At 35.5% G+C, this 110,728-nt stretch overlaps 20 protein-coding genes, 2 long non-coding RNA genes and 1 other non-coding gene across 33 annotated transcripts; 10 read left to right on the top strand and 13 right to left on the bottom strand.

Annotated features, from left to right (window-relative positions):
• The first annotated feature begins 7,452 nt into the window (after positions 1-7,452).
• Positions 7,453-10,156, top strand: LOC105962168 (uncharacterized). Its single transcript, XM_012986455.2, has 6 exons — positions 7,453-8,672; positions 9,038-9,157; positions 9,245-9,361; positions 9,489-9,578; positions 9,693-9,800; positions 9,932-10,156. Exons 1-6 carry the CDS (start codon positions 7,695-7,697, stop codon positions 10,022-10,024), a joined length of 1,506 nt encoding a protein of 501 aa, XP_012841909.2. The 5' UTR covers positions 7,453-7,694; the 3' UTR covers positions 10,025-10,156.
• Positions 10,157-10,371: 215 nt separating this feature from the next.
• Positions 10,372-15,084, bottom strand: LOC105962169 (putative WD repeat-containing protein C2A9.03). Its single transcript, XM_012986456.2, has 10 exons — positions 14,837-15,084; positions 14,317-14,495; positions 14,066-14,230; positions 13,888-13,974; positions 13,426-13,560; positions 13,214-13,324; positions 12,732-12,823; positions 12,101-12,206; positions 11,349-11,435; positions 10,372-11,237 (listed from the first exon to the last, which is right to left on the bottom strand). Exons 2-10 carry the CDS (start codon positions 14,461-14,463, stop codon positions 10,824-10,826), a joined length of 1,344 nt encoding a protein of 447 aa, XP_012841910.2. The 5' UTR covers positions 14,464-14,495; positions 14,837-15,084; the 3' UTR covers positions 10,372-10,823.
• A 1,051-nt stretch (positions 15,085-16,135) lies between these two features.
• On the top strand, positions 16,136-18,575 carry LOC105962172 (Phosphoglycerate mutase family protein). Its single transcript, XM_012986465.2, has 5 exons — positions 16,136-16,481; positions 16,630-16,729; positions 16,816-16,995; positions 17,595-17,712; positions 17,988-18,575. Exons 1-5 carry the CDS (start codon positions 16,256-16,258, stop codon positions 18,054-18,056), a joined length of 693 nt encoding a protein of 230 aa, XP_012841919.2. The 5' UTR covers positions 16,136-16,255; the 3' UTR covers positions 18,057-18,575.
• A 166-nt stretch (positions 18,576-18,741) lies between these two features.
• Positions 18,742-23,178, bottom strand: LOC105962171 (myb family transcription factor PHL7). Of its 5 annotated transcripts, none has more exons than XM_012986463.2 (8): positions 23,026-23,178; positions 22,790-22,861; positions 21,074-21,232; positions 20,722-20,798; positions 20,583-20,625; positions 20,412-20,469; positions 20,101-20,170; positions 18,742-19,659 (listed from the first exon to the last, which is right to left on the bottom strand). In XM_012986463.2, exons 3-8 carry the CDS (start codon positions 21,183-21,185, stop codon positions 19,132-19,134), a joined length of 888 nt encoding a protein of 295 aa, XP_012841917.2. In that variant the 5' UTR covers positions 21,186-21,232; positions 22,790-22,861; positions 23,026-23,178; the 3' UTR covers positions 18,742-19,131. The 5 variants fall into 5 exon arrangements, with proteins under 5 accessions (XP_012841917.2, XP_012841912.2, XP_012841914.2 ...); XM_012986458.2 differs by having other exon boundaries at positions 21,074-21,244; positions 23,026-23,113; XM_012986460.2 differs by lacking the exon at positions 23,026-23,178 and having other exon boundaries at positions 22,790-23,012.
• Positions 23,179-25,903: 2,725 nt separating this feature from the next.
• On the bottom strand, positions 25,904-28,193 carry LOC105962173 (protein PHR1-LIKE 2). Its single transcript, XM_088822158.1, has 6 exons — positions 27,856-28,193; positions 27,225-27,301; positions 27,095-27,149; positions 26,674-26,743; positions 26,513-26,582; positions 25,904-26,417 (listed from the first exon to the last, which is right to left on the bottom strand). Exons 1-6 carry the CDS (start codon positions 28,055-28,057, stop codon positions 26,088-26,090), a joined length of 804 nt encoding a protein of 267 aa, XP_088678284.1. The 5' UTR covers positions 28,058-28,193; the 3' UTR covers positions 25,904-26,087.
• Positions 28,194-29,148: 955 nt separating this feature from the next.
• On the top strand, positions 29,149-33,438 carry SRD2 (snRNA activating complex family protein). The gene is made up of 12 exons (XM_012986469.2): positions 29,149-29,330; positions 29,596-29,749; positions 29,838-29,893; positions 30,332-30,398; positions 30,482-30,536; positions 31,068-31,255; positions 31,328-31,416; positions 31,510-31,570; positions 31,941-32,036; positions 32,282-32,407; positions 32,530-32,790; positions 33,107-33,438. Exons 2-12 carry the CDS (start codon positions 29,603-29,605, stop codon positions 33,386-33,388), a joined length of 1,428 nt encoding a protein of 475 aa, XP_012841923.2. The 5' UTR covers positions 29,149-29,330; positions 29,596-29,602; the 3' UTR covers positions 33,389-33,438.
• A 107-nt stretch (positions 33,439-33,545) lies between these two features.
• Positions 33,546-35,442, bottom strand: LOC105962174 (putative E3 ubiquitin-protein ligase EDA40). Its single transcript, XM_012986467.2, has 3 exons — positions 35,130-35,442; positions 34,872-34,997; positions 33,546-34,776 (listed from the first exon to the last, which is right to left on the bottom strand). The coding sequence occupies exons 1-3, from the start codon at positions 35,262-35,264 to the stop codon at positions 33,562-33,564; spliced, it is 1,476 nt and encodes a 491-aa protein (XP_012841921.2). The 5' UTR covers positions 35,265-35,442; the 3' UTR covers positions 33,546-33,561.
• Positions 35,443-39,397: 3,955 nt separating this feature from the next.
• Positions 39,398-42,618, top strand: LOC148768689 (uncharacterized). Its single transcript, XM_088821322.1, has 2 exons — positions 39,398-39,617; positions 39,911-42,618. Exons 1-2 carry the CDS (start codon positions 39,398-39,400, stop codon positions 42,616-42,618), a joined length of 2,928 nt encoding a protein of 975 aa, XP_088677448.1.
• A 2,421-nt stretch (positions 42,619-45,039) lies between these two features.
• LOC105962177 (uncharacterized) lies at positions 45,040-48,412 on the top strand. Of its 3 annotated transcripts, XR_016033222.1 has the most exons (8): positions 45,040-45,142; positions 45,395-45,443; positions 46,383-46,461; positions 46,553-46,667; positions 46,769-46,825; positions 47,642-47,702; positions 47,843-47,942; positions 48,126-48,412. It is a non-coding gene; the product is annotated as an uncharacterized LOC105962177 (long non-coding RNA). The 3 variants fall into 3 exon arrangements; XR_016033223.1 differs by lacking the exon at positions 46,769-46,825 and having other exon boundaries at positions 46,553-46,640; XR_001173176.2 differs by lacking the exon at positions 46,769-46,825.
• A 287-nt stretch (positions 48,413-48,699) lies between these two features.
• On the bottom strand, positions 48,700-51,454 carry LOC105961966 (uncharacterized). The gene is made up of 3 exons (XR_001173142.2): positions 51,013-51,454; positions 49,712-49,890; positions 48,700-48,890 (listed from the first exon to the last, which is right to left on the bottom strand). It is a non-coding gene; the product is annotated as an uncharacterized LOC105961966 (long non-coding RNA).
• A 1,017-nt stretch (positions 51,455-52,471) lies between these two features.
• Positions 52,472-56,846, bottom strand: LOC105962178 (putative galacturonosyltransferase 4). The gene is made up of 9 exons (XM_012986471.2): positions 56,353-56,846; positions 56,203-56,237; positions 56,078-56,119; positions 55,867-55,981; positions 55,575-55,780; positions 55,220-55,464; positions 54,212-54,569; positions 53,230-53,805; positions 52,472-53,005 (listed from the first exon to the last, which is right to left on the bottom strand). Exons 1-9 carry the CDS (start codon positions 56,459-56,461, stop codon positions 52,730-52,732), a joined length of 1,962 nt encoding a protein of 653 aa, XP_012841925.2. The 5' UTR covers positions 56,462-56,846; the 3' UTR covers positions 52,472-52,729.
• Positions 56,847-57,498: 652 nt separating this feature from the next.
• On the bottom strand, positions 57,499-60,516 carry LOC105962179 (uncharacterized). Its single transcript, XM_012986472.2, has 4 exons — positions 60,364-60,516; positions 59,306-59,533; positions 58,861-58,933; positions 57,499-58,193 (listed from the first exon to the last, which is right to left on the bottom strand). The coding sequence occupies exons 1-4, from the start codon at positions 60,382-60,384 to the stop codon at positions 58,132-58,134; spliced, it is 384 nt and encodes a 127-aa protein (XP_012841926.2). The 5' UTR covers positions 60,385-60,516; the 3' UTR covers positions 57,499-58,131.
• Positions 60,517-61,188: 672 nt separating this feature from the next.
• Positions 61,189-65,758, bottom strand: LOC105962180 (putative galactinol--sucrose galactosyltransferase 2). The gene is made up of 14 exons (XM_012986474.2): positions 65,183-65,758; positions 64,724-64,974; positions 64,526-64,616; positions 64,372-64,420; positions 64,178-64,269; positions 63,793-63,900; positions 63,583-63,711; positions 63,038-63,448; positions 62,807-62,948; positions 62,649-62,716; positions 62,387-62,521; positions 62,071-62,282; positions 61,831-61,919; positions 61,189-61,740 (listed from the first exon to the last, which is right to left on the bottom strand). The coding sequence occupies exons 1-14, from the start codon at positions 65,497-65,499 to the stop codon at positions 61,456-61,458; spliced, it is 2,379 nt and encodes a 792-aa protein (XP_012841928.2). The 5' UTR covers positions 65,500-65,758; the 3' UTR covers positions 61,189-61,455.
• A 720-nt stretch (positions 65,759-66,478) lies between these two features.
• Positions 66,479-66,551, bottom strand: TRNAF-GAA (transfer RNA phenylalanine (anticodon GAA)). Its single transcript has one exon. It is a non-coding gene; the product is annotated as a tRNA-Phe (tRNA).
• Positions 66,552-67,899: 1,348 nt separating this feature from the next.
• LOC105962182 (phosphatidylinositol/phosphatidylcholine transfer protein SFH2) lies at positions 67,900-70,920 on the top strand. Its single transcript, XM_012986476.2, has 11 exons — positions 67,900-68,281; positions 68,383-68,420; positions 68,706-68,789; positions 68,900-68,953; positions 69,053-69,130; positions 69,237-69,290; positions 69,409-69,468; positions 69,793-69,888; positions 69,970-70,071; positions 70,191-70,271; positions 70,359-70,920. The coding sequence occupies exons 1-11, from the start codon at positions 68,227-68,229 to the stop codon at positions 70,653-70,655; spliced, it is 999 nt and encodes a 332-aa protein (XP_012841930.1). The 5' UTR covers positions 67,900-68,226; the 3' UTR covers positions 70,656-70,920.
• Positions 70,921-70,927: 7 nt separating this feature from the next.
• LOC105962181 (WEB family protein At5g55860) lies at positions 70,928-73,691 on the bottom strand. The gene is made up of 2 exons (XM_012986475.2): positions 73,283-73,691; positions 70,928-72,719 (listed from the first exon to the last, which is right to left on the bottom strand). Exons 1-2 carry the CDS (start codon positions 73,553-73,555, stop codon positions 71,157-71,159), a joined length of 1,836 nt encoding a protein of 611 aa, XP_012841929.1. The 5' UTR covers positions 73,556-73,691; the 3' UTR covers positions 70,928-71,156.
• A 1,514-nt stretch (positions 73,692-75,205) lies between these two features.
• LOC105962183 (sister chromatid cohesion protein PDS5 homolog A) lies at positions 75,206-89,618 on the bottom strand. Of its 2 annotated transcripts, none has more exons than XM_012986478.2 (33): positions 89,159-89,618; positions 87,917-88,120; positions 87,615-87,796; positions 86,584-86,710; positions 86,275-86,493; positions 85,765-85,981; positions 85,541-85,686; positions 85,300-85,445; positions 84,875-85,024; positions 84,712-84,760; positions 84,423-84,614; positions 84,117-84,299; positions 83,494-83,648; positions 83,281-83,407; positions 82,990-83,139; positions 82,845-82,904; positions 82,616-82,752; positions 82,382-82,499; positions 82,136-82,267; positions 81,823-82,022; positions 79,567-79,723; positions 79,214-79,360; positions 78,660-78,740; positions 77,889-78,539; positions 77,700-77,804; positions 77,184-77,263; positions 77,007-77,058; positions 76,841-76,924; positions 76,688-76,725; positions 76,366-76,428; positions 76,164-76,279; positions 75,723-76,018; positions 75,206-75,628 (listed from the first exon to the last, which is right to left on the bottom strand). In XM_012986478.2, exons 1-33 carry the CDS (start codon positions 89,249-89,251, stop codon positions 75,587-75,589), a joined length of 4,899 nt encoding a protein of 1,632 aa, XP_012841932.1. In that variant the 5' UTR covers positions 89,252-89,618; the 3' UTR covers positions 75,206-75,586. The 2 variants fall into 2 exon arrangements, with proteins under 2 accessions (XP_012841932.1, XP_012841931.1); XM_012986477.2 differs by having other exon boundaries at positions 76,164-76,285; positions 89,159-89,579.
• A 1,343-nt stretch (positions 89,619-90,961) lies between these two features.
• Positions 90,962-93,729, bottom strand: LOC105962188 (sm-like protein LSM7). Of its 2 annotated transcripts, XM_088822157.1 has the most exons (7): positions 93,584-93,690; positions 93,358-93,420; positions 93,101-93,173; positions 92,908-92,989; positions 92,095-92,166; positions 91,941-91,993; positions 90,962-91,263 (listed from the first exon to the last, which is right to left on the bottom strand). In XM_088822157.1, the coding sequence occupies exons 3-7, from the start codon at positions 93,101-93,103 to the stop codon at positions 91,174-91,176; spliced, it is 300 nt and encodes a 99-aa protein (XP_088678283.1). In that variant the 5' UTR covers positions 93,104-93,173; positions 93,358-93,420; positions 93,584-93,690; the 3' UTR covers positions 90,962-91,173. The 2 variants fall into 2 exon arrangements, with proteins under 2 accessions (XP_088678283.1, XP_012841938.2); XM_012986484.2 differs by lacking the exon at positions 93,358-93,420 and having other exon boundaries at positions 93,584-93,729.
• Positions 93,730-94,318: 589 nt separating this feature from the next.
• On the top strand, positions 94,319-97,126 carry NUDT2 (nudix hydrolase homolog 2). 2 transcript variants are annotated; one of them, XM_088822156.1, is made up of 9 exons: positions 94,319-94,421; positions 94,908-95,116; positions 95,491-95,556; positions 95,659-95,796; positions 95,964-96,041; positions 96,152-96,202; positions 96,290-96,324; positions 96,435-96,543; positions 96,652-97,126. In XM_088822156.1, exons 2-9 carry the CDS (start codon positions 94,949-94,951, stop codon positions 96,829-96,831), a joined length of 825 nt encoding a protein of 274 aa, XP_088678282.1. In that variant the 5' UTR covers positions 94,319-94,421; positions 94,908-94,948; the 3' UTR covers positions 96,832-97,126. The 2 variants fall into 2 exon arrangements, with proteins under 2 accessions (XP_088678282.1, XP_012841933.2); XM_012986479.2 differs by having other exon boundaries at positions 94,369-94,771.
• A 474-nt stretch (positions 97,127-97,600) lies between these two features.
• LOC105962185 (Pollen Ole e 1 allergen and extensin family protein) lies at positions 97,601-98,566 on the top strand. Its single transcript, XM_012986480.2, has 2 exons — positions 97,601-97,915; positions 98,187-98,566. Exons 1-2 carry the CDS (start codon positions 97,666-97,668, stop codon positions 98,564-98,566), a joined length of 630 nt encoding a protein of 209 aa, XP_012841934.2. The 5' UTR covers positions 97,601-97,665.
• A 73-nt stretch (positions 98,567-98,639) lies between these two features.
• MTACP3 (mitochondrial acyl carrier protein 3) lies at positions 98,640-100,122 on the bottom strand. Of its 2 annotated transcripts, none has more exons than XM_012986483.2 (3): positions 99,968-100,122; positions 99,077-99,294; positions 98,640-98,989 (listed from the first exon to the last, which is right to left on the bottom strand). In XM_012986483.2, exons 2-3 carry the CDS (start codon positions 99,281-99,283, stop codon positions 98,795-98,797), a joined length of 402 nt encoding a protein of 133 aa, XP_012841937.2. In that variant the 5' UTR covers positions 99,284-99,294; positions 99,968-100,122; the 3' UTR covers positions 98,640-98,794. The 2 variants fall into 2 exon arrangements, with proteins under 2 accessions (XP_012841937.2, XP_012841936.2); XM_012986482.2 differs by having other exon boundaries at positions 100,062-100,080.
• Positions 100,123-101,497: 1,375 nt separating this feature from the next.
• Positions 101,498-104,298, top strand: LOC105962189 (SNF1-related protein kinase regulatory subunit beta-2). Its single transcript, XM_012986486.2, has 4 exons — positions 101,498-102,103; positions 102,580-102,758; positions 102,866-103,028; positions 103,811-104,298. The coding sequence occupies exons 1-4, from the start codon at positions 101,936-101,938 to the stop codon at positions 104,135-104,137; spliced, it is 837 nt and encodes a 278-aa protein (XP_012841940.2). The 5' UTR covers positions 101,498-101,935; the 3' UTR covers positions 104,138-104,298.
• A 3,861-nt stretch (positions 104,299-108,159) lies between these two features.
• On the top strand, positions 108,160-110,013 carry LOC105961894 (uncharacterized). The gene is made up of 3 exons (XM_088822154.1): positions 108,160-108,348; positions 108,526-108,607; positions 109,169-110,013. The coding sequence occupies exons 1-3, from the start codon at positions 108,334-108,336 to the stop codon at positions 109,834-109,836; spliced, it is 765 nt and encodes a 254-aa protein (XP_088678280.1). The 5' UTR covers positions 108,160-108,333; the 3' UTR covers positions 109,837-110,013.
• The last annotated feature ends 715 nt before the right edge of the window (positions 110,014-110,728 follow it).

Below are 110,728 nucleotides of genomic sequence, written 5' to 3'. Positions count from 1 at the left end.
AGTAATATTTGCAGTCTACATGCTATGTAAAACCTATGTACTGTTGTTTAATTAGTGAACATAAGAGTACAATGTATAAGCTGGTAAAGTTCGGGTTATTCGTGACTATAGTACGCTTTGTTCACCAATTAAGTATAATGTTTAAGCCGTTAAAGTACAAGTGAGTCGTCACTATAGTACGATTTGTTCACTGATAAAGTATATGTTTGCCATTCATATAGTATTTTTACACTCTATATATTATTGTCGGGCCAATGCATCCATATGATCGCATTTTAAGACACAACTCTTCAGTTTAAGACTATTAAGAATGAATGGAGACAATGTGGGAGTCGATCAACATCGACTATGGTAAGAATTGAGGAAAGTATTAGTTTTACACTTGAGCATTGTAGACTTGTATGAATATATTGTATAGTATATGAGTATCATGTATGAAATTCAACATATTTATGGGATCTTGTATTCCAAACGCAACAATAATGCTCACCTACCTTAAAATAATCATTTAAAACATAATTTATGCAACTCCCGTACTTATTGATCATTAAAACGTCGATGAAATTGGTACAATTCAATTCATCAAAAAATATAGTACGCTTTGTTCACCAATTAAGTATAATGTTTAAGCCGTTAAAGTACAAGTGAGTCGTCACTATAGTACGATTTGTTCACTGATAAAGTATATGTTTGCCATTCATATAGTATTTTTACACTCTATATATTATTGTCGGGCCAATGCATCCATATGATCGCATTTTAAGACACAACTCTTCAGTTTAAGACTATTAAGAATGAATGGAGACAATGTGGGAGTCGATCAACATCGACTATGGTAAGAATTGAGGAAAGTATTAGTTTTACACTTGAGCATTGTAGACTTGTATGAATATATTGTATAGTATATGAGTATCATGTATGAAATTCAACATATTTATGGGATCTTGTATTCCAAACGCAACAATAATGCTCACCTACCTTAAAATAATCATTTAAAACATAATTTATGCAACTCCCGTACTTATTGATCATTAAAACGTCGATGAAATTGGTACAATTCAATTCATCAAAAAATATAGTACGCTTTGTTCACCAATTAAGTATAATGTTTAAGCCGTTAAAGTACAAGTGAGTCGTCACTATAGTACGATTTGTTCACTGATAAAGTATATGTTTGCCATTCATATAGTATTTTTACACTCTATATATTATTGTCGGGCCAATGCATCCATATGATCGCATTTTAAGACACAACTCTTCAGTTTAAGACTATTAAGAATGAATGGAGACAATGTATGACTATATTGTATAGTATATGTGTATCATGTATGAAATTCAACATATTTATGGGATCTTGTATTCCAAACGCAACAATAATGCTCACCTACCTTAAAATAATCATCTAAAACAATAATGGAGACAATGTGGGAGTCAATCAACATCGATTATGGTAAGTTTTTTGTGAATACACATGTGAAGTACGCTTTGTTCATCAAATAAGTACAAGTCTATTGTTGACAAGGTATCTTCGAATGGACTAGAAAGTATTTGTTGCTCATTTTATGGTACGCTTATATTCTTTATACAAACTAATTAATCGCAAAATAAAGTACCATGTGTTCAAAAGGCAAGTACATTTCATCGAAACATATAGTACAATGTATACAATGAAAAAGTACGAGTAGAGCTAATCAATAGTATTATTAGCTCTACAACAAAAGGACAGATTGTTTATGGCATAAAAACACATTCACCTGTTCATTAATTAATTACAAAAAAGACAAGAACCCCAAAACACTTCCACTCCCAGTTTTTTCACAATAACGCCAGATCTATTTCATATTTAGCTTCCACTTCTACTCCCCGATGCCTCAGAAAGATAGCTGCTAGTTTTGGGCGAAGTATTTTGATATCGCAAGTTTTTGCCTTAAACCAAATATCTTCACTGTTTACAGCATGACAATATGCCCACATGCAGACAAACAAGCCGCAATCAAGGTTCCCATCATGCTGCCTACATCCATGAACCCATTTAGCTTCCGATTGTATTTCCAACCCAGACCTTCTTTCAACCACCTTGCTGTAAAACGAGGCCTACGAAAATAAAATATTATATTAGTCTACAACAATTCGCAAGAATAAAGAATAACTAATTACAAGAATATGGGCTTACGACATAATCCGCAATTCCTGGGAAATTCGGAGAATAGTCTATGGAGTTCCAATGGTAAATACATTTATCTATTGGGTTCAGAACAAGCAGGAACCAGTGTTCACTGGAATTGATAGGTATCATGACAAATGTTTTACTGAAGATATTTGCTGTGTTTAGCTTGTCAAAAGCCATCGTTCCAAAAATAGTAAAATCATTGAGAAGACGATCAAACATGGCATCGCTCATTCGTTCTACGTCCACCCGAGGTCGCGACATTAACTCTTGCTACGAAACATAATAGAGAATATTAGATAAACATTGTAATGTATGCAAAATTATTTGTTAAACCACTATATACCTGGGCAGGGGAGTCAAGGTAATCAATCTCATGTCCATGCTGGTTCATGATAGATTCGGAACATAATAGATTCAAGTACAAATCTATGTGTTCTGCACTCAGCATGTCATCAAATAAAAGTTCGCACATATGCCTTCCCGTCAATTGATGTGGGCCTCTCTCCACAATAGTTTCACTACAGTAAGACATAACCACGTACTATTGGATAAGTAAACTTGTACTATGTACAAAGTTACTACATACTATAACATGCAGTGAACATATACTATTGGATAAGTAGACTTATACTATGTACAAAGTTACTACATACTATAACATGCAGTCAACATGTACTATTGGATAAGTAAACTTATACTATGTACAAAGTTACTACATACTATAACATGCAGTCAACATGTACCATTGGATAAGTAAACTTATACTATATACAAAGTTACTACATACTATAACATGCAGTCAACATGTACTATGCATTCACTTGACATATACCATTAAAGACATTAACATGTACTATCAAGGTGGTTGTGCTCTTACCCTAAATCAACACTTTCCAAGAACTGATCCAACAATATCCTATCTTCTTCGGATATTTGGTCACGACGTACGTAGTCCTTTCTTCCCCGGTAATAATCAGCATTCTATATAACGAATAAATCACACCAATTATGACAAAAAATAATAATAATGTAATACTAATATTAGATAAAAATACCTTGATCCCAGGGACTGAAACCGAAACCTTGGACACAGGAACTTGTTTACGGCCACGTCCTCGTCCTCGTCCTCGCACGCGTGGAACTTTGGCCTTTGACTTTGGCCTTTGACTTTGACTTTCGTCTCCTTCACCTTCCATCCCCTCTACTTCATTTTTTTCTCCTTCCTTTTCCCTTTCCTCTATCTCTATCTCTGCCTCTATCTCTATCTCTTTCTCTGTCTCTGTCTCTCTCTCTTTTTCTGTCTCTCTCTCATTCTCTCTCTCATTCACTCTCTCTGTCTCTTTCTCTTTCTCCTTCTCTCTCTCTCCTGCTCTTTCTCTATCTCTATCTCCTTCTCTTTCTCTATCTCATTTTCTTTCTTTCTCTTACTCTGCATTTTTTTTTCTTTATTTTTTTCTTCTGTTACATTCCCCCTCTTCCTTTTTAAGTTATTCTTCTTATGCTGCAACTAAAAAAAACAATAGTACGAAACATGTTATACAATAGTATTATATTAGTTGACATATAGTATGTTCCAATGTGAATGGAAGTATGAATTTTAGGGTTTATTGTATTAATGACTTACAGGTGTTGCTTCCACGTCTCCAATCTCATCTTCACTACTCTCAGAACTTATTTCAACAAATCTGTCAGCACTAATTCCAACAACTGGACCAGAAATTACTTCCAAAACCGGAGAAAGCAACGCTTTCTCTTTCGGGTACACAGAAAATGGTATAACCTAATAAACGTAAAAAAATTGTTAGCAAATACCTAATACATTATATATTTTGTAACTCAAAGTATTACCTGCACTTGTTTTATCTGATCAAAAAGCAACCTAGCTGTTTCTTCATCGATTGGGATTTTGCTGTCTTGCCACCGGAAGAACCGGGGAAATTTGTAAACACTGGTGCTAACCCCTAGTAACGTGATCCTTTCATGCACCCATGCCTGCGTATTTTGGAATCAATATTAATTGGTATATTCAATATAACATAATATATATTCACTATTAGATATCACTTACCAATAAGCCGATAGTGCATCCATCAAAATACTTCAACCCCCTCTTCAGATACCCCTCCATATTCTCAACAAGAATATCATACACCAACTTTCCCCATGCAAAAGACCCTAAAACCTCCAAATCTTCTACATGCGGATAAACCCACCTTTCTAACGTTTTGTTCCCCTTTGGCAGTAGAATAGTATTAAACAGATAAATAGTGTACAATCTGCTGAAATCTTCAACAGATTGTTGATCGGTCATAACCTATGCTGCACGGACACTTCTAGAAGGTGAAGAGTCCCCGTATCCGATACCTGGACACTCGGATACTCCCGGACACTTCTCGGACACCCGTGTCGGGCCGTGTCGTAATTTCGCTAAAAGTAGGACACCCGTATCGGGCAGTGTCCACAATTTTAAAAAAGTTGGGACACTTCTCTTACGTTGTAAAGGAGAGCTCTAATAAAAAAAATGCGCATTTTCTTTTCTCTGTAATACACATTTCCTCTGTTTTCTTTGTGAGTCCACCAAAAACTCCAAAAGTCTAGCATGCGACGGCGATCAAGAACACGAGCAACAAGGGCGAGTGGTTCTCTTATGCGATGACGACTTATACATATTTTTTACAATTTATAAATGTACCCCTATATTTTTATTATTTATACATATACCCCTATATTTTTTATATTTACGCGTATCCCCCACGTGTTCGTATCCTAGTTTTTTGGAAATGCCGTATCACCGTGTCCGTATCTGCGTATCGCCGTGTCCACGTATCCGTGTCCGTGCACCATAGGTCATAACTGCATAGGCCTCCAGTTTACAACCAATATATGGCCTCGTCATTAAAGATAACTTACCATCAAAAATACGTGTGATGAAATCAGTGTCTCTGCCATCCATATTCACATCCACCGGTACGCCTTCGTACTGCAGCCCTAATACGATAGATAATTGCTGCGGAGTGAATTCCAAGCGTATAGTATTTCCCCCAAACCAGAAGGCCCGATCTTCTGGATTGTACGCTTGCATGAGAGACACAACCCTATGGAAGCTGTGGTTTATTTTAGGCATGTCCATGTAGTGATAGAAGGGATTTTTCTTCAGTACTTCATGATGTTGTTTCTTCATCACTTTTTTCACACCTTCCATAGTTAGGTGAAAAGCGATCGGTGAGCACCTGCAGCCTATTGATAGCTTGCTGCCTTCTTCTTTTACAACAATTCCTGCAATTACATACACATAAAACAAATACAATTATAACAAATACAACGTACTATAAAGTTCCACATGTCAATACCATCCGAAGTTACTAGTAATACCATTCAAAGGCACTAGTAATACTATTATGGCATATGACTTATACTACAGGACAATCAAACATTATACTTCTAGTACCACATGTCAATACCATCCGAAGTCACTAGTAATACAATTCAAAGGCACTAGTAATACTATTGTGGCATATGACTTATACTACATGACCATCAAACATTATACTTCTAGTACCACATGTCAATACCATCTGAAGTCACTAGTAATACCATTCAAAGGCACTAGTAATACTATTGTGGCATATGACACATGCTACAGAACCATCAAAGATTATACCATCTAAATGCACTATTAATACCATTACTGCGCATGACACATACTATAGAACCAGTACGAAAAATACAATAAGCCTCTTTCCCATATCCTATATGAAACCCTTGTTAGGACTCAAAATGCTTTGGGGACATGCTAATGTCACCGAAGAATAATACCCATGAGAAAACTGTTACAAAATCATGAAATTCGACAACAAATAAATGATCTTTGCAAACCCAAACAACAGAACAACAAATATTGGAACCGATTTAATGATTAGGGGAAACACCGAATACAGTCGAGGCATAATACCCATGAGTGGATATGTTCAAAATCATGAAATTCTATAACAAATAAACCTTTTTGCCCTGCTTAAGCAACACCCAAATGGGTCTGTTTCCAAGAAAATGAAAAAAAAAAAAAAAAAAATCAAACCTTGTTGTTTGCCCTGCTTCACCATTGTTTATAAATGGGTTTGTTTATTTTTTATTTTTTTGTTCGCTTTATTATTTTTCTGTGGTTTGTTGATTCTTCGAGCTTCGTAATTTCTTCCTTCTTTGTTCTTCGTTTCTTCTTGGTTTCTCTGTTCTTCGTTTCTGCTTGGTCTGAAAATGGGTATAAGAACGGTGGTTTTTTTCTGCGCCTTTTTAGCTTCTTTTTTGTTGTTTGATTTTTGAAATGTAACGGGCAAAGAGCGTGTAATACAAACGGCGCGTTGGAAGTTGTAAAGAAGTTATGTAAAATTAGTATAAAGTAAAGGGTATTTTAGTATTTGCACATTTTATTAGGGACTGAACTGCATGTTAGGCGCGTGAGTAGGGACTGAATTGCTTGGGGAAACTACCTAGGGACTGATCTGTGAGTTGAGTTTTGGATTAGGGATTTATCTGTAGTTTCCCCAATTATTTTTTATTTAAAATATATTTTTCTAAATTGCGATTAAAGCGTGAAAAACACACGTGAAATATCTAAAATGCCCTTCATTAATTAATTTTGTATTTTCTTTTTCTTCTTCATTTTTAGTTATAATATGACAAAAGACCCCTTATCTTCCCAAACATGTGATAATCTTCCCAAAAATTACAACACAAAATTGAAAAAATATCCTGCTCAACCTCTGCCCTCTTCTCGCGCGCACTATAGCTCCGTCCGTCTACATTGTTGCCGTTTTAGCTCATTGTCTGAACAAATGGATGTATCTAATGATAGTCAACAAACATGCGTTGAAGTGCTAGAAGGTTGTCGCCGCCAGAATCACCATCTCTTTGTCATTGCAATCCAGATCGATGAGGAGTTTCTTGCTACTATAGCAGAAAAATGTGGAGCTACATATTCAGATTCATTAATTCTTCAGTACGAATGAAAGATTGTATGTGTCGGTGACAAGCGACGAAGACGTGCGTACAATGTAAGTTTCTTTTATTATTAATTACTCTCTAAAGTTTATTTTATTATTGATTATTCTAAAGTTTAGTATTTTATTTTGTTAAGATGAGAAATTATCAGCATAAGATGCAGAATATTAGTGAAAATTAAATTAATCCCATTTAATCAATTCGGCCCAATTAGGCCCATGTGAGAATAATGCTACAACACAACAGCTAATTATATAATAATATAATTTATAAGAAAAAGAACCGTTGCCCATTGGGACACAGTTTATCATATCTCCCTCCTAACGGCTAGTTTTTTCAGTCATTCAATTCCTCTTATTTTTCCTTACATTCGATCCGACGAAACAACCTTCTTCTTCTCTCTTCTTCCTGTCGAAAATCTCTTACAGTGAGTGGTTTTTTTATGTGTTTCTTCCATCCCAACGCGTTCGATTGTTTCATAGTTACCCAGTAATCACTGAATTTTGGAGCGGAATTATAAATTAAAAAAATGGCTGAACCAACCGCCGATTCAACGGCGGCGGAGCAAGCTCCGCCGCTCACCATCCGCCGTCCACGGGTGAGAGAAGTCAGTTCCAGGTTCATGTCACCTTCAATTCAGTCGAACTCAACCCCATGCCCTTCCGGTTTGCCGCGCTCCAAATCCACCCACCACCGCCACCCTACCGCCGCCGCCGATGAAAATCAAATCCCCGAAGTCAATCGTAGCTTCGAAAAATTCCCCTCTTCAATTGCACCAACCGCAGGGAGGAAACCGCACCAACAGCAGCGGACGAAGCAGCAGCAGCCGCCCAAAGAAAACGGAGATCCCAAATCCGATATTAGGGTTTTATCCAGACCCGGCACACCTATTGCTATGGGTACGGACAGAGTAATTCCGTCTAGATACAAACAACTTTCGAACACCCCGTGCCGTTCGAATTCCCTGAGTAGCAGCAGCAATGGCTGTGCCGCCGTCACGGCGGCAGCCAGGCTGCTGCAAGAAGCCACCTCCGATGTGCAGAAAAAGCTCCCAAAGATTTCAACTTTGAGCCGTGACGATATGTACACCTCTAGTAGCACCAGTAATTGTACTACTACTACTTCAAATCAGGGCAGTTCTTCGTGCCCTAATTCTCCACTTTGCGTGCCGAGTACTAACAAGGTACGGAATGTTCCGGATACCCGTTCGTCTATGCCGGATGCTGGTAAATGGCTCGGAGATAGGATTTCTAGCGGCAAAACGGGAGGTGATTGTGCAAGATCGCTGAATTTTTCGTCTTCTATGAAGATGGGGGGAGGTATTTCTTTGCCTCCACATCCTTCGTCGTGTATAAGGTCGGGATTGGATTTGAGGAAAGGAAAGAAGGGGTCCAATTGTCAAGAAGATGTGCATTGTCTTAAGATGTTGAGTAACCATTATTTGCAATGGCGTTTCGCGAACGCGAAAGCAGAGTCCTCCGTTCTTGCTCAGAAGCAGGAAGTTGAGGTTCGTTTGCCATATTTTTATCCGTTGAGTGAATTTATTGTCCCAATCTTTATCGTTCACTCTTGTGCTCCTAAAAACATTAGCTAATTTGATAAAGATAAGGGCTTGCTGATTAAGTTGGCTAGAATGAAACTCGACTTTCTAGATTTGTATGCACATCACTGAATCGAATCATAGCATTTGTGTTTGCTAGCCTAGCGCATGAAATTTGTAATATTGTGTTGCATTCCCCTGTTTCTTGAAATCATCGAATCAACCCCTTTTCGAACTATCATTTAAAATTCAGTAAAAGATGTGGAAGTGTTTATCCCTGTATTTTTTATATTATGCATTTCGGTCATTCTTTTTTCTGTTGTCTTATGCAGAGGAAGTTGTATTCACTAAACGGAAAGATATCAGATATACGTGAAAATGTCAAAAGGAAACACAATGAACTTGCAGTATTGCGACGAATAAAGACTTTGTCTACAATTGTTGAAGCTCAAGTAAGCTCTCAATTGTCTTATGTTTTCGGTTTTCTCCATTCGTACTTTGTGTCGAAAACTCACGTGCTCTTATTGTCTTGTTATTAGATGCCGTATCTTGATGGATGGGCTGATATGGAAGAGGATTACTCTGCTTCTCTAATAGGCACGACAAATGCATTGGTCAATTCCTCAACCAGACTTCCCATCAGTGGAGAAGTGCGGGTGAGATTTTATTCTATTTCATTCTCTACTATCTACTTTAAATTACCAATTCCGATTGCCATTTGTATACATGTTTCGATTTTTGATACCTTAATATAGACTGATTGATGAGAGGAAAATTTTCCAGGTTGATGTTGGAGAGCTGGGGGAGGCTCTGCACTCGGCTTTCAAGGTGGTCGAACTGATCGGTTCTCATATTCAGAGATTTATTCCAAAAGTAAGATAATTATCAAGCATTATTTGTTTGTTTGATAGAATTTGAGTTATTTCTCTCTCAATGAATCTTGAACAAGAAATCTGATATAACTTCAAACCTTTTTCGTCTGTGCAGGCTGAAGAAATGGATACGTCAGTATCTGAACTAGCGAGGATGGCTCGTGGAGAAATAGCTCTCGTTGAAGAGTGCGGAGATTTACTATCCAAGACATCTATATCTCAGGTACATACCCGATGCGTAGAATTTTTTTTCCGAAAGTTTACTTTGAATATTGCTTTCTTTGAAGAAATTTCTTCTCTTTCGAATGTGTGTTTTTTTCGTCGTAACCTGAGTTTTACATATTATTTTTGCAGGTGAAAGAATGCAGCCTAAAGAGTACTGTAATACAAAATAATAGAGGTATTCAATATCAGAACAACGACGAGAGTCGAGATACAGAACCGTAGAGAGAATCACATCCTTTGAGTGAAGTTTGTGCAATGGAAATACAAATTTCCGTTTTCATATATACCCTGATAAATATTGTAAAATCAATTTTGCAATGGAAATACAAATAAATGAATTTTTTTGTGAGCAAATGGCTTGAATTGAAGCCCTTCAAATATGTAAATAATGTTCGTTTCAGATATAGAGAATGTGCAAACAGTTAGAATATCAAGTTATTAAGCCAGAAAACTCCGCTATTCATTCGTCTTCTCGTGTCTCGTTAAATGCTCAGTATTCGGGGGGTGGAAATCGAACGAATCAAAATCAGCACTTTCGGGAAAAAAATCAAAAAGATCAAAAATCGAGATGTTCCAATAGATATATATATTTTAGAAAAAAAAACATAAGCATAATAATACGTTTCGACAGTCTGTAAATATAGCAATTCACAACACCAATAACTCTGCAGGGCAAAGTTTTCACAGAGCATCAATGAGTAACGAAGTTCGTCTCGATTCACACTTGATTCATCTAAGCTAAGACTATTATTGACAACGTGTAGTAACTCTGCTAAACCTAATCTACATCACACATTCTCTCCCAAAGCAAAGCAAAGCCCCCTCTTATTAGCTACTTCACTTTCATCTGAATCCATAAACATTAATAATACAAGTACGGTTTCCATATACAAATAACCTTTCTTTTCTGCTTTTGGTGCTGAGTTCGATAAATCTTCTGTGCTGAGATTCGGCATTATTCAAAGATAAACAACGGATTTGACCAATAAAAGCATGCAGAACTCACAAATGGTTGTTGTATTCACATTAGTGAGTCCAGGTATGAATAGTTTCTGCATCTGTTGTACTGAAGGAGACTGCCATAAGTACGATCCCAAATCCCAATGAAGAGTGAATCTGTATCGGGACTGAACGAGACTCCAGAAATCTCACCAAAAAAGTCGATCTCTTGTTCCTTTTCATACCCGTTTTTCACGTCGTAAACGTGAACAAAGTCGGCTGGTTCAGCCATAGCCATGAACTGACCATCGGATGTAAACCGGATGGATCGGATGGCTCCCAAGTTTCCTTTTAGTACAGCAACGGATTTTGACAGGTTTCTGAAATCCCACACTCGAGAAGTTTTGTCCTGGTTTCCTGTGGCGAGTGTGTAACCGTTTGGGTGCCATGCAGAGGCGAAGGAGAAATCCAAATGTCCACGTAGATGCGAAATAGTCTACAAAAAAAATATAAAAAATTGAGTCTTCATAGTTCCACGGGAAAAATGATGAATCGAATTAACAAATCTTGATTTACGAATATCGCTTGAAGGAAGTGAAATAGGTACCTTTCCAGTTGATGAATCCACCAACATCCCGTCAAGATTGTCCCCAACAATCGCAATAACTTTACCATCTGGGCTGAGAGAGGTATGCTGTAAATAAAACAACAAGTTATTATCATGATATGCATTTATACCATTAGCTAATCAGATTCAGCTACTATACACATAAACCACATCATACCACTCAGGCGTGTATTGACATATTCTATTGGAAAGTACTCAAAACACTTCATGTGGAATTCCCAGTATTTGCAAGTACTGGAGCAGATTTATGGACACTAGATAATACGACTCAAAGGAGATAAAGTGATATATTTGCATAGTCAGAACGGCAATCAGTGCCAACTTGAAAACTACTACCACAAAACTTATTCCACACAAAACCACATGTCATAGTCTACTTGAACAAAAAGCAACGAGCATAGAAAACCTATACAAGTTTCTTCTAACAACTTCTGATCATGCGAACTTTGAGAAGACATTTACAATATGACATGTCATGTCACTGACACATTAGCAACATACTCAACTGGGTTTTCCTCAACTGCTACATTTATCAAGTTCCTGCTAAAACATAATAGCAACTCAAAAGCCAAAATAATCACAACTTGGCAACATGTGCAATGTCAAGGAACTACCAACCGGATACTTAAACACCCATCTTTCCAATTATTTTTTTGTTTGCCCATCGTTGTCTGAAGATAGTTCTATTTGTCAGCAAGATAAAGAGAAAATTGTTAAAGGAAAGAGCTTACATTAACAGGCCATGGGTAAGAGAAATGCTTAACAAGCTGAAACCTCTCCATGTCAAAGTCCCTTACTCCACCATCGTTATTTGAAGCTGTGAAATGAACAGAACCACTGATGGTGGTTCAAAAACAATTAATTTCAGAATATCGATTGATATTAATGGCAACTAACAATTTTTTAGCACTTGATGTGGATGTGCGTGTTTAAGTTTCTACACAAATTTAAATTTAAGCGATGTGTTTGTTAACACAGTTTTCTTAAAATTATGTCTCGTATTTATTCAAACTACGAATCAAAATAGGCAAATTCATAAAAAAAAAAAAAAGAAAAAAAAAAACTTCAGAGATAAATGTGGAGAAACAAAACGGGGAGAGAGGAAACAAGTTACGTGTAATAAAACTCTTACGAGCTAATTAGATGCGGCCCACTTGGGTACTACAAACTGAGGTTATCAACATTTTGATTTATGACGTCATCACATTTAATAGCTCAAAAAACCACTTGGAAAGTGCCCAAGTGAGTGACATGAAATGTTTCTCAATTATATTACGTCAAACTGTATCTAGTTTCTGCTTGTGAGAGAGATTAGCAAAGGAAATCAGTTGAATTAGTGTTGGAATGAAGAATGAGGTTTACCTTGGACCATTATAGATCTCGATTGCATTTGTTATAGCATTATCATCATAAGTTGTCCTCGTACAAAAGCTAACACCAGGTCTATCTAGATCCTGCATTGAAAGAGGATTACTTCAACGAGCTATCGACAAAAGAAAAGAAAGATTCTAAAAGGAGCCTTTACTATTGCTCATTAATTGGAGTTGAACATCTCTGTGTTAGAATATAATCTATAGGCCAAGTAGCTTATATTCCTTCTATAAAAGAGGCATGTAAAGAGATCAAATAGCTGAAATCAATGAGTTCCACCGAAATTTCACCATATCGAGTAAAATCTTGAACGGAAGACATTAGCAAAGAAAAGGATCAAGTTCATGGGGAAGGTCACAAGCATAAAAGTAATCTGATGGATTTTATTAGCAGTAATTTTCATATGAGGAAATGCACCATATGCGAGGGTCCAAAAACATCATGACAAAACTATCATAAAGAACGAGAATTACCTTGCAAATAAGCTCACCCTGGAATCCTCCAGCAATCAACAGATTATCACGAACTGCCAGAGTACTTATTTGTGTCTGAGTAAATCCTTCCAGTAAACTTCCGGGGTGTTTCTATGGAACGGGGTAAATCAGACCAGGTACGATAATTCCAAAAGGAAACAAGAAAATATAAATAAAATGTTTTGAACACATGATTCTTTTAAGAAATGCACCTCACGGGGAGCCACATGGCCTGAAACATTAAGAACTTCACTTTTTTTAGAACTCAAGGAAGACCAATGAATGATGGAATAATGAGACATGAGGTAGACATCATGCTTCGACCTCGCCCAAACGAGATTCCTTAACTGCAAAGACAGAGAGCAACATCAAATAAAAGTCAAATCCATATAATTTGTACAGATGTGCAAAAAACATATTTCAAATAAATGTCACATCCTCCATATATACCAATCTAACAGCATCAATGTCAGAAGAAAACAAAATCAAATCTATTTTCACTAAAGAATGGTGTGCAACAACACAATCTTACTTAAGTATAATAGAGTATTCTATTTTGTATAGCAGCTAACATAGACGAAAAACAACTGAAAACTACTCCAGAACCCACAATTGAATTTAGAGCCACTCAATAAGAAGCAACTGAAAACATAAAATCAGGGCATATCATTTACCTGAAAATGAAGAATGGTCGATTTTACAGATCTGGTGTTCTGCCAGAATTCATAATACGATCCACCTTTCCTAGTTAACTTGCACTCCTGAGAAATCCGAAAGGAAAATCAAGATCAGCTAATAATTCAATTAAGGTATAAGAAAGCTGCATCCCTAACATTTGAAACTGAATCTTACCTTTAGTGCCTCTCCAGACTGAGGTATATTCTCATAATTCTTATAATGCTCTAATCTAGTTTGCCTATACTTCTCCCTGGATATGCTTAACCTCTCCCATGGGATTCCTTGGATATCCTTCCCTCTCCGTGCCTCAGCGGCACAAGTATCTGTAATCTTATGGTCCTAATACCACATTAAGGTTAATTTATATCGCCAATAACCAAAAAAAAAAGGTAAAATAAAAGAGAATGTACTAATTATACACTGACCAAATGATCGTATTCATCCTCTTCTTCATCAACATCAGACTCCGAGTCTCCCATTACTCTACCAGCAAAAAGCACGTCTTCATCCGCATCGACCATCTCATCGACATCTGCCGCCGGGTATTCCATAACTTCCTCATGATAGGACATTTCTCAATTATTCAACTTCTCTCACTTGCTAGCTGCACAAGAAGCAACAAATTAACAATTTGACAGCATTCACAATCACTGAAAGTCGAGAGAAAAGACAACAAGCTTAAATGTAAATTAATAAAATGGAAACAATAATTAATCATACAATTAACCCGCTTTCAACCGCCATGGAAAAGGCAAAACAAAAAACTCAAAATTTACATAAAAAAATCTCCGTGAATTTTCCGTGACCAAACAGAATCTGAAGCATCAAAATCGGATACAAAAATGAATATAATAATAAATTGGTGAATTCGACCAGAGCATCTCAGAAACGAAACCCTAGTCGGAAAAAAAAATCGACAATAAACAATAGAAATTGAAAACTGACCAACTCTAAATTCCGATCTTCAATTGATTGATATCACTTCTAGCGCGAGAAAATTGATTGAGGAACAAAAAAATTAAGAAGAATCAGAGTATCGTGGCTCCGATCGAGAGGAAATCGGGCGAGATCTCCGTGCCTCGTATGAAATTCAGCGACGGGGATCTTGTCTGCAGCTCAATCTGGAAAGCGCTAAATGTACGACTCCCAGCCGATTTATTTCTTTATTCTAATAAATAATAATTCATTGTGGTAAACGAATTACGATATTTATATTTTTTTATTATTTATTTATTTATTTATTATTTATTTATGTGTAGTTTGCCTGATTTATTTATTTATCTCGTAATGGATAATTATTAATTGGATATTATTCACAAACCACAATGGGTAAAATTATGATTGTTAATATCCGTCGAAGTTGGAACCGAATTTTCGAATTCGGTCTGTTTCGATTCGAAATTCGAATATTTTTTATTATATAGTCGTGGTTATTAAAATTTTACGATTTACGGTTCAAATCTTGCGATTCGATTCCTACTTAAATCGATTCAAATGCATGAATAAATCTTACGATTACGATCTTTACGATTTGAGGAGATTTAAGTTTACTGTATTTTTTTTATAAAATTCAATTAAAAAGTTATTAGACTTTGATTATAAGCACTTAATTCGATTAATACATTATTGTCAACATTTTCTCCTCCTAAAATACTATTAAAAAATCACAACTATTTTTTAAAAACAAATGTTTAATGTATTTTAATTAATCCTCATAAGGCATTTGTATTTTTTAACTCGTACTTTTGCACGCCACGATTTTTAATAAAATAAGTGAGTTTGTATTAGAGGTAGATTGGTTTATATTTAATTTGGTCAATTCTTTATATTTTTTATATTATTATATATATTTTTGTGAATCATGGTGATTTTTATTATTAATAACATCAAATATGAAAATTGATATAGATGTTATAACTTACTGATTTTTTTGTGTTGAAAATTTTGTTAAAAGTTAAAACACCTATTGAATTTCGATTTTAACAGGTCAAAATACAATTTTCCATAAATTATAAAAGAAATAGATTTTTATTTTTACACTATGTTATTTCTTTATAATATTATATATCATGATTATCTGAATTATTTTTTAGAGAATAAAAAATAAAAAATATTACTACTTAATATTTGATTTACCATTTAACAATACCCGTGTATACTAATATTTTTTATTCCAATTTTAAAATTTCAAAAAAACCAATTATATTTACCAAATTGGAATACATATTCTAGATTCCGATTTTAATTTCAGATAACATTTTTTTTCCTTAACACTCATAATATCAAATTATTATAACACAAACTGCGGAAATTGGTGACCAAATATTTCTCGCCGGCGATTTTTTTTAGCAAATTCCGACCGCCATGAGTGCCGCCGCGCTGATTCCGGCCACGAACGCCGCCGCATTACAATTTCCCTGTTCCGCGACAACCCGGAACAGACGAAAACCCCTCGTTTCAATCAGGAGTTCACTAGCAATCGAGACGGCGGAAGACCAGGCGTCGTCGGATACTCCGCCGGAACCCTTCAACCGCCGCCTGATATTGCTCCGCCACGCCAAGAGCTCCTGGGAAAACCGTTCCGTCAAAGGTACTACGTTTTTATCACTCTGTACCCAAAAATGGAGTGGATAATGTGGCAGTAGTGGTCAGTGGTCACTATTAATTTTTTGTTTGGATTAATCGTCTCAAATAAATTTAATTAGCAATTTTTTATAGTAATTGATGTCATTTAATAGATCATGATCGGCCTTTAAGTAAATCTGGAAGAGATGATGCCATTAAACTCTCGAAAAAGCTAGAAAAGTTGGGCTGGATTCCTCAGCTTATATTATCTAGGTTTGATTTTCCTCTTAATTTTCCGTGTAATTAAATTCGAATTCGTGATTGCGGAATTATATTCAGTTATGTGCATTTTGCTGTAGTGATGCACAGCGAACGAGGGAAACGTTGAAAATTATGCAGGAGCATGTACGAGCTTTCTTGGAAGCCGAGGTGCATTTCATTTCAAGCTTTTACTCGATTGCAGCCATGGATGGACAAACTGCGGAGCATCTTCAACAGGCTATTCGTAAATACTCTAGTGATGAGATCTTTACAATAATGTAAGTTCTGCTGATATTTTTGATAGCTCTTTGCACTCCATTTATAGGTGAAATATCGGGAGAATGTATCGTGCACGTATTTGAAACTCGTTGGTATTTCGAAAACACGATAATTTTCTGAAACCACGTATGTTTATGGTTTATTTTGTTTTATTGCTAATTTCTGTTTGGCTCGAGCGCAAAAAGAGCTTAGGCTGCGTTTGGCTTGCGTGATTTGTAATGAATGGATTTGAAATTAGTCCAAATAGGGAGGATTTGAAACGACTCCAAATGGGAAGGGGTTTGAAATCTCTCACAATTGGTAAAAATATAAAATTAAAAAAAATAAAAAAAAATAAAAAATAAAAAAAATAAAGAAAGCTATGAATTTGAAATTCCTTGTCAAATAACTCAATGGATATGTTATTGTAGATTAGAAATCCCGCTTTCAAATCCTTCCATCCTAATGCACCCTTAGGCGATTAGAGTTATTCAAATGATTTCGTATTTTATTTACCTCTCTATTGTAAGAATCTTCTCTGGTGTTTTCTTCTTGATATTTCTTACTAGAAAACGACGAATTCATGAAAGAGGTTGTATTCCGTCAAACTATTTTGTAGGTGTATGGGCCATAACAAGGGGTGGGAGGAGGCAGCCTCCATGTTTTCCGGTGCCTCTGTAGAACTGAAGACTTGTAATGCTGCTTTGCTTGAAGCAACTGGCAAATCATGGGAAGAGGTCACTCAATACTGTCTTTTACGTTGTAACTTTGCATACTTTGTATAAATCTTTGTAACAAGGCTAGATCTCTACGGGATTAGAACATGTGTAGTTACCGGTATGCTCCAATGGTAAGTAATGCGAATTCACAGGTGGCATTTAGGTCGGTAAATGAATAGCCAATTTCTTGTTAAATAGTGACACTAATGACTGTCATTTTGCACTTCTTTTTATCGGGTTTTTTTTTTCGGTAGCTCCATCTAACATCGTTTGTTTTTTGTTTAATCTCGCAGGCGTTTTCTTTAGCAGGATTTGGTGGTTGGAAGCTGAACGGCATTGTAAAGCCAGATACTGATCTATAGGAATTGTAAAGCACCTTCCTAGCTCTCTTTGCACTTGCTTTGTCCTCTTATGCACGAAGGATTAAAACACGAGCACAAAAGAAGGTCTCCGGAAACTATCACATTCTCCGTATAAATTTTGCTACCGTCGTCTAATCATTCTGCTATGGCTGCAAAGAGTCGAGTACGAGCAAGAAGACAAAGCTGTGACTGTTATCAATGGCTACCCTCCTGTAATGTATTTATTATTCGATTTACAGAAGTTTACTCCATCAGCAAAGGCAATCACAATGGAGATTTTAGTACCATCCATGGAACAAGACAGCTAAAGGTGGAATTTTGACCTCACCATTAAACTCTGCTAGAGTTTTCTTCACTGTGATTTATGTTCTTCCATGAATATTTGTTAGTTAAAAACTTCTAGGAAATATAATGGGATTCGCCGTGCGATGACAAGGAACAATTTTGTCGTGGAAATATGGTGTTCAACTTTGTTTCTTTTTCGTATATAAAGATTACTTCTAATATGATTCAGAAAAATCAAATCATAACCCGGGTTATAATCATAATGCCGTTACTACTTCTTTACAACTGTCGAGTACTTGAATCATCGCATTTAAGACTTTCGTACAAAACCCCATGTTAATTTGAGAACAAGAACATTTAACGGAAATGAACGGGAGTAAGAAAAAACAACCTTAACGACTGGGGAACAATACGAAACTAAAAGTAACGAAATTGTAAATAGAAATTGCTCATAAGAAGTACAGCATGGATAGGGTCAATGCACAAGGCATTAAATAGAAGAAATGCCGAAAGCCATTAGGTCTACTTGTATACCGACTCTCGCCTTTGGTGTAAGAAGAGTTTCCACTTTCGCCATGTGAAATGTCTGCATTTTAAGCACGCCCGTTTTACCGAAAGCTTCATGCACGTCCAGAAATAAAAGCTTTCCAGCACCTAACAATCTCATAATATCTCTCTAAGTACCAAATTATGTTTTGTTGACCTAATAAAGTTAGTGTATTTTCTTTTTGGAAGCTAGACATACATCGTTACTGTGACAAATGAGCAAGCCCCTATTATTGCTATGTAATTAGAGGTTGCTACTGGAGATTCTCTCTAACTGATTTTCGCTGCCAATAGATAACACCGACGAACCATCAAACTGCTCTCCAGTCAAGAAAATCGAATTTTGCTGCTGGTAAGGAGGGCTCAAACTTGACTCCAGTATCGAATGTGTCTGGACAATCTCTGATTTCGTAAACGCCACATCACCACTGCCACGTGGCCTTTTTGTGGGCCTCTCGTTTTCGATCTCGAGTGGTGGGCCCACCTGACAATCGGAATCGGGGGTTAGTGGCTCGTGGTGAGATGAGAAGGATTCGTCGACGGAAGCACGTTCTTTGACGGGAATTTCCAGAAAAGGTGGCTCGGATGTTGCTGCAGGGGTGGCTGGATCGGTTTTGTTGTCGGATTCAGGGCTAATTTCGTCTGTGGCTGGTGCAGGAACACCTGAGCCAGGTGCTTCTGAGAGACCTCCGGCGAGGCGTTGCTGTTCTTCGATTATCTTTTTTAAGTACTTTCCTTGGGCTTCTATCCGCAGCTGCAGCTGTCTTTGCACCTGTAAGATTCATTGGTAGTCTCATAAGCTTCCAAAGAATTTTGATTTTTGTACTCACATCAATTCGAATTGGTAAAAATAAAACGGAATTGCATCTTAAAGTTCACTAAACGAAAAAAAAAATTGTGGTTCCTTAGAATGGATTTCCCAGAGTTCACTTTGTTGTCCAACTTTACCCTAACATTAATAAAGTGATAAAGAGAAAATGAATAGCCACAAATGTGTAAATTTGCGTTTAATAACTTTCTTAATTAGTGTGCATCAACCAAAAACGACATTTAATATGAAACGGAGGGAGTAATTAAATTGGATTATCCTGTTAATACAATCTGTACGAGTGCATGTTTGAAAATGAAATAAATGAAAAAATAGTTCCCCTGCAATCACATCATCATATTGTAGAGCCTAGGGCTGCGAACAAAATAATAGAAAAAAATATACCTCCAATTGCTCATGCAATCGCTTCTGAACCTCCATTTGCAGCTTGAGTGCATCGGTTATCTGTAGAGAGCTATAAGCAGCGGGAAAAAAATAGTGTATTAAACTTTCATGTGGGATTCTGTGTACTACTATATTTGGGTATTAGGGTGATTAACTAATACGAGAGAGACTATAACAGAAAACCGATCACACAGACAATTCAGAACAGGGAATGATGATATTTCATAGATAGTTATTAATTTAAATAACAGTCATGCACATCCATAAATGATTCTGAGGGAGGATGATTTGGTAAAGGAGATTCCACTTACGATGAACCATCCAAACTGGAAAGTATGTCTCCAGATTCTTTCTTTTCAGCTTTTGTCCCTTTTAATTAAAGAAGAAATAAATGTTTAATTAATGACTGGGTAAGGAGGATATACATAAAAGAAATTCTCTAAATTTAGAATGACGATCATCTAATTGTACAGATAACTTACCATCTGAAGAAGAATCAGGAAGATACTTCGCGAGTCTGTATTTCTGTTGGCAAAAGTAAAAAGTTAGTGCAAGCTGCAGAGCTGAATAGACAAGCACATAGAGATAACAGCAGTTTGAAATGGATTTCACGGTACATACTTGTAAGTGGCTTTTTACATGGTAAATTGTTAGCCCTTGAACTCCCATAACTCTAAGCACACCTTTTGGAGTTGCCCCTGAAATATAGAAATAAGAGATCATAAACTTTTCTCGTTTGAATGATTCTATAAATGAAAACTGCCGTAACGATGTCTCCACTGAAAACATTAAAGAAAATTTTAATAATTCGACGAATTTTCAACGCTGGAAAATAAATATAACAAGTGGTTTATTCTTTTCCACCACCAACATGAAGGCAAGGAAACCAATCCTTATACATGATCAAAATGATGTTCACTAAAATTAACATGATCAAAATGAAGTTCTCCAAATAAAAGTGAAAAGAACTTACTGTCGGGCCCACCGAGTTGAGCTACAGCATCAACAAATCGCTCATGAAGTTCATGTGTCCAACGAAGCCGCTGCCTAGATGCTAAATTGGAATTATTACCTCCACTATCCATCAAGCTGGAACCAAGGGTTTGATGGCTGACTTTGAACAATGGGATTCCTGTGAAAACAGCTTTGGGTCGATACATAACTCATTAGTCTATATTGGCAGGAACGAAGTCGTGAAATCCACAAATGCATATCTAAGAGTGTCACTAACATATCAGTAGATAAAACACAGTAAGAACAGAATATTCGAAACTTCTATGGCAAGGGCATGAAGCATTTAACTTAAAATTTTAAAGCAACGTGGACGGTTAAAAGACGGAGATACATCTAAAAGTTATATTGTTTGGTCAAGATAAATCTTATCATAGTGCGAACACATTAACTTCTTCCTTTTTCTCGTACTTGAGTTCGGCACACGGTGGGGAAGAGTGACAAGGAAACCAAGTGCCCTTCAAATGATTGATGATGAGCTTGTTATATGGAAACAACTTGAAATAACTATGATAAAGTCTCGAAGCCAATTTGATTTCTACGTGAAAAACGCTTACATGAGCATGCATAAGCAAGATGATATAATTAAATTCAAGGATACAATTAAAAGGGACTTTGAATATGACCGCGCTCTAGATGAATGAATGTGAAGTATCGGTTCCAACAGGTTGAGTTAAGACAGTCGAGCACATTTAATGTAGTCTACAAGTTAATTATGATATTTCTATCAACGCAGACCCTTATACATACTTAACTGAAAATCCTTAGTTTCAAACTTTAGCATTGATTCATTAACTACTTTCCGAATGCTGTTTATATTTAATGCTTCCAACGGAACCAGCATTGAACAGCCCAAAAATTTTAAACATATAATCTTATTGGAGAAAATAATACAAAAAATGTTGGTGTTCACTGTTTAAAGTAAAGTAGTAATTTGAATATAATCGATTCAAATGTTTCCACTTAAAGACACTGATTAGGGTAGAACTGGTAATAAACACATGCACGTGAACTACATTTCTCTCGTAAACGAAATAGCTTACGTCATCATTAAGCTCGCTTTTCAGATCCTATCCAAATGAATCACTAATATCAATCAAAAACCTTTCTTGGTTAGCACATACCTAATTAAGTTACACACCACACAAATAGACAAATTCAAACATATCCTTTATGTGAGATTGCAGTAAGTACGTCGCACTATCTTGTAACCTTCCTTCACCCATTAAACTTGAAAAGACAGTCGCAAAACCGAGTTTCCGAAAAACGAAGAGAAAAAACTCGTGTGAATTTGCTCTCATCTTTCCAAACTAGAAGGTATAATAAGTCTAATATGATGTTCCCAAACTCTTCAGGAAAAATCTTAAACTCAAAATTATTAACAGAAAAAATAGACAATGATTATGTTAATTAACTAACCCAAACTCTTCCCTTACAATAAAATAGTACAAATTAATTAACACACCACATAAACTGAAAAGGAAAAATCATGTAAGCATAACCGCAATTTTTTCACTTTTTTTTTCTAGCAGAAAACAACGACAGCATTTCTCAAAACAAAGAAACAAAAGAGTTGACCAGAAAAAAAAAACACCAAAAAAAAAACAGCATGTAATTCCACGAAAGCGGGATGAACTTCCGATTTTGCAGTAATTAGCGAAAGAGAAACAATTCTTACACAGATCTGTGGAATTCGACGGCGGCCGATCCTTCAACAACACCGGTACGGCGCAACCACAGTAAAATCCAACTGCAAAATTCAAATTCCGACGAATTTTAAAAAAAAAAACAAAAAAAATCCTCGGAACGATGAGAATTTAGGTGATGAAAATTGAAAATGATTGCTTGTAGTGATTTCAATTATCGGGCAATGGTGATGAATACTGAAAACAAGCGGTATTGAGCTAAAGATACCTCTGTATGTATTCTGAATAATTCGGAAAGTAGGGGTATTCTCGTCAATAAATTGTATTTTTATGGTTCTTTATTTAAACTTTACTCTCTCTCTCTCTATATATATATCTATACGGTATAATATAATATGCAGTAATCAGGTGGGGAAGGTGTGTTCTTTTTTCTTTTTTTTTTTGGAAGCTTATTAAATATTACGAAAAATCCCTCGTTTGGGTAATTACATCCACATCCCTCAACTATGAATTTTTTACACGTCTAACCTTATGGTGTCAAATGCAAAATAATCTTCTACATTTAGTGGAATGTTCTCTAGTTTGTATTTGTTTTGTGCAAAAATACAGTTTATGATGCACCACAATCTGATATTTATAAGCCAAGAGACACATCTTATGATCATCTTGTTTTCAAATTGTGGAGTTCGAATGGAGTAAAATGAGTATAAATTGAAGAATATTCCACATGATCTAGAAGACTCCACTAAATTTGACATCGTAAAGGTGAACGTATAAAAAGATCAATAGTTGAGCGTTGTTGTAATTACCAAAATGTAAAGAGTATTTTCATAATTTGACTTTACATAAAGAATGGGCGTAATTTACCATAAATATCATTTCCATTTCAAATTATATATAGTTTGTTCCATATTGTCCATCGTTCTAGAATTCCAACGATGCATAATTTTCAAATTTTATATTTATTAGTCCAACTCTCTCAAATATTAACTCTATGCTATAAATTTTCCTAAAAAACACTCATATTTAATGATTCTTTTTAGGGTAAATTACAAACACCCCCTGAGGTATGATCAAATTACAAAAACACCCCTCTTATTTGGATAATTACAACCACCCCCTCAACTTCTCAAATTTAGTGGAATCTTCGAGATTATATGGAATATTATCACTTGTATAACCGTTTTATCCCATTCAAACTCTACATTATGAAGCAAGATGATCATAATATGCGATTTTTAGCTTGTATATATCAGTTTGTGGTGCAACAGAAACTGTATTTTTATACAAAACGAGTTCAAACTAGAGCACATTCCACGGAATCTAGATGATTATATTGAATTTGACACAATAAGGGTGGAGGTGTAAGAAAAAATCATAGTTGAGGGGGGTAGATGTAATTATCCAAACAAGAGGGGGATTTTTGTAATTTGACCATACCTCAGGGGGGTGTTTGTAATTTACCCTTCTTTTTAATATGTATTTAAAAGAATTAGGCGATATTTGTTTTGAAAGGGGATATTTAGGTAATGGGGAAATATGCAATAACCCCCTCAAATGGAAAATATTTTGAACTAAACCCAATTAACTATTGAAGACTTTTGCCTACACCCAAGTTTCATTCTTAATTAGTGAGACCCCCCTAACTAGACATAATAAGACTAAAGTGTCCTTATGTGATTAGGTTTTTAACGTGATATAATTTATTTACTCTTTCACTCCCCCCCTCTCTCTCTCTCTCTCTCTCACGTTCTCAATCTCTCCTCTTCTCTTTTTCTTCGTCTTTTTTTTTTTTCGTTTTTTTCGTTTTTTTGGCAGATCTATATATACGCATTTATTTTTGGGCGAGATCCAGGTGTCTAGTCGTCGTCTTTGTAGCGCTCTATAGTTGGTGTTGAAGAAAAGTTACGTGGAAAAGATCAGAGATTGTATGGAATTGTTTTTTTTTTTTTTTTTTTTTTTTTTTCTTTATTTAGTCTATGGATTATAATGTTTGGTTCGCAATTTACGAGCGTTTGTTTTGTTCAGAGCAAAATGTATGGAGTTTGTGTCGTCCGAGTTGTATCTAATTTCAGTTTATCTCGATTTACAAAGTAGTCACATAATAGTCATATTCTCACTCTTCTGTTAATAATTATGACCATTGTTGATTCACTCGATTAATGATTTATGAATTTCTTGTTTGTTTCCCACTCTCTCTTTCATTCACCGTCGTTGTGTCGCCTCCCCCTCCTTCTCTTTTGTTATTTTCGATTTTTTTTTCTCCAGATCTTGAGCATAAGCATTAACGTGACTATAGTCTGGTTCGAATATGACTATCGATGATTCACTCGATTAGTGGGAATCTTCGTTGTTTTATATGATTTGGTAAACATGACTATGCCATATAATCGGAATTTTAAAGTTCAAAGTATAAAAAACAACAATATAAAGAAAGAATATGACTACAATTAATATAGTCACATATAGTCATATTCAACTATAGTCATATTCGGGAAAATAATATAAAATATAAAATAAAAAAATAAAGTCCGATTTTTTAATTTTTTTTTTGATTTGGTAGCATTTTTTTAGGAATTTGGAAGTAGATTTTAGGAATTAAATTGTTATTATGGAAAGAGAGAAAAAAAGAATAATTGAGATAAATTACACTAATTAATCATAATTAGAGGAATTTAGGTGCCTCATTAATAGGAATTTTGTTAATAGTGCAGATTTAGTTGCCTTATTAATAGGAATTTTATAAATAGTAGATATTTATTAAAAAAAACGTGCGGATTTTTAGTTGAATTATTAATAGGAATTTTGTTAATACTAGATAATTATTAAAAAAATGGGTAGTATAAGGGTAAAATTGGAAATACATATTCTAGGGGGTTTTCACAAAGGAAGAATTATGGTATGGACATATCACTATTTTTTATCAATAGGAGGGGTGTATTGCTAATGACAGGTAATTTATATAAATTATTCATGAATTTTAGATTATTTTTATGTTACAACCATCACAATAATCTCTCTCTCTCTCTCTCTCTCTCACACACACACACACACACACACAAATTGAAAGTCAAGGTCGAAAAATAGTCAGCCCAGACAAATCACAAGCAAATTTAACAGAACATCAGCAATTAAACAAACGAAAATGGTAGGTAAAAGAAGGTCCATTCTTGATCTGAAAACATCAGCAGCTCCAAATTTACAACTTCTTTCAAGTTAGTTAAACTACATTAATCCCCAGTTCTTAGATTCATAGGATATATCTATAAACCTTGCTTCAAACCACACTAAGAAAAAAACCAGCGATTAATCGGACTAATCATTACACTTTTATACACCACACCCTGCAATTCCATGGGAATTGCTAACCTGCACCAGATGCAAATCCGGTGTATACGCATCAGATTCGCCCCACACAAACGAGGCATTCGTCGAACCTGTATTTATCACTCTTCTCTTTGAAGAACCTTCCGGAAGAAATCCAACGCAACTCTCGTGGGAAGTAAGACAACTTTCGGTTCCTTTTCCTTCGCAACCATCTCCATCGTTGCTCGTATCTGCAGCTCCAAGAATTTGATTCGCAAACATTTCGCATGCTCTTTCAAGCATAGCCATATACCTGCTCTCAGCATTTTGACGAATCTGCACATGTTTTTCAGCCTGTGTAATAACAAATTTTGCAGAACCGCCTTAGTGAGAAGATCGTATATAACTTTTGATTTTTCAAAAAAAATAAAAAATTGAACGGAACTTACTTCGACTTGCAAATGTAGTTTGCTTTGAACTTCCATTTGTGCTCTCAGTGCCTCCTTCACTTCATAACCCCTTATAGATGTCGTTAAATTCTTATATCAGTCCCTAAAGTTTTATCTGAGGCAGTTAATCGAAGCACAATTTAAACAGTATAAAATCTTACATATTCATGTCAGATGATAACAAGTTCTGAGGAGAATTACTGGCACGGGGGCTGTCCAAATGGTACGAACCTGAAAGTCTTCCCATTAGATTAATAATAAAATACAAGAATCGGGTTCAATATTCGGATATCGAAATGGAAAACATCATATTAGAAGTTTTCTAAACCTAATTTCTCATGATATGAAGTTAAAATTGATGAGTTTTTCCTATTATGAAAATTTCATTCTAAATATCCTTATTTGTATGATTTTAGGCTTGCACGAGACATCCCAAAAACTCTTCATTCATTCCTTTCTAGAAGGTATTATTCGGGAGCTGATAAAATATACGGAGATGAATATGTTCAAGCCTGAAATATATTTAGGCATTACCCTCCAAATTCAAATTATTTTTCACACAACCGAGAAAAAAGGACCTACCATCTTTCGAAGCCTCACCGAATTCTTTCCCAGATTGTTTGCCTAGTCTATATTTCTGCAAGACGGTGAAATAACACGAGCAAGTTCAGTGAAGCAAAAACACGTTTATAGCACAAAGTAGACAACAAACCTGGAGATGACTCTTCAAATGAAATAGAGTCAATCCTTTAACACTCATCGTACGTAATATAGCCTTTGGAGTAGCTTCTGCAAATCGATAATCAAGTTAAATTCGATCCACAAGTTGAAAAATTCACAAATCTCTTACAATTTGCTAGATTGGTAGTGCGATTTTGGACAAATGTTTTTAAATTCACTAATTTGAAAGACACTGGCTCGAACAAGCGAATACAACTTAATTGGATTAAGTAATAGAGAGAGATTTTCGACGTTTTTCTGCCTCGGACAAAATTCTCTCACCAAACCAAACGATTCACGAGTTATATGATATTTTCAGCATCGAATTTCACAAGACGATGAATCCGACAATAAATCACAGCCTCAATCTCGTAAGTCATGCACCAAAATTAAGTAAAAACATAAGAGAACAAAATCTTCACATCCCAAAATTCATTAGGTACTTCCTACTGTTAATCAGTATTTCAGACTCTGGACAATTCCACAAACACACTAATAATAACAATAATAATAAAAAATAAAAAAAATAGCGATTCAAGTAATTAAGAAAACACTAAATTTCAATAGGTTAATAAAATCATGGAGTAGCAATTAATAAAAAAGGGGGGAAGAAGAATGCTAACTGCCGGGGCCACCGAGCTGGGTAACGGCGTCGATAAAGCGCTCGTGGAGGTCAGTGGTCCACCGGAGGCGGGGTTTCGGGTCGGATGTAAGGACCAAACACGGGTCGCCGCCGGCGCGTTGACCGTATCCACCATTGCCTGGAATCTGTATGCTTTCTGTGGTATAAATATCTTCACGCGGTTGAATCAACCTCGGAAACATTGGGGGGTGGGGTATCGAGGAGGGGGGTGGGGGTGGGGGTGGGGTGGGGTGGGGTGGGGTGGGGAAGAAGGCTTTCAGACTGTATAAGTGAAAGATCTCAAGCTTCCTTTTCTCCTTTTTCAGCTGCTCAATTTTAAATTGTACAATTAGTATATTTAATTAATTTGTACTTGTAATTAAAAATTTTAAACTGTACTAATTTTACCGAATCATGCATATAACTAAAAATATTTATCTCTCTAACCTATTTTTTTCTCCTCTCCATCCTTTTTCTTTTTCTCTAATTTTTCACAAAATCACACACTAAAAACGTCCCTAGCATTCCAAGTTCGATTTTGACAAAAAAAAGTTGGAATTTGAGGAAAAAAATCGAATTGATATGAATTTGAATAATTAAACATGCTTAATGAAATCGAGTTAATATTAATTAAAACTGAACACATTTTTTATGACTGAATTTTGAGTGACTTGGATAAAATCATCTTAGAGAGAAGTTAGAGAAATTATTGAGTAGAGAGATAATTATTTTTTTAATTTATGTGTGGGATTTAGTAAAGTTTAGTGTGAGATTTAACACGCCCCTTTAACATATTGTAACTAGTAATCATGGTAAGAAATTATTATTTAAGTTAAATTATTAATTTATTGATGTAGAATATGTATTATTATTAAAAAATTATAATTATGCTCGTAATTTTTCTTGTAATAAATATTTGTAACTGAGCTGGATTGAGGTAAACCTGGTACGGTTCTTTATAGGTTTCTATATATAGAAGACTAATTTGAATTATACTGTAGAATCTTGATAAATTAAAACTCGATAAATTAATAATATCACGTAAATAATAGTTTATTCTGGTCTCGACTCCATAATAAAATACTAAATTATTAGCTCAATAATTTATTATTTCACTAAATTAATAGAATTTTGTAATATTAATTTATAAAGATTTAACCGTTAAAAGAAAATAGAAGAATAATTGATAATTTGCCCCCATTTCTCTAATTGTAAATATTAATTCCTAACCCCCTTAATTTGAAGCCCAGCTCTGCAAAGCCATTTATTTCAATGAGCCCAATTGAAACTCCTAAAACTACGTCGTTTTGCTCTGCCCCAAAGGTACGAATACGATCTTCGGAACACCGGCTGCCCTTCCTCCCGAAGCTTCGGTGTTGCTTCTTTTTTCTCTATTTTAATTTGTGATTACTTACAGTATTGATCAACAATTTGCCATTCGGAGCGCCTTTTTCGCAGCGGAGCTTGCTTATTTAGGTTATAATTTATTGCTGTTTGAATATGTACTTGCAATTTTATTTCTTTTATTATTTTTATGATGAGTAGTATGAAGATGATTCATTATGCTTTTTTTTTTTTTTTTTTCTCTCATGTTATCGATACTAATCATTCTGCATTGGGTGCCAAATTTTTCAAGCTATTAGTGCTTTGTGAGAGTAGGATTTGATGTTATCTATAAGTAGGAACTGGGATGAATGCTGTAAGTTTTTGAAAAAAAAAATGTTTTTTTCTGCTTCATCAGTTTATATATGTCTACGATGCTGCCGGGTCACGAAGACGGTGGAGAGGAACTCAACGTTTCGATTCCGCTTGGTGGTCCAATTTACGTCCCCGACAGTGTAGGTCCACTCACTAGAGTCCCGGACTTCGAAACTTCTGTTTTTCAAGAACTTCAGGTAACTCAGCTTGATGTTTTTACATGTTAGATGCTATCAAAAAATTTACGTGGTTTTTTATAATTTGGAACTATTTCCCTTCATGCAGAGTTTGAAAGAAGAGCTGTATGGAGACTCTACGGAAATTTGTGATGAAGAAATATCGTGAGCATTCGTTTATCTCCACACCCTTTTGTCTTCATGAGAATATCGAAACTAAAGGGTTTAAATTCGGTTGATTATGCTACTTTTATGTTTGTTAACTGTAGCACTTCAATGAAATATCTCGTTATCACTAACTTTGTGTGATGGTTGGAGAAGCCGAGTGAATACACCATGATAGATCCCATCACGACGAATGTGTGTGCTTGTTTTTTCGTTTTGGACATGTCCCATGTATGCTGGACATTCTGTTGGCTTTTTTCAGGGTTCTTTATAAATCAATCACTTGCATTTATTTTTTCTTTTTATTTATATAAGAGATTCCAAATCCCGTCTTCTTTGTTTTCTTTCTTCTAGGCAATTTGGTTTACTATTTATTACTGTGTATTATTAATTACTGCATTCCATCTTATATACCTTCTGCATTTGTGAATTTAATAGGGTTGATGAACTCAAAATAATCGGGGAGGATGAGTTAGTTAGTAAAGCATTCGAAGAAGCTTTCAAGGTAACTGCTCTTAGTTCATTTGAAATGCCTAGTGTTAACTTTTCCTTAGAATAACTGAAACATTTTTTTATGGTGGCGAACAGGATGATGAGTTGGCTATAGATGCTTCACAAGTCAAAAACGAGCACTTGAACCCAGGTTAGGTAACCCAAAGTTGTAATGCACATTCTCTTTTGGATAGTTGTTATTTAGTTCACTTCCTTTTATTGTATTCCTTTACGATCCAAGTAATATCTTTTCGAAAATTAACTGGAGAATGATGTTTTGCTTCAATTTTCCTCAATTGTCTACGTTTCGATCAGGGCTATTAGTTTCGAATATATAGAAATATAAACATAGAGCAAATTATTCTGGTGTGGTGTTTGGGATTTCTAACGGCATCACGTAACCTGCTAAGGTGCTCGGGAGCATTTAACTAAGTACATTTGAGTTTTTTTTTTGTGGGTGTACTTCATGGCAGGCATATCATATGATTTTTGTGCCAGTGGATGTTATTTTTGGTGAAGAGGAGTCGTTTCTGGTGGTTTTCAAATATTAAAATTTTAATTGTTTTGAACCGAACTACTTTATTATTTAATTAGTGGATGATGGTCTTGTCACTTTCTCTTTGATACATTGTGGAGTTTCAGATGCACCTGGTCTCTTATATGATTTTTTTCAGGATATCAGATGATAACGATGCATCTGTCCCTCACCATGGTTGTCCGCAAAATTCAGAAGCGGATACGATGGCAATAGTTTCAAGTGAATCCTCAACTGCCTTGCCTCTTAAAGTCCGTGGCCAGAAATCGAACAAAAATCCTCCGGGGAAGGGGCAAAAGAGGAAGCATGGCAGTAAAAATATCGACTCTTTTAATGTGCGAATGCATGACTTAGACATTAGTCTTTTTCTTTCTGTAATAATGTCTGACATGTTCCTTTTTCCCCAGGAAAGCTATATAGCAAAGGTGGAAGAACTAGCTAAAATTAAACTAAAACAAGAAGAAGATAAAGCAACCGTGAGATTGCATTCGTTTGAGTAAGCATCTGAATTTTGTGCACTAGTTTTCATCTACATATTATGTTACTGTACATTCACATCTTGCCTTCTCTTTCTTTTATATTCTACTAGTTCCAGGTTCACAAAAGCTGACAAGATAAAATCTCTGAAATCTGCCAGTGTTTCAACAAAGGTTTGTCGTCGTCCTCTTCTCGATTTCCCCCTCTGCTCTTATTTGACTCTATCCATATGGGGACAACTTTAGAAACCAGTTCGTGAAGTTGCTTGCTAATCAGACTTGTGTAATGATCTTGACTGTTTGTTTATAGATTTCATGTTACAATTCAGTGTACTGTTCAGCTTATTTCTATACTTACAGGATTTAATGATAAAATATGAGAAGGAGGTCAGGCTCTAGACACATGCTGTAACCTTTCAGGATTGACAAAAGTAATTAAGGAAATTGTTGTTTGTTTAGAGAAATCGTGTGATCTTGATATTGAAATGTCTAATCGTGTGATCTTGATATTGAATTGTGGCTTGCTTTTGAAATGCATTGGCAGGTGAGAGCCGCAAGTACGTCCGGTAATTTGCCATTGCATTTTCCCGAAACTGTCCTATGTTGTGAAGTTTACCATAACAGGAAAACGTGGTTGAAGGTATTTTCTTAACGACAAGGAACATTTTTCCGTTTATGGTCCTAATCAGTTCTTTCCTGCTCAAACTTTTCTGCTCAGTGTTCTTCCGTTCTCTTCGCTTTTCTTGTCAAATATATTTTTTCTTCTGTAAATATTCACAAAATATATGTTCGATTGTAGATCAGATAGATACGGCATACAACACTTGTTCTGTTTGATAACTTATCCACTATTTTATTGACACCATTTCTCAAAAACATTTGTAGACTCAAGAATTCCTGGTTCTAGGACGACAATTCTTGACTGAAGTACGAGACAAAATATATTGCTTGACCGACGAGATAATGAAGAAGGCGGGGCAGCATGATCCTTCTGGATACTTCTTGATAGAAGTAAGTTTTCTGATTCACTAAGAAATCTATTCTGTTTGATCGGAAAAAAAAAGAAAAAAAAAAAGAAATCTATTTTGTCTTCTCTTCTACATGTAAAGCTGCTTCTGACTCTTATAGAACAGGATGTTTTTTGCAATGACATGAGGGAGGCCTCTGCAACAGACTACAGTAAGCCCATACTCGATTGGCTAAAAGACTCGAAGAACGAAGCACTTGAAAAGTGGGAGATCATTGTTTCTGGTGAATTGCAACAGAAGCAAAAGGCACTTTTGGGGGGTGAAACTAAACAAAGCTTACCCAGTTTGAAATCTCTTCACATGCAGACTACAAGATTTTGTGATGTCAGATTCCGACTCGGTGCTGGATATCTTTACTGTCACCAGGTATATAAACCTTTTGTTTATTCTTCTATTTTTCGTTTTTGGGCTCTCAATACAGTAAGGTCTCGTTTTATAAGCCATATATTACCAATCAAGGCCAGTTTTTCATTCGATAGCATGGTTGATGCCCATGATTTATTGTTAACCCATCGAACAATTTGCTTGATATTAGATCGAGCAAAAAAGGCTCGATAAGAGAGTCTCTTAGGATGCTTTTTATCTTGGTTTGTAGTTCTTGCCGTAGTTTTCGCTCTCTATTTTCCCCTCACGAGTTGCGAGTATATGATGCACACAAGTTTAATCATTGTTGTTTTATTAGGGGGACTGCAAACATATAATCGTAATACGTGATATGCGGCTGATTCATCCAGAGGACATACGAAGCCGAGACGCTTACCCGTTAATCTCCTACCAAGCAAAGTTCCTCCATAAGAAATGTTCTGTTTGCAAAATCTATAAGGCAGAGAAGATGACGGTGGACGACAAGTGGGCCCCGTCGAATCCATGTTATTTCTGCGACGTCTGTTATTATATGCTGCACTACGCAGACGGTTCTCTTCTCTACAATGATTTCGATGTCTACGATTATCACCATGATTAGCACAGACGAAGATTTGCGAAACTTGAAAATTTTAACGGTCATTTACAATACATGCATTTGCTATATATAGATATATATATATATATATATATATATATATATATATATATATATATATATATATATATATATATATATATATATATATATATATATATATATATATATATAGCCTACAGCCTATAGCCATGCAAATGCTTAGCCCATCTTCTAGCCAAGAAGGGATCATGGTACTCCAAATTTCCAGCATTGCTAATTCTTGTCTCCATTGGGACAACAATATCTTCATTGTCATCTTTTTCCTCCATCCTCAGAACTACTTCACCTGTTGTAATACACTCACCATCTCCACTATCTCTATAGCTATACTTTACGTACACGCATCCCCGTTGACCGATACATAACGGGATTTTCCTCTCCTCGCCGCCTCTCAGTTCTCCGATCCTCACAATCATTGTTCCTTCTCCGATCATAAGCTGAACATCTTCCACTCCTCCGCCCAGTGCCCTCGAAAGAAACTCCTCGAATTCGTGCACGACGAATCCCAACCCTAGATGGAACCGTTGGATTGTGACTGGAGCTTCCGAGTCGAACCAACGGTGAGATCTCGACGGAGAGTCCGTTAGATGTAGGATGGACGACCGTGGGTTTGTGTGGGCCCGTTCCTCGAGTATCTTCACTCCCTTTTTTAGACCTTCGATTGGATCGGCTTGCCCAATGTAGATGACGCGGTCGATCAGTTGCAGCGCGGTTCTTTTACCGTACGAAGTCATCCGCCTAAGGGGGAAGACTCGCACGGCCGATGTCGAAGAGTAGGTCACGATGGCTAAGCGGTCAACGGGCTTGAGCGAGAAGACCACTATAGCCATTGCTTGCTTCATGAGCCTCAAGTGGGGCCCGTTCGAGCTCGCGATTAGGACCAAGTCTATCGCGGGCCCGTGCGTTAATCTCACATGAAGACAAGCTTGGTTATTCGGCGATCCTTCTTCCATTGTTGAATATGAAGAAGAAGCTTGATGATGTGGCCAAGAGTTGAAGTTCGGGTACGCGAGGGAGAGAGCGAGGCGGGGGCCGTCACTAGTGGTGGCGTCGGGCTCGATCGGGTCGTCGGAGTGGAGAAAGGAGCGGCGGTGGACACGGAGATTGGCGATGGAGTCGTCGAGGATTCGCAGAGTGGGGTCCGCCATCTTGTTGTGGAGGGAGCACCGCGCGTGAGGGTTGAGGGGCAGTTTTGTCCAATGAGCACGGCAAATGGGGCAGGTGACGCTGCCGTGTCGAACATTGGAAGAGATGCAAGCGAAATGGAACGAGTGGGAGCATTGGGCGGTGAACACGGCTTGGCCGCCGGAGTTGTAGTTTAGTGGATCGAGGCATATTGTGCACAAGTTCTGCAAAAGATTCATTCATTCAAGAATTGCACATTGAACTTTGATTTTATTGCATCTACTAATAAATGGCAGAAAGATTGGATAGAGAGAGATACCTTGTTAGAAGAAGTGGTGGTGGTTGAGCTGCATTGCCCAGCAATTTCCGGCGAGATCTTTTTGGAATAAATGTTTCTCTTTTGATTTTCAGACGGAGAAGAATAATTGGCTGAATTATTAGATGCCTTATTACCAAAACAATAAATAAAAAAAAAATCAATTTTACTAAATAGATCGAAATGAGAGAGAGAGAGAGTCAGAGAGAGAGAGAGAGAGAGAGAGAGAGAGAGAGAGAGAGAGAGAGAGAGAGGAGTTACAGGGGTGGGAGCGGAGTTATCGAGAACTGGGGATTGTTGTTGTTGAGTCTCGCAGAGAGAGCCACATGTCTGTAGAAAGAAATTCCTAGCGGCTTTCTTGAGTTTGGACGACGCGCCGCCACCTCCTCCGCCCATCGCCACCGCCCGTCTATCTATAACTGTTTTGTGTGTGTGTGTGTGTGTCAGAAACAAAACCGGCAAATGTAACTGGTGCCTGCCCGAACCCGCTTATCACTCAGATGGACTGCAGCTGAAGGGGAGACAAAAATGCTTATTTACAGTATCATCTGAAAATTATTCTCTCTCTCTCTCTCTCTCTCTCTCTCTCTCTCTCTCTCTCTCTCTCTCTCTCACACACACACACAACACACACACTTTCTCTCTCTCACACACACACAAACGCACACACTTCTCTCTCATGGTTTCTTTCCTCTAACCATTTTTCGTGGGTCTACTACAACTGCTAAGAGACAACAATATTTATACGCAGCCCCATTTATTTAAGGGGAAAAAAATTATTACAACACACACTCACACTTTAATCACATCCCATAAATACACAATCCAATTATATATATATATATATATATATATATATATATATATATATATATATATATATATATATATATATATATAGGGATAATTACAGTTTTGGTCCCCCAAGTTTGCACGTTTTTCACTTTTGGTCCCCCATTTACCGCAGTCAACAAAATACACACTAATGTTGTCACATTTTAACACATTTAGTCCCTCCATTTGTTTGACCGTTAAGTAGTGACGGTCAACGGTTGAATTTAGGGTTTTTCTTTGAGAAAATTGCAATAAGAGCCCTGTATTCTTTCAAAATATTCTAAAAATCTCTAACATTTTATCCAACCATAATTTAACCCATATTTCATCAATTAACCAATTTTAACCGATGACCCCGATTTTTCAAAATTGGGTAATCCGACGTTGACTTTCTTTTTAACTCGGTTGACTCTTTTGTCGAATTATTTTTTTTCCCGCTATTGACCGATGTTGAATGTCGGCTTAACAACGTTGACATTTTTTTTCTTGATTTTTATTTTATTTTTATTTAAATTGTTCAGTAATGGAAAAATATAATTAAAAAAAATCAAAGTTGATAATCGACGAGGAAATAATATCATAAAAAAAGTCAAAATAAAGAAAAAATGAAAAAGTCAACGCATCTCAATGACGGAAAATTTTTAAAACAAAAAAAAGATAAAAATTAACGACCGGTGTTAGCCCAAAAAACCGTTGTAATAGAGTGGTTATCTCATTCCAAATTACTCCGCACATGCCTAATTCATCTTCTTCATATTTTCTTGGGAATAAATTTGAGATGCACTGGCGGTTCCACGAAGCATAAACTGAGGGGAAGAATTTATGGATTTTAGATTTTTTTAAATTGTATTTAGGCCCTACAATTTTAGATAAAAACTTTCTTAGAAGTTTGTAATTTTAATATTACGATACTAGATATTAATATAGTATTATTATTGTGTTATACAGTAATTGTGTTGATCGGAAAAAAAAAGTCAAAGGAAAAAGTCCGTAAAAAATCAAGAAAAATAAAAAAAGTCAACATTGTTAACCGAGAATACAATGTCGGTGAACGGCGTCAAAATCAATATTAAATAAAAAACTCAATGCCGAAAAAAAATTACAAAAAAAAAAAAAAAAAAATCAACGGCGGTCAAGGGTCAGCGGTAAGGTGGTAAAAATCGGGGTCGTTTGTCAAAATTGATTAAATGATGAAATTGGGGTTAAATTAGGGTTGGATAAAATTTTAGGGGGTTTAGAATTTTTTAAGAGAATGTAGGGGTCTGAGTGCAATTTTTATCTATGAAAAATCTTAAATTCAGCCCTAATTCAACAATTGACCGTTACTACTTAACGGTCAAACAGACGGAGGGACTAAATGTGTTAAAATTTGACAACATTAGTGTGTATTTTGTTGACGGCGGTAAATGGGGGACCAAAAGTGAAAAACGTGCAAACTTGGGGGACCAAAACTGTAATTATCCTTATATATATACTATCATGACACGTTGTCTATCAAATAATATTTAAATTGCTCTCTTTCAATCAAATTAGAATCCAATGAGATATTATCATTTTTCTATTAGTACATTATGAAATCTGCAGATGTAAACAGTACTAGGCTAATTAATGTGTGAGAACAAAATCTACCGACCGTTGTTAAGATGATTCGAATTTGGATCAAGTAATATCGCTTCACCTGCTCCAACCGTTAAAGTCATTTTTAATTTGTTCCATTTTTCATGACAAAAAAAAAGAAATTTTGAATTTGTGAGATAAAGGGGAAAAAAAAAAAAAAGATAAATGGACCCTTTAATTTAAGTGAGATTTAAATTTGAAAAATTGGCAGTGAACTTTTGCCAATTTCTAGTTATCAATAAATCCAAATGATTGGTTCATGCATGGTCCAATTTCCGACTTTAAAAAGTCATGTGCAGCTTCTTGACCACAAAAGCACAAATTGAAAATATAAATAAATAATAATTAATTAAATAAAAAAGAATTAGTGGGGTATATAGTATACATATACTATACATATATTTTGAAATATTTTTATTTGAAATTAGACTTCTCCATAACTTTATTTTAGTACTCAATGATGTATGATATTTTTATCTTGTTTTCGTGATGTGAGTTACCCTGACTCATTGTTATTTTAATGAAATTTTACTAATAGAAATAAAATAAAAACGGTCACGCTCGCAAAGAACATGCAATAATTCTTGATTTCTTGTTGAGTTCATGAATTTGAGTAATTAAATAGTTATAAAGGACTAATGGGAAAGATAACCCTACCAAACAAACCTTAAGAAACTTCTCTAACTTTTCAATTATGTCGAAACCAATTGAACTCTTTAATCCAGCTTTATTCTTGACAGAATTTAAAACTTTATTTATTTATTTTATTTATTTAATGGTAGGGGAATAATTCCTTTTACTTTATCTCTATCTTTGCAGTACTCCCATTTCAATTATGGCCTCAAAAGAATAAAAAGATTAAAAGACATTAGTTGCTAGCTAGCATAGAAAATAAGAGTACTACTTACAAAGAATATGTTTTTAAGATTGATTTATATATATTAAAAGAAAAAAAATGTTAAATTTGACCAAGTCAAATCATGTTCAAAAAACCATTAAATAGTAATTCAAATAATCATAGTAATAATCTATAGAGTTAATATGTGCGACAAACGATAATTTGTTATCATATGTAACACTTACCCTTTCATTTGATGGTAAACCTATTTGATCATTAACGGTGTTAGACATAAACTAACAGCTACTCGTTCGATATCTTTTAAAGTTATGTTTGGATTATAACCGAGACCCAATACATACCGGGATTTATCGAGCTTGTAAGTTCGATTCGAAAAGATTATCAATCCAGGTGGCAGTGTCCCAGTTTCCACAACAAGCTATCCTCATTATGTACATAAAAAATCATAGCTTTGCGTCAAAATTTAGGTATAAGAGAAAATATTGAAATTTTGAATATTAATTTATCGACACTTACTATGGGGGAAAACATGGCCAAAACGACACTTAATTTTAAATGAAGGGAGTTCATCGATAAGGGGTTTTAGACGAAGGGAGTACATAATTAAGGGATTTTTTTAGCAATTCAATATAACACAGGGTACTAAATGCAATAAACTCCATAAATCTTAAACAAAACTTACCAGATTCTGCCATCTTTTTAATTACAGAAATGCCCCTGCAAAATTGCAATATTCAAAGGAATGAAGGAAATAACAGAGTCACATACACAACTAGGGTTCAAAAATCGGACACAGAATCGAAATCAACACTTCGCAGGAAATTCTAATGGCGGATTCGTCGGGCACGAAATCCATACGCCGCTCGGCTGGTGCGCTTCATCAAATGCGTGGAGAATCCGGCAATCTTGTTGTGGAGGCGCTTCGGCGGGAGATTGTTGTGCGACCTCTTCCATGATCTTCTCGCCGGTGGGATTTCTTCACGGTCTTTTGTTCGGCCACGACCCGTGTCCTTGGTGGTGGTTTTCGGTCGTCGGCCGCGGTGGAGGGGTGGCGGAATAGATGTAAATCGGAAACGAGTGTTGGGCCGTTGGCTAGGGTTTGGGGGGTGGGAGACGACAGTTAGTTTTACGTGTTTAAATTAACGGCGTGGGAAAACCTCCGACACGCCACGCCAATTCACCGCCGCCGTCGTTGCCTCCGCCTCAGAATAATTATGTCATGTACCCGGATAAGCTGATTTGGGGATCGAAGAAGAAGAGGGGCAATCGCCAAATTAGGGCTTTCAAACGGATGATAGCAAACGACGGCGTTTTGGAGAATCAGGGAATTTCAGACGGGCCGTGTCAAGTCAAGCCCAATTCCACCTCAACTGCAGTAATGGGCTCGGATCTCAGGCCCAACACGAAGTGGACTAATGAAGACTTCAGCAAATGTACTGGCAACAAATTGGAATTTAATACCTGCAAATAGAATAAGGACAGATGTTAGCTTTTCATTTGTAAAAGGGGAATATCCTTTTAGGTCAGATTTGGAAGGTTTCTATAAATAGATGGAATATCATTAATGAAGGCAGCTAGCCAATTTTTATATCAATTTTCTCATCTCTTTCTTCTTCTTTACTCTATCTAGTCTTTTTCTTCTTCCCCAATTAATCCCCATTCTACTGTTACATTTAAATATAATACTCTAAATATATTAATATTATATCAAAACATTACACTTGGTATCCAGAGCAAGGCTCTTTTTCCTGGAGAAACATTACAACATGGCTGAGGCTACTAGATCTAAAGAAATACTGGAAAACACACAAAAATTTGGTGGATCAGAAGATCCAAGAGGAGGTGGATAGGAGACAGGCAGTGGAGGTTTTGTTCCAAGACCAGCTCAACATGGTTTCACAATCTATAGCTGAGGGGCAAACACAAATGCAAAAGGCAGTGAAACTGTTGCAGCTACAAATGACCAAAATTGCTGAGAGGATGGAGTTTTACCACAGGGACAAACCACTTATGGGAGGAGGACCCTCATCATCAACTTCTGGTAATTCTACAATCCCTATGGCTACCCCTGAACATTACACTAGACCAGTTACTGAATTAAGGGGATTCAAACAGCAGCATGATAGGGATGAACAGTTTGCTGTGGGATTCAATCCTAGCCCTAGGGTTGAATTTCCAAGGTTTGATGGATCTAATCCCAGGTCATGGCTACTGAGATGTGATAGCTATTTTCAACTTATTCCAAATATACCTAACAAACAGAGGGTTGCTATAGCTTCCATTCACCTTGAGGGTAAGGCTGCATCATGGTTTAGCCATTTGAATCAGAGGGATGTGTGTTGGGAGGATTTTGTAGGATTGGTGACCAACAGATTTGATGAATTACAAGAGGGAAATGTATTGGATGATATACATTCCCTAAAGGTAACAGACACTGTTGAGGAATATATTGAGAAATTTGAAGAAATGAGGTGTTATCTACTGTTATTTAACACTAGAACCTATGATGAGAAGTATTTTGTGCACTGTTTTATGAAAGGGTTACCTGAGGAAGTTAGAAGCTTCTTTTCCCTTTTTGATATCAAGGGACTGCATCATGTAATAGAGATGGCCAGAAAACAAGCACACACCATTAAGTCAATCACCAAGAAAAATAAACCACCCTATAAATCAATACCTACCCCATTCCCACACCAGAAAAAAGTTTGGAACAACCCAAACCCACCACCCAACCAACCTAATAGACCACCAACGTATACACCACCTGCTCTGCTTCCACAGAGGAAAAACCTTACCATAGCTGAAATGAGAGCCAGAAGGGAAAAAGGGCTCTGTTACAACTGTGATGATACCTATACACCTAACCACAAATGCAAGCATAGCCATATTTATATGCTGATGACAGAGGAGGAAGAGAATGAACACTACCAAGCTATTTCAGATGGGGAACAGACTGAGGGAGATGTACCAGTGGGAGAGGTACAAGTTTCCCTTAATGCTCTACTGGGCAATACTGGAGTGAACACCATAAAGGTTTATGGTAACTTGGGAGATGTTCAGCTCAACATATTGATAGATACTGGTAGTACCAACAGCTTCATTTCTGGGGGATTAGCTGCAGAGCTTAATTGCAGAGTGGAGAGGGCTTCAAATATGACCATTACAGTAGCAAATGGGAATAAACTTCTCAGCACCAGAGTGGTGAGAGAGTTTACTTGGCAGATGCAGGGCCACACCTTCAACTTCCCACTCAGAATAATAGATATGGAGGGTTATCATATTATTCTAGGGTGTGACTGGCTCTTGAAGAGCAGTCCTCTGGTATTTGATTATGAAAAAAGGTGCATTGAAGTGAAGTGTGGAACTCAAAGGGTAATGATCACTGATATCAAGGAAGAAGTGGATTGGAAGTTGATTTCTAGTGAGTCATTTTATAAGATGCTGCAACACACAAAAGGGGGTGATGAGAGTCAAATATATTCTATGGAAGACAATGGCCCACAGAAGGTAGTACCAACTGTAGTCACACAAATGTTGTTGGGATATCAAGATATATTTGAAGAACCTAAGGGCTTACCACCAATCAGAGGGGTGGAACACCACATCATCCTAAAAAATGATGCCATCCCTAAACAACTCTACCCTTATAGGTATTCACATGCCTACAAGAATGAGATTGAACAGATTGTGAAGGAACTCTTGGAGAATGGAGTTATTAGACATAGCCAGAGCCCATTTGCCTCACATGTGCTCTTGGTTAGAAAAAAGGACTCTAGCTGGAGAATGTGTGTAGATTACAGATACCTCAACACCATGACTGTGAAACATGACTACCCTATTCCAGTCATAGATGAGTTACTAGATGAGTTGCATGGTGCTAGGTGGTTTACAAAGATGGATCTGAGATCAGGGTACTTTCAGATCAGAATGAGGGATGAAGATGTGTATAAAACAGCTTTTAAGACACATCATGGTCATTTTGAGTTTTTGGTTATGCCTTTTGGGCTTTGTAATGCACCAGCAACATTCCAATCTCTTATGAATCAGGTATTTTCATCTTATTTGAGGAAGTTTATATTGGTGTTTTTTGATGACATTCTGATTTATAGCAAGAGTTTGGAAGATCACCTACATCATTTGGAAATTACTTTAGCAATCATGAGGCAGCATGCCTTATATGCTAAACAATCCAAGTGTTGCTTTGCTCAACCCTCAATTGAGTATTTGGGTCACATTATTAGTGAGCAAGGAGTAGCAACTGATCCTGAGAAGATCAAAGGTATGCTGGACTGGCCAAAACCTACAACAGTTAAAGGACTCAGGGGGTTTCTAGGGCTTACTGGTTACTACAGGAAGTTTGTTCAAGGTTATGGAGCCATCAGCAAACCTTTAACAGAAATGTTGAAGAAAGGGGGTTTTCACTGGACCAAGGAGGCATAGAGTGCTTTTATACAACTTAAGGAGGCCATGGTTACTTCACCAGTGCTAGCCCTACCTGATTTTTCCAAGCCTTTTCTGGTGGAAACAGATGCTAGTTCTACATGTCTGGGAGCAGTACTAATGCAAGGCTCCAGACCTATAGCTTTCATCAGTAAAGCACTTAGCTTGAAGAATCAGGCCTTATCTATTTATGAGAGGGAGTTCATGGCAGTTCTATTGGCTATTCAGAAATGGAAACACTATTTACAGGGCCATCGTTTCACTATTAGGACTGATCAACAAAGCATCAAATACATTATGGATCAGAAGTTCACTTCTGCCCTTCAACAGAGATGGATCTCTAAACTGATTGGGTTGGACTACACAATTGAGTATAAAAAGGGGACAGAAAATATAGTGGCTGATGCTCTATCAAGAAAGGGATGTTCAGATGGGTAATGTTATGCTATGACTACAGTTCAACCTAAGTGGATGTTAGAGGTTCTTGCCAGTTATGAGCAAGACCAGGCTTTCAAGAAAATATTGGCTGCCAAGGTCTTGGACCCCTCTGCTTTTCCTGATTACTCAGTGGTGCAGGGTATTTTGAGGTATAAGGGGAGGATTTGTATTGGTTCAGATCAGTTATTGAGGGAAAAATTATTACAGAGCCTTCATGACACAGCTATTGGTGGTCATTCAGGCATTCATGGCACCTACCACAGAGCCAAATCACTATTCTACTGGCCTAAGTTGAAAACAGATGTTTTGACTTTTGTTCAAGGTTGTGATGTGTGTAAAAGAGCCAAACATGAGACCAACCCTTACCCAGGTCTGTTGGAACCATTGGAAATTCCTACAGAGGCTTGGTCCCATGTCTTTATGGACTTTATTGAGGGATTACCTAAATCTGAAGGGAAGAATGTCATACTAGTGGTAGTAGATAGACTTACCAAGTATGCCCATTTCTTACCACTATCTCATCCCTATTCTGCCCCCAGTGTTGCTAAGCTATTCCTAGACCACATTGTCAAACTACATGATCAGCCAGTCAACATTGTTACAGATAGAGATAGAGTTTTTACCAGTCAGTTTTGGACTGAATTATTTAAGCTACTGGGTACTAAACTTTCTATGTCTACTGCTTACCACCCTCAGAGTGATGGCCAGACTGAGCGTGTTAACCAGTGTTTGGAGGGATACTTAAGGTGTTTTATCAGTCATCACCCTCACCAATGGATGAAATGGCTCACCCTTGCTGAATTTTGGTATAATACCAACCATCATACTAGCTTGAAAATGTCCCCATTTCAAGCATTGTATGGCTACAAACCACCCTATTTCTCTATGGGTTCGTATTTGGATACTACCAACACTACTGTGGGTGATCTTATTCGTGATAGGGCTCATGCTTTAGACCTCATCCGTGCTAATTTGCTTTTAGCACAGACACGTATGAAACATTATGCAGATACACGAAGGGTTGAAAGGCAATTTGAGGTGGGGGATGAAGTTTACCTCAAATTACAGCCGTTCAGACAGAATTCGGTCGCCCTTCGCCGGAATCTGAAGCTTTCGAACCGCTATTTTGGGCCTTACACCATTGTGGAACGCGTGGGACCGGTTGCCTACCGCTTACTCCTTCCACCAGACTCCAAAGTCCACGATGTCTTCCATGTGTCCTTGCTGAAGAAGAAGCTCAGCTCTAAACATATACCCAGCCCACACCTTCCTTTTTCCACTTTCCACTGACACCGGACTTTTCGTGGTTTTTCCGGCCAAATTGTTGGACCACCGTACTGTAACGGTTAATCAGCAGCCGCGCACCCAAGTTCTCGTCCAATGGACTGGCTCTGACCCTACGCACGCTACCTGGGAAGATTTTGAGGAATTGATGGCAAAGTTTCCATCTTTTGATCCTTGGGGACAAGGATTTGGTCATCCGGGGGGTAATGTCATGTACCCGGACAAGCTGATTTGGGGATCGAAGAAGAAGAGGGGCAATCGCCAAATTAGGGCTTTCAAACGGATGATAGCAAACGACGGCGTTTTGGAGAATCAGAGAATTTCAGACGGGTCGTGTCAAGTCAAGCCCAATTCCACCTCAACTGCAGTAATGGGTTCGGATCTCAGGCCCAACACGAAGTGGACTAATGAAGACTTCAGCAAATGTACTGGCAACAAATTAGAATTTAATACCTGCAAATAGAATAAGGACATATGTTAGCTTTTCATTTGTAAAAGGGGAATATCCTTTTAGGTCAGATTTGGCAGGTTTCTATAAATAGATGGAATATCATTAATGAAGGCAGCTAGCCAATTTTTATATCAATTTTCTCATCTCTTTCTTCTTCTTTACTCTATCTAGTCTTTTTCTTCTTCCCCAATTAATCCCCATTCTACTGTTACATCTAAATATATTAATATTATATCAAAACATTACACTCCTGTTCCGATCTCACCAAACTTGACTCCGTCTACACCGTCGCTGACATGGCTACATTCTCGGAGATTAATGAGAACCCTACCGTGGTTTTCGCTCCACAAGGTGAGAGATATTTACCCCATTTTACTCACAAATTGAAGTAAATTAAGCGGTAGTTACAGTGTTTGGGTTTCCTTTTCGTTCTTTTTAATTTTGCAAAATGTTTGTTGTTAGAGATTTCTCTCTGTAAATTCCCTGGTTTTGTAAGTATGCTATAGTTACAGTGATTCTGAATTATGTTGTATCCTAGTTCATTAACTCTACAAAATATTGATTATTAATTAAAATCCATTGTTTTCGATCTCTTTTGTACAGGCCGAGGAGGCTGTAGTTGCTTTGCTGAAGGAGCTCTTGGAATTTTGAGGTCTGAACACTGATCTTGGCATCTTGCCTTTAATACATACTTGCTTTTGATGTAATTGTTGGCAACTGATTTGATTTTTAATGTAATTGTTGCCTGAACATATGTTACTTGTTTCTGGCTGAAATAGTAGTAATATGTTTGTCATATGTATAGTCTAGATGCAAATTTTGCTAGGGTTAAGAAACTACTTAGATACGGATTATTTTTACTGAAATACTAGTAAAATTGTTTGACAAATCTTGTATAATGCTAAGATTGCTAGGTAAGACTACACAAGGTTTGCATCTCATATTTTTTTAGACAGTTGGCACAAATCATTGTTGTTTTGAGTTCCTATCTTATTGTGCGTGTATCTTTGTTGAGCAATGTTCTTCTGTTACAAATGAGGTTGCGTCGGCAATTTTTTTTAATATTCTTATGTCATATATGACTTTTGCATGCATCATTACGAAGGAGATGTCAAGGATCTTTCTTTGGGTTTCGACATTTACTGAAGAATCACTTAGAAAACATGTAAAATTCATAAACTTAGGCCTTGTTTGGTTGCCAACATAAGATTATATAATCTAATGAAAACCCCATTGTATTATCGGGCCATGAAAGAAGGTCCAATAAATAATCTCCCTAAAAGGCAATATAAGCCAAGATAAAATAATATTTCCGGGTCGACTCGGAAAATTATTGGGTTTGCCAAACATCAAACAAAGTCTAATTGTTTAGTTAATCATGACTAATCTCCCCAACCAAACGAAGCCTTAAGGATACACTTTCCTCTTCTTCTTTTCCTCTTTCTGTTTGGTTCCTACTTATCTTTAATTAGTGGAACAAATCTTTCAATTTGGTTGCTCATTCTTTATATATATATTTGTTTATTCTTTTTTTTTTAATCTAAATTTCAACTCAGTACATATGGCTGAGAATGATATATTAATATTACAGGAAATAATATCAGCAGTATGCCTAAAGACAGTGAGCTGTATAAAGCAATACGCAGTGAGGCTCGTCGAAAGTACGAGATGTGAGTAAAATAATCCGAAAATCAATTTTCTTGATTATTCTGAATCCCGTATATATACTTACTTATATCTGGTATATCTATCTGTTTACAGTTTAGTAGAGTTCGAAAAACAGCTTATACTGCTCTTTGGAAAACGTGAAAACTGATATACAGATGTGATATCTCCTTCTTGGTTGAAGGCATTTAATTCAAGTGAATTTAATCAGGTATTTTTATTTGGTGCATTTTTCTCGTTATTCATTTTTCTTGTCTGCATTTATTTATCTATTATGGGCTTTAAGTGTGTTCACTTCTATATACTTTCTAGAAATTTGTGGCCAGAGCTCACTACATATAATTCGTGGGAGGACTTCCTCTTATTCGGGTACATACACTAGTAAATATGGGCTAATTATTGCAATTTTCTTCAAGTTATACAATTAAATTTTTGTTAGTCACTTATATGAATTGTAGCTCAGTCTTAACAGCCAGAGGAAAATTACCAGACTAACCTCAAGGATATGTCATTTTGAGGTGCTAACTTAGAAACATGTATTCACTAGTCATTACAAATATCGATCTTCTGTACAAGATTTCCATTTTGTGAATAATTTTGTCGCTTCGTTTGACAATAATACTCGTCTTGTTGGAAATCTGTACACTAAAATTCAAGTATTTTGTCCTTGTGATATGGCAATTACTTTTATATTATACATAATTCTAGTTCGTCAGCACTCCCATATGATGGTCGTCAATATTTTTTTTTTGCAGTTACTTTCAATTGGGGATCATGACATTGATGTTGATGATTTCTTGTATCCCCCTCTTGTTGAAGTTCTTACAGTTATTGTTCGTTTGTTTGCGCTCTAAGAAATAGGAGATATTCTCTACAAATTGGAATCTTAATCTCTAGAACCATCCACTTCTGGAGCTCTAGTCTAGTGTGTTTGAACGTTGATGACGATGTTTTACTTGATTTTTCATGAATATTTAACTTGGGATCTTTTATTGGGTTTCTTTTTATTTTATTTTTATAAATATAATATCAATGCGACTCTATTTTACATCAGTATTTTATCTGAGTTTTGAGGAAATTGCATGTCATATTATACATAGGAGTAAATTTTGAATGCAAAATGGAGAAAAACTTTATGCTCATCCTATGAGTTTGAGCTGACTTATGAACTTACAATCAATGTAGGGGTTTTGTGATGTTCCTCTTTGGGCTTCCATCAGCTTCTACATGTTATAATACATTGAAGGTAATATTCGGAAGGCCATACACTAGTCCATTCTTATCGTCATGTAATTTTCTTATGACCTAGCTCTGTTTTCATTGATTTGATTGTACATATAATGTGTTGTCATCTAACTAATATTTGGTCCCATGTAATTGATACAGCTTCCAACACATAAACGTGCCGGCACTTTGACGGCAAAACTTCTATATGCCATTAATGCCGGATTCGAACCTTCTTATTAGTTTGTCACTCAACGAACAGGTATGGCAACTTTGTTTAACGTTGAATTGTTTTGTCGTCTCTGAGTCAGTTCTCCAGTTTATCACCTAATATCGATGAGAAAATTATGTTTATGTATGAATACAGTTTAGGATAACGTGTATAAATGTCTAACAGAGACTTGAATATGCTTTGAGCTGACAAATTTGTCATATTCTTATGCAGAAGTTGAAAGGGAGCATAACGTGCATCTGTGGAATAAAGTATTGGTGGCTCGTGATTATGCAATAGGTGCATCTCCTGTTTTATTTGCTCCCGGATTGTATATACACATTCCTGAAAGAAACTCTGTAAATAATAAAACGGACTTTTGTTGTATATGCAATATGCTGAAAGAAACTCTGTAAAGGGATCGAATGGACTTTTGTTGTGTACACGGACTTTTATCTTTTAATTGTAAGCATTGTGTGTTTGTATGACTAATGTAATTTGTGTATTAGCTGCAATGTTCAGTGAATTCACGTAATTGCTTAATATTGTGATTGGGCCTCGATTAATTGTGATTGGGCCTGGAAAAGTTATAGAATACGCATGATGTTTGGGCCTCCTCGAATGGATTTTTTTGTCATGTTGAGCCACTATTGAACAACAAATGGGCCTGGAGTGGCATGCATTGAGCCTGTCAATTCTGAAATGGGCCCAAAGGGTGCCTTTTCTGGGCCTGACTTATGCTTATGTTGTGCTGATTAAATTGTAAAGTGGGCCTATTTCCTAACTTAGAAAGTCCATTTACAACTTCTTTAAGCTTGAACTAATAAGTTCTAATGCACTTTTTCTTTTTCTTATTTTCTTTTACTGGTTTTCCAATTCATATTTTCATAACCATGATTATTTTGCTTGGATGCCCCAAAAACTCACAGCAGCAGGTGTCTCCGCAAAAAATGAAACAGCAAAGCAGCTCGTTTCTTACGTATGAGATTTTCCACCCATCTGCAATTCATCCATATCAAATGTTAGCATAAATCAAGTACAAAATTATGACAACAGAATACTGTATACTAATACATGCAAAGAAAGTGGTATTGCATCTTTTAATGATTTAGAGTCCAAAATTTAGTTTTAGTTGGATGGGAATACAATACAAAATTCAAAAAGAGTTGATAATAATAAGATTAGCCAGCTGTACTTCAGAATTCAAAACTTATATTCTGCTGTAAAACATCACTTGAATAGCACGGCTTGAGGCCAGCCAATCAGAGACGGATTACACGTTGTATCATGATCTGTACGTGTGTTATGCACATTCACAAAATCAACAATTCACATAAATTCTAGAGACTTATAAGAAAGTGCATCAACTCATAATCCAATTCGGCAACAACTTGACAAGCATTGTCCAAATGTTATTAACATTAATTTTAGTATGCGTTTATTATGATGTGCTTTGTTGCAGCTTTGGTTGAACAAGTGACCAAACCATTCACAGTTACGAATATGACTCTAAAATGATGAACTAACAAACAATGGTTCAGACGAATATGACTCATAATGAGATGATCTCTCTTCATGGATCCTAAATGAGGTGATACATATCAAAATGAGAACTATTAAAAAAATTATTTCATTTTCATCCTACCTAATAAATGAAACCGTGTATGTTTAATGTCGATGATATCAGTGTCACATCAATTTTGCCAATGCATACGTAATAAATCAGTTAACGAGTTTCAGAACATGCATTTAACTGATCTTCCAAATTAATTGCCATCCTAGATCAACATTTGTTTGCAGCAAAAATAATATTAACTAACCTTTCACAATCTGACTCCTCTAAATGGCAATATGTTTTCAATCCGTTGTTTAGAAAGGATCACCAGCACAACTGACTACCACCAGAAAAATCACGACCTGCCGCAGCAGCAGCAGCAGGTCTCTCTGGGAAAATGAAACGGCAAAACAGCTCGTCTATAATGTTTGATCTTCCACCCATCTGAAATGGATCCATAAGAAAGTAAGCATAAATATAGTATAGAATAATGACAAACTTCATAAATAATGACAGAATATATCAATACATACAAAGAAAATGGTATTATATCTTTACGCTTTAGAGTCCAAGATTTAGTTTTAGTTTAATGGGAATACAAAATTCAGAAAGAGTTGATAATAATAAGTGAAATGGTTGCTTCCTAATTTAGAACTTATATTCTGCTGCAAGACGTCACATGAATAGCATGGCATGATTCCAGACACATCACACACTGCATAGGGATAGACATGTTCCACTTTTACTTTTGGTGGCAGTGAATTATAATATTGTGTCCGACCCAAAATGAGTTTTGTGAGCCATACATCAGAAACAATAATTTACGTTTCATTACTTTTATAAGCCATATATAAGAAAACCATAATTTACTTTCAAAAAACATCCATAAAAAGTCGTGCAACATCAAACATCTTTTGAAGAATATCTACTAATACAGTTGAACAACTCTCAAGTATGTACATTCTCCACCAAATTAGGCGAACATTCTCCACTATTGACAGTCTGATATCTTTATGATTTTGCCATGTTTTCTCTGTATGTGAAAGGGGATTCATGACGTAGGTGAAGCAGTCGAGAGTTCAGAATGTAAGTGAAGCAGTCGAGAGTTCAGAATGTAAGTGAAGCAGTTAAGTTGGCCAACACAACACGCGAAAAAAGACTCGAACTAGACCTAAACATTTGTCCTTAATCAACAAAAGCAATGTCACGTATACCAGAGTCACGCATACCACAGTCACATATTTAGCTACGAATGATTCCTTTGAATAACCTAATTTCAACGAAATGAATCTTCCTTGGAGCAGACGTAACAAAAAGGAGAAAACCTAACAAATTGCGAGAAACAATCCCAATTCTTGAATCATAACTAACAAAATCACATACTTAAGAAATAAATCCAGCCTGAAAAAAAGATGTAGGTGACAACAATTTCACTTCAACCCAAAATTCATCAACCCAAAGTAACATCGAACATTTGCAACAGGCTAACAAGTGACAACGAAATTCAATTATATTAAAAAAAAAAAAAAATCAAAGTCAATACAGTAACCGGAAAAAAAAATTAACCTCATCATCCTTCTCGGTATCTCCTGCCGCCTCCACGGCCAAAGTTCATGGGCGGCGCCAACACTTATCGGTCCCTGATCTCGATGCGGTCGACTCTAATGGCGTTCTCGTCGGGCACGGAATCCATACGCCGATCGCGCTCCTCCTGCTGCAGCTTGAGTGAGATCCAACGGACAGGCGCTCCTGGATGCGCTTCATCAAATGTGTGGAGAATCCGGCGATCTTGTTGCGGCGACGCTTCGACGGAATGATTGCGGCTACCTCTTCCATGATCCTCTTTCACGAGACGCGATCCATCTACATGGGTGGTGGTTTTCGGTCGGCGGCGGCGGCGGTTGCGGCGGCTAAAGGGTGGGGATTTTCGGTTGTATTGGCTAGGGTTTGGAGTGGGGAGACGGCAGTTGGTTTTACGTGTTTAAAAATGAAAATGGAAGTTTTGGACTTGGCACCTCTATTGTTTATTTATATTAAAACGACCCATAAGGTTTCCAGTAATACTTTATTGAGCCAATTATATTTCTTTTCCTTACTTTTGCCCCCTCCTCCTTTTCCTTTTTTGAAATAAAAAACATAATAATGAAAACCACCAAATAAACTTATCTACTCGAGTTCGAGTTGAGCCGGAAAAATTTAATGAGCTTGAGCTTATTTTTTCCTTCTAATTTATATGAACTTTATATTATTATCAATTATTTATATTATAATACAAAAATTACAGAATAAAAAAAAAATTGCACGTAGTTATTTACTATGATTTTATGTATATATTATATAATATAAAAAAATATAAAATAAAATTAAAATAGCTCATGAATAAACAAATAAAAATTGGTTGTAACTTAATCTTGTCAAGAAACTCGAACTTCCGTCGAGCCAGCTCATCAACGCATTTGCACCTGTGATTTAGTTTAATATAGTTTTCCTTCGGGGAGAGGGCTTTTTTTAAAATGTCATGAACTGTATTGGAAAATATAACCACGAGTGTATGGCACATCGAACTCGCAGGGGCCTTTTTACCTTTAACTAATTTCCACAGGGGTTATGTGCTAATTTTTTTAACACGCGGGTGTTTTCAGCAATTCAAAATTACACAAGGATGGTTCTTGAAAAAAGCCCATAGTTTATGGCTTGATTGGGCCTATACGTTAGATAGGATGGCCTATTTCTGGTGTCACACATTATTTGATTTATTATGATACAATAATGTTTATAAATAATAAATAAATAAATAAAACATCTAATATTTATTTATAATTTAATGCCCCCACCACCTTAATTCCCAGCATCATGTTGTTGTGGCTCTGGGCTCCCACAACAGCCTGTCCATCTCTCTCTCTCTCTCTCTCTCTCTCTCTCTCTCTCTCTCTCTCTCTCTCTCACACACACACACACACACACAGTGTATCTATAGTACAACTGTCGGCAGGAGATATTAAAATCAAGTGAATACAGTTAAGACTTAAAGACAGAGACAAACAGATAACATTCATCCAGCAAACATTCACTCTTTCTTACCTTATTTTACACAGCCGACAAAAATGAGCAAAACACAAGAAACCAAAAAAGACAAAAATACTGCAATTCATATTATATATCATTTCATCACCTCTACATATATCAATGATGAAGACAATAAATAATAATAATAAATTTATGAAATAACGAATGGAAAGCTACGAAAATATATACCTAAATTAGCCGATGCACGGACGAGATTTTACGGAGTGATATTGCATTCCCGTAAATATTGGTGATCGTAATCCACGAATTTAGCCCAATAATTGCGGAATTTCGGCAACCCTATTTCGAGCCACGGTTTTAAATTCCCGTTGTAATGTATGACAGCCGCTCGTTCGATGTCTTTTAAAGGTACATTGGGATTATAACCGAGCCCCAATACATGCCAGGATTTATCGAGCGCGTAGGTTCGATTCGAAAAGGTTATCAGTCCAGGTGGCAGTGTACCCAGTTTCCACAACAGCCTATCCTCATTCTGTACACCAAAAATTACAGCTTTGCTTCAGAATATAGGTGTTAGAGAAAATATTGAAATTTCAAATATTAATTTATCGACACTTGCTATGGGGGAAAAGACATGGCCAAAACGACACTTATTTTTAAACGAAGGGCGTAAATCATTAAGGGTTTGTTTTAGCAATTCCATATAACACAGGGTGCTAAATGCAATAAACTCCATAAATCTTTAAACAAACTTACCAGATTCTGCCATTTGTGGTACACCTCCGTGATATTTTGCTTCCTCCACTCATCCAAATCAAAGATATTCATTCCAAATGCCCAACCACAAGCTCGAGGATCGAAATTTTTCGAGATAATAGGGTTCGAGAAATTGAGGTAACGGTCAAAACGGTGAAAAGTTTCTCCACAGGTTTCAACCACTCCAATAACCTTCCCCTTCAAATTGAGAGAAAAGATGCCACTAAGATCCTTTTGGACTACAATATCATCATCCAAGAACAATACTTTATCGAGCTTTGGGAAAATTTCCGGAAGGTAAAACCGCAGATGGTTCATAATTGAGAGGTATTTAGGGTTTCTATACTTTAGGTTGGAATCAGATTCGGCACGTTTGCCTTTGAAGTAGTAATCAATCATGGACCGAGAACTTAGCTGCTTGAGAACAGGGCTGTAACTTGAATTTAGCCATGTGAATTCTTCGACATTTTGGACTTGTATTGTTGCTTTGCCAGGTGGATTTGCTAAGAACCACATTTTCATTGCTGCGTAATTGAGCCTATCTGTGACTACATGGAAAACGTGTTTCGAAGGATCCTGCAGAAAAAAAAATAAAAAAAAAATAAAAAGATCAGTATTTGTAGCATTTAGGTGAAATTTGAATATCGACAATGTTTGGCCCCCTTTTGGAGTTCTATTTCCATTTTATTATGGGGAAAAGATGTTTTCGGAGAAAGAAATACTGTTCGTTGGTATTTCAAGAGATGATTACACTACTTAGCATGTTCAATAAACCCCAATTTGTTAACTTAGCATTCAAGTCATGTCAAAAGGAGGAGAGAGAATAATGAAATGTGTTCACAAACTGTTTTCCCGAATTTCTTACTTCTAATTTGAAAAGGAAAGCAAAAACAAATTTGTTTTGTGGAAAAGATTTTTAGAAGGGGATGAAGGGGGCCAAAAATAAAATTCTCGAAAAGACAATAACATTTTTTTTCCATACCTTTGCATGAGTTATTGTAGAGTTCACAACAACAGCAGCAGCCAACACATTATCCGAAAACAAGGCATAGTGATATAACTTCGGATTTTCCAAATTCTCCTTATTCGAAAAATCCCTTTGAGACGAATTCAACATGAAATATTCGGAAGAAAGCCGTAAAGGAAAGCAGTGAAGCCCTTTAGGCACAGTCTTCGCAGTTAGGTGCGTCAAAAACAAGGCCTGTTTCTTGTGGGCCCGGAGCTGCTCCTCAGCCAAATGAAGCATCGCTCTGAGTTTCTTCACCACAGCAGCACAATCGTCTTGTATTTGTTTTCCTTTCAATAGGGTTTGCTCCATTGCTTTCATCTTCTCATTAGCACTACAATAAAATAATCACAGACCAAAAATTTAAGATAAAAGAAAGTAGAAACACCAGTTCATCATTTTCTTGAAATACCAATGTTAGATTAGCCGTTATGCAATCTTATGAAAGCCCAATTGTATAATTGATAAGACCTAACTTATTAACTAAGGGAGTTGCTAAATGTTGTTTCGATTTTATGGGTACCGTTTGGACTTTGTGATTTTGACCCCTTCTTTAATCTGAATTAGTCGAAAGTCAAAACACCAAATTTGTAGTCATTTGAGTTGGCTTTCTAATCCAACTTGAATTAGCTAAATTGGATGTTGGACGAGATAGATATGCATAAATTAATGATCACTGACTACAAATTTGATGTTGAGTTTTCTGAGATACAGACTGTTAATTATTCATGCATAAATCTCTCAACCGACATCCAGTTTAGTTGATTCCAATTGGATTAGACAGCCAACTCAAAGGACTACAAATTCGGTGTTTCGACTTTTGCCAAATGCGGACTGAAAATGGTGAAAATAACATTTGAAGCCAAAACGGTAATGATAAAACTGAAACGACATTTAGCATTTCAGTTTAGCTAATCATGGCTTATTTTACTACGCCTATAATTACTATTAAAAATAAGATGTAAGTTGAACTAGAATACTTACTTCCTAGGCAGCTCAGAATCCTTGGTAGCCTCTCCTAGTACTCGTTGGACTTCCTTTATACGTAATCGAAGATCCCTTATAAAGTGGGGATTATTTCGAGTGGCTGATAGTGAAAGATAGACTCTTCCTTGAATGAGTTGATCTTTAAGCTGGCGAACACGAGCATCTGACAGAACTGCTCTTTCGTTCTGTCTAGACTTTACTTCTTCTCTAGTTCGTGAAGAGTGCTTTATACGTTTTAGTTCCTATAAGAAACCCCATAACATAGCAAGAGATTATATAATTAATTTTCTTGTACATCACCAAACCATAAAACTGTAAGAGAAGTTTCTTAACTTGGGAAAATCAATCTAACCTTTTTCTCCGAGACGTTTTCTGATGTTACATCATCCTGTCGATTCTCAATCTCTGTATTCTCATGCAATTGAGGTTTATTTGATTTTTCTTTCCCCGTTTCGACCTCATCCTCGTGAACTGTACTGATCACCTGTCGTATGGGATTTTCATCCTTGCTGCCGCCACTACTGCCCGACAAATTTGTAGTTTTATCTTCTGTCGATTCTGTTATTATTTCAATGAATGAATTTGTAAACCGATTGCAAACTGAGCGTAATTGAAAAGAAGAGAGTGAATAAGCAAATAGAAACCTTCAGTGAGTTGTCTAGTGATTCGAGTACTTTCTTCGGATTTATTAGAACTAGCCTCGATTGAATTTTCTGAATAAACGACACCCAACGGTTCTTTCAGCGTTGTAGATGATTCCTGTCAATCAGTACAGCAATAATTAAATAAACCATAACAATAAAGATCTGGCACTTCCATCCCAACTGTTACGCACGGGAGACGGAAAAAACATACCTGAGGTAGCACATTTAAAGGCCTAACTTCCCCAGCAAATGTCTACATACAAAAAACAATCGAGAATTCAACATCGAACAATTGAGAAAAAAACAAACAAATATCAAAAAATTACGAAAACTTACGAATGTCGAACCATCTTCCATAAATTCATTCCTAGCTGTAAAATCATAGAAAAAAGAGAACAAAAAATCAATTATAAAAAAAAAACAATCAGAGAAATAAATGAACACAGATCAAAAGGATAAATCAACAGTGGAAAATTGAATCATTACAAGAAGAGGGAGTGGAATAAAGCCCGAGAGTGTCGGTGTAGAGAACAATAGGAGCAAAAACTGTAACCAGCAGCAAAAAAAGCACCGGTTTTCTGAGCTTCGTCTTCATCTCTCAGAAACACATGAACACAAACAACACCCACAGAAACGGAAATTGAAGAATTCCTGAATTTCTCGACAGTAATTTCTATATATTAACGAAAACCCTAATTGAGGAGAAGGAATTGTGTAAAAAGTGGATTACTGAAAAAGCCCGGATAATGCGCAGATTTGGGTATATCTGTAAAAAAAGGAGAATCTCGTCTACATTAGCTGAAAAACACTCAAATCGAACAGAAATTAACCTAATTGAGAAAATCGAAAAGGAGAAAACGAGTGTGCGATTTGAATTAGAGAAAGAAAAAATCAGCAGAAATGGTGAGAGAAAATAGGAAGAAGATGAAGAATCGATGTGGATGTGAGTTGGCTGGTGTTCTGCTACTCTGAGTGCGTATGAAGAAATAATATTACTTTTATTTAATTAATTAATTAATTATTTATTTATTTATTTATTTTCTTTTTCCGTTGTTTGTGAATTGTGACGATGGAGAAAGTTCATTATTATATTATTAAATTAATTAAATGACAATCACATCATAAATTTAATAGTAATTTGCAATTTGATCCCTCGAATTATAGAAAATTCGATTTGTTGCCTATAATTAAAAAAAAAAACGTAATTAATATTTATTGACATTAAAAAAAATTAATATACAAAACTAAAAAAATTAATGACAGCCAACATATATATAGGTATTTAAATTGAACTAGGGCAACGCGGACATAGACTTTTTTGCATCATTTTCTTCAATAGAACTGGACCAGTCTTAATTAATTAAATAATTTTGTCTAATAGAATAATTAAACAAAACCATTAACAACACGACGTTAAGATAATGATAAAATTTAGTGATGTGTAATCAATGGTAGGACCGACAATTGAGTAGGGCCTAACCGAAGTTCGATGGTTCGATCCGATTATATTTGAACCGAACCTATTTTTTAGTGAGTCGAGCCGAATTTGAGTTATTTTATTAAACTCGATTTGTTTATTAGCCGAGTTTGAGTCTCCTGTAGCTCCATTCAAATAAGGCCCGACAAATTAAGTTACTAATAAAATATAATTTTAATGATACGGCTCGACATATGATTATTTAGTTTATCGTTTTAATTTTATTACATAATTTTCAAATTTGACAAAACTGCTTCTACTAATCTAAAATGCACTCAATCTAAGAGATCCGTATCTATGATCACTTTTTGCCTTCAAAAAAATGATCAAAACTGAGATTTCTCAGCCAAAGAACGAACGTAAATCGATTAATCAGATCATCAATTCTTTCCTAAGTTTTGTTAGGACAGATATTGTCGAGAGGCTGATCAATGATGGAGCTCCAAATGCGATCCAACGGTTCGAAATCGTCGACTCCGAACGAACACAAACTACCACCGTCGAATTTATTGACATCGAAATTCCGATCGGATGCAAGTGAATTTTGCAGACAAGGTTGGTCGAGATTTGCTACAAGAGTGTTGTCTTCTTCACCTAAACAAGAACATGGTGCAAAAACGTGATCTTCTGGCTTTAAGAACTCGTCCATTTCAAAGACAGAGCCCTCTTTGAGCCACGGAAAATCGAAAACTCCGTTGCGTTTTGATTTCCTGTAAGAAGAATCGTTGTCCGAAGAAGTGACGACTATTTCTTGTTTCTTGCCCTTGTGGGGATATTCTTTTCTTTTATCATCTCCTTCGTCTCTCGTTCTCTTCTTCTTCCTGTGAGCATTGCCCTTTCTCTCCATAATCTGAAGCACGGGTTAAAATGATAAAACTCCGTATTAAAAAATAAAAAAATTGAAAAAAAAAAGAGATAAAAAAGAAGTGGGATAATATATCTAACAGAAACCTTTCTGCGTGTTTTAATTTCTTTTTCTGGTAATAATTTTCAAGGAAATGAATTATGGGTTTTCAGGCTCACATGCCGAGTGATTAACGAGTTAAAAAATAAAACCGTTTTTACACACAGACACACACATGGAGTGTGTGTAGAAATGCACACCATCCATCACTACTTTTTTTTACCAGACAGACAACTCTCTGCCTCTCCTTTCAAACTCTCTTTCTATGGGTATAAATAGAGAATACAGATAGATACAACAAATACATGCATGTAATCGTATGACACGATTAGGTGAATTGGAGATGGAATTTGGCTTATCCTTATATATATATTTATGCCCTTTTTTTTTCCCTTTCCCTCGTCGTGATTTCCTATGTAGATCTGATTATAAGACCCTAAGAAAGAGCGCATTTTGCGTCTTTCCTCTAAAATGTTTGGACTTTTGCCATTTTTACTTTATTTGATAAATAAAATAAAAATAAAGAATTGCACAATCAAAATGGCACACCAAATTAATAAAATGGAGGAACTTCTTTCATTTGCCTTCCTTTTTTTTTTCCGTATATGCTTACCAACAAATTTCAACTGCAGTGATCGCCACCTTGAGAAGAACAATCCCTGCCATCTGACGGGCCTGGAATTCCACTGTAAACAGATACAAGATGCCATTTATTAAGCAATTGATTTAAGTACTAAATATATAAAAAAAAATATTAATAATTTTGTTCGAGGATATATTTGAATCTTGGAGAGTAATTATAATCAGAGACATTTGGGAAAAGTCATATTTATAACTAGCCAACACAACGGCAAACCGCAATCAGACAACAGTTTATGAAAACTCTCTTATGTAACTCTCTCAAACGAAAGATCAGATTACTGAATTTTTTTTTCGGCAGCAATTGAATGATCATATAATATTCATATTATCATAATTCTTGGGAGCATTTAAATCAAAAGAAAAATAATAATGACGGGGAGTAATAAAATATCAAGAGGAAAAAATAACAAGCTAACCTCATTCGACACATCGAAAACTCCATCCTGAACGTTCTTGTACATCATTGCTGATGTTCTCATAAATGCCACTACATAATGTTTTGGATACTGAAATACGAACGGCCAAAATCGTAAATCCATTCTCTTCCGCGAACTGTTCTTCAGTGCTAACGGCTTTTCTGCGTGCGAGATTGCATTTTTGGAATGCCTAACATCTTCTGGCCACCTGGCATGCATGCTTCCCTCCTTCCAGGTAGGTAAATCAAGAAACAATTAGAAATTATTAAGCTTAATCTTTCTTCCATCTTGACAAGCATTATAGAAAAGAGTATTCGCGTAACGACCAGATAACTATGAGATACAAATTTGCCGGATTGAATTGATTGTACGGGCTTAGTTTTGTCCGATTTCTTATTTCAGATACTCGAAATAAATAAGCCGTGCCTGAAGAATAAAACACGAGACTGAAACAAGCATGACTCAACATTTTCTGTTATGCTTGAATGCCCTCGATGTATATTATAAAACGATAAGGGCAAACAGAACAAATAAAGACAGAGCTTACATGCATGTAAAACAGAACAAATTAGCAATCGTAATTCAACTGTGATTTTCGACTGATTCGTAAACATTTTCCGACATTCTCGGTGACTGAATCAGTCGCACGTATGAATATTTAGTATCAGCCATCCCGAACAAATCTATGAACCAACACAACATAAAATCTTCAGCTGAGAAATATGAATGAAGAAATCCAACAGCATCCCATATTTGAAGCTTAATTGGCTTATTGTCAATGGTTACTTACAAAATGAACCAAATCATCACAATTCACAGGCTCAGAATGAGGTTGCAATCAACATTTGTTCATATGAAATTCCACACACACACCCGCGCAACTCGATTTCAATTTTACTCCACCAGAACAAGTATTTCATGCCTAATCCCCCCCAAAAAAAAATCCCAAATCTAAACACGAAAACCTAAGCAACAACCAATAGAAATCTCTTCTCCAACAGATGACAGACGAAGAAGATCAAACGATCAGAAATTCTGAAACAGCAAAGAGGAATTACCAGTATCGCCGATGAATACATGCGTGGTGCAGATCTTCAATTTCGAATTCTTCGATTGGGGGAAGAAGAGAGGATCAGAACTCAGAATTCAGTAAACACGAGTAAATGAAATTTCAAGACGATAATGGAAAAATTAGTCATACTAATTCGTCATTAATTAAACATTAAGTAAGCAGGAGTCAAACATGGTTGACTTTTAGTGGTTTGTTTGTAGGGTGTCGGTTTGATCAGCTTGGACCGGATACGGTCCGGTTCTGTGTGGATCGTATTTAAAAAGAACCGGATAAAAAATTATGGTCTTAACTCTTAAAGTGGTATCTTATGGAGTTTAATAATTTATGAGATTGAATAACTCAAGTTATATGCTTTAATATCCCTACTTTATCTGATTCAGAATTGCTTAATTCCACTTTACACCCTCAAAATATATTATTTTGGCACTTTAGATTCTCGTAAAATAACTTATGGCACTTTCCACCTTCGAAACAAGTTTTATTGTTTAGAGTGCACCGCTAGTCTATTTTCTGGAAATTATAGGGTAAATTACGAAAAAAACCTCCCGTTGGATAATTGCAACCACCCCCTCCAACTATAAATCTCCTTACACGTCTACCCATGCGGTGTCAAATTTGGTAAAATCTTTTAGAATATATGGAATATTCTCTCATTTTATCTAATTCGAACTCCACATTTTGAAACAGGATGATAGTAAGATGTGTTACTTATCTTGTAAATATCAGGTTGTGGTGTATCAGAAACTGCATTTTTGCACAAAACGAGCACAAACTACAGAACATTCCACGAAATCTAGAAGATTATATTGAATTTGAAACCATAAGGCTGAATGTGTAAAAAGATTCATAATTGAGGGATAATTGTAATTATCTAAACATGAAAGGTTTTTTTCGTAATTTGAACATACCTCAGGGGTGGTTGTAAATTTTCCAAGACATATCAAGAATAAATACTTCACATCAATTTTTTGGTGAAGAAAAAAATTAAATATTTCAATTGTGAAATATATGTTTTCTAAAGAAATATGACAGGTTTTGTCAGTTAAACTAAAAAAATAAAAAATAAAATAAAATGGCCTCAATAATGAACAGCAATTTCCCAAGAAGTAGTTCCTGAGGGAATATTAACTGTCAAAAAATGATTTTCACAACTGAAATCGAATTCCAACTCCACACCATTAACACAGCAAAACTTTGGCCTCGAATTGGAATAAGCTCCGAAAACACCTTCCCCTCTCCCTCCGATTCGTATTCCGACAAACGAAGAATCATTACTAACCGCCTCGACTTTAACGGCTGCCCCTCCGGAATTGTACATATTTATCAATCCAATTGGTGCAAATTCAATTTCTTGATCATATTTCTGTCACATTTTCAGACAAAATAAGTAATTATTATTATTATGTAACAAAATAAAAAAAGAATCTTGTTTTACTAAGTAGTGAAGAACTACCTTAATTGGACACACTGTGAAGACATCACATTGTAATGTTTTAAGTGTCACATTTAGCGTTCCGTGCATCGGTACTCGAGATAGACGCCCTGAAAAATATTTTCATACACCGAGCATATTTTTTTTACGAACTTTGTCACACACACACACACACACACACACACACACACAGAGAGAGAGAGAGAGAGAGAGAGAGAGAGAGAGAGAGAGAGAGAGAGAGAGAGAGAGAGAGAGAGAGACCTGTTTTGAACGAAAATACAGCGAAATCTCCTTCAAACGAATCGGACAAAGTTTCCGAAATATAGTCAATATCCGATGGGGAAATCTCTCCGAATAACTCAACGCCATTTATATCCAAAGAACTCTCGAAACCGGGCCAATTTCCAGCTCCTTGGCAATTGAATACAGCAAGAACTCCCGAAAGTTCGTTCAAGTTCCATATCTTCATAAGGCTTTTTTTTAATTCAATAATTAAAAAAAACATAGGTGTTACAAAAAATATATATACTTTTTGGCCATAAACGAAAACAAGAACATTATATTCGACAAGAAATACCTTTTCCCATCCATAACAGGATCAACGAACAAACAATCTCGACAAGGCCTTCCGTGATATTTCGCCCGTAATACAGATCCGTTTGGCAGCACAAGCCTCTTTAGTATATCGAAATCGTGTTTTCCAGGTTTGTCACTGGACATTTATTTATCCATTTTATTATAGATTCAGGAAAAAAAAAACAATGTTCGATAAACGGGGTTTTTTTTTTCTCGTTTGTATGAAATATGGAAATGGAGAAAAAACCTACAACTATGTGTACCTTACATAGACTCCACAACCTCCAACAGCTCGAGCAATTGCATGAAATTCAGCCGATTCGTGTAGGCTCTGAAAATTAATTTAAAATAAAATAAAATTAGTTCCGATAAAAAAAAATGCTGCTAATATTTAACCATAAAAAATGAAAGCATCTCTTACATAAAACATATCCCAATCTGGAACAAATACTTCACCGAAGAATAAGCTGTTATAAGCCACAGCAGCTATATGCAAAGTCTGCGTTTTCGGGTTCTTGGGGTAGTAATCATCCGATGCTCGTGTAATAACACTCGTTTTCGAGCTGTAACCAATCACAAATAACGAATTAACGGGATAATAATAATAAAAAAAAAAAGGGAAAAAATTGAGATTTTTGTTCGAGTTCGGTACCTATAAACAGAATCCGTACTATTAGCCATGCAACATATAATCCCATTGTCTCGAAAGTTGTTGGATATTGATTTTTCGAGAGATTCGTGAAAGTGACGAGCAAGTGGGACCCGCCCACCCGAGCCTGTGGCTACTGTTTCTAGAATGTTCTGTACATCGACTTTAACTCCGTCGATTTCTTGCGAGACAAGATAACTGTGTAGATCATCGTAAAATTCGAAAATCATATTCGGATCGACTGTGCCTACACCGTATTCCTCCATACGATCCATAGCTATATCCCTTTTATGCGAAAGATTCCCTTTCGATTGTTTCGGAAATTTTAATGTGGGATTGTATTTCTTTGTTCCGTCGGAATTTGGATGAAGTCCACCCCAATATCCCATTAATGCATGCCACACATATACGTACCTGAAAGAAATACGATATGCATAAAAAAAATAAAAAAAAATATTCTTGTTTCTTGAAACGGATAAATATTTTATACGAAATGTGAATAAAAAGAGGTCGAAAATGGAAAGATAAGAACCAAGAAACGAGCGTACTTGACGCCATATGTCTTCTTTATATCCGAAACGAAGTCCTTTAGACTATGTGGAGTGTTAATTGAATCGTCGCTTGCTTCTTTTCGGAATTTTTTGTTCTCTCTTATGCTCATTAATCTAGCTCCAAATCTGCATTTTTTTTCAAGATTAACTTAATTAATTACATGTTAATTACGTACATGCATTTTTTTCTCCCAAGTCAAAACTCACTGTGTCCCTTCAACGAAAGGCTCTCCCTCTTTTCGGAACTCATTTGTAGTATCTTGCCATCCATCGTCGATTATTAAAAACTTCGGCGGAGTGCCACCTTCAGACAAGCTGCGGAACAATCACAGAATTCAGACAAGATATTAATGGAAATAAACAAAAAAAAAATAGCTCATTTGAAATTATTTCTTCAACATTCCGGTTTTTAAATATGAATTACATCGACAAGACGTACATGGAAGACATTGCGAAATACAGACATGCAAAATTAATAGCAGCACGAACGAACCTTTTCAACCTTATGAATAAAGATTAGATTTTTAATAGAGATGTAATTTCTATATGAATAAAGATTCGATTTTTTTTTCTAATGGCAGCACGAACGAACCTTTTCAACCCGTCTTTGATTCCCTGAGGATTGACATCGTGGTAAAAAGCATCCCACGTACACCAACCGAACAAATCGAGCATACCAGGCATCTATATCAAATATAACAAGAGTTCAATTTTAAATTTTAATTATATAACATATTCTCGTTTTTTCGCAATTGAGGAAGAAAAATCTCGTAATACACTACTCACCTGCTTCGTTTCTTTAATTGCAAACGTCCCGCTGTACTTCTGCAGGATTCTGTACATCGACAGAGAGATAAATAATAATCATTAAAAAAAATACCATCACATTTTGCCTTTACGCTTTTGTCATACTAATCAAGAAAACGGGGGGCCCACCTACTTCATAGATTCGTTGATCAATTCGAACGGGTTTTTTCCGTAATTCACAAAAACTGCCTTGAGACACTCCGATGCAATTACGGTGGAATCGCCTAATCGAATCGTGAGAAAAAAGCTCATATAAGTACTTTTCGAGATAAACGATAATTTTTTTTTACGTAGAAAAAATAGTCGAAAATTTGAGATTCGAATTCCTAACCAGTTTCGACGCAAACTTGGAGCTCATTAGCTGCATTCCCTTGGAGGCTGCTTCTGAATTCGCCATCCAATACGGGTAAAAATAGCACGTAAGTCGTGTTTGGATTAGAATCTTTAGAAATCGATGATTTTTCTTCTTTTGTTTCGAGAAGCAACATTTGTGTTTCGACAGGAATATTCCTCCCCGATTTCCCCACTCGAGGTATCATCCACCAGATTTTAAACCGAAATAGCGATAGAAATCGAGCATCTCTACATACAAACAGTTCAAATTGAAAATAAATTCAACTATGGCACAATGTAATTCGAATTTTTAATTTTTATGTCAAATAAATAAATTAAAAAAAAAAAAAAAAAAAAAAGACAGAATCCCAACTTACAATTAGAAATTATCTTCTTGAAAATGTATTCAATTATGTAATTTTTTTTGTAATTTGAATGAATTGAAAAATCTGCTTACTCAATAACCCCTAATTTGAAAACATGTCGGGAACTGCTTTCAGTGGAAGTAGCACCCAGGAAAGCCGACGAATCGGATAACGGCGTCATGACGACGTTATCAGGCACGCCGACGAGAGCATCGGCGCCGTTAAATCTCAGAACGCCGTTCTTAACCGCCGCCGCCGTCGTCTTGAGGAACATGGAATACCGGCTGCGGCGACCAATTCTGCGGAAACTGAGGAACCCATTTCGAAAGATGCCGCCTTTTGCGGGTAGAAATGGAGAGAGATTCATGGGTTGCAGAGTTCTCATAGATGCGCAAGCCGCCATTGCCATGGTCGGAGTTTTTTCGAGAAAAGCTTACACAGCAAGCAAATGTGTAAGAATTTCTATGTATATATATGTCTTAATCAGCCAAATAATGGCAAGAAATTCTCATCTACAGAATCAAAACAGTATCCTCTAATTTTTATTTTTCTTCTTTCAAAAAAAAAAAAAATTGTTTTTCTTGGATAATTGTTTTTTTTTTTTTTGAATTAAAAATGTGATTTTTAGTGGGCTAGTGGGCTACTGCCACGTGGACCAATGTTAGTCTTTCTTTGTTGGGATTGTTTGGTGCTCTTAAAAAAAGTGATTAAGAAGATTTGATTGGGTGAGAAGTGATCCACAACATTCCACGAATGTTTTTTTTCCTCATAATAATGTCATAAAAGTCAACCCTCCCGGTCATAATGTCTAACAAATCGGAGTTCGATCGGTCGTCAATACTTACTAAAACGAGTTCGTCGTTTTAGGAGTTGTTCGGTGTAGTTTACGTACGCTTGTCAAATGATTTTGTGTGAAAACGAAGCTTAAACTACAGTAACACCTCGATAATTTAATATTTTATATATTAATAAACTTTTTTTTTGTTCTAACTCGATGACAAAGTGCTAAAAGTATATATATGTAAACTAATATTTTGCTGAATCAATAGAATTTGATTGATCTCATCTGTATAAATTTATTACACCAATATTATTATATTTTTACATTATCTACGAATAAAAAGATACAATTTCTACATTATGTCGATTCGGGAACATAATTGGAATTAGTTTCCGACTTCCAAAAAGTGTTGATTCCAATCGATTCGATTTCCACGTCATGGCAATGTACATGGACGACGTAAAGAAAGAGAGGGGCAAAGTAGGTAATTTCCCCTATTGGGCCTAACTTCAAGAGTGCGTTTCTTCAAATTAAATATAGAGTCGCTAAGGCCCATTTATAGGTGGCAGTCAAAAAGATAAATATTAAAAAATAATACAAAAATAAATGCGGTGAGCGTGGATCGAACACGCGACCTTCAGATCTTCAGTCTGACGCTCTCCCAACTGAGCTATCCCCGCAAGTATGAAATGACTCACCAACGATTATATATATACACAAGTAGATTAGTTGACTTCAACCTCAACTTATTCTGAGAAGAGTGCATCTCCACCATTAGTTGCCAAAAATTATTTCATAACTTGATATATAATCATTTTTTATTTATCAGTACCCAAATGTTACTACTTATTATTCAATATTTATATAGTTGCCCTCATCAACCGACCAGTGATGTGTCCTCTCAACTGCTAGTGTACTTTATTTTATACTCCAATAATTATATTTTTTAGATAAGACAGGTAAGAGCTTATTAATTATTTGAATTAAATTCTTGTCATATACCACTGTACTTAAATATTTTTATTTTGTATTTCATTATAGATCATATCAAAATCTTATACGGATTACTCTCGTCTTACGCCCTTTAAATATAATATTTTGACACTTTGCAACCTTAAAAAAAATTAAAAGTATTCTGCACACTTGAAATATGATAAATTATGCATAATGAAGTCTCGGATGAATTTTTAAAATTGATAATGGTAATTTTATATTTTTAGTGGGCTTTTTTTTGGAATAACAACTTCCGAATCAATTTTTTATATTAATAAATTATTTCAAAACTACAAAGTGCAAAATATAAATCTTCTCTTCTACATATTAAAAAAAAAAAAATTCGCAAAAAAATATATTACCAAAAATAAAAAGAACAAAAGAACTCATTCAGCTATTTTGTTATCAAGTTATTTGAAAACTATATTTTCTTTCAAAGATTTCTACCACATATTTTCACTAATTAAAATAAAGATCTATCAATCGAATAATTTAGTGGCAAAAGTTTTTTTCTTTAGTAAGAAAATATACTAAAATTATGTTGGAGGTAGAATAAAATAATAATTTAATTTATTATTTCGTACCCTAGAAAAAAAAACACCAATAAACATGAATTTACCCTCATTAAATATTAAATATTCAATTCAGGGTGCATCCCCATGATTTATTGTGTTTTTTTGGTGCAAAGTGCTAAAATGGTATATTTCAAGGGTGCAAAGTGTAATTAAGCCAATCTTATATCTCTATATTTGTTTATGTAATAATCAACGGCTGACGTTTTCTCTCTATTTAGGGCATTTCAGTCAAAAAAAAAGACCTTGTCCTTTTTCTTTTTTTTTTCTTTTCCTTTTTTTTTGAGAGTCAACTTTTGTGGGGGGAAGAAGAAGAAGGAAGAATTCTCCGTTTACCATTACATAACTGATTCTTCTTTTAACAGCCGTGCTGTTATTTATTACACCCATTTTCTCTAACAAGTAGCCCACCATAGATTTTCTCTTGTCTGTTTTTATACAGTGTCAAAAATCAGAAAAAATCTTTTTTTTTTTTTTTTTTTTTTTTGTTTTTAAGTAGGATAAAGTAGGGAGGAGAAGGGTTGCCTTTCTTGAATCTTGACCCCATTAACTTTCTCTCTCTTTTCCTTCTTTTTTTTTTTTTTTTTTTTTTTTTCGGTTTCTAAAAATAAAAGTGGAATCTTTACTTGTCTCTCTCTCTCTCTCTCACTTTCTCTCTCATGCTGTTGTTCTTTCTTTCTCTCTCTCATTTAACTAACAAAGGGAGAAAGAAGGATTGTACTAGAATATACAAGTGAAAAATTTAATAAAGTTGAAATCTTTGTTGTTTCCTTTGTAAGAAGAAGAAGAAATGGCTATTGTTCCACAAGAATCCATCACTCAATTTCAAGTGTTAATGGATGAACGTATGTTCAATTTTGACCTATTTATTTATACTATTTCTTGATTTTAATTTTCATTTTTTTGATAGCCCACTAATTATTATTATTATTTTTTTGGGTGGAAGTCTGTGCAGTTGAAGAATCACTCGGAAGAACATTCCAGGTTTTTAATCTGCTTTTTCATATATGCAATTTTGGGTTGCTTGATCTGCTAATCAACCCTGTAATGGATTAGTTTGGATTAGATGGGATTGGATTGATTAATTTAATAATGACATTTTCACAATTTCTTGTTCACTGTTTGTTCAACAGGTTCTTGTTGTATAAATATAAATATAGAATTATTTATTTCTATATTAATTATAGTTTGGGGAGAATAGTTTTGTATGTAATTGAATCCCTTTTTGGTTATTTGTGTGACATTTTTATTATTCGAATCGATTTGCAGAACATGCATCAAGGCTACCCGCACGAAACTCTGACGCGTTTTCTCAAGGCAAGAGAAGGAATTGTCGAAAGGGCTCACAAAATGGTCAGTGACAAAAAAATAATTCACTTTAGAATATGTGAATTAATCGTGCCGTGCGTCGTCGAGTTTTTGAATCAACTAATTTGTGATCATTTGATTATTTTTCTTTTCAGTTGGTTGATTGTCTGAATTGGAGAGTGGAAAACGACATTGATAATATGCTAACTGTAAGTAATACAGTTGCTCGTCCCGATAAATTTTTACGACTTCATAAGAATTACGAGTAATTCAATTTTTATTTTATTTTTTAATTATTTTTACTGCAGAAACCGATTGTTCCTGTAGAACTCTACAGAGCAATACGCGACTCACAGCTCATAGGATTATCGGGTTACTCATTCGAGGTGATCCTTTTATAGACAAGTAACAAGTTAAATATTTATTTTAATTAATAATTCAGAACAGTACGTATAATCTTTCTTCGATCGAAATTCCGTATTTTTACTATAGGGCCTCCCTGTATTTGCAATTGGAGCAGGCCTCAGCACGTTTGACCAAGCGTCGGTAAGTCTTATCGTTAATTAATTTATCATTTTCAATCAATTTAAATAAATGTAGAAATTTCGGTTTTTATTGCGTACTATTTTATTGATTTTGGACTGTCTATCGTCTTTCATCTTAGGTTCATTATTACGTGCAATCCCACATTCAGATAAACGAATATCGGGATCGTGTGATTTTGGTAAGTATGGTCATGCTTCGTTCTAACTTCTTGGGTTTATTGCATTTGGCACCCTTGTATTTTCTCTAATTGTTAAAAAAACTTATTTTATTAACAAAAACTCCTTTAATTCTTTTTTTTAAGCAAACTATCCCCATAAACTCACTGTTTATGGGTTGTCTGGTAAAGAAAATGCATTATAAGGGGTTTTTTTGGTAAAATTAATAACATGTGGAGTTTTTAGCAATTCGATATAAGATAGGGGCACTATATGCAATAAACTCTTCTGTCTGCCTTCTCCTTTTTATTGGCACATGTGGTTAATCCCTCGTGTTTTTATTACAGCCTGAAGCGACGAAAAAATACGGGAAACATGTTAGCAAATGTATAAAGATTCTAGATATGACTGGATTGAGACTTTCGGCATTAAATCACATAAAGGTACATTATCTTTCGACGGCAGGAAATGTATCGTCGTTATCCATAAATATCCGACTCAATTATTTATTTATTTAAATGCAGCTCTTGACTATTATTTCCTCTATTGACGATCTAAACTACCCGGAGAAAACAAAAACTTATTATATAGTGAATGCACCGTACGTCTTTTCTGCTTGTTGGAAGGTTTGTCCCTTTTTACCCTTTGCCGAAAAAAGAAAGAAAAGAAAAAAACGGAGATGTTAGTTGAATTCTTCGAGTATCTTTACAAGATGGCATAATAGTAATTTTTGAGGTGTTTTCAGGTCGTAAAGCCACTTCTACAAGAGAGGACAAGAAGTAAGATCGATGTATTGTCTGGTTGTGGAGAAGATGATCTATTGAAGGTTTAGTTTCTTGAAAATCGCACTCTCCCTTTTTTGTAACTAGAAAAAAAAAGACGAGAGAAAATAAAAATTGAATCTTTGGTGCAGGTAATGGAATATTCCTCCCTTCCCCATTTCTGCCGAAAAAGATCCTCTGGCGACGAAAATTGCTTTTCATTGGACCACCATTTTCACCAACAACACTACAATTACATGAAAGATCAATCTTCGATTCGTCGAAGTATCGAGCCGTTAAAGCAAGGCTCTGTGCACGTAACTTTGCCTGAAGATGCTGACGAAGAAGATATCGCCAAGGCGTTGGAATCCGAGCTGGAGAAATTTAAGGATCTCGATAGATGCTCGGAATCAGTGACGGACCTGAAAATTAGCGACGAAAAAAGGTAGATGAAAGAATCGTCTCTCGTTTTTCTAAGGTGATAAAAATCGTGTCTTTGTCTGAATCTCTTATCGTGTTTTAGTATGTATAGCATGGTGCAAAGATGGTATCTTTGTTACCTTAACATAAGATACAAAGTAAATATAGGAAAATATCGAATATATTTATAAATAATTGACCGTCTTTTCGACTTTCTATATCGTGAGAGCTATATAATTTTCGTGTTTGTTACTAATTTTAATTTTTTTTTAATGAAAAACACTTCTACTGAAATTGATGCTGATCTATTTTATATGCTGCCCTTGATCTCATTTTTTGTTCACTGAATTTACAAATTTGCCCTTTCTTGAAAACCTTTGATACTATGACAATATATATTGTTTCTTGCTATATACTATGAATCGCTACAATTTTTGTACATTGAATTTACAAATTTGCCCTTTCTTGGAAACCTTAAATTGAAGTTAAAAAAAACTACTTTTTGATACTATGACAGTTATATATTGTGATCACTGCAATTTTTCTTCAGAAATATAAGAGGGTTCTCCGATTTCGGTATTATCCTCTTTTGTACGCCATTTTTGCAGTTCCCCTTCGACGACTTTTTTAGCAGCCTCGGCCATTTCTGCTCTCTTCAAAGCATCTTCGATTTCCGACTGTATATTCTCGTTCTCCTTCAGAATCCCTTCAACTTTCTGCAAAACTTCATTCTCGCTCGCGTTTAAGCTCTGCACATGCGAAATTAAAGTCGCTACTTCTAAATCAGCTTTCTTCCTACACTCTTCGATTTTCTGGTTCATCGATTTGAACTCCTCGACCGTCAATCGGATCCTTCTAGAAGAACCCGGACCCTTGGAGTCGATCGCGTCGTTTCTCGGCGAATCGTGGATTTGATCGTCCGCCAGCTTTTCCGCAACTTTTGCAGCTTCTGCTTCTTTGAGTGCAGTTTCCAGCTTTTTGTCGGCTTCTTTTGCTGCAAAAGCTGCAGCTGCTGCTTCTTGCTTCACCAAATCGATTTCCTTCTTTATCTCTTCTGTTTCTTGTTTGTTCTTTGCAGCTTCTTCTAGAAGGTTCTCGAGAGCCGATTTCATATCTTCTAGCACATTCCTTGACCTAGCCTCGTTGAGCTCGGTTTTCCTATCGGTTAAATCGGCTTCCATTTGCTTAACTAGAGCTTCTGCTTCTAACACCTTATTGTTACACTCATAATGCTTCCTCTTTACTTCCTCTAATTGAAGCTGAATCGAATCGACAAAACTTCTAATCGAAACTTCTTCTGCAACGATTTCTCTAAGCTCCGTTCTAGCACAATCGAGCTCTAAAAGTACTTTTTTCAACGAAGAAAAATCCGAAGCACGAACGTCGTTGAGTTGCTCTTGCAATACCTTAATTGCTTCTGTTGTTTCTTCGAGCTTCTCTTTAAGATTCTCTCCCGCCCCGTTTTCTTCTTTGTAACGGTTGATTTCAGTTTCCGCAACTTCTCGAGCCGACTTATGAACGAGCACGTGAACTTCTTTCTCCGCTATGAGCTTCAAGTGCTCTTCTTGCGCTTGAAGAGACGCGATCTTGACTTGATCGAGCGTTTCTCGAAGCATTTTGACTTCTCTCGATAGTTGACTTTCTCTCTCTAGATTCGTTTTCGTGGCTTGTTTGGCGTCTTCGGTTTCTTGAAAAGCTAAAAGTTTAGCTTCTAAAGCGGCGTCGAAATCTTGCCTTAGATTAGTGAGTTCTTGTTTGCTTGCAATGAGTTCGCCCGACGAGGCTTTGTACCTTTCTCTCTCCGTATCGAGATCGAGTTTCCATGCATCGCTTCCGAGTTGGGCTTTTATCGACTTCTGCTTTTCGAGGTCGTGGGCCCGGGTTTTGGCGGCTTCAGTGGCTTTTATTGCGGCTTGTTTGGATTCGCTTAGAGCTTCTAGCTTGTTCGTGAGTTCTTGTAGGGTTCGATTGGCTTTTTGTAGGTCGCGTAGAGCTTGTGATTTTGCGGTTTGTGTGGTTCGGAGCTGGTCTTTGTAGTAGTCGAGTTCTCGGAGGATCATGTGGTGTTGTGTTTCCTTCTCAAGTAGTTTTTGCTGCGAAAAAAAATAAAAATAAAAAATCGGCAATCGGACGGTTGAGATCGATCCCGTTTTTAAATACCAAAACCCGGAACAATCAAACCAAACACCGGATGTATATTAATTACTCACTCTGATTATTTTTTGAAGTGTCGTTTAAGGTAAATGCACACCGGTTAATAAATGTTTTAAATAGTGAGAAAAAATTCCTTATTTGACCAATTGACTTTTCATCTTTTCTTTCTCATTTCATTAATCTAATAATGTGTTATTAAGGTTGGAAAAGTATAAGGATTAAATTACGAAAAAAACCCTTGAACGTTGAGTGAACTACAAAAAAAAACCAACTATTCTTAATTTCCAAAAAAAGAAAGAAAATATCACGTTTGTTTTTATTACGGTGTAAATTCTAACAGAATCTTTCATTCCAGGGAATATTCCTTTGTAAATGTCGATTTTACCCTCTATACACGTTTCATTTATTTATTCTACTATTTGAAGACAAAATTACCCTCAAGGGGTAAAGTGATAGTTAAAAAGAAACGGAGGGACTAGAAGGAAAATAAAAAAAAAATTACCTCTTCGGCTTTTGTCTTCTTTGTGATGGGCCTTGCTCTGGGGGAGATGACTTCGCCGAATAGACTGACGGCAGCTTTCACAGATTCGAAAGGTGCTCGCGTGTCGATTTCTCCGACGTCCAGTTTCGGAGATCCGGTGGTGGTGTTGCCTAACGGAGATTCTACAACCCTTGCCGCCGCCGTCGCCGGAGAATCGACGGAGCTTGGTGAGCCGACGACGGATTTCGGTGACCCTATCCCATTTTGCCACGTCCTTACGCTGAAACTAAACATCCTCGTACTTTCACGTTTTCTCTACCAACTGCATATATACATATATAATATATAATATAATATATTTATTTATTTATTATTTTTCACCAGAAAAGAAAAATTTAAAATTCAGAAAAAAACACACACACACACACAGAGGATGATGTAGTAAAAAAAAAAGTAAAAAAGGAATAATGATCGAAAAATGTAAGTGAAATCTGAATGGGGATTAAGATTAGGAATGAATTGATTGATGTGAGATGGTGGTGTTTTGTGGAAACCCGATTATTGTGGTGGAGTTTGCCACACTCCGAATTTTTAGTTCTTTCACTAATGTTAATTAATATTTAATACCCTTTTTTTTTTTGTCAATAAATTTATTTAATATATATATATATATATATATATATATATATATATATATATATATATATATATATATATATATATATATATAGGGGTGCAAGTTGGAACGGATTTTCCAATTTCCGCCGGTTCCGATCCGAAAAGTTCCGATTTTGGAACAACTTTTTTCATTCCGACTTCCGAAATTCCGATTTCCGAAATTTTCCGATTTTTTTGGATTGGAATTGGAATTATATAAAATAAATTTGGAATTTCCGATTTCCGATCCGATTTAGTTCCGAAATTAATTCCGAAAAATTCCGATTTTTTTCCGAAAATACACCTATAAATAGTATATATTATATAATACTTATTTTCCGAAAAATACACCTATAAGTTTTGTTTTAGGATTTTGACATAATGAATTGTTATTAGAAGTTTTATTGGATATTATGTTTTGTTTATTTTTATTTATTTTTTTTGAACTGAATTTAGTAGTTATTAGTTTTACTTTATCGACGTGGATAATCTTATTTTCGAAAAATTGTGAAAATTAGAAAATTTCGGCTAAGTTTTAAAATTTTAGAGCTTATGTGATTTCCGATTTTTTTCCGAAATTCCGAAATTTCCGGGCTTTTTGGAATTGGAATGAATTTTTAGATTCCGAAAATTTTGGAATTGGAATTGGAATTGATTTTGTACTTCCGATTTTTTTTGGAAATTTTCCGAAAAGGCTAATTCCGATCCGATCCATCCGACTTTCAGCCCTATATATATATATATATATATATATACTTTCTATTTTCATGGCTTTTTCTTATACGTCCAATCACCAAATGTGTTGGACAAGAACAAGAAATTGAACCAGTAAAATAGGGTACGTAACAGTTCTGAACTGCAATAGAAGTTCGTCCAAGCTTCTCCTTCTTCTTCCTTGATCTTCCTATCTTTTCCATCGTTGATTTCTCTCGCAAGAATACAAAACGTTGTGACTTAGTGATTTCGAAGCAAATGGATACAAATATAAAGTTGTTGTTGTCCGAAAACATTTATCGGAACATGTTTTGGAAATTTGTTCTTTAATGAAAAAAAGTATCAAAACCTTGTGAGGTAAATAAATAAGTACCGCACACGTCTTTCGTTGCGCAGTAGTGTTTTTTTTAAGTGGTAAAGAAGTGTATTTATAATTTTGATATAAAGTGAGAGACATTCCAGATATTTCAGGGCAGATCGGGGGCTACCTGTAAGCGGAATTTAAAAGAGGGAGTGCAACGTGCAAAGTATAATAGTGTAGAATGACTAATATATGAAACTAGATAAATGGGATTTACGAGCCAAAACCTCTCGTATATACTTACTAATCTGCAATATATTAACCAACCAATCAGCAAATCGATCTATTCGATTCATAGCTTTACACAAGAATCAAGATTAGGAACTTACTCTTAACAAAATAGTGTACATTGCTACATCAACTGCAGCCAAACACAAAAGTCTAATGCTGTAACTTCTTCTAAGTTCTATGTTCTACAATATACAGCAGGTTAATAGAATACAAAATAACGAAACTCGTTTAAGGTCGGATAGTTCAGTAATTTTTTCCTGTCTCAAAAGTAAGCTATATATCATATTAATTAGGCTGCACTAATTTTGCACAATGCACAAAAACGAAAACCGCCCACTTGCAGCACCTGTGCAACTACTACTTCATTGGCCCCGTTTTTTCCCAGACCGCTGCTTCCACACACCCTGCATTTACCAAGAAAACAGACTCGATAATTATTTCCCATATATTACTATTTTAAGTGCAAATTCATTTTATTTTATTTTTTAATTTTTGTACCAAAGGCTCGTCATCAGAAAGCTCTGTATTTGCAGATTCAGAAGCAGAAGTTTTTGTGTCCTCTTCATCAGCAGATTCTTCCTTGGTCTCACTTAGCTGTTGCTTATCTGAAGAAGAAGAGGCTTCTTCATTATTTGATCCACGAGCAAAATGTGGAGAGCCGACAAAATCGTCACTCTCGGTATCTTCAGAATCTTTTTCTTCTTGCTTGGAAACTTCCGCATCACTCGAGCCCTTCTCCACATTTTCCTCGGTAGATAAACTCTTCTCGATTTTTTCACTTTCTTCCTTCTCTTCTGTTTTTTCCCAGAAATTACACAGCAAAAAAGTCAGCAGAAACAATACAAAATATAATACTTGATTTTAGATTATCTACAAGGCAAAATATGAACATTTTATTCACTTTAAAAGAAGTCCCAAAAAAGTGCACAGATTTTTCACCTGAGGTTAAATCATCAGCACCACTTTCCTCGGAGGATTCACTCTTTGACTTGTTTTTTGGCCTTCGTTTCGGATTTGTTACAGAGGATCTTTTCCTTTTTACTTGAGAAACAGACCTGACACTAGATTCAATTACATAAGCTACTTCCAAAAAAAAAAGAAAAAAAAAGCTTAATTTATAGAAATGCAAAAACCGGCTTACTTTTCTTTCGATTTTTTGCCTTGTTTTGGACCTCCACTCGATTTTCTTCCCTTGACAGAAGATCTGCGAGGCAATCAATAAGTAGACATTCAAGGAATTAGCCTAAACGGCAGAAATACAAGGAATGTAAAGTTATACATATATGTATATGCTTCTCTAATGGCTAGAGGCAAAGCTTTGAAAAGATTCAGTTCCTACACCATAACATTTTGTTGATATGTAATTATAAAGTTTGTCATATTATGAGATTGTGAGATGAGCAATTAAGTATGCAACCATACAAGTACACATTTATATGCAGGTTTAGCGAATGAGAACATACCCTCCTTTTGTCGAAAGGCCCTTTGATGAACCTGATTTCTGTCAATGGCAGATAAATTTTTGTTAGATCTCGAGCCGAAATTGTATGGTTAACAGGAACCAACAATTAAAAGCACTTCTGATAAGAGAAAAATAATTTAGTGAGTATTTAAACCTTGGGCTTCGGATCACTGTCGATAAGCTCCCAGCGCTCCTTATCTAATCGAATAACTTCCACCTCTCCATCGTCATATAGTACCTATGAAACAAGTAGATGAATAACAGAGGAAATCAAGAAAACTGGTTAATGCAAGGAATAAGGCACTCAAAATGCAGCATACCTTATGCTTCTTTTTCTCGTTATCATACGAATCCACAACACCTTCATAGTACCTGTATGCAGACAGAAGTTTGACTCAGATGAATATGGCTGTGTTTGAATTTAGTCAAGACAGTTTCTCACAGATCTTTTTTTTCTCAAAAGTTACAATCACGAAAGCACAATAACAAGCACTTACTGCTTATCCATGGGCCACCATACTTTTATTCTGCAACCAATTAAGTTGTCTTTGGAACTTCCTTTGTCCTTGGTTGTGCACTAATGAAAAAGAAAAAGTAGAAACAAGTTTAAGATTTAGCAATACAGAAGTTTGAGAACCTCCGATTAAGATGTGGAGAGAAAAAAGGATAAAAATAACAAAATCTGAGCAATTAAATTTGCAAGAACTAATACATGTAGCAGAAGCTTCGCAGATTTATTGAATGCATCATTTTTTATAAATTTAGTGCCAGGTAATGAAACCTCAAGATTGGACTCTATATAAGGACTGTTAAAGAGACTGGCGTGAACCACAAGACAGTTCGATGCTCCAAATTAGAAAGTTTACCATTGTTTTGACGTCATAAAGCAATTACTAAAAATGCTACTTCAGTGTACAAACATGGGTAAAACAATATTAGTAGAATTTGAATTTGCAACTTAGAATGTTTGCAATCATAATCTAAAAAATTCAAGACATCGGAGATTATATTACCTTCGCTAATGCAGCGACACTTTTCGGTGTTTGCTTCTTCATAGATCCCGACTTGGAATAACTAACTGAGCATGTGCTATCAGTATTCGGGACTTTCTTAGGCTTCTATACATTATAAGGTAACCATTACATCAATAATCATGAAAAATATTGAATGTTTTACGTAAATTCCATTGGTTAAGAGCATACCTTAGCTTCGGGGGAGTTATTAACAGCCTCACCATGATCTCTATTAGGACGTTTGCGTTTCTGCTTAGAGGAAGTACCGGATTTCTTCCTAATACGTGAAGAAGATAGAAATTTGAACTCAGTTTTTTCTTGCACATCTTCATCTTCCGAATCAGATTTCGGCTCCTTGTCCATTTTATCAGATTTCGGCTCCTTGTCCATTTTATCAGATTTAATATTACTATTCTCCTGATTTACAACATTAGCAGGTTTTTTAGAATCCTTCAAATCAACTGTTAGGACAGGCTTGCGAGCTTGACCAGATGATGATCTCCTACGTTTTGGCACGGGAATGTCACTTGCTTCACTAAAAAACGATTTCCTCTTCTGAGGTTCATTGTCGCTCCTCTTTTTGCGAGCATATTGATGACCGTTGCTCGACTCAAACTTGCTAGTTGTATCCATATTATCAGAATTTATTTCCTTCACCATTTTCAAGATATCGAAATCACTTCCATTTTCTGCACTACCTTGTGCGGGCCCATTCTTATCCTCTTTTTTGGCCTTTGCTGCCTTCGCTTTAAGAAGTTTCATCAACTTTCCCAGTGGCATCTCACTGCCCTCAGTTTCACTGTCCTTGATGAGATCATCCTCTGATATTATTGAATGAGCCTGAAGTTGATAAAGTACCATAAAATTAAATTTCCTTGCCTAAAATTACCATAAAATTAAGTTGATAAAAGTACCATAAAATTAAACCTCCTTATGTGTCGAATAATTTTCAAGCCTTACAATTTTATTAGCTTCAAGTTCAAGTGATTCGAAGTGGGCCAAGACACCCTCATCAGCCAGCCATGTCTTTTCTTCACCAACCTAGTTTCAAAAGAAGGTTTGCAATAAGTTAGATATACATATGTGCACCTACATCACACTTCTGAGAAATGAGAAAATCGTCTCAAAGAATGAAATCGTAAAAGAACCACGATTATCACAGGATTTTATGTAAATCAAACTGACGATGACATGTTAAATTACTTATATTTTATGGCAGTAAACTTTCTATGCAAATACTTGGTACAGTACAGGCTCTAGATTTAGAGCTTTGGCTTTCTTCGTGGACACTTAATCAAAGTGCACATACATCAACTCATAAATATGGAATATCATAAAAAACCATCTGGCAGCCATTAACTACAACATAGAGAGAATCACGAAGATGCATATTTATTTGAAATTGACTTGTTCTGGAAACGGATGGGGGGTTGATTAGAGAAGCATTCTTCTATTGAAGTATTATCTCATTAGTACAGATAAGAAGATTCACAAAGGGAGTTTGATCATAATACCAGTGAGTCATTTTCGTCTTTCTTCTCAAGTGGTTTGTAGAACACCGGAGGTAGGGTTACAGAGGAACTTGAGTCATGAATTTCGTCTTTGTTCGGAGCTAACCGCTTAATAATTGGCAAACCAAGGTCGCACAGAGCGTACAAGTTCTGTAACATTAATATATGGCATTAAAACAAAACTCGTCAACATTCTAACTGTAGCATTATACATTATCTGCAATTAATATCTGATAATTTCTCCACGTGTTTTCTGTGGATGGAAAGATGTTCTGTCTTCTATAACGTTTCGATAAAACAATAGCTGTACAGGATATAAAAAAAATGGATACAACTAATGGTGTTTAATAACAAACCTTGGACTTAGCTACGTCAAAAGCATCTTCTGAGCGCTTGATATGTCGAAATATGGAATTCAACATCGAGATCCTCTCCTTGTCCTTGCTAATGTTGACATCATTTTTGCCATCAGCTTCTTCATACACAAGCATAGACAGGAACAAATGCAACTGCCTGAAACAGATACATATACATCTTGTCATTGTGAGAAAATCTATAGGGACCAACAGTTTTTGCCAGGAATTTATGTCTACGTACAATATCTGTTTTATGACCGTACTTGATTTAGTAAACTGGCTCATGCAAAAAAAAAGTTAAAGAAGTTTTCGTAACCTTAGAAGCCATTAAGAACTGTAATGACCAACTATGTTCTAATTAGCCAATAATTAGTATCTTCCATCAAAATGCATACAATTGGCACTTATTACCGGTTTATGAGTTATGGCATACGAATAACATGATTGCACGAACATGAATACTTGTTACTTTATGCGCTAATTACACCTTAACGTGCTCTATAAATGCTTTTTTGCAGTGAAAAGATCAACTTCTCGATTGAGTGAATAGATGTGCTAAACGGTTACAAAATGGACTAATTATGTTCTTACAAAAGGGAATAGATATACTAGTTGCATTCCAAATTCTAAAAAGGACGAACTCCCTAGATGGTTGATTGATATTTTGGGTATTCGGCTAAAAACAAAAGTTTGCAAAATGGTGCAATTTGATTGGTGGATTATTTGCACCAAATCACTCTAAGATTCCACTTAATTTAATGCATAAGCATCGTTCCTGTCATCTCCTAGCTTATGAATGTTACTATGCCGAATTACAACACCACAATTAATGCAACCAATCACAATCCTCCACTTACCTTTCTTCGAAATGGGTAGATAAGTGAAGACGTGATTTAATATGAAGAATTTGGCCACGTGTTATTATAAACAGGCCATAGAAAATTATTTAGACGACCCATAGTCTAAATATCATCCTGATTTTTACAAGTTAAATGGAGTCTAAATAACATCATATATTTTGGGAAATATTATTCAGATAAGGTAATTCATAAGTTGTTTATGCAGGAGATGAGTATGATCCTAACACTAAATGAATAAAACTTAATAGCCAAGATGAAATTTCAAGCATCGAGCCTATGCTCATAAACCCCATATTAGCCCTCTCACGCATTTCCACTTTTTAATTACTTTTTTCTTTCTTTGGAAGCCCCTACAGATTATAAATGCACAAATCCAACCAGACACGAAGACCACATAATATTAAGCACGACAAGCAAAAGCAGGCACACACCTATACGAAGTGCGGGTTACATTCAATGTAAAAGCTTTGCATAAATATATTTCACACGTGGCATTACGGATATAGCTGCATCATTAATTAGACAATAATCATTGCTGAAGTAAGTTTCAGTCGTTTCTTATTGCGGATATATTTCTTGTTTGGGCCCTAGTGAATTTTTTTTTTTTAAATTCAATATTCTACCAAATACCAATAGCATTACTTAGTAAATCTTACTTCCTCTCATCCTTCTCGGAATATTCTACCAATAGCATTACTTAGTAAATCTTACTTCCTCTCACCCTTCTCGGGCAGGAAGAGAATTTAACATATCTCAAATCGAGTTAGCAAATTGACTTTAAATTCTAGTAGACTCTTCCACAAAATTAGATCTTATTGGACTCGATCTTCTACAATTTCTATCAATCAATCATTATCAAGTATCAGCTACAGGATATGTTACACCATTCCATGTTTTGTAGTTTCATGATTAACTGATTGCATTTACTTTGATGTATTTATCCTCTACTCTTTTAGACAGTGTGTCACGTAAAATATGGGAAAATATTGTTTACAGCTAACAAATTATATGAAAGGAAATTATATCAATTTTAGCATGGCAATTATAACTTTCCAATTAAAAAAAAATGCCACTATGGGTATATTGAAAAACTTAAACTCCCTAAGATTATTCCTATATGGTATAAAGTAGCGTAATGTATCCGAAAAAATAATCTCCAACTGAAAAGAAAATGCACATAAAATTCACTTTAACCGAAATATCTGATAAAGTAAGGCGGGGGTTGGGGTGGGGGTGGGGGTGGTCCAGAATTACTGCTATGCTAAGAGTCTGAGTGAGTACAATAGAGTAAGTCTTCAAACAAATTATTACAAACTGGTCGTTATTTATTGAATCTTTATTAGTTTCATTTGAACTCAGACTATCATTAAAACTTGTAAATGTCAATTCATAGTACCTGTACATGGGTTCAAATTTTTTGACATCTTTGCATTCATCAATATTAGGAAATGAAGGATGGTGAGCAAGTGAATGGACGACGTATGGGAGAATGTTTTCCGCGTAAAGGTGTGGAGAGTTTGCATCACTCTGCGGAGAAATTTGACGGCCCCTCCCTTGCCGACACATCTGGATGATGTCATTCAGATACCGTTTACTCTGCCAAACATTTTGGTGAATAAGTAGATACAAGAATATTCCCCGTGTTAGTCTGGGACAAGTACACCCCAAAAGCAAAAGATAGAACACAATAAACACTGAGCAGCATATACCTCTTCTGAGTCTGACTGTGAAGCTGAAATATCAAGAAGGAAGGCACATGCATACTTGGGGGCTAAAATCCTGTCCCTTACATATTGATGAACCTTGTTCAGGAGTAGTTTCTTTACCTCAGGGAATTTATCCTACAAATTCAAGGGCAATGGAGTACGAAATAGATATTGTTCTGTTATTAAACTGATAGACATTAGGAAATTTATCTCACAAACAACCATGCACTCCTGTCAATTAAACTCTACCTCTGAAGTTCTCAATGTGAGGTAAAGCACATCAAGAGGAATTTTGTGTTCCCACTGCTTCGAGAGGCGGATAACAGCTTTTGCTGCAGCAAGTTTCAAATGAGCCCTGTCTACCAAACTGAAACATGGAAAAGGAAACCGTAAAATATTAAGCAATACTCGGGAAAGAAAATGAAAGATTAATATCGACAACCTCTTCACAAAAACTTCAGGGGACAATACTGTCTTAATTACCTTGATTCAATCCCTCTTGCGATATCACCGAACAAGAGTATCTTCTTTAGGATTTCAATTATGCCGTCAATTCCATGACGAAGGTGTGCATCTTTGACAGGTAAATAGCTCTTGACCAAAGCTTTAACCCCAAAAATCTGCAGAAATTTAAATGCTTAGTGCATAAAGCATCTCAAGAAAATGATTATTTTTTTAGTGATCAAGGACGAGAATTATGCCAGTTAAGGACCTTTAAAGAACAAAGTTCACTTCTATCATCCCAACCAGCAGTTGTTTTGTCTCCTGTAATCTGTTAGGGAAGCATGTTTATTAAAACTCTGTAATAAGAAAACAAGATATGGATCAAAAGAATATTTGCATTTCTGAAGGCGTACATGTTCAAACTCCAGTATGTTTTTCTTAATGAACTTTTCAATCTCATCTTCTCTAGTTTCAAAGATTGGCATAGCAGCTTGTGCTATGCATCCAAGAGACTGCAGTACAGCTGGCAAATGGGACTTCTCTTCAAGCATATCCACTAGCCTCTATAAATTAAGAACAAAATATAGAATACTGAATCGTCAAATTCGTACAAACAGAAAGCAAAAATATAAATAAACTACAGAAAGCATAGAGAATATGAACAAAACAGGATACGGTTTAAAAAAACAAAATCAAGAATTAACCTTGTAAAGAACAGAGAGGGACATAAGACCATCATCCTTTGTAATGGATGCCAGGGCATGAACAGCGTACTTAGCCTGCCTTCTGCTACCCTCGATGCATATGCGCTCCAGAATAAGGTCTAATGATCTACAAGCAAAAAGGATCACATTAAAGCGAAAATCGACTCGAACAAAAAACAAAAAAATTGAAGGGATGTTTGTTGATTATCTAACCTTGACGAAACACCCAACTGTTCTCGGATAGTTCCTCCAGCCTTCGCAAGAATATGCAAAATGCCTTCCTTTATTATTTCATTATCATCCTCCAGAAGATGTAACAAATCATCTTCAATTCCACCCAGCAGCAGAGGACAAAAGCTTGCAAGAATCTGACATTCATTTCATAACAAATGAAAAATGAATCCCAGAATTTCAGGTCACGGAGAATAAATCCAGTAAATTTTCTTCAAGTTCACAACTTTTCCGAGATTATTCTATGGAAATAAAAGAGACTGGGCATGACAGTCAGGCCCAATTGTTTCATTGACAGAATAAATAATCATAGGACAGAATTATGTTTCTCAAATTCATATACAAATAAAATTGATAAACCATCTTAATTCAGATGGTTTTTCATTTCAATGCACATCATGCACCAATAAAAACTTAGGTTTAGTCAATCATGGCTTCATAATGATGATTCAAGTTAAGAAAATATATGTACATATGATCTTTGAGTCCACTACAAAATAGTCTAACAGCTGTCAAGAGAATATAAAGTCAAGATATCTTAATACGAGTAGTCAACTAGTCATCAATATATTTATACAGAATAAATATAAAAGTAAAGGCCATACCACAAGAACAGTCATGCAGGACAAAACTAACTCAGTTGTTCCAGTGGATTTTTGTTCACTAGCCTCCAAAAGGATTTCTCGGACATGATCCTTGTCAAAAAGTAAAAAAGAGCATTTTACAGAAAGAGTGCTCAGAAACTCATAAAGTTGATGCTTCTGACCAAGGATCTTAAGCAAATCATCCTGCACGTGGTTAACATAATCTGAGTATCACTCATACGATTTTATGAGCATTTTTAAGCTACATTCAAAGAAATGGAAACAAGGTAAAAGGGACAAGCAACCTAAGTCAATTTAATGCCTCACCCGTAAACTACTCGCTTTTAGAGAGTTTGTGCTTGGATCGAGAAGTTCCATCAAAATTTTCCAGATATTGGAATCTTTTAACTGGTCAAAACTCTTAAAGTTCTCCTCCGTCTTCACAGGATCACTAAAACAGCAAGCCACAACACGGAAGCAAACAGTTACCTTCTTTTGGATCTCAGTCTCATCAACCTCCTGCACATGGACAAAGACCTTATATTTTCATCAAATGCTCCACCGTAACACTTTCAGTAACCAAATATTAAGAAATTTATAGCTTCTTGTAGTGAACCTGAGGCAACTGTCTAAGGGAAAGATACTTCTGCATCTCTTTTTGTAACCTACACCAGAATAGTAATTAGTAAACATGAAATGTAGTTCTATCATGCAATTTAAAGCAATCTAACATTGATCAAGAAAAATACTAAGACTTCGAACTAAAACTCCTTACAAACCTTTGCTTCTGCTCTAGTATCTTCTCAAGAGCCTTAACCTCAACTTTTTCAAACCCGGAGAAGATCCTAACCCAACTTGTCACCTTATCTTTGGTAGAAAAATCAGCTGGGAACAATGATAGAGATAGGATAGGTTCTATTGCATCGGATCTGCAGAAACAAAGATCCCAACTTGACATGAGAAATCATAATTGACGTAAAGCATCTTAGGCGACAATCATTTTGTAGCCAATGCTGTGACTTCTTTTTTTGTAGCTTTTCAGATACCAATTTTTTTAGAACAATTAGCTTTTGACAAGATCGGCCTCAATTTGGAGTAAGTTATCATATTAGTTGTTTGTTTGAAAATATTTATTTGGATTCCCCATATCCAGCCAGGACCAATTAACAAAATCTACTGAAACTATATATTTTATTTATATTACCTGAAATCTTTATCGTAAAAGCATCTCAAGATCTTCCCAACTATCCAATCATAACCATCATCCTTTGTTGAACCACTGGATTGCTTCATGCATGATATTCTGTATATGTCAGCTAACCTCTCCATAGTATACCTTTTAACTAGAAGCTGCATGTTTGAAGAAAGAGTTATCAGAACATGAGCAAGGCACATTACAAAATGAACAATGAAAAAGAGATACAGATAGAGATAGGTAAATATACAGATTTGTCTCGAAGGCGTTCTGAGATCAGCTTGATAGTTTCAACTGGAATGGATGTCAGGGAATCACATGCCACATCAGAAACCACAGAAACAACTTGTTTACGAACATTTTCATCAGAGTCCAATAGCTGGTCGCAAAGAGCAGCTGAAAATTTATTCGCAAATCAGATTAAAGACCTCAGTTAAGTTTGGTCATTGGATCATCAGTACTAGAATTCCTTACAGATTATTTGATGAGCTTCGGCCCTGAGAGGATTCTCCAGAAGACAACTCTTGATGTACTCAAGGACAGACATTCTGACCTCCACTGCTTTATCAGTCAGCCTTTTCAGAAACTCCAGAAAGACTGGCTTGAATGCTTCAGAAATAACAGATCCCGGCAGAGCAAAGAGGCGGCCTACTAAACTCACCGCTTTCAGACGAATGTCCAATTGACCACTCTGTGTAAGTCAAATTTTGAAAGTCATTTTATCGACAATTTGTCAAAAATCAAAATTACCAACTTGACCACAAAAAGTAGAGAATATGCAGATGTTGAACAGCTCTCAAACAACTTAAAGTGGATTCTCAATCGCAACCCTCAAAAGAATGAATTTTCTAGAATATGATTGAAGGGCATTGTGTCATCGTAACCAAAAGAAAAGGCATACTTGAAATGCATATTAGTCATCACAACCTAGAGCATCTTTATCACACAGAAGAAGATATACATAAAAGCATCTGAGATGATTACCAGTAGCTCTCCGGTAAGATAAGGGACAACTCCTGATAAGATTTGAGGAGCAGAGCGATAGACATCATAAAGTACTGCATGCCAATTAATCCCACTGTTCAAGGATTCGCTGTCTCCTGACATTGACATTACAAGAAGCTGCTTTAAGCCAGTTTCCAGTTTTGCAGCACTGTTCTCTATCACATTCACAGCAATTTTCCTTGCAGCCGTAGTAACATCCTAGCAGCATAATCCAAATTTTAAAATTCTTTATGAGAGAAAGACACTTGGACCAATAAACACCACACAGGAAAGAAAAAAGATGCTTACATCCTTATCGCGGCTGAAAATAGACAATAAAATAAGCAAAAGGCTCTCTGGTACATCCTCACTTTCTTCCAAGAGAACCTCCATTATGGTTTGCATTGAAGTCAAGACATTCTGAGGATGCTCATCTCTGCATGTCAAGCAAATACAGGTAACAAAGTGAACAAAGTAGAGCATACAAAAGCATCCAGATCAATTATTGAGTAGAGGTACTCTCCTTTCTGCGGAAAATTACCCTATGCTTCATAATTTTACCCTCTTGAAAGGATTCAAATAATAGTTCGATTATAAAAACATAGAGATTGAAAACTCTGATTCTGACTTAGATATTCTTTTGCTTACTTAGTAGATTCCTATATGACTCAGATGGATAAGAACGGAGGGGACGTGATGCTTCCACTTTTACATGTCCCGGTAAACTTTGCTTGATAAGGGAACCACTTAATTCTTGAACCCCCCACCCCCAACAACCAAAAAAGAGTAAAATGCCATGTCCCAAGGACAATTTGCCCAAACAGAATATCCAAGATAATATAGGTTATTTAATGAAGCAGAGGAAACTGAACATACCCAATCAGATGTGCTAGTAACTAATAATTTTATAAATCATAACAAAACATAAGCACCAGCTTTTCTCATCAGTCCACCATCAATTTGTACACAAAAAAGTAAAAGAGAAGCTGAGATATTCACAAGGAGAAAAACGAAACAATCTTGACGTAGACTTAGGATTATTCAACATAGGGAAAGGCAAAGAGGAAAATCGACAGACTTATCAAAACCCTGAAGAAATCCTTAGCCTACAAATTAAAATAGAATCAAAGCATATGTATCTACATGGGGAACAATGAAAATTGACAAGCAAACTAGTGGCGGTAGCACTTCATCTATGGGGAAAATATGAAGAACCTAAACGACTAAGACATAGTTCCCCTTGAAAAGTTAAGAGTAAAGAAAAGTGAAGTATGCCAGAACAGAATAATAAACTTGTTTCACGAATAATCAGAGAGAGCTCAAAATCAAAAGAGCCGTACCTGGCAACAACAAAAAAGGTATTGAACATTTCATTTATGAGATCATCACAATCAAGATCCAGCATCACCACGCATGATCTGTATGTTGCCAAGGTATCAAGAATAACAACCCTTCTTCCAAATGATGGGTCTTTTATATCGCTTAAGCCACTGAAAGTACTCACAATCAACTGGAAGACATCCTGGAATAAATTAAACGGTAAAAATCAGAAAACAGGTGATAGATATTTGTGGTGAAAACAAAGCCACGCTTTCAACATGTATTATCAACTAGTGATGCATTCTTAAGAATAAAGAAGTACCTTTAAGATATGGTCATCATAAGGAGCTTCGGGTGCAGTAATTCGAGTTATTTCACATATACAGGAAGCTAAATAAAGCTTGACCTCCGGTTCTTGAATTTTCAGCAGTTCCGGCTTGACAATGGCATTTAAGAAAGGCTCTGTGGACTTCACCACTGATTCTAGAGGTGACTGGTCTAATTCAGAGAGAAGTGATGCACTTTGCTGCATGACGAAGAACCATTGTAATTACTATGAACAATCAACATGTATAGTTAAGATTAAAAGTCCAATATCTTTTGGCAAGAATGTATATCCTAAATATTATCTTTGGATAATACGTAAGCAGCATAATTTCTCTGAACAGTAAGTCACATAGTAAGGATCTGAGGAACGCCCGCTCCCCCACCAAGATAGGTACAGCCCTTGGGCCTCAAAATATTGAGCAGAGCACATATAGATGGATAAGTATTAATTTCAGGATAAAATAAAGGATAACTTTCTTGATTGCGGATGAAAACAATAAAACAACTGCAGAACCAAATAGCTTATTTACATCTATTAAATTAGATAGTTCAAAAAAGAGCACTGCTGATAAATCTTTCTCCTACCAAAAAACTAACATAAAATAAAACTAATAGATAGTTCAAAAAAGAGCACTGCTGATAAATCTTTCTCCTACCAAAAAACTAACATAAAATAAAACTTTGGGCTGTTTGCTTCGATGGAATTGAAGTTATATGGAAGGACTCAAACTTTCTGCTTCTTCTTTTTCAAAACAAATCAAATCCAATGCAACCAATACAGGTAAATATCTGTTTTTCTCCCCCACCACCACCCCACCCCCCCCCCCCCCCCCCCCCCCACCCACACCCCACCACCACCACACAAAAAAAACAAAAAACAACCTGATGAATGAGCCCCAATTACTAAAGAGCCACAATTTATGCAATGCAGACGCATGCTTTGTAAATTGAACTCCTGTAGACCTAAAAAATTCAACATCGGAACTTAACTAGCATCTAAAAATAATTCCATAAAAAAACTCCGATTTTCTGCTTAGTTACAGGAAACAGCACCTTGAGCGAACCCTAATTCAGAAACCAATTACCAGGACCGGCATAAGTTTAGCAATTATTCACAAGCACGTAAACCCCAATTCCAACGAAAACATAAAATCAATTAATTATCACTTTAAAAAAATCACCTTCCTATCGAAATTCAATACATACAATATTGTGCAATAAAAACACGAAATCACACCTTCAACAGCTTTACGAGCGCTTTTTCCGAAGCCGGCGGGCTCTCCAACTTCGATCCCAGCTCTTTCAGCTGCTGGTGCACCCTTTCAGCCATGGAAAAACTACAAAACAATTCGCCGGAATCCTTTTTCGCCGCCTTCAATGTGAAGGGGTTTTCCACACACGCATTCACTGCGTTTTTTCCTCCACGTGTTTCTTCTCCGGATGTGTGTGGGAATTTAGGGATTGTGAATTTTTTTTTTTTTCGCCTTTGGTTATTTCGAACAACAAAGCAAAAATAGCTCCGTTTCAAAAAATAAAACTAAAAATAAAGAAAACTAAGCGCTCGTTGGGACTTCACCACTGCAGATTTCTTACTATTTGGGGTCGGGAATTTTTGCAATGTGGCCACTCTAGTTTTTGGTATTTACATTTCGACCCCTATTTGTTTTGCTTTTTTGACAAATGTTTGATTTACTTGCATGTTAATATCGAATATAGTTGGGAGAATAATAATAAATAAGATTCTGTGAAATTTATTGTACTTTTGCCTTTTTATGATTTTAATTTATTTAAACTTGTCCATTATTGTCATTTAATGGCGAAATTATGAAGATGTGTTGCTAACTCAACATGAATTTTAATACTTATGTGTATTTAATCTTATTGATTACAAATTTTTACATTGACTATATAAAATCTCACAAAACAAATACTTGAGTTGTTTTAATGTTTATGTATATCGAATCTTGTCTGAAATTTATTATATAGGGTAAATTACGGCTACCCCTCTGAGGTAAAGTTAAATTATTACGGCTACAAAATAAAGAATGTTCCACATAATTTAAAAGATTTTATATATGAGGGTCTTTTGGTAATTTGACATTGTCTATATATGAGGGGTTTACAAAATACTTATAATTTTTGTTGAAATTCGGTGACACTTTTAATTTTTATATTTTTGTAGTTAATTTGTCACAACTTGATCCAGTTCATTACCGTTTGGCAGATCCAGTGAAGCTCAAGGGCCCAATTAGGGTCAAAAGGCACCATTAAACCCACCAAGAGAGGAGAGCCCATTAAGCTGACGTCTTGTTAGGCGAGAGGGACCAAGCGACCCGCGAGAACGAAAAGCTCTCTCGCTCGCGAGAACGAGAAGCTCTCTCGCTCTCTCGCAAGGCTTCTCGCCCGACCAGTCCGGGAGTCGGTGCTAGCTGCACGTGGAGGTATTTAATGCCTGTCTAATTCACTGACAGGCGCAGAGGAATGTCGCTTTGGTCTCTTACTTTTTGCAGCTGCAGCAGCCAATGAAATGACATACTAAACTGTATTGAAGTTAATTTGGAGGCCGAAATGTCTAATTACCGCAATTGGACAGGTAAATTAAATTGGAGAATATTTGACGTCCGCCCCCTTTCTAGTATAAATAGGGGCACTAAATACAGGTATCGATATATATACAAACCTTCTACACCAATTACAAAAAACATAATATCTTCCTCAAGAAGTTACTGACTTGGCCGTCGGAGTGCTAACTCCGACCTAAGTCCAGTTCTTTCCTTTTTTGTAGGTTCATCCGCAGGTCCAAGTTCAGACCTACCCATCTCTCTAAACCAACCCACCACGAATCCAGTCGGATCACAACTTAAAGATGCAGTTTGATGATAACTAGATCGTGTTCCTTATGTCTGAATTTTCACTCTCATTTATGATAGATGATATATATATTTATTTAATAGTTATAACTAACTTTATATACACGTGTATAGTACGATATAACCCGATGAAATCCACCGAATATACCAAAGGCAAACCCTGCAGCACCTGTACAAAGCTTATTTCTGATTTAAAGTTATAAAATATCTTCACATAGAAATTAATCCAACAGTTGGTTGGCCAATAGGATTTTTTCTTTCATTGGCCAAGGCAACTACTTAAGAAACTAATATAAACTGTATAAAACTAATTTCTGCAAATATGATCACCCAAAGAAATAGGAAACAGTAAAATAAGGAATCGACAACGTTGAAAGTTCTTCTATGCACCGTCCGGTTGGACAAATGGATTCTCAATCTCGTCGGTTCCATCGGTGGGGGAAACGAGCATCACAGCAGTCCCCCGACAAACCTGCAGTAGAAAAATCACACCATATTTAGAGAGTAATAAATATTAACATTCGAACTTTACATAAAGATTTGTTAATTTCGAGCAGTGTAGATTTTCTTTTTTTTAGTTAAAAGTGGACAGAATGACAATAATACCCATGTCAATAACGAGTACAATTTTTTTTTCTAAAAAGATTCACAAACTTGAATCAAACACGAGAGGCTCTTGAAAATGTGCGACAAGGATTTCCAAAAATACCCTTCCAAAATCCAACATGTGAATGGTACGATATAGATGGCAGTGTAGATTGACAATCGAATCTGAATATGAATTTAGGGTAAATTACAAACAACCCCTAAGGTATGCATGCCTACATTACGAAAGCCCCTTTTTGGTTTGCGAAATTACAATTACACCCCTGAGGTATATGATCGTCGGAATCTTTTAGATTCTAGGAATATGCGTTCAAATTCAACTTCCAGCAAGAAGATTCTAACAATATTCGTTCAATTCTAAGGTATATTAGGACCGTTGGCCAGCAAGACTCAATCATATCATATTTAACCCAACTCTTCATTGGATTGTGTAACTGCGTTGATTGAATTGAGTCGTGATTAATGCACAGCTCAAATACATTCGATACATACGACATATATTATATATATGCATTAAATGTTGTACAGGGTGATAGAACATACGATTAAGCCAAGGTGTCGGGTCTGCTCGGTAGTTTTCAGTGGGTCGTCTGGATCTGCAACCATAATGAATATACGTAAGAAAGTGTATGGACATTAATACTACGATATCCTAAAAGTGACGACAGTTAGTATATGATAATCCTACGATTATTACCTCTGAGAAACTCGATTGCTTTGTCCAAAACAAGATTCAGCAACTGGTCATATCCTTTTAGAATCCCAGACACTGGAAGAAACATAAGTAGTTACTTACTTCTGGTAAACCCAAAAAATGACGAAATGCTACATACAGCGAGCAATTGATTTAACCACGGGATGCTGATTAGTCATTATTAAAATTAGCTTCAAAATTATCTGATCAATTGTTTTAATACGTTGGTCCAACAATGACAGAATGATGCTAAATTCTTACACAAGTGAAATGAGAAATCACATAGTTACACTTGCAGTTTGGTGCAAATCGACCCGAATTTTCAGTTAATAGATTTTTTTTCTGGTACATCATAAAAGATATTACGATAAAACTTTCTGGCTCACTTTTAATTGGATCTAGTCCTTTCAAGGAAGCAAGTTTGTCAAACAATATAATGAGACGAAAATCTGTGCATGCAAACACATACCTACTACCAAGTCGATAAATCAAAGCAAAGCAAAGACCACAAAACAGACCTATATATACTCCATACAAGTACAAGTACGATATTTTCGAAAAATGACTTTGCACTGAGAAAATTATTTATTTACAATCATTGTGGCGACACAATCATTCAAACGAAAGAATCCTCCATATTACGAAAGGCGAAAGCCACTTCAGTTGATGACATCTTACGGAGATTCGATGGGTCAATTTTTAAATAATGGCACGAAAATATTCATAAAGCACACACAACTTCACTGAGACATTTCACAGCCGGATAATAAATCGATAAATTAACGGCCAGAAACTTCAAATAAGCACAAAATTTACCTTGTCTTCCACCGGTGAGCTTGACTTGGACACCCTTGTCGACAAACTTCGCCAAATCTAAAACCGTTTCTTTTCGGCCAGACTGATCAAAAGAATCTGTATATTAGCATAACTATAAAATCCATATTTCTAAATAATTTACAGCAATGTATGTTTGTACAAATCAAGAACCAATTCATTTAGGTTACAATACCATGTCAGGAAAAATATGCTGTCTTCAAAACTTGTTAAACAGCAGCAGCTTTGTTCGGCGAAAAATACGTAACCTGAAACCATCGGAAGCCACACACAATAAACGAGATTAAAATTAATTTATTATCTGCTCTGTAATTTTGTTCCAACAATCTGTTAGAGAAACGATTCACGAACTTTTAGAGTGAGAAACGATTCTCGAACTTTTAGAGTGAGAAACGATCCTCGAACTTTTAGAGTGAGAAACGATTCTCTAACTTTTAGAGCGAGAAACTTGTAATTCAGCTGAAATTGCAATCACAAATTCCACACACTCTAAATCTATAAAAACACCAAATAAAATTCGAAAATAAACAACACAAAATATAACTAATTCGGGGAAGAATAAAATCGACGAATCAACACCCGTAATAATAACCTAAAGTTCATGTAAACATATTACAGAATATGTATAAAATGGGGAGGAGAAATTGAAGTATCTTACCAGTCGTAAATATGGCAGTTCAGGTAGTGGCGGACAGCATGTGCGGCCGCGGTGCTGCGGAGGTGGGGTTAGCGGCACCGCCGTCTAATTTGATACTCCGGCTGAAAAGTTAACGGCTCGATGATTATCGTTTATATATATATATATATATATATATATATATATATATATATATATATATATATATATAAGGCACGGGCCTATAAATGACGGGCCCTAATTATGCAAATACATTATATAATTTACAAGGTTCGGGCCGGGCCTACTTCGAGTTCGAATTATTTATTTTATGCAACATTTACCCCCTTCTAGTATTATTTGATATTTATTGTTAGATATTTCGGACAACTATCCGCTTGAACTATGTATTGTTTTACGAAAAAAAAATCTCATTCAGTACGTAAATTTGGCATCGTAAGAGTAAACGTGTACGATAATACATAGTTGAGGGGTAACTGTAATTACAAACAAGAGGAGTTTTTTTTGTAATTTAACATTACCTCAGGGATGACCGTAATTTGACATATATTTTTATTTCCTCAAATATTTATGGACCACATAGCAAAAATGGGTAAATTGCGTTTTGCACCCCATACTTAACAGTGTCTGGCTTTGTGCACCCTAACATCTTAAAATTTGCAAAGATGTTAGGGTGCACAAAGCCAAACACTGTTAATTTTGGGGTGCAAAGCGCCAATCAGGGTTAATTATGGGGTGCAAAACGCAAATTCCGAAAAACCATAAAAGAACACTAAATAACGATAATGGCAATTCCCAAGTTGCCCAGTTGTGAACTCTTCTCAGATGGGCAAGTTTGATAACAACTCCATAAATTAAGGTTCTGCTAATATCTTCCATTCATTCTTTCTGCATATATATATATATATATATATATATATATATATATATATATATATATATATATATATATATATATATATATATCGATCTCGTTCCTGTAATTTCTCATCCTCATTTGAATGATAGCAAAAAAAAAAAAAATCCCCATTAAATAAAGCAAGCATCTTGATTCAGTGTCCACGTGTCATATGTTAATGTCAACAAGGTTTCTGTATCGGCCCTCTGTACTCTGTTTCACCACCACCAGACTTCTCTCTCTCTCCTCCTCCTCCTCCGCCGCCAAACGCCGCCCCTTCTCCACCTCAAAGCCGCCCTTTCTCTCTCAAGGTCCAAATTACATCACAACCCTCGATCAATAAATTAATTATTCCATTTTTAAATGAGGTTTTTTTTTTTCTTCTTTTTTTAATTTCAAGATTCATAAATATCTAAAAATTGAATCTTTTTTATTTTTTTGTTGCAGGGAAAAAAAGATTTGGGGTTTTCGTGAACAGTAGATCTCCGATGAGTTCTTCGCCGGAGAAATCATCAGTTCAGAAGGCTGATAGAGTGTTACTGGAGGGTGTAAACGATGACCATGGTGGAGTCATAGTTGAAATTACCAATGTGCCCCTGGATCCTCTTGTTTTTGCTTCTCTACTCAGAGCCTCTCTTTCCCATTGGAGACAGCTGGTACTGTGTTAATTATATACACATATAAACATATATGTGTGTGTGTGTGTGTGTGTGTGTGTGTGTGTGTGTGTGTGTGTGTGTGTGTGTGTGTGTGTGTGTGTGTGTGTGTGTGTGTGTGTGTGTGTGTGTGTGTGTGTGAGTGTGTGTAAATCTGTCTGGTGAAATTCCACTTATTGGGTAATATGGTGTTTTAAGGTTGTAGCTATAGTCGAAACTCGATAAATTAATAAATTCGCTTAAATAATAGTTTATTTTGGTCCCGACTTCGGTAAAAACCCTACTAAATTATTAGTTCGATAAATTTAATATTTTGCTAAATTAATATAATTTTGCTAGTCCCGACTGTATTAATTTAGTGGATGACTTTGCAGGGAAAGAAGGGCATATGGATTAAAATACCTATCGAGCTCGTTAATCTCGTCGAACCTACTGTTAAGGTTTCGGTTACATTCTCTTCGTACAATTCGAAAAAGATTCTTACGTTGAGTTATCTTGAAATTTATTGATCAAATGGTGTGAACGGAATCTTTTATTTGCAGGAAGGATTCTATTTCCACCATGCGGAACCTAAATATTTGATGCTCGTAAATTGGCTCCCTAGTACTGCAAATACTCTGCCGGCTAACGCGTCGCATCGAGTCGGTATAGGTGCATTCGTCTTGAACGACAAGAATGAAGTATGTTCCGTCGTTTTTCATTTAAAAATTTAAAATGCTATTGTGGCTTATTTGTGAATGAACATTTGTCTATATTATTTTTTACGAAACATTTAAAAACTTATTTCTCGATCAAATATCGAAAACTAGGGAGTTACCCCGTTTTAAGAAATTTGTAATGCATATAGGTTTTGGTAGTTCAGGAGAAGAGTGGAAAGTTCCGAGGATCAGGTGTGTGGAAGTTTCCTACCGGGGTTGTCGATGAGGTAGGTTTCGATTTTATAATCGAAGAGAAAATATGAAATACGGAAACTTCTCATACACTAATATGATCATTTTTATTTATTTATTTATTTTTCATTTATTTATTATATAGGGTGAAGATATATGTGATGCTGCAGTTAGAGAAGTAAAAGAAGAAACTGGAGTAAGATTCATTTCTTCTTATTCGACACGAATTCTTAGTTTTGTTTTTTTTCTTTTCCTTTTTTTTTAAACTATGGTTTTATTTCAGATTGACTCGAAATTTGTAGAAGTACTAGCATTCAGGTAGTAATACTCGATCAAATTTCTCGAATATTATCACCTGTTTTCTTATTTTCCGATTTCTCGAGTATATGATTTGTTACTAAAAATATATGTTTTTCGGGGAGTTTCAGACAGAGTCATCAGTCGTATTTCGAGAAGTCGGATTTGTTCTTCGTGTGCATGCTCGAACCACTCTCTGAGGAAGTGCAGCCACAAGAATCAGAAATCGAGGCAGCCCAGGTTTGCTTTTCGAGATTATAATGCATACATAAATCGTCTTTTGCACACGAAAAAAAAAAATACGACTGGTGGCTTTTCTCGTACGTAATTCGTTTTTTGAAATTGCAGTGGATGCCTTATGAAGAATATGTAGCACAACCATTTGTACAGAATCACCAACTTCTGAGAAAAATCGGTGAGATTTGCACAGCAAAGAAAAATGGGGAATATTCCGGATTTTCAGCTGTGACAACCACAACTAATTTTTCCGAGAACAAGGCCTATTTATACATGAATGGTCGATTATAGCTTCCGATTTTTTTTTGGTAAATTACAACCGTCTCCCTGAGGTAACATCTATTTAGAAAAAGAACCCCTCATTTTTCCATCCAACCTCCTGCGATTTGTAGATTTTTTACATTAACACCCTTTGTAGGGGGTGGATGTAAGGAATATACAAACTCCAGGGAGCTGGATGTAATTTCTCAAAAATAAGGTTTTTTTTGTAATTAAACTTTAACTCAGGGAGGTGGTTGTATTTACCCCCTTTTTATAATCAGCATTGTAAAATACTGTTTAAAATTTTTAGTATTTGAATTTGAAATATATTGTTTTATTTTTATTTTAGTTACTTTCGTGTTTTAGTTCTTGATTCGAATATATATAAAAATAAAAAATAATAATTAAACCATCGAATTATCGAAAAGTATACACAAACACACACGTATATTTGAGTAGATAGAAAAACAGTTGGGACAGGCTTGACAATCAGACTCAAAAACTCAACTGCTTGTTTACCAACCTAAACACAGTTTACTCTTTTTCCATAAATAAATAAATAAATTCAAGAAATTTTAAAATATGGTATACATGGACTATTTTACCCCTCCTTCGTATCTTAGGTCGACGAGGCTAGAATCCACCTAGGAACTGATACATCAACTTAATATACGTATTCATATTTATGTGTCGATAAATGTAAAAATCTTACCTTAAGCTGAAAAGCAAACCTTCAAATTCGGTCGAGGGCAGAGTTGTAATTTCACAAACCATGCGAAAACCTTGTATAAAAACCCCGGAGGTGGTATCTTTTAGCTTCATTATCCCTTCGTCTTGATTTGACATAAACTGCTAGAGACGAACATGATCAGCCGTTACTTCCTTGGACAAATGGTTTCGGTGAAGATGATGATATGCTTAGTTTTTCTGCAAACTCCGGCAACTGCCGCCGGAAAAGCCAAGGGCTTGGCGGCTGAATTACCGAGGAGGGATGAGCTGGTGCACTGGGGTGGTTACGGTGAAGAAAAGCTCTCCACGGTTGTTATTAGCGGCAAACTTCTCTGCCATGCTGGCGCACATGACAAACTTTCCGGCCATCCATATCCTGTCTCAGGTTCTCTCTCTCTCAAAATTTATGTCACTTTCGATTAATCATTTTCTGAGTTGGCATCTCTCTCTCTCTCTCTCTCTCTCTCTCTCTCTCTCTCTCTCTCTCTCTCTCTCTCTCTCTCTCTCTCTCTCTCTCTCTCTCTCTCTCTCTGTCTGTCTCACACACACACACACACACACACACACACACACACACACACACACACACACACACACACACACACACACACACACACACAACTCACCTCAAAAAAATACACCATAAATACTTGCAGGCGCATCAATGGCTGTTTTCTGCGGCACAAGCGGGAAGAAAAAGAAATCATGGGCAAAAGGCAGAACAAATAGTTACGGAGAATTCGTAATCGATCTTCCTTCTCATCTACATGCAATTCCCAACTTGGAAAGAATATGTGTCGTTAAAGTTCTTCATGTCCCGAAGAGTTCTCCTTGTGGACGAGCTTTTACCGGCAAAAATAAACGGATAAAGCTGAAATCAATAGGTGAAGATGCTCGTATCTACACCACACACAACATAAATTTGATTCCTAGACCTTCACAAGAGTACAAAGGAAAGAGAGAGTCGAAACAGAACATACAGTACCTGTCTCGAGCGGATGGGACTTTTCGTCACATAAAAGTATTCCGTGCTTGAAATATTCTGATGTACATTCTTCTCTGTTTCGAGTGGATTATAAACATAAACAAGAAAAAAAAATATATATATATCTCAACTGGGATTTCAGTAAATACGAAAAATTTATGACATTCAGTTCGATCTTGTCCAAGAAAGCGTACGAAAGGCAGCAAAGAAACACTATCCAGTAACCGTTATTACAAGGGGGAATTAACGTTTGGCTGTCGAACAGTAATAAAAATACAGTTAAGAAGAAGCTTCTGGAACTTTCTCGGTGGAACAAGAAACGACATATTTAGCAACATCCGCACAGCATTTCAGCTTATCTGCTTCTGCATCAGATATCTCGACAGAGAATTCCTCCTCGAAAGCCATGACGAGTTCCACTCTGTCCAAGCTATCGAGGCTCAAGTCCTTCTGAAAATCAGCTTTTTCCGTCACCTGCGAAACGTTCATTTTTTTTTTTCAGTAATTACTTAAAAACGACTTTAAAAAACAGGCACAAACACGATTTATTATTATTATTACCTTGGCAGCATCAATCTTGTCGAATTTTTTCACCAGCTTAATAACTCGATCCATCACTTGATCAGCGTCGGTACTTGCAGCTGTGCTGCATGTACGAAGCAATTGCGTATGTTTGCACGTTCCATTAAGATCGTTTCCAATAGAAGACGTTCGCGCAGGGACCTTGATTCTTATGTAACCTAAAATAGTGGTACGCAATTTGTGCATTTTTTTTCTATCTGTCGAAAATCGGAGAATTGCTCAGAGAAAAATCAGGCAATCAAGAAACAACGTGTAAATTCGACAATAGATAAATGCACACGCATAAAAGGAATGAATGAAATTCACAAAGTAAAGGAAAATACACGTCGCGAAAGGAGATGAGTTTGATTTAAAACCCGTTGTTTTTCAAATAAGTTCGATGAATTTGAAAACTCTCAACTTCTAACGGTGATTAAAACAAATCAAGCCTCGGTATATTTTCCATCGATGAAGGAAAAGCATTTGCCTCGATATTAACAAGATTCGATACCGGGTAAATTACGGTCATGCTTTTATACGTGAGAGAAATCGGAAGCATTTAAACAGAAAAAAACATGGATTTTTTAGGATTGAAATGAATGAAAAGAACAATTAGGATAAGAGTTTAGCAATATACATTAAATGTAAGAAGAGCACCTAAACAAAAGCTGCAATATTTATTTCATCATCAAATACTAAATATCTCAATTCACGAACTTATACAAGAAGCAAAAACTAAAACATATGAATCTAAAAAGCATTGCAGAATATACTGAACCATCAAACGCAAGAACTAATGGAGAGTTTGAAAATTTCTGCAAAAATGGGAGAAAAAAAAATAAAAAAAATCATATGCAACGAATAAAAGATGCAAAATTTCGAGATAATTACGTGACTGCGTAGTTCGAATCAACTGACGAAACAATGCAGCAAAGCTTCGTCAAAATCTCGAGGCTAAAAGATCAAGAGTAAGAGCGCGCATCACCTGTTTGCTTAAATGACTGAGAGAGAAAAATGTTCTGTGAATTGAAAACCCGGCCCGAAATTTTGCAAGACCCAATTTAAATACATTTAAGTAAATAAATGGGCCCGCTTCGTAAATGGGCTTGAGGTAGAAATAAACTCACATTACATTTTCTTTTTCTTTTTTAAATATAAATGCATATTTCTTAATTTATTTATATTAAATGACAATTACTTTAAAATTAAGGGGTATAAAAGAAATTGAAGAAATTGAAGAAACTAAAAATTAAATGGAGGTAATTAATTAATATTAGCAGAAAAAAAATAGTAATTGTTGAAACGTTTGTTATATGTCTCTTTCTATCAAATCAAAGGTTTAATAAAATAATTAAAAATCAGAAAAATAAATAATTAAAATAAATAAATGAAAATGGAAATTGGGAGCAGTCCTTTTTTATGGTGGGGGCCAAAAGAGTAAAAGTCGCATGTGTGCTAGGGTCCACGCTTTTATGACGAAATACTGTTTTAGAGCTTTCATAATCATGATGTGGGCCCTACAACAATAACTATCACTACCAGTTAATTTTTTTTTACCGCGGTAATACTAATGGTAAACCGTGATTTTTTACCGTATCTACCTACTCTCACCATATGTATGTGTAAAATATGTATAGTTTTCTCCCCTCAAATTTGCATATATTACACATTTGGTCCCTCAGTTTTTGAATATTCAACATTTTTAGTCAATTTCCGTCAGTATTAACGGAATCAAACATGTGGATATCACCGCCTTAAGTGACGAACTAACGGTAAATTGGCGGAAATGAACTAAAGTGTTAGATTATTGAAACAAGAAGGATTAAATGTGTTTTTTGGTGAACATGGAGGACCAAATATGAAATCGGTGCAAACTTGAGGGATGAAGACTGTAATTTTCCCATATATTATTATATACACACACATTCATGAATATTACTTGATGAAATTCACCAAATGCACACACTACAAATACACTAAAATTACCAAAATTATTACATTATCCTTTGAACAAATCCAATCCAATAATAGCAAATTTGTTAAATTAGTACATACATGATACAACATTTGCAATAAACATCCAAAAAAATTACAAGTGCCGCATTAGAAATTTCGATCGGGGCTCATTTTTTTACGTACAGATCTCAACATACACGTGCATAGCTAACGGTATATTTCACACATATTTTCACAACATAGATGTGTAATAATACGATTGTATGTAAATCTACGGTGAAATACAACCTAGTGCATGTCCCTATCTCATTCATTTTTTCCCAAAAAAAATAATAAAAACATCTGAAAAAAATAATTTAATATGATTCTATTAATTACCTAGTGTAAGTCTATCTGATTTTTTTTTGCTAAAAATTAATGAAAACATCTGGAAGAATAATTTACAGTAGTAGCACAAGGGAAATTATAACCAGAGAGTGGTTTTCAAGAAGGATGATGTGACCCCCACCCCCCCACCCCCCCCCCCCACCCCCACCCACCCCACCCCATAGTCCCACACCACATTATTTCATCACACATCTCAACAAATAACATCATAATACAGTTCCAAATTCACAGGATTAATTACTTTCTAGTAATCAACAAATCAAGAATCCATCTTTTTTTACTGTTACCCCCCAACACCAAAGATTCAATCTTTAAGCTAATCTACCAAAAGGGATTCCTTTTTTTTTTTTTTTTTCTTAAATCAATTTAATGAAATTTGTAAATCCCTAATCAAATCTTAAATTAAAACCCCTTTTACTCGAGTTGTTGTTCTTTCTTTTTTGTTGTTTTTTTTGCATCGATTTTAGCATGGTAGATGTGAAGGAAAGGAAGCTGTAAGTGTAGAGATTTAAAAAAATGGGAAATGCAAATGGAAGGGAGGATGGTGGCAGCGACGGCCAATTTGCGGCGGAGGACGGCGGCGCTGCGCAGGTTAGCATGGCGGCTGATCGAGGTGAGGAGATGGGGCCTTCGCCCCCTCCAAGTCCTAGAGCCACCCAATCTCCTCTCATGTTCAAACCTCAGGTCAATTTTATTTATTTTCAGATATTTTTAATTTAATTCTTGAAAAATGGCAAAGATTTCTTGAATTTATTGGTAGGTGGTGTATAAAAATGGGGTCTTTTTGTCACAATTAAGTGCAATTTATGGTAGTAGTAGTAGTATTATTTGACTGTTGTATCATATGGGTTATTGTTCTCATTAATATATATGCATGGTTGACTGTAGCATTTGGTGATTAAGCTAGATCTGAACACTTTTAATGCTGGATTCATTCAGTTCTTGATTTAATTTTGTCGGGCAGTAACTCCTCGAAAGATCCGTTTTTTATTCCGTTGGTTGATTATTTAGAGAATGGAAAGCTCGTGTTTGCATAAGGGATATCGATTCCGAATTCGAGCATTTATCCTCCAATCGTTAACGAGCTGTTTGAACTTGCAAGATGTTGTCTTTATCGATTTCTGAACGTGGGTATTTTTTTTCATTTATTTTGTGTACAGATGCCTGTGGTGCCTTTACAAAGACCCGATGAACTGAACATACCGAGTCCTTCATGGATGCAAACTAACTCTGGTTACGAAGACACAAGCAACGAGCAAGGTATTCCGACCATGATTACATGGAGCTACGGCGGAAAAGAAGTTGCTGTCGAAGGTTCATGGGACGACTGGAAAACGAGGTTATTCTTGTATATATATACATACATATACACGTGTGCGTATATCCTTTATCAAGATTCGAAGATTTATATTAAAAATTGAATCTTGGTAATTTAATTTAATACAGAAGGCCTTTGGCAAGATCGGGTAAAGACTTCACCATAATGAAAGTACTTCCTTCGGGAGTTTATCAATATCGGTTTATAGTCGATGGACAATGGAGGCACTCTCCAGATCAGCCATGGGAACAGGACGAATCGGGAAATTCTTTTAATGTTTTAGATTTGCAGGTATGTTTTCTTTTTCTCCCCGAACTAAATGATATCTTCGTTGTTTTTTTTACACTTCCTTCTCGTGAAAATACTCGCTTCTTGTCATAGTTTTCGGTTAAGATATTCGTCTGCTATTTTAACTGACGCATGATTGGTTAAGAATTAGCATTGGTCCTTCCTATAGTAAAAATGGTTTTTTTTTTCGGTTACTGATTTATATTTTTCGAACGGAACATGTATGAATGTAGGTGGTTGCTTACTGTAAAATTTGTTTTTCGATATTTGCACGATACCCATAACCTTTAATGCAAATCGAATCTTTAGAAACTATCGTGGGAAAAATATCAAAAGATTCGACAAAAATAGCATAAACAACTTACTATTGACTATTGAGTACTCCTTACAAACTTTCATGGGAAAAATATGACGATAATACCCTTCCCATTAATTTTCTTTCTACTAGTTTTCTCTTAATTAATTAGGAGTGGTAAGGGCAAAATTGAGAAAACGGTAATTAATGCATCACAAATAATACGGCACAAAAAAATTCTCCAATATGACAAATTAATTTGAAACGGAGAGAGCAATAATATCTGCCGTTTAAGGTTTTTAAGTTTTTATAATATGGTCGAATCGTAGAAAAAAGGACAAAAAAGACTAAAGTAACCTTAACCAGTTAATGAGGTTACAAGAGAGTTAAAAATTGCTTAATAGAATTGGATTAACGAGGGTAAAATCGGAAGAAAAAAAGGTACATTTAATGCGTTATTGGAATTTTAAAGTGACGAGATAATATGCAGGATTATGTTCCGGAAGATACCGACAGCATATCAGGATTCGAGCCGCCGCAATCGCCCGATTCGACCTACAACAACACGCAGCTCGTGCAAGAGGATTTTGCAAAAGAGCCCCCGATAGTGCCACCTCATCTAACTTTGACTTTGCTGAACGCCCCCTCGTCGCACATGGAGATTCCGCCACCTCACTCGAGGCCGCAGCATGTCGTTTTGAACCACCTGTACATGCACAGAGATAGAACTCAACCCTCTGTTGTGGCACTTGGCTCGACCAATCGGTTCCTCTCGAAATACGTGACTGTCGTTCTTTACAAGTCAATACAGAGGTAGGTAACAAAAAAAAATATTTGAACACCGGAGATTATTAGTCTTGTTATAATGAACGTTGAATGTAATTTTGGATGTAATCGTTGAAATTCGAAAGTGAAAGAGGCGTCGATGAACGTGTTTCTAATTAAAGATGTGTTTTTTTTTTCGTTTTCTTTTGTCAATTGCGAGATCGTTGGGTTTTTTTTTTTTTTTCCGGCTTTTTGGTAATATTTTGTTGCAAGTATGTTTGGGTATATTACGTATGTATACAATAACATGGTTGTCGAAACACGAAATGTTAAAGTTGGATATGCTTCTCATGCTGATTATTAACATACAAGGACTGACTGACTACGAGAAAGCGAAGAATTATCTGATTATATATGTCGGGTTTTGTTCGACGGCAATAAAAATCGCCCTTTTGAGAAATAATAATGTCAACGATTGCATCTTTAACATCAAATGCATCTCACAATAGTACAGACAGCTTCGTCGCTCGTCCCCAACACATATAGTCTTTCGTTTTTGGAATAATTTTGAATTAATTCCTCGAATATTTTGGATCCTTATCCATTTTCATTTAATTTTAATTTTAAAAAATAATTCATATTTTCAGGAAAATGTATTTTTTTATAGTATTAAGATTAATCTGTGTCGTTATTATATTTTTTATTTTTTATTTTTATTTTTATTTTTTTAAGGGTAAATTACAACCACCCCACTGAGGTATGGTTAAATTACAAAAACACTCATCTTGTTTTGGTAATTACAATCACCCCATCAACTATAAATCTTCTTACACGTCCACCCTTGCGATTTCAAATTTAGTGGAATCTTCTTGATTATATGGAATATTATCACTTTTGTATCCTTTTATCCCATTCGAACTCCCGTTTTATCTCATTCGAACTCCACATTTTGAAGCAAGATGATCATAATGTGTTTTTTTTGGCTTATATATACTAGATTGTGGTTCATCAGAAACTCTACTTTTACACAAAACGAGTACAAACTAGAGCACATTCCACGAAATCTAGATGATTATGTTGAATTTGACACCATAAGGGTGGAAATGTAAGAAAAAATCATAGGTAATGGGTAGATGTAATTATCCAAACAAGAGGGGTTTTTTCATAAATTGACCATACCTCAAGGGTGGTTGTAGTTTACCATTTTTTAATGATAGCGGGTTAATTTGGTAATCTCAAATAAGGCACGGGCCAGGCCCAATAGGCCCATTAAGCTATGGACTTATTTGAAACGTACATATATAGAAAATGGGCCTAGATTTTAAGATGGAAAAAAAAAGTTAATTTTTATTATTTTTTTTCTTTTATTAAATATTAAAAAAAGAAATCAATTTTTTTTCCTGACAATCCAAATCTCTTGAGATATTATCTATTATGATAAGTAATAACAAGACTAAATTGATCTTATTTTAGGCCATAAAAGAATGACTCTTGGCAACACCAAAAAGCTTTTATTTTATATATAATATAAGATAAGATTAGGGACCTATTTGTTATTATTAATCTTTACGAATAATACATTTTTGCAAGCAAATCGGTGGGTGGGAAAAGTGGATTTGTTAGGTGCATGAATGGTAATTTAATTATTGGATGAGTATAATTTTGGAATTGAAAGTGAAGCCCTCATTTTTACACTTTTTCCTTTTTTCTTTTTTACCTAATTATTATTGTAATCACTTGTATTATTGTGCCCACCCACCCAAATTAAAAATAAAATAAAACTAATGAACACTTTTTTTGGCCTACTTGCTTTAATACAAATTTAGCAAAATTTGTTGTTATGTGTGAAAATAGTATGAGGTTATAAACACTATTAAAATTGATGCTCCTATATTTGGATCATTATGAAATATTTAATAATATAATTATATTTAAAATTAATAGTTTTTGATATATTAATTGTAAATATTAAAGGTACCCCTCCGTTCCTAATAAATTGTCGGTGTTTGAGCCTGGCACAAGTATTAAGATAAATGTTGTTTAATTTTAGAAAAAATACATTAAAAAGACTAAAATAACATTGATCATTTAATGATGTAATGGGAGATAATTAATACTTAGAGTTGAATTAATAAGGTTAAAACATGAAAAAATATATTTAATGCAATATTGAAAATCTAAAACGACATATAATATCGAATAAAAATATTTAAAAAAAAAGTTATTATAGAATAAATGGAGTAACTTTTCTAATTAATTTAAAAATATTTATTTGAAGACAGGATGGATTTAATATGATTTTTCTTTTAGATAAAAACAATACCGACATATCCCATCTGAGAGAAAATCAATATTGACTTTTTTGTTCTCATTTATTGTCTCATAATTTTCTTGCCTTGCTAACAAAAAAAGAAAATGAAAAAAAAGAGGCAATATTTACATTAAAGTGAAAGAGAAATTTGGTAATCGGTTCGAAAGCAATGTTTGCGGGTTTCTTCGTTACCAGAAAAAAAAAAAAAAAAAAAAAAAATTGATCACCAAAAAGATCGAAAATAATAAAATAAAATAAGTAAACATCCATTTTAGACTCGTCACAAAAGTGTGATCAATTTAACGTAAAGAATGCCATGTGGGATTGGAATAAACCAATAAAATAGATTCCTCTACTTCATATATTACAAACGTACGTTAATTATTCTTTTTATCGAATCAATTTTTTTTAATTAATAATAGAACATAAAAATAAATAAAAATAAGACATCAAAATTCGAATAGTAGGTGTAATAGATATGCAACTCGAAAATATACTCATTAATTACATCGATAATTGAACATTAAATACAATCAAGTGTTTTAGCAACATAGATCTCGAAGATTATCATGATTTTCCCCAAAGGCACATACATTTAATACCATAATTAATTAAATCGGGCCAACAAATCCCTAAATCATCAATCATTACAACCAAACAACCACTTGATTTTTTTTTATTATTTAAGGACAATTTGCTAAACATCCCTGGACACTAATACTCTTTCAGATTAGGACAATTGAGTTTTTGCATTTTGCTAAAAGTTATATGTTCTTCGGACTAATTTTGTAGACTAATCTTTCAGATTAGGACAATTGAGTTTTTGCATTTTGCTAAAAGTTATATGTTCTTCGGACTAATTTTGTAGACTAATTTTTCGCAGTGCAAAATTCGCGTATCCTTAAAACTATAAAAAAAAAATTGAGGGGCTTTTGGGTAATTTCCCTTATTATTTATTACTCCCAAATTTCACATTATATGTAATTTAAGGGGCTTTGTCACAAATATTAAGAAAATTAGCCATGCATAAATTGAAGGGAAAAAAAATTGAAAAAAATAAAAATAAAATATATTTACTAAAAAGAAAAAAGAAAAAAAGCAAATAAAAAATCTTGAAAGAAACGCGTCCATGGCTGCCCATGTGGGGTGCATGGCCCATAATTGCATCTGACCAAACAAACCTCGTTCCTTTTTCAACACATATTTAATTTTAGCTTAAATTACTAAACCCCCCTAAACTTAGTCCAAATAATAAAAAATACCCCCACCCATTCGTAATTATCAAAAACCCCCTGAGGTTTGTTTCCCGTCTTACACCAACCCCTTACAGTGACTATTCACGGATTTAACAGAATGAATAATAGACTGTACATGTTTTCTGTTAAAAAACTCGATCAACAATTAATCGAAAGGAATTTCGGTTATTACGGATAAGTGTGTTGTTTTTTCGTAATTTAACCTAATTTAAGGGGATTGTAACAATTAAATTTAAATAGTAATAAATACTAAATCATGCTTATGTATGAAAAAATAAATAAGAATATTATGGAAGGTGAGTTGTGTCTATCAAGGCCCGCACATGCAAACACAGAGTAAGGACTCAGCAACATACCCCCCACCCCCCCCCCACCCCCCTACCCCACCCTACCCCAGCCCCACCACCCCATTTCATGACATATTGGACGTCAATTTCCAAAATACAAAAAAAGGTGGACCTTAAATTAATTATACAATAATACAACTCCTTTTTAATTACTTGGTTCACATCTTCTCCTTCAAGCATAAGGCAACTTGAATTTATTGTCAAATCAAATAATATTTTCACACACTCTCTCTCTCTCTCCTCAGTTTCTCTCTCTAGAAATTCTCTGAATACTTTTCAGTTACTTGCAGAAGCATAATATTCAGATCCACCACTCATCAGTGATTTCATAGCCATGGCTGCAGAGAAGGTATATATATATATATATATATATATATATATATATATATATATATATATATATATATATATATATATATATATATATATAATATAATGTGTACATATGTATATATAAATATATGATTTTATGATGAATTAATTAATTGAAATATAATTAAATTAATACTTTTTATAATATTGCCAGGTGACCCCAATGGTTCTCAAAGTTGATCTCCAGTGCCCTTGCTGCTACAAGAAGATCAAGAAAACCCTCTGCAAATTTCCCCGTTAGTACCCTTTTTCTTTATTATTTTTTTTAATTATTATTTTAATTATATATATACTAATATTTCATTAATTATATGGTCTACCTATTTTTCATTTTTTCATGACTTTATGGTGAAGAATGTGTCACACTTTTTTAATGTGTCTAGAATAACCAATAGTTTTTAAATTGAGCTCGTTCTAAAAAGACTCGTCGACGATGGTTTTTACAATTTTTGTGTGGTTTGCGAATTATTACGATTACGGAGTTTATTACGATCAATATAATACACGGGTCTATGTTATAATTGGTTGATTAAATAAATAAAAATAAAATATTTAATCGATCTCATATGCATCAAAATAGTTTTTAATTTGTCTAGATGAGACTAAAGGGAGAAAGAAATTAAATCTTTGTAGAATATAAATGTCAATGCATACTCATCACACATTTTATTTTTCAACCATTGCCCATCACCTCATTTTTTGTCATTTTTTTCATATTATATATAGCCGCTATTTTATTTTATTTATTCATTTTTTATATTTTTTAAATTTTTAATATTTTTTTTAATTTTTTAAAGAAATTAGAGACCAAGTGTATGATGAGAAGGCAAATACGGTCACAATAATTGTGGTGTGCTGCAGCCCTGAAAAAATTCGTGACAAATTATGTTGCAAAGGTGGCAAAGTAATCAAAAGCATTGAAATCAAAGAGCCTCCAAAGCCCAAAGAGCCCGAAAAAAAGCCCAAAGAACCCGAAAATAAACCCAAAGAGCCCGAAAAGCCGAAAATTGTTGTCATCGAAAAGCCCAAAGAGCCCGAAAAGCCGAAAGTAGTTACATTCGAAAAGCCCAAAGAACCCGAAAAGCCGAAAGAGAAGCCCAAGTCCGACGGGCCACCTAAGGAGGCTCCGAAGGGCGGCGAGCCGGCTAAAAAACCGGAAGCGGCCGCCGCGAAGCCGCCGCAGCCGGCTCCGCCGGCGAAGGGTCCCGAGCCGGTTCCGGTGAACGGTGTCCCATCGGTTTTTCCTTACGTGGGGCCGAGTTACGATGGTTATAGCTCCGGCCCGTATTACCATGGCTACGGGTTTCCGCCGCCGCCGCAGCCGTGTTACGAAGGGTATTATGGGAATGGAAACGGGTACGGGTACGGGTACGGGCCCGGGCCCGGGTATGGTAGCGTTGGTCAAGTGAACAGATCTGATAACTACTTCAGTGAAGAAAACCCTCAAGCTTGCTCCATTATGTAATTTTGCCATATCCATCTTTTTTTCCAATATTAATATTAAATGTTATATTATATATAGAATAAATGAGATTAAAAAAAATTACTACAGTGTCGGTGGGAGATTATAAATTGGTTGTTACTTGTTAATGGTGGATGGTTCAATTTTATAATAATGTTATTTTTATTTTTGTTTGTATTAGTGTAAGTTGTCAACACTAATCATTGATGGCTTTTCTTGAATACTTTTTAGTGGTTTATTATATTATTACTTTATTTTCTTGTCCTATTTAATTTATTTATTTTTCCATTTTTAGGCAATTCAATTGTATTGGTGGTGGAATTGATGATAAGATAAGATGGCACCAATTGAGGATGCTAACAAAATAATTTGTTTCTAGTGTCCCAATTTGTTATATTGATTTAGATATTTGATTGGTCACGAGCTTTATAGGTCTAATTTTATTTATCAATTATATGCTCTAATATTTTATATTTATTTGTCAAGTGGAAAAAAACAATAACTGAAATGATAAATATTGTTTCGATTTTACAGTCGTCGTTTGTTTGATTTCAAATGTTATTTGAACTTCTTTTATACTTCTCTCGTTAATCTGGCTTATATGATGTTACATTCGATGAAATACATCGAGTGATTATTAACTATTAATCTGCACATAATCATACATACCCATGCGTATGTGTCTTTAGTGGATCGTTTTAACCACATCAATAATTAAAAATTTCCCAGTGTATATGTATTTCATCCGATGTAGCATTTCAAATTCTTAGTGACCCACTAATCTGAACTTGTTTTCCCCGCCCCCACAATTAGGTGCTGTTTGCAAAAGTTTATTTAAAAGCCGAAGTTAGTGATTGTGAGTTCATTTGATATCGAATACTTATTTTTAAAAGTT

Source organism: Erythranthe guttata, chromosome 8, assembly GCF_056151865.1.
Source record: "Erythranthe guttata isolate IM_541 chromosome 8, IM_541, whole genome shotgun sequence".
NCBI lineage: Eukaryota > Viridiplantae > Streptophyta > Magnoliopsida > Lamiales > Phrymaceae > Erythranthe > Erythranthe guttata.
Note: the sequence above shows the minus strand (reverse complement) of the source record. Positions and strands in the feature narration are given on the sequence as shown.

Excerpts from the sequence above, each read along its gene's own strand:
- LOC105962168 (XM_012986455.2), top strand. The coding sequence starts at position 7,695 with ATGGCTGAACCAACCGCCGATTCAACGGCGGCGGAGCAAGCTCCGCCG. Across the intron at positions 9,579-9,692 it reads TTCAGAGATTTATTCCAAAA|GCTGAAGAAATGGATACGTC; the intron begins GTAAGATAATTA and ends TCGTCTGTGCAG. Across the intron at positions 9,801-9,931 it reads CCAAGACATCTATATCTCAG|GTGAAAGAATGCAGCCTAAA; the intron begins GTACATACCCGA and ends TTATTTTTGCAG.
- LOC105962169 (XM_012986456.2), bottom strand. The coding sequence starts at position 14,463 with ATGTCCTATCATGAGGAAGTTATGGAATACCCGGCGGCAGATGTCGAT. Across the intron at positions 13,975-14,065 it reads AGTCTGGAGAGGCACTAAAG|GAGTGCAAGTTAACTAGGAA; the intron begins GTAAGATTCAGT and ends CGGATTTCTCAG. Across the intron at positions 11,436-12,100 it reads CTTACCCATGGCCTGTTAAT|CATACCTCTCTCAGCCCAGA; the intron begins GTAAGCTCTTTC and ends TTTTATTTACAG.
- LOC105962172 (XM_012986465.2), top strand. The coding sequence starts at position 16,256 with ATGAGTGCCGCCGCGCTGATTCCGGCCACGAACGCCGCCGCATTACAA. Across the intron at positions 16,482-16,629 it reads GGAAAACCGTTCCGTCAAAG|ATCATGATCGGCCTTTAAGT; the intron begins GTACTACGTTTT and ends GTCATTTAATAG. Across the intron at positions 16,996-17,594 it reads GATGAGATCTTTACAATAAT|GTGTATGGGCCATAACAAGG; the intron begins GTAAGTTCTGCT and ends ACTATTTTGTAG.
- LOC105962171 (XM_012986459.2), bottom strand. The coding sequence starts at position 21,260 with ATGTATCGACCCAAAGCTGTTTTCACAGGAATCCCATTGTTCAAAGTC. Across the intron at positions 20,626-20,721 it reads ATGTAAAAAGCCACTTACAA|AAATACAGACTCGCGAAGTA; the intron begins GTATGTACCGTG and ends TTTTGCCAACAG. Across the intron at positions 20,470-20,582 it reads TCCTGATTCTTCTTCAGATG|GGACAAAAGCTGAAAAGAAA; the intron begins GTAAGTTATCTG and ends TTTAATTAAAAG.
- LOC105962173 (XM_088822158.1), bottom strand. The coding sequence starts at position 28,057 with ATGTTTCCGAGGTTGATTCAACCGCGTGAAGATATTTATACCACAGAA. Across the intron at positions 27,302-27,855 it reads CCAGCTCGGTGGCCCCGGCA|AAGCTACTCCAAAGGCTATA; the intron begins GTTAGCATTCTT and ends ATCGATTTGCAG. Across the intron at positions 26,583-26,673 it reads TTATCATCTGACATGAATAT|GGGTTATGAAGTGAAGGAGG; the intron begins GTAAGATTTTAT and ends GACATCTATAAG.
- SRD2 (XM_012986469.2), top strand. The coding sequence starts at position 29,603 with ATGTCTACGATGCTGCCGGGTCACGAAGACGGTGGAGAGGAACTCAAC. Across the intron at positions 31,571-31,940 it reads CTGCCAGTGTTTCAACAAAG|GTGAGAGCCGCAAGTACGTC; the intron begins GTTTGTCGTCGT and ends ATGCATTGGCAG. Across the intron at positions 32,791-33,106 it reads GATATCTTTACTGTCACCAG|GGGGACTGCAAACATATAAT; the intron begins GTATATAAACCT and ends TTGTTTTATTAG.
- LOC105962174 (XM_012986467.2), bottom strand. The coding sequence starts at position 35,264 with ATGGGCGGAGGAGGTGGCGGCGCGTCGTCCAAACTCAAGAAAGCCGCT. Across the intron at positions 34,998-35,129 it reads ATAACTCCGCTCCCACCCCT|GCATCTAATAATTCAGCCAA; the intron begins GTAACTCCTCTC and ends TTTGGTAATAAG. Across the intron at positions 34,777-34,871 it reads CCACCACTTCTTCTAACAAG|AACTTGTGCACAATATGCCT; the intron begins GTATCTCTCTCT and ends AATCTTTTGCAG.
- LOC148768689 (XM_088821322.1), top strand. The coding sequence starts at position 39,398 with ATGTACCCGGATAAGCTGATTTGGGGATCGAAGAAGAAGAGGGGCAAT. Across the intron at positions 39,618-39,910 it reads AGACTTCAGCAAATGTACTG|AGCAAGGCTCTTTTTCCTGG; the intron begins GCAACAAATTGG and ends CTTGGTATCCAG.
- LOC105962178 (XM_012986471.2), bottom strand. The coding sequence starts at position 56,461 with ATGAAGACGAAGCTCAGAAAACCGGTGCTTTTTTTGCTGCTGGTTACA. Across the intron at positions 55,982-56,077 it reads CTTTAAATGTGCTACCTCAG|GAATCATCTACAACGCTGAA; the intron begins GTATGTTTTTTC and ends ACTGATTGACAG. Across the intron at positions 53,006-53,229 it reads ACCACAAATGGCAGAATCTG|AATGAGGATAGGCTGTTGTG; the intron begins GTAAGTTTGTTT and ends TTTGGTGTACAG.
- LOC105962179 (XM_012986472.2), bottom strand. The coding sequence starts at position 60,384 with ATGTATTCATCGGCGATACTG. Across the intron at positions 59,534-60,363 it reads TGTATTCATCGGCGATACTG|GAGGGAAGCATGCATGCCAG; the intron begins GTAATTCCTCTT and ends CCTACCTGGAAG. Across the intron at positions 58,934-59,305 it reads TTTTCGATGTGTCGAATGAG|TGGAATTCCAGGCCCGTCAG; the intron begins GTTAGCTTGTTA and ends ATCTGTTTACAG.
- LOC105962180 (XM_012986474.2), bottom strand. The coding sequence starts at position 65,499 with ATGGCAATGGCGGCTTGCGCATCTATGAGAACTCTGCAACCCATGAAT. Across the intron at positions 63,712-63,792 it reads CCTTTCGTTGAAGGGACACA|ATTTGGAGCTAGATTAATGA; the intron begins GTGAGTTTTGAC and ends AAAAAAATGCAG. Across the intron at positions 62,717-62,806 it reads CAGATTGGGATATGTTTTAT|AGCCTACACGAATCGGCTGA; the intron begins GTAAGAGATGCT and ends ATTAATTTTCAG.
- LOC105962182 (XM_012986476.2), top strand. The coding sequence starts at position 68,227 with ATGGCTATTGTTCCACAAGAATCCATCACTCAATTTCAAGTGTTAATG. Across the intron at positions 69,291-69,408 it reads GCACGTTTGACCAAGCGTCG|GTTCATTATTACGTGCAATC; the intron begins GTAAGTCTTATC and ends CTTTCATCTTAG. Across the intron at positions 69,889-69,969 it reads CGGCATTAAATCACATAAAG|CTCTTGACTATTATTTCCTC; the intron begins GTACATTATCTT and ends ATTTAAATGCAG.
- LOC105962181 (XM_012986475.2), bottom strand. The coding sequence starts at position 73,555 with ATGTTTAGTTTCAGCGTAAGGACGTGGCAAAATGGGATAGGGTCACCG. Across the intron at positions 72,720-73,282 it reads AGAAGACAAAAGCCGAAGAG|CAAAAACTACTTGAGAAGGA; the intron begins GTAATTTTTTTT and ends TTTTTTTCGCAG.
- LOC105962183 (XM_012986477.2), bottom strand. The coding sequence starts at position 89,251 with ATGGCTGAAAGGGTGCACCAGCAGCTGAAAGAGCTGGGATCGAAGTTG. Across the intron at positions 77,805-77,888 it reads ATAACTCCCCCGAAGCTAAG|AAGCCTAAGAAAGTCCCGAA; the intron begins GTATGCTCTTAA and ends TATAATGTATAG. Across the intron at positions 77,059-77,183 it reads TGGTGGCCCATGGATAAGCA|GTACTATGAAGGTGTTGTGG; the intron begins GTAAGTGCTTGT and ends GTCTGCATACAG.
- LOC105962188 (XM_012986484.2), bottom strand. Across the intron at positions 92,167-92,907 it reads GCTCACCGGTGGAAGACAAG|TGTCTGGGATTCTAAAAGGA; the intron begins GTAAATTTTGTG and ends TGTTTCTTCCAG. Across the intron at positions 91,264-91,940 it reads CCCGACACCTTGGCTTAATC|GTTTGTCGGGGGACTGCTGT; the intron begins GTATGTTCTATC and ends TTTCTACTGCAG.
- NUDT2 (XM_012986479.2), top strand. The coding sequence starts at position 94,633 with ATGTTAATGTCAACAAGGTTTCTGTATCGGCCCTCTGTACTCTGTTTC. Across the intron at positions 94,772-94,907 it reads GCCGCCCTTTCTCTCTCAAG|GGAAAAAAAGATTTGGGGTT; the intron begins GTCCAAATTACA and ends TTTTTGTTGCAG. Across the intron at positions 95,797-95,963 it reads TCTTGAACGACAAGAATGAA|GTTTTGGTAGTTCAGGAGAA; the intron begins GTATGTTCCGTC and ends TAATGCATATAG.
- LOC105962185 (XM_012986480.2), top strand. The coding sequence starts at position 97,666 with ATGATCAGCCGTTACTTCCTTGGACAAATGGTTTCGGTGAAGATGATG. Across the intron at positions 97,916-98,186 it reads CCATCCATATCCTGTCTCAG|GCGCATCAATGGCTGTTTTC; the intron begins GTTCTCTCTCTC and ends AAATACTTGCAG.
- MTACP3 (XM_012986483.2), bottom strand. The coding sequence starts at position 99,283 with ATGCACAAATTGCGTACCACTATTTTAGGTTACATAAGAATCAAGGTC. Across the intron at positions 98,990-99,076 it reads ACAAGATTGATGCTGCCAAG|GTGACGGAAAAAGCTGATTT; the intron begins GTAATAATAATA and ends AACGTTTCGCAG.
- LOC105962189 (XM_012986486.2), top strand. The coding sequence starts at position 101,936 with ATGGGAAATGCAAATGGAAGGGAGGATGGTGGCAGCGACGGCCAATTT. Across the intron at positions 102,759-102,865 it reads TGGGACGACTGGAAAACGAG|AAGGCCTTTGGCAAGATCGG; the intron begins GTTATTCTTGTA and ends AATTTAATACAG. Across the intron at positions 103,029-103,810 it reads TTAATGTTTTAGATTTGCAG|GATTATGTTCCGGAAGATAC; the intron begins GTATGTTTTCTT and ends GATAATATGCAG.
- LOC105961894 (XM_088822154.1), top strand. Across the intron at positions 108,608-109,168 it reads AACCCTCTGCAAATTTCCCC|AAATTAGAGACCAAGTGTAT; the intron begins GTTAGTACCCTT and ends AATTTTTTAAAG.